Here is a 143445-nt window from a genome sequence, read left to right as displayed (position 1 = left end):
AGAGCATTGGCTGCCAGTTTATCTCTTGAGACTGCATTGCAGCAAACTGCAAGTACCCATTTAATGTGTTCAGGCTCACAGAATTTCAATTGACAAATTTAGTAGAGAAAAAAACATGTAGTCAAAAATGTATTCATATTATTTCAGTTCCCTGATAACACCTAGTATTTATAAAGAATTCAAGACATATAACACCTAGTATTTATAAAGAATTCAAGACACAACAGGATATATTTTAGCACACTAAAGATAGAGAAAATAATTTTGTGTTTGTTTACGTTTGGTGTACGAACAAAATTTGTTTAGCGCACTTTTGTCAGTAGAAATAGAAATAGCCTTTAGCTGATCAAATCATATTAACCCTTTCAGTCCTCTTAGAATGTACCTGTACGTCCTTTAAACTTGTGGCAAGAAGCCCATTAGAAAATACAGGTACGTCCTAACCCTGCCGCTACATGAGAGATTAGGATGTCTATCAACTGCATGCACTCTCCCTTGTCAGGAGAAGCCAGCATTGCTGTTGACTTCTCATGTGTAATGGTGCTCGCCGTTACGCTGTCATTCAAGTAATATCTGATCACGTGATATGGCATTCCCTTCTGGTAGGTGTCTCTGCTGACACCCACTGGAAATTCACTTGACGACAGGAGAGCCTCAGCAGTGTCTTTCTAGACCATGCTGGGCTATCCCATTGCTCCCTCTGTTGGTTGATTGCATTAATTGTGATCAGCCCAAACAGATTTTTTTTTTGAATAAAGGGGGAAAAAGGAAGTAAATGGAGTAAAAAAAAAAAAGTTTTTATTCAGAGGCAAGTGACATCACTGACATGTAACATGTGTAAGAGATCCCCAAATGATCTCGGGCCATACTGGGAACAGTGCAAAAAAATGAAAAAGTAAAATAAACATTTTTTAAAAGACTGCCCCATAGCTCTTCCTCCATAAGTAAAAAAAAATATATTAAAAAATCACTACTAATTTTAATGTAACCAAACTCCTTTTGTGACCATAGGATATACACAATCCCTGTACCCTGACAGTAGATCTGACGGTCATTAGACAGCCTGGAGTTTCCTCTGTTAGCAGGAGCCAATATAATGGCGATGCTAGAAACAACAATAAGAGTAAAACAATTTCAGAGGGTCTATCCAGACCTTCCTGGGACCTTTGATGGGGGGGAGTTAGAATGATACAGGTACTATGATCAGAAGTGCACAGCTATAGAGCTTCTCCCTCTTCAAACAATAGAAAGTATAAAACAAATAGTACAGTGGTTCTTAACCTTGTTGGAGGTACTGACCCCCACCAGTTTCATATGCGCATTCACTGAACCCTTCTTAATTTGAAAAATAAAATATGATTTATTCAAATTCAAAACATAGGTATATATTTAGGTATATATTTATACATAGGTATATTTTTATGCATAGGTGCACAAAATGAACAAAACCATTAAGAACAAAGAACAAAACCATTAAAATATTAAAACATGATTTTCACACAAAAACAAAACCATAATAATGAATATTTACTGCAAATCAGTGCGACTTCTGCTGTTGCCTTTCAGAGACCAGTTCAGAAATGCGCGGCTTTACCTTGGCAAGTGCCACTCTCATGTCATTGTCGGGTGTGTGTCTTGACCTCCGCCGAACCCACAAGACTGACTCACCGAACCCCTGGTGTTCTATCGAACCCAGGTTAAGAACCACTGAAATAGTAAATGAACGGACGACAGTGATGTCGTAATAACATCATAAGGGGTGTGATCCTGCACCCACACAGGGTACCAATTCCTTGCAAACAGGATATCTAGGATATTAAAGCCACAGTCTTGCTGAATTATACAGCCACAGTTTATTGTTAATCCACGTCAGCAGTTAGTAACAGGACCATACATCCCAAAAATCCCTACAAACAAAAGCATAATTCATCTGAGCTCTTACTAACATAGATGCCCCTTACTAATCAGGGTCTAAACTAAACCAACCTTTTAGATTGTCTCTTTAGTGCATAGCCAGCTGTGCTGCTTCCAGGCCTCAAACAAAACTCTCCTCTTCTGCGCATCAGGCAAGGCTTTATTGCAGTCACTGCTGCTAACTACTTGCAACCCCAAAGGGATTTCCAAAAAGTTTTAAAAAGTAAAAAAATAATCATAAAAAAAGATTAAAACATGTAAAAATAGGTGCAAACACCTAATAACGCTCCCATTAGAAATATGAAAAATCTAAAAAAAAAAAAAAATGTTCACTCCCCATAAACCAAAAGTTCAAAAATTAAAAAAAATGTTTAGTATTTAAGGGAGCATTTTTCTGGTGATGCGTGAGCAATTTTAACCATTGATATACCAGATATGTTAAGTCCCGAAGGACCATTTTTTGTGACATACCAGGCAAATTATTGGTCACAAAATATAATCCCCTTCTCCTCTCTAAACCTTAGAAAAGGGCACCAGAACTAGTAACAATGAACTGTGGATGGAGAGTCAGTTCAGCCCTAATTGTAGAAACTGGCCCTTTATAATGCTTAGTGGTATCATGGAGTTGAAAGGTTCAGTTTGGATATTTTGATTATTACTATTACTTTGTGACCTTAGGACTAGACTTGCGCATTAGTTTGTGTACGAATGCATTTTCATGCCAAATTTTACAGTTTCCTCCATTGGTCCCAATAAAGAACAGGGGGCAGGGCAATGGAGCTCTGTGATTAGCAGCAGTAGGGATCAAAGTGAAAAGATGGAGACATTTAAAAAATAAAAATGAAATAAAATTAATAAGTCATAAGCTGACTCCAGTGATGTCACCATGACACCATAAGGGGTGCCATCAAGTTCCAGAGAGATCCACTTCTTTAAAGACCCCCAAGGGATCTCCAGTCAAAAAAACTCTAAAAGTTAAGAAAATTGATTAAAACAGAATAAAATTAAAAATAGGTGCCCATGCACCTCTTACTCCTCCCACTAGAAATATACATTAAAAATAAATTGTCCGCCCAGGGGTACAGCGGATGGTAAAGAAGAGAATAGATAAATAAATAGATAAATAGATAAGTAAGTAAGTTATATAAATATATATAGAAAAAGAGATAAAGATCTTAATCCTCAATTACGATCTCTAACATTCTGGGAGTCGATATCACAAAGTTGTTTCCAGGGTCGCCAGATGTTGTCAAATTTGACAAGTTTATTAATTTTGTTGTAATATCCTCTTTCCATTAGGTACTGATGGTTAATTTGGTTGATAACTAATCTCCAGTTAAATAAACCTGGTTGTCTCCAGTGCCTAGCTATACATATCTTTGCGGCCATAAGGACATGTATGATTAAGATTCTATAATTTAAACAAAAATTCTCAAGTCCCAAGTGGAAGAGGAACACCTGTGAGTCTAATTGTTCCAGACTGTGAAAAAGTGATCCAAGTAGTTGCAAGAGATTTTTTCTTAAATTTAACAATTGCGGGCACTCCCACCAGATATGAACAAAGGTGCCCGTATGGGAAAAGCAACGCCAGCATCTATTTGAATGTACAGTACTGATTTTATTAAGTCTAGTTGGGACCAGGTACCATCTGTAAGTTATCTTAATATAAATCTCTATTAGGCTTATTGAGTGGACGAACTTTTTTGTTTGGACAAAGGCCTGACGCCAACTATGACCCAACTCTTGATCAATAGCTAGCCCCCATCTGTTTCTCATCTCCTCCTAAGTATGACTGACGTATGAATGATATATGTGGTATCTGTCATTGATATTTGGCTGCTATATTTATAGCTTATGCCAAATATCCTGTAATTTATTCTTTTGTTGTTTTTTCTTTTTTCTTCCATTCGGTGGGGCCAGGAATATAGCGCTTGTTCGTTTATAAAGTCCTTAAATAAATATATAATTTATTGTAATATTAAATATAGCAACGAATGAGGATTGGACAACTTGTTTTGCTTGGAATAATTGTTTAAACGTATTGAAGATTATATATTTCTTTGTCGGCAAGAAAGAACCGTTATTGCAATACCTTACCGATGTATTCTATGTTTGTGTTAAACTGCCTGGAAAATTAAATAAATATAAATATTAAAAAAAGAAATATACATTAAAAATAATAAATTTGCCCCAATCCAAAGCTCAAAGTATTGGGGGTATTTGTTATTAGTGGCATCTAATTTGTGGAAAAAGTAAAATTGAAGAAAAAAGTGTGAATTTGTTATTCACACTAAATGAAAGACAAAAACAAGAGTTGCATAAAGATTAAAACTCTACCTGTATTTGAAAAAAACAGAATTTGTGTGGGTACACTAAAATATGGAAAAAGAAAATGTGTTATAATATAGAGTTTGATCTCTTCAAAATATTGTTTCAAAAATAATTATAGTTTTCAAAAACGTATTTAAAGCAACTCCCTTTTTCTATTTGTATTTTATCAGGTTATAATCCTGAACAATGAAGGTCGGGGGGGTATAGACAATATGGTTTAGATAAATTAACAAAACATATTATACACATTAAAACCTACAGTAGCAACCTATGGGTCTACAGATAAAGTTTATTCATACAATATGAAAACCACCTTCCCTTAGTGCTACCCTAAGTTGCTGTATTTTGTAAAGTATTTTGAGTATTTCTCCATATATACCTAATAAATTTTTCTGAAAACAAATTTTTCCATCTAAAAGAAGGAACACATTTATTTCATTTACAGTTACATTAATCTGTTTATTCTTTTCCTTTTATCGACTGACACCGTCAACACGCGCATCGTTTAGTTTGTGTTTTTTTTCTGTTGTTTATACAGGTTCTTATGTGCCTTTTAATATTATGCCTTGGCTCTCCGTTTATTCTGCTGTGGACTACCTTTGCGGCCTCAGCGATGGTTTCATACTACGATGGTTACCGATTTCCCATCGCACATGAATCGCTAATCTGGTATCTGCCTGTATAAGTGTATTCTGTTCTGCACCACTGTGATTTATGTCTACACCCATGTATCGCTTACTGATTGTATGTTATGCTTTTCACTGTATAAGAGTATATATACTTTCTTTATGTGACTTTTTGTACACTACTCGTTTGGATGTACTTATGGGTGTGCTGAACCGACGTTACTGTTGTATAACATCCTATTTCGCAGTATTGTGCTGTGATGTCTTCTGTTGCTTCTATTACAATAAACGGAGAATTTACATTTACAGTTACATTAGTTTAAAAAGTAGGAAATGCGATGTTGCTGGTACCATTATAACAATTAACAATCACATGCATGACTGATGTGCACATGGGAAGACATCTGCGTAAAGCAGGCAGTGCTGGTCATATTTCATCCAATTCCCATAACGCTTCTAATCCTTAGTCATTAGATTTTTTCAAAGGCAGTTTCAGCCAAGAGGCTTTATCAGTCGCAGGCAAACATAGTATTTTCTTGACAGGAGATAAAACATAGTAACAGGTTTTCTCTCAAATACACGAAATATTAAAAAAAAAATCAGCGCAATCCACTTTTAAGGCGCTAATGGAATCCAAAGACCACAAACGGACTCTGCAAGATCTCCACAGGTTCTGGCAGTTGCATCGCTCTACAAGAGTCACTTTAAAACATCTTCCATATTTAAGCTCTAAATCTTGCAAGAAATATGAAGCTGGTTGAAAGACCCAGGACCACTGAAGGGACTGAAGTGACCTAAACAGAAAGACAAGGAAAAAATAAGAAAGAAACATAGTATTAATTTTGATTTAAAATCAATGGATCAACATCAGCTCTTTGTTTGCACTATTTATCTGACAGAGAATCACAAACAGTTCAGTCTGCAGGTGAGAAAAAATAACTATTAAGCTTCCTAATGTGTTGTGAAAGACCATCCCTAGTGTCTTGTGTCCAGTACAGACTAACCAATAAAATGCATATTAAAGTAGTTCACCATTTCTGCAAGTTGAATAATGTATATTACAGTACTTATGTTAAGGAGAAGTTGCAGCTCCAGGGCTGAAGTCCATCCCCTCCTTTGTGATATTGTTAGCCTCATGGAGCTCTCACGTAACCAAGCAATGGCTGGTGGTGACAGTATACTGCACTCATACCTTGACTAGCAAGCCCAAGAGCTGGGTGGGGGACGCTAAAAAAGGCAAATGCAAAGAGATATTCTGCATAACCCCTATGTGCATTTGCAAGAGGGACAAACTGTAAATGGGACGCTTAGCTATTATATTTCATGAAAATGCATACAATGGTAGTAGGGTCACTTTAAGTCACTTGCCTTTAATAACTTGCAGCTGTAATTATTCATTACACAGTCCCGGTTGGAGCTTCTTACTGCTGGAACTGTCAGGGCTGGCCCTTCGTAATGCATAGTGCAACTGGTAATTTGAAGTGATTCAGTTTATGGTTAAATTGGTTTAGAAGTTCATTTTTAAATATTCTCCCAATTAATTGGCTCACATGTAGGATAAGAGTTTTTGGAGGGTTTGGGGATTTTAGATGGAGGGTCTCCTCGTACCGTACCGGTTTAAAATAGTTTAGAAAGAGCCCTTGTACCGGCACGGGGAGACAGGAACATATTATATATATATATATAGATAGATATATATATATATATATATATATATATATATGTGAGCAGGCCCGGACTGGGACAAAATAAAAGGCTCGGGCCTTTAAGCCTGAGCAGCCCATTTTTATTTATTTATTGTTAAAGCCCACCCTTCATGTACCATATTTGCATTTACTCACTCATTCACACAAATCATTAACACATTCATCAATGCAGTCTCACAAATCATTCAAGCAATTCATCCACACATGAATTCATTGTCATACACATTTACACAATTCATCCACACATTTATTCATTCATTCTCATACTCATTCACACTACCCCCTCTCCCCATCTTATCTGCCCCTTATCACTATGTACCCCCTCTCACTATCTAACCCCCCTCTGCCCCTTCTCACTATCTAACCCCCCTCTGTCCCTTCTCACTATCTAACCCTTCTCACTATCTAACCCCCCTCTGCCCCTTCTCACTGCACCCCCCCCTTCCTCACCCTAGTTACATTGTTGCCGGAGCAAGCAGCAACTGCGACCAGGCGCACGGCAGGGCCGGGTTGACTTAGGGGCTGATGGAGCTGCAGCTCCAGGCCCCCACCTTAAAATAGGCCCAGTCAGGACTGGACTGACCGCATTAACGCAGGGCCCCTTAAGCCCGCCGCAACTGCAACCGGGTCCGACACTCTAAGGGGCCGGGAAGCCCCCACCAGGGCCGGCCTTAGGGGTCTGCGGCCGCACAGGGCTTCAATTAAAACATTTTGCTTTAACATCCTCTATCCTCCATGTTGAATACAGTTAAAAAAAAAACTTTATTTAACATGGAGGATGTTAAATAAAGTAAAAAAAAAAAAAAAAAAAACCCTGATGTTTTAATTTAAACCCTGTGCGGCCGCACACCGGTAAGGCCGGCCCTGGTGGGGGCTTCCTGGCCCCTTAGAGTGGCGGACCTGGTCGCAGCGGGCTTAAGGGGTAGGTGCCCCTTATGCCCTGCGTTAATGCGGTCGTAAAGGCCGCATAGGCCCAGTCAGTCCGGTCCTGACTGGGCCTATTTTAAGATGGGGGCCTGGAGCTGCAGCTCCATCAGCCCCTAAGTCAATCCGGCCCTGCCGTGCCCGATGACCAGTCTGGGCCTGTATGTGAGCATGGATGTCTAAGTGGATTAGATGGACTGTGTGTTAGGGAGTATGAGTAAGTGTGTATCATTTATAGATTGTAAGCCTTCCTCACCTGCTGTCTCTGTCAGTCATTTAGTTATTTTACATGCTACTTGTTATGTCCTGTCTACCCATTGGACAGCGCTACGGAGTTTGATGGCGCTATATAAAACGATAAATAATAATTTATGTAAGTGTTTACATATGTGTGCCAGAGTGTATGTTGGAAAGGAGGGGGGGCAAGGGGCAAAAAAAGCACAGACAAGTTGTTTGGGGGCAATGATGACACATACCAGCTATTGGGGGGCCCAGAGCAATTTTCACACCAGGGCCCTGTGGTTTCTAGTTACGCCCCTGTGTTTTTGGTGCTGCACACACACATTCACACTTACCCAGATTACTTTCTGTTCAATCTCAAAATGCTGTACGTGAGTATCGTGACATAATGTGATATACATGCGCAGCCAACCTCAGCCATGTTTGTACATTTTATGTCAATGCACGCTCATTGAATAATGAGGAGCGGTTTAAATATCTTTTCTCCTAGCCATTTGTCTAGCACAAAGTGAAAAGATCCCCCTACAAAGTAACACTTTGTATTTTGTTCATGAAACATTTCATGAGCTCAACAGAAAGCTTGTGTTTCACTTATTGATTGTTCCCTTATTCCTGTTATTACAAATAGACCCCCATCTTTTATTATTTTGTAGTTGTAACGCTTTAATGTAAGGTGTGTATATGCCTCATTAAACATTTAAACGCATAAGTCATCTAGAGATGTGTCTGAGTCTGCGCATTCAATAAAAGAACACAAATACATGACTAATTTGCAATACAGCGTGAGTGCAGATTAATATATCTGTGAAATATTTATATTAGCCAAATCACAGAAGAGGTAGTTCATTTGTATACTTCAACAAAATAATTCTAACTGTGTAACAGGAGACAAATCTGATCCATTAACAATTTATCATAATGTAACAAGCCAAAAAAAGCCTTTCATTTAATGTAAGGTATGAAACACACACAGCTGACGCTATTTCCTTCTTCAGTAAAAGTCATATACTTAAGAAAATATGTTCATATCATATTTAAAAAATATTCATTTACATATGTATAAAACATTATGATTTTTTTCTCCTTTTAGAGCGATAATACAAATTAGATTTGTGATTGTTGTGATGTATGCGGGAACTGCCACCTTGTTGCCGCATCTCATGTTTTAAAACAGGCGTCTCATCCTTTAATATTTGTCACAGGAAGAGGGAAGTGTTACAACTCCTTTCTTGTAATTACAGTGATTTTCACTGCAAGATCATGTAAAAGGAATGTAGTGTAGGAAGTATTTAGAACTTGAGCATATCAGTGTGTGTAAGGGCAGTGTATGTGTATATGAGTGTTTATGGGCAGGTGTGTATGAAGGCAGCGTGTAAGGGCAGTGCATGTGTGTGTTTATGGGCAGGCATGTGTAAAGACAGTATACCATTAAACTATCTACTCCCTCTTATAAAGCTGCTCATTGTTGCTGGAAGGCTGGCTCTTTAAATGTGGGTGAGGAGGAGGGTGGTACATAATTTTTTTTTTTTTTTTTTTTGCCACCTTATACCACGTCACGGCTCCTTGTGGTAAAATAGTTATTTGCTTTGAAACCAAATATCTATACCAAATATTTAAGAAAATTAAAAAAAAACGTTCAAGCCATTTTTGATAAATGAACTTAGTTATGCTAAGAGCTGGGGAGGCAACATTTTTGTGTCTATGTGGAATCTCAGCAGACTGCACTTGGAAAAGACCTGCAATGCACAGCAATTTCCCATGAGCTCATGACAAGGTTAAGTCATTTTTCTACATCTGACGCAGCATTTTTTCCTGGCTGGCAGGAGTTGCTTCCAGCGGCCTCAATACAATTTCACACATATAGAACTAAATAGTATGCTAGTCTAGATGTAATATATTTGTAATTCATGTATTTATTTTTGCGAACACTTGGCATCAGCTCATTTTCTGACATTGCTCTAGTAGAAATTGTAAAGACTTCTCCTTTTGGTTGGACTATTCACGCATCCGCCATTATTTTTTTTAGTTCTAACAAAACAAAATACCATTGAATTGGCACTAAATTTCTCTTCTTTTGCAGGATGTGTACTTCAAAAAACTTCTTTAAGCTTAATACACTTTTTAAGACAGAACATAAGCGAAGCATGTCTACTGACATTCACTAAAGCAAAACTGGGTTTCCAAGTATTAATGCTGCAATTATTTGCTACTGATATAGTAAAAAGATGCGCCTACTTTTGTGGGGCATCTAAGCAGGCCACACAACATGCAGCAAATAGGCACTAAAACTGGCTGTTTGGTGTCATTAATAGTTCAGTCGTGCCCCTTTTGTAGGAATCAGTGACACAATCTATGTTTGCTTCATCAGTATTTGTTTTCTGCCAACTTTCACATTGATTTGCCCAGTTATATAGGGTACCAAAAGCAGAGAAAAAAAAAACATAAGAGCACAGAAACGCTACACTAATATACCTATAGGTACCGTTACCATAGATGCCCTGGTGGCTACATGTAGAGCTGCAAATAAAGCACAGAAAGACCAGGAGATCAATCCCTTTATGACACAGATCTGTTCCTTGATTCTGTGGGTGTCTCTGTGATTACTGTCTCATCATCATGACATCATTGACAGTGTTGTATGTGCCCAGATCTCCCACTGGAGAAAAGAGTTGCATCCCCTTCTACCCCTCAGAGTATGTGTTTGAAGACCAAGTGGGGAAGGAGCACAGGAAATATTCTTGTATCAGGGCTAGTGCTGAATGTAATGCTTTAGAGTAGCATGTGTACATGCAATCTATAACTTCCTAGTTTTCAGCACAGCGATAAAGGCTTCAACACACCCTAAATACACCAGCCAGGTAACCAGAAAACACACATTAAATTGTTTTCCACCCATCTATAATCACCAACTTTCTTCAGTCTTCTGCAAACCCCTGTTCCGATCTTACCGTACAAGACAAAGACAAAGTAGAAATTTGTACTTTGTCTTTGATGATATCACATTCTAAATACACAGATATTAATATTTAGTTGGTCCCCCTTTGCAGCTATAACAGCTTCCACTCTTCTGATTTTAGAGAGTTTCTGTCCATCCAGTAGAGCATTTGTGAGGTCAGGCTGTTTAATGAGAAGGTCCGGCTCACGATCTCCGTTCCAGTTCATCCCAAAGGTGCTCGTGGGGTTGAGGTCAGGGCTCTGTGTGGCCAGTCAAGTTTTAGCACACCAAACTCATCCAACCATGTCTTTATGGACCTTGCTTTGTGCACTGGGGCACAGTCATGCTAGAACAGAAAAGGGCCTTCCTCACTGTTCCCACAAAGTTGGAAGCATAGTATTGTCCAAAATATCAGCAAAAGAGCAGGGATGGAACAAAAAAAAACCAACAGATGTAGTGAAGGCATTCTGATTAATCTCGCTCTGCTTTTGGATTAAAAAAGTAAATTACAAGGTAACACTCTGCTCTGCTTTAACAAGGGCTCCATGAGTCCTTTCAACATACATTTTAAATACAAAGCTGCTCTGTTACTGTGGCGTGACTGGTTCTAGGCATGCTGACACAAGAGTATGCTGTGCTAGCCTGGTGAACTAGTTCAAAATGCATACTTCTATAGTCAGCACAAATACATATTCCAGTGGCTAATGCTATTAAATGGTCACTGTGTGGTTCTACAATTGGGGTCCTGAGTGTTTTTCTACTATTTTAGTATGTCCCATTCATAAAATCAGTGTTAGGGCAGTGTTGGGTCCTAACAAGCCAACCAAAGGAAAAGAGTAGTACTTGAGGGATTATTGTTTACCGTTTTAATAAAACACTGCTAAGCAATGTATGACACCTAATGGTAGTCTACAGCACACTCACATGACTCTCAGACAAAAGAATCCATGCCAATCTACAAAACCAGGATGCAGTAGGAGATCTTGTACCCTGACTGTTCTTTTTAATAGATAGTGGCCCTCTGGGAATTTAAAAATAACTGAATTAGTCTCTCAAAATATATTCTAATAACACAGAAATAAATCTTTACTTAGCATAAACACTAACTTACCTTTTCTGGAAAGAAATTCTCCAAAGACCAGGCAATGCATTTTAATGCAAAACTTACATATTGGTTTTGCCTGTTTTGTAATCTTAGTCTCATTCAATGACGTAGGCACCCAAGATAACATCTGGATGGCAATGGGGGAAACTACTGTTACATAATTTATCCTTATAACTTCTATAAATAGCAGGGCAGAAGACCCTACAACGCTAGGGCAGGCAGAACTATTTTCTATTTCTCCTTATCTCACAATATATAATTTACATACTTAATGGCAGGGCCAAGCCTAGGGTCACTGATGCCTGGGTGCAAAACATTTTTTGGTGCCCCAGGTGGGTGTGGCTATAAGGTAAACCCCTCCCCTTAACAAACATAACCCTTCTAACCACACCAATTTCTTTACTCCACCCCCCCCCCGATTTCACCATGTATCATGTCACTCAATTCCCACAGTGCCAGCTTTGTCCCCAAACAGCTTGTCAGTGCTTTTTTGGGCCCAAACAGCTTGTCAGCGATACCTTCGGCCCTCTAACAGCATTACACTAAATGCGTCAGTTACATCCATTGATATGACTTTAATGAAGCAGCTGAGCGAGAGGGGCAAAGCTCTCTTTTGCACCTGAGGCAAGAACAGAAAATTGTGCCCCCAGTATATCTATACAGAGGTTATTTTGAGAAGATAAATAAAGAAAATTCATGATATTAGAACTGCTGAGTTAATTAAAAATTGTAAAACAAATTTTCCCAAACCGAGCGAGTTATTCACACTTTGAGACTGAGCTTGGTACAGCATAACTCCCATCAATATATACATACTGAGACTGACAGTGGTATGCAACAACTTTCATTACCACAACCACAACAGTATAACTCCAATCATTACATAGTGAACCAGACATTGACGGTGGTACAACAAAACTCCCAATATCACATCAGTATTTTAATATCAATGTGCTGGGCCATTAGTTCAAGCTTTCCGAGTTTTTACACCAAGTAGTTGTATTGTGTCTACAAGTATACATTATTAAGGGCCAGTTTAAGTACATAAAAGGACCAGCTAGAAGAAATTATGAAAATTTGGCCCATCAGAATGCACAATTAAGAATATGAACATTGATTCATCACAGATCAACAAAACTAAATTTTATGCTGTTAAAGTTAGAACAACCCCCCCCCCCAGAAAACTGCCAAAGTGCGATCAAGTGAAAACTCCACATTAGTATTAATGGCGCACGCCCAAAGCCAGCCGTGGCACCCGGATTGCATCCACAAGACATGCCCAGCGCCTAGATTGCATCCACATGACTTGCCCCAGCACTCAGATTGCACTCACAGAATTTGCCCCGGCAACCAGATCGCACTCATAGGACTTGCAGCAGCACCCAGGTTGCATCCACTGGACATGCCCAGCATCTAGACTGCATCCTTATGACTTGCCCCTGCACCCAAATTGCCCTCACAAAACTTGCCCAGCACCCAGATTGCCCTCATAGGATTTACCACAGCACCGGAATGCACTCACTCATATAGAGTGTTCCAGTGTAGAGAGATTGATTGTTCCTTTAAATGAGACATTGTAGTTAATGTTATTTTTAGCCTCAAAACTGCACTTATAGTGGAATACAAATTGTGGATCATAACCAATATTTAGACTCAATTAATTAATCCACATTGCTATAAACTCTCACCTAAGTATATATGCACAGCCCTATAAATGTACCAGGAACCAAGTGCCTCACTGCATGGGTGTGGATTGGGATATTGGGGCTAATCTGACTGAAGCCCTAAGAAAAACTTCCATTCTTTTGTTTTTGGACTTAAGTGTCAATTAGCTCAGGTTCTCCCCGCAGACTATGCAAGCACAAACACCTCCTTGTGGTCTCCTTGACAATGGACAATAACGGCAGAAACTAGTGGTTATAAGGAGCAAGAAAGTTTTTTTTTTTCTCTCCTATTCCCATCTCCCAGCCTTGTGAATTCATAGTAATCCCAACTTCCGTTTTAACTTTACCTGAACTTCTAAGGGTTGTCTTCAAGAGTTAGGCAATGACACCCATCATGTCGTGTGGTTTTCCATTTAACTTTTCTGTACTGAGTAAAGAAACAGGAATAAAATCAGTGTGTGCAAAATGAATCTTCTATACATTTCTACTGAATTTGTATTCTGCACATTCTCTGCCCTCTGCTTTTTCTCCCCCCAAACAGCATGTTGGGATTTTGGGAGCAGCAGTTTGTTCCATCTCTCCCGGAAGCTGGCCCGGGGGTTAGATGACTGTTGGGGATCTGAACCAGGCAGCAGCATTCTATGAATTCAGCATGTTTGCTTACTTGTTACTGATTGCAGATGAGGGATAAATTATATGGTAATATTGGCCAGAATGTACACTATTTATTAGATCCTAACTCACATGTTAAAGTAATCGGTCATTTTTTTTTAGATTGTTCTTATCCATAATATAGACAGATAAAATCAGATTAATATTCAGATTAATTACAATGTTGCACATTGGATGTTTGTTATAGTCACTTTTTGACTATACATTTAAGTGTTATTAATCTTTCTAGTTAACCGTCTATGCTGATGATTATATTGATTATTGTCCATTTTATCATATGTTATGTTATCATACCGTAATTTTGGTCATTACATGAAAAATTATATTGTCATAGTTTAATGATTTGATCTAGAGGATCATTTCGTTCATCTAGATTTCTGGCGCTGTTTGCAGCTTTTGTTTTTCAATAAAGGTTTTTTTCTTATCTAGAAGTGAATTGTTATTGTTGTACAAGGCTATGCCTTTCAATTGATACATGTAAAGAATCTGGCTCATAATTTAGGGTTTACACATAACACAACCCAGTTTGGATTGGCAAAAATGGTCCTTTGTCCATTACAACTGAGTATTGTCTAGATCAGTGTCCACTCCTATGTTTTTCCATGCGGTATGCAATGACTGAATTAGCCATCTGTGCTTTTTTATTATCCTTAAAATGACTTTTTACCATTCCAACATGGATACAGGAGTACTCCTCTTCTGTGTACGATAGTACCGCCACAGAACCACTGCCAAGACCACCAGTATAATTACAGCACTGCCAATTCCAATAGCCAACAACAGTATATGGATTTCTGAGACCTTTGCTATGGGGAACAAAAGAGAAAGGAGACATCAGAGCCATAGAAAAACCAATCATGACACAAATTTCCACAACATTTTTTCACAAAACCACAAGTTTGCAAGTGAGTCAAAAGATGGCAACTCCAAGATACAACTATACATTACAAAGCAGCAGACCAACTTCATATTGGGACAACTGAGTTGGTCCTCTGTAATTTCAATGAAAAACTCAATCCTTCTCCTAGTTTGGTCCTTCATAATGCATAATGGGGAGTTCATATGTTGCAACTCACCTTCAAATTCATGGTTTAGTGAATACATTTCTCAGAGACAATGTTTCTTGATTTAAAACACCACGATACATATACGTAAACTTGCATACTACTCAATGTTGGTGAAAATACTAAAAAAAATGAAAAAAATATATTTGTATTTTTTTTTGAGAATCCCAGCCCCCCACCTTTGTACACCACTCTGAGCTGAATCTCGCCCCTCTCTCCATGAACATCCGGCGGATTCTTTACTTGGCACAGGTAGGTTCCATTGTCCATTTCATGCAGGTTTCTCAGTAGAATAGATCCATCACTACGTTTAATGTTTCCATCCCATACGGCACGACCCAGAAATCTCCCTTCATGTGGAGGAAAAGGTTGCTTTTGGTAATAGAAGAGCTAAAAAGTGGAGAGACAGGAGCAGTTTCAATTATGATCCACACATTAACAGAAACAGGTATTATTTATTGTGAAGGCAGTTCTGTGAATTTGGAGTCATGTTGATTTTTACTTTTCCGATTTCAACACAGATAGCGCCAACTTGCCCTTACACACATCACGGTGAAAGTTCCAGGTTCATCCTAAATGGTGTAGCCTTTTTACACAGAAAACGGTGTACCACCTTAACTTATATGTATTCAGAAAGAATAGAGAGATCACGATGACCTTAAACTTCAAGATGGTGATATGTGACCAGTGTGGGACTATGTGTGCTTTACACAGGGCCGTCTTTAATATTGATATCTGCTTGGGGCCTCTCCTTGCGCTCCGTAGCATGCAATCACCATGAAATGGGGAAGCACAATACTATGTAAATTGCATAGCAAATGAATGGTGCTGGTCCGGCGAGTGACCAGAAATGGATGTGTATCCACAGGGCTTGCCCAGCACCCAGGACTTGGCCTAGTGCACACATTCTCTATCTCTCCCTTTTCTCCTTACCTTTCTCCTTGATGCCATTTTCATTATCTCTTTTTTTTTTTGCTTTACTCACCTCTCCACTCTCTCTTTAGCTCTCCTTTATCTAGCTCCCTTTCTTTTAATCTATCTTCGTTCTCTTTATCTCCCCACCCTTTCTCTTTATCTATTTAATGTAATAATTTTGTACTAAATGTTGAAAGAACCAAGACAAAATGTTGAGTACAAAGAGTAAAAGGTGCAATAAAAAACAATAAATAACAAGGAAAACATCAACTTTGCTATGATTTTGTACATTTTATTTCAATATTTTCAGAAGTCTGATAAATACTAACATTTCTAGATAACATTTGTTACTTCCACAGATGGCACTCTGTGAAAATAGGTTTTATGTGGAACTCAAAGAAAAAAAAAATGTAAAAGTTGATTGAGGTGCAATCAAAATGTCAGTCCTGCACCCCCCAAAACTGTGGATTGCCTCAAGCGTTAATGTATTTTAAATGCTATATTTATAAGCCATATACCTAAACCCAATCTTCAAAAATAGTTAATGAGTATATATTTCATCAGGAGCAAATAAATAAAACTAATTTATAGATACTATGGTCAATCATATGAAAAAATTAACATAAATAGAAATCATGCAAGTCATTCTGAAAAACAGATGCCTATCTCATGGTTCAGATTCTTATCAATGACCGTAACAAAGTTAAATGTAAAAAGGTCCATAAAGGCTTCTTAAAATATATAGCCACTGAAATAGGTCCCAAGGTGCACAGTTATCCAGGGAAGTCCGGCAATATGGCGTGAAAAGGTTAAAAAAATGGATTGGTCTCACAAATATTAAAGGTAGGCAATCAGGATATCCTCTGTGACATTTATTGTTGCCAAGATCAATACTGTACTTAAACAGTGTGGAAAGAGCATATGTTATAACAAACCGTAGGATTTCTCCTTGGATCAATAAGCTGTTTCCCCATAATTAAAGATTATATCCCCGAATATTATGTTTTTCCAGGTATCCATCCAGTTGCAGTTTAAACGTCTACAGACTCCGATAAAACTACCTCTGCAGGCAGAGAATTCCACATCCTTATTGTCCTTACTGTAAAAAACCCTTTCCTCTGCTTTAGTCTAAATCTCCTTTCTTCCAGTCTAAACGCATGACCACGTGTCCTATGCATAGTCCTGTTTATGAACAGATTTCCACACAATGGTTTGTATTGGCCCCGAATATATTTATATAACGTTATCATATCCCCTCTGAGGCGACGTTTTTCTAAACTAAACAGATTTAAATTACCGTATTTGCTCGATTATAAGACGAGGTTTTTTTCAGAGCAAATGCTCTGAAAAATACCCCTCGTCTTATAATCGGGGTCGTCTTCTAATCAGACCTCAAATAGAGGTCTGATTAGGAGACTAAGATCCAGATCCCCCGCACCGCTGCAGGGGACCTGGATCCTCCTGTCGTCGCCCCCCCCCCCCCACACACACACACTTACCGGTGCTTCCGGAGGTGAAGTTGGCAGCGGGGGTTTGTATGCGTCCGTCGCAAATACCTTCCCCGACTGTCAGAGTTCCAGAGTTCCTGATCTCTGACAGCCGGGGAAGGTATTTGCGACGGACGCATACAAACCCCCGCTGCCAACTCCACCTCCTTCTGGCTGCCGCGGAATGAGACGTCAACCCGCTGCCCCGGCAATACAGCAGGAAATTGGAAGCACCGGTAAGTAAGTAAGTAAGAGTGTGTGTGTGTGTGTGTGTGTGTGTGTGTGGCATTTCTGGAATGCCTTACACCCCTATATGCCACTCTGGCACTTAGGGGGTTAAAAGGCATATTATGGGGCAGAGTGGCATATAGGGAGGTATAAGGCATTTCAGGAGGCAGAGTGGCGTTAAGGGGGCATTTAATAGTGCACTCTGCCTCCTGAAATGCCTTATACCTCCCTATATGCCACTCTGCCCCATAATATGCCTTTTAACCCCCTAAATGCCAGAGTGGCATATAGGGGTATAAGGCATTTCTGGAGGCAGAGTGCTCTATATAATGCCTTTTAACTCCCTTAATGCCACTCTGCCTCCTGGAATGCCTTATACCTCCCTATATGCCACTCTGCCCCATAATATGCATTTTAACCCCCTAAATGCCAGAATGGGATATAGGGGTATAAGGCATTTCTGGAGGCAGAGTGGCACATAGGGGGTCAAAAGGCATACCATGGGGCACAGTGGCATATAGAGGGTTAAAAGGCATATCATGGGCCACAGTGCCATATTGGTGTGGCAAGCCTGGGGGCAGATGTGTGTAACTGGGGGACAGGTTGGAAAATATAAAGAAATAAAAACAAAAACAAAATATTTTTCTCAATCATAGCTTTTATTAAAAAAAATAGTTTACATGAATTAACATTTACTAGTAAAACTTTTTTCCTTTAGGGTCGTCTTATATTCAGGCTTTTTCTTTTTTTCCTAAGTTAATATTCAGATTTTGGGGGGTCGTCTTATAATCAGGGTCGTCTTATAATCGAGCAAATACGGTAGTTAACCTTTCTTCATAACTATAGTGCTCTATTCCTTTTATTAATTTTGTAGCCCGCCTCTGCACCCTTTCTAGTGCTATGATATCCTTCTTTAGAATAGGTGCCCAAAATTGCACCAAAATATAGATATATCCAAAATATTGGATATATCTGCAAAAGCACAATACAACTACTACTAATAATAATGAGGTAAACAGACATTAAAATATCCATCTGCAAATATATTTTCACAATACTCTACCACATTGATTGTTCTGAGCTTCTGCAGTGGCAAAAACTTGCCCTAAAGTACATTTTTTAAACTAGAAAGTCTTGTTGGACACAGTAATGTGAAATTTAGACGGCTCACGGAACAGAAACATGCTGGTCAATAATGATCTGTCATGTCCTTACTTGTTAGTACATTGACCACAGCCCCCAGGAATATTATTTCTTATTCTTGCCACAGAAGGCACACTTTGTATGGCTATACCTCTTCTCCTAGTTACTTACACAGGTATTATACATTACAGAGTGTGTGTTTCTGTTTGTTTCCCGTGTTTTATGTTTGATAGGCTACATTGCATTGTACCAGACTTGGGGTTAATTTTGACGTTTTTGGTATGCCATCTTCCCTGACCCTTCTGGCTAGTTTTAGGTTAGGTCATCTCTTTTGGCACTTTCCATCTTGGTGGCCACAGAGCACCCAGGGGTCCAACCTGCACATGAAGAGAGAGCCTTAGCTAATGGATATATCCTACGATAACATGACCTTTTCAAGGTTACTTGACAAAGGATTTTGGCTTTGCACTTGTCTTGGCAAGGGAGGCATATGTGATGATCAACCCATTGTTAAGCTTTGAGCATAACAATGGGTTTGAAGTGCATGCACTTGAGCGTTCCACCTACACACAGTTGTTTTAATCTTATTAAATCTCGGTGTAGGATTCCAACATCTCTAGCTCAAACATATAAATCTGAAAATGGCAACATGCCATATATTGAGTATGGTGAGTAAAGAAGGGGTAAAAGCTTTCCATTGTGCAGACCAGAGCAAAACAATTCTCTATAATGCCAACTGTTATGTTCAAGTTTCCATGGCAGTAGGCTATCGGTACATGCTTTTGTGTCACCTGACGAGTTAAGAATCCCGTTAAAAATCTGAATTAGCAAATTTCTAATTTTTTATTATTATTATTAATGAAAGGTTGAGCATTCAACTATGCTACTAATGATGCATGTCGCCCTTTGTTCCAAATGTGTTAACTTCAGCATAGTATCCATTCCCGTAAACGGCTTGATTGTCAATGTCGAACTAAAGTCCCAAAGGTCTTCATCTATGATGCAAACTCCAGTCAAACCCTGTCCAAGCATAGCAGGTATCCATATCCACTGGATAGAGAAGGGCTGAGTTCTGAGAATACAACCTGAATGATATAGGTACTCCTCCTTACAACAACTCCTTACAACAATACACAAGGAATTTGTGTATTTGCAAAAAGATTGTCACAGTACTGCAAGTAACCTTCACTAAAGGGACTTGCCACCGAAAGTAGACAGCGCTTTGGATGAACTCTCCAGGGTATTGAGGGTGTTGAGGTTTCAGTTGTCACATATGGCGAGTCTCTGGACTTGCATTGCTGGCAAATTGTATTTATTCTGGGCATTTACTATTTTCAGAAGATATTTATTACTATCACTACTTGTGGTTTATCCCTCATGGAAGTGTTTTTAGGCATTTCCTTTTTTCTTCTATCCATTATATTCTTTACATTGTGCCATATACAATTAAGTACAATGGATTTGGATATTATTCATGCATGAAACTTTAGAGACAATTATGGCTTAGTCTGTGACTATTTTCCTAATTTTCTATATATAAAAAAATTGTTGGAATGTGGCTACCTATTTAAGAACTTGCTAAATTCAACAGGTTGTGCTTTTCAGTGAAAAGCCTTAGTTGTTAATCCATGAATACATTTCCCAAACTGTTACAGCTAGAGTGATAATGCAAGTCCAGCCCTGTCCAAAGATAGCAATCATCTATAGAAAAAGGCAGCCTGTAAAATCTTCCAGTCGTATAGACTAATCGAGAATAGCCAGGCTTCTTCACACATGCAGAACAGTGACCCTGATACTAAATATCAGGGGCTAACAAGCACCGTCTGGGACTATTCTTTCAGTGGGGTAACTAGAGGGGTCTCAGCAGTTGCAACTGCGACAAGGCCCTTCACTCCAGTGGGTCCAGCGACCCCTGCAACCACATGTTCCTGTCTCTCCATAGCGCTTCAAAATTGTTCAGAAAGAGCTGTTGGGGGGTACCGACAAGCTGGAACAGGGAGGCTGTTTTGGGGCACTCACAAGCTGTTTGGGGGCAAAAGGAGGTACTCACAAGCTGTTTGGGGAAAAGGTGGCACTTAGTGAAGTTTGTGCGAAAATTGCTCAAGGGCCCTGTGGTTTCTAGTTACAATACAAGTACAAACATAATTACTAATTGGAAAATATACAACAAGATATAATTGCCGCTTAAATACATAGCCAATGCCATCCCTCTCAGTACAGGATAATTGTTATAACATGCGTTTACGATGCATGTACTCACTTGCACAAAAGCAATACCTCTAAAAGGTAGTATTTAGCTGTATTGTTGGTATTTGATACAGTCTGGAAATCTATGAACAGAATTGCATAAATTACCACTTCTTCAATAACCTGTAACATCTACAAGGAGAAAAGTTGGAGTACATTTTTGGAAATACTACACCAGGAAGATAATTTCTGGACACAGAAGGGTTCCCAAACCCTCTCCCGGAGCGTTTTTGGCACATATATATGTGGATGTGCATGGAATCTTGTGAGTGCAATCTGTTTTATTTCTAATAAGGCTCCTGAGTAACAATATCACAACATTGGCTAAATCTCTTCTGTTTCCAACTGTGTAACAACTTAAGAAGTGCAAGAACATTTTAAGCACTATTATGAGTGCATTTGACGCCATATATGTAATTATTTTTTCAAACGCTCTACACTATTATTTTTTTCTCTCTTATCTTGCATGAGCGCCCCTACACGGAATTGATTTTACATCTACAAGGAAAGCCTGGGATACTTGATACAGCAATAAATGTTTCAGAATCTGCTACTTACATGCACTTCATTCCCAACGAGTGGCCTGTATGTCCAGGACACTGACACACCATCGCCCAGAGGTGACGAAGAGCTGAAGGTGCACTTCAGACGGGTATCTGTGCCATTCAAAGCTTCTAATTCCTTGGGAGTGAATACTTCCATTGGGGAAACTGAAAGTTAAAAAGAAAAACATTTATCATGAGGAAAGATGTGGCATAATAGAGATTTCAAATACAGGTGGAATGGGAAAACTGGGGAAGAAAAATTACAACAGTCCTCCTCTTGCCTAGGTGCCTTAAAAGACATGGAGTGCCAGAATGTGACATCATATACTACGCTCAGTGTCTTAAAGGAGCGCAGCGCCTTCTAATGCAGTCTATGGAGGCTGTGCAGATTGCCCTCAGACAATTTGACAAGGGCCAAATTGTGATGGTTAGACGACTGGGTCAGAGCACTTCCAAAACTGCAGCTCTTGTCAGTACCTATTAAAAGTGGTTCAAGGAAGGAAAAGCGGCGACATGGTCATCGGCGGGCAAGGCTCACTGATGCACGTGGGGCGAAGGCTGGCCTGTGTGGTTTAATCCAACAGACAAGCTACTGTAGCTTAAATTGCTGTAAAAGTTAATGCTGGTTCTGATAGAAAGGGGTCAGAACACACAGTGCATTCTTGTGAGCCTAATGGGGTGCGGGACCCAGGGAGTCTTAGATTTTTCTGGTCTCCCATTAGTGTGATCATCGAACTACCATCAGTGGAAACACTGAAAAAATTTGAGATCACAACGTGTTTTTCATGATGACCTTTCAGTAACCAGGGGTATTGCTAGAGACCCAATAATTACTATGAGATGCACTGTACTCTGCAATTCCATTCTGTTTATATGTAATAATACGTGTTATTTAGTAAATATTGTATTAAAATTTTGCATGTTAAAATTGTGTTAGATAAAATAAAAGCTTTCTTCCTCAAATGAAAGTGATGACACTTGTATCATTGGCAGCTTAAATGAGTACCAAGGAGCCCGGGTCTCTGCAGTGTCCTGTGCAAGATTGGTGACCTTAGTTGCTCTAATGCCCACTCGCTCTAATGCTATACACTAACATACACGCACTCCCAAATAATAACCCCAGGCTCACCCCTGCACTCTAAAATTAAACACTAACATCATGTGCTTACACACTCTAACACCATAGACTCAAACACACATAAACGCACACAGTCTCACCCTATTTTCTACCTCTCTCAGGACACACACTAACATAACCAGACACGCACGCACACCGTCATACTCACCGCCACAGTCTATTCTCCAATGCTTGCTTTCCCCCTCTCTGGCATCATTGCCTCAGCGCCACTAACCTGAAGCCGAGTTATCTCGGGCCCCCTGGATCCATCCATGCTGGGCCATTCTGAGTCGAGGGTGACTGCCCTGTTATACCGTATGCAAAGAATGGCCCTACTTGTGAGCTTACAGTTGGAAGTCAGGGGAAGATAAGAGAGAAGGTGATGGAAGTGAAGTAAATGGTGTTTGCCTCGATGATCCTTGTATTTCAGTAACACCAGCAGCGTTTCCCATCACTGGAGAGGCAGCACCGCTAGATGTTCTAAACACACAGGCTCAGTTTCAGAGTTTCAGTGTTTCATTTAGGAAATCTCAATGGCCTTATACAAAACATGTTAGTTTTACTCCATCCTTTATTAATCAAACCACAGTAATTTTTTTTTTTTTTTTTTTTTTTTTTTTATGACCAATAGTCTCCAGTTTTAAAATGAAAATCTTAATGGTGACTAGCCATCATTGCCTCATCAGAATGGCACAGACTGAAGACACAACCTTCCTGTTCCAGGGAGGTTTATGGCGTCTATGAGCTTCCCTGTGGAAACAGTGTTACGGCTTGCCTACGTTAACCACAGCTCCCATTCTTACCAGTATACATTTCCCATATAAAGTTATCCCCTGCAGTATGTGAGAAACAGGGGCATAACTAGAGTATTTGGCACCTGGAGCAGATGCTGTATGTGGTACCCCTACACACACACAAAAAAAAAAAATAATGTTGGCAAGAATATTTATTTCACAAATTTGTAAACTTAACTTATAAATAAATAAGTTTAAATAAATAACATTTACTGAACAGATATGGTACAGCATAACTCCCATCACTATATACTGAGCCAGACATTGATGGTAGTGCAGCATAACCCCTATCACTGAACACTAAGTCAGACATTTACATGGTAGGCCTCTGCCCCTAAAACAGCCTGCCTGTGCCACCGCTGCCCCACTATACAGCCTGCCTGTGCCACCTCTGCTCCCACCAAACAGCCTGCCTGTCCAATTTCTGCCCCTAAACATTCACTCATTCATTCTCCCGCACCCCCTCACCTCTCTTACAGAATTCATTGGTCCAGGGGCCGACCGAGTAGTACTGGGGCTGCGCAGACGTGTATGCAGCCCGACTGCCTCCTTATGGGGGCCCTCAGCTTGCTGCTGTGGTGCTCGCACGCTGTGTGAGGAAACTCTCAGCCCAGGAGAAGCAAGAACTTGAGCGGGTAAAAGAGAATTTCGTCACACGGTGCGCGAGCTCCAGAGCAATAAGCTGCGGGCCCGTGTTAGGTGGCCATCAGGTCGCGTAGACATCTGTTCAACCCACCACCCTTGGTATGCTGCTGTTGGGAAGGATACACTTACAGGAGAAAATCAATTACTCAGTTATACATGCTCCATACTGCATGGCAGTACTGTACATGCTGGTCAACCACATGTGAAATTACATGTTTTGAAAAAAGCAAGATACCTTAACACTCTAATAACTCTGGCATAACGGAGGTCCCACAGGGGTCCTCATAACCAGTACCACAACTTACCCCCAGCTCGGCATACTGCTGACTGAATATGAGCAAAGATATATGACATCATTTCCCAGTGATAAGACATAAGCAACATGTGAGGACTGCGAGGGACAACAAGAACTGTCACCGCTGGTGGGTTATCACAACCTCAGCTAACAAAGGTGGTTGTGTGTAACTAGGTTACTGTATGCGTGTGTGGGGTAAAGTGTACGTGTATGTTACTCTGTGTGTGTGTAAGTATGTGAGTGTGTGCAACTATGTTACTTTGTGTGTGGATAAGTATGTTTGTCTGTAACTATGTAACTTTGTGTGTGGATAAGTATGTTATAATGTTTGTAACTATGTTACTCTGTGTGTTGATAAGTATGTTAGTCTGTAACTATGTTACTTTGTGTGTGGATAAGTATGTTAGTCTGTGTAACTATGTTATTCTGTGTGTGGATAAGTATGTTAGTGTGTGTATGTTACAGTGTGTGTATTAGAATTTGTGTGTATTTTTTCTGCATGTGTGTATGTTAGTATGTTAGGGTGTGGGGAGAAGCTTGGGACCCTCACTGTAAGTCTCGTTGGGGGGGACATGGTATTTTTGTTACAACACTGCCTAATATCAGTAGAGCCAAGCTCCCCACCACGCTATAGTCTTTGGATGTCAGTATCCTAGCCTTCTCTTCCGCTTGTTTGTGGCACACAGAACATGTGAGCTTTGTTAATGTGTAACACTAAACTACAAATCCTTAGACACTCGAATGTGAGTATTAACCCTTTCCTGGCTTCCTGGAGACATGCTTTTTTTATGTGTCTAGGTCAGTGACGTGTGAAAAGCAAACAATGAATTAATTAGTATATGCATTTTACATACTACCCACCTGCAAAGACCCGCAGCATGTAAAATGCATACTCAGGCAATCACATATCTGTACTGGAGACAATATAAAATCCATACCACAGAAGACCATTGATCTTAATCCATATTGGCTCCGGTTTTAAAAAAGAAATCTGGTCACTTTACCAATACTCACACTGGAACCCTTCCCCCCGGTGTTTTCCTTAACTAGGTTGAGCGCCTGCTCAAATCATAACTACATACAGTTATTGTAACTCCACCTTCCTGCTGAACATCCACATCAATCGCTCCAGTGTTTGGGGGAACCCATTCTCACTTACCCAGGATAAACAAGGCTCCCAAGACGACCAAGGTGCCCAAAGCAGACATGATTCCCCAGAATGTTTGGGAGGAAGAGTGAGTCAGCCGCTGAACTCTTTGTGGAGGAATGTCTGAACAGGTCTAGGGGAGTGATCTCACCTGCCAGCTCTGGTTACACAGGAGGGGTTACTTTGCAGGCAGAAAGCTTTGAGTCAGGCACAGGTGTGTCTTCATGATGTCACATAACAGATCTCTGTCATATGTTTTACAGGTATTTAGATCTAGTATAGTTGTGCCTAGATTAACATGCATGCTTACTACTTAATATTTCTTTTCACTTTGGCAGGTGTTGGTGTAAATGCTACGTTGCTTTAAAGCACAATACATATACTCTGTAAATTGTATATCTTACTGCTGGAGGAATCAACAATGAATTTGTGGATGAAAAGGTCTTCTTCAAAACATCATCGGATCCGGTAATGATTATGAACCGTTCTTGATGAGTTGACAAAATGAAGTGAATGGGAGTCAACAGCCGTTATGAGGTCAGTGGGGCAAATAAGAAGCCAATTTCAGCCTCCTGTAATCTGCTTATTTCTTTAGTCCACTTTGTAGATCTCTGGTCAGACCTCACCTAGACAATTGTGTGCAGCTTCGGAGACCCCCATCTCCAGAAAAAATGGTAAATGCTTTGCAAGATAAAAAATATCAAGAAAGACTAAGGGATCTTATCATGTATAGTCTGGAAAAAACAAGAGAGAAGAGTGACGAGAGAGAGGACTGTAAATACATAAGGAGATTTAACAAACTACAGCGTATTTCAAAAGAGCGGTAAAACAAGAAATCATAATCTAAAACTAGAGGGTCAGAGGTTTGAATGCAATATAAGGCAGTTTTACTTTACAAAGCGGGTGGTAGCTAAATGGAACAGCCACCCATCAGAAGTGGTAGAGGCTAACACAGTGAGGGAATTTGAACATGCACAGAATAGGTATATGATTATTCTGAATCTAAAAACAAGATCAAGGGTTGATTAAGATCTGAGTCTTCCATCAGGGAAAAATGGACAGACTGGAGGGGCCGAGTGGATTTTAAATGTCTGACACAGCTGCGCCTTCACCAACTGCTGACACACCGGACCACCAGTTCACGCAGCCCCCTCCCAAACAAAACATAGGCAGTTGTGGCAGGGTGGGTATAATTTGGTCTAGGGGATAATATAGGGGCAACACGCAATATTCTCTTATCCCTCTGTTCTTTAATCTAACTTATTTTTCTGCATGGTTTTCTAATTGTGTTTATTGCAAAATTATAATTTTTTTTTTTTTCTTTTATTTTTTACTCAATTCTCCGTTTATTAAAAGGTATAAAAGCAAAATACAGACATGTCAGCAGTAGCATACAGACATACAATGGCAATGGTCTATGCACAGTCAATGGCATCAGGCCGATATCAAAAGAGAGGCAAGTACAAGTACAGCTCAAGTATAAGTGTCACATTACAGCGTATAACACGTGCCCCAGTACACATAAGAAGCGCGACTAGGTGTCGTATCGGAAAACAAAATTATAATTAAGCATAAGACAAGCATTCTTGCACCAGGGCTGCCACTGAGCTGAGCTCAACTTCCAGGTCTCTGGAGACTGACAGACTATCATCCTAAGCATTTTAGATTGGAATGGAGGACTTTGGCCAAGTTGCTGTGTGCAATAATCAGGACAGACATGGACTTTTTCCCGAGCTGCTGACACAAAGCGAGACCAAACATCACGAGGATAGAGAAAGAAGATCAGTGTAATGTCTGCTAGCGCATGATACGGCCTCACTGAGAGAGCTGAAATGATAACAGGCGGTGGAAGGGTATTTTATGTCGTTGTAATCTTATTGCTCCTCAGACATAGCTGTAAATGTCCCCATCAGGAGGAAGTGCGTCTAAAAATGTGTTGCTCCCCATTTCTGTTCTTGTTCTGAAGCTTAAAGCATCAGTCAGTGCAACGATTTGTATATCTGCACAAGGGTATACAAGTGGGATTGGGGGGCACCATCACAATATATCGATAACATTTTGTATCAAATGTATTTGTTGGGAGAAGCCCAGCTGCTGGTTTGCTGACCTTTATGTTTCTACAACACCTTCACTTTATTTGACTTCTTTTAACAAAAAGGGAGCTTGCTAGTTGTTAATTTTTGACGTATCCTTGAATGTCTTCACAATTTATCAATGCAGGCAATTCCAATCATGGGTGTGTTATCTGCGTGTGTTTGGTGGGGCAGATACTTCTTTTTCCATTGTCTCTGATCTTGTCTGAAGTATTTGCTCCTTTTTATTCTTGTATTTACATATTCTGACAAATACCATGTTATCACTTAACGGAGACCCCTCCCTTTGATAACAATGGGGTTATATGATCTCACCATTGTCTTTCCAAACATATTCATTGTATTGCATATCATACATTGGAACCTCAAGGGTCTTTAATTGACTCACTAAAAGCCTGATTTAATGTAACTGAGTTTTACAATGGGTGTTTTTGTCCTAACTAAAACCCCTTCTTGAACACAGGTGACTTCATATAGTCAATTACCATTATTAACAATTAAGATTCCAATTGTCTACCAGTCAGCGTGTCTATAAAGTTCACATATAAGGCTAAACGATGGCTGATCCTAAACCTAAAAGATTAATCTGTGGTAGCCTCCACCCCAACTTGGGAGCTGGGTGAGGAGAGCATAAACGCCAAAGCTGAGTGAAATTTGCCAAGCGTGTTGGTATGTGTTCTTCATATTTATAATAAAGTATGTAATAAAAATCTGTCTCTACGGGAAACTACAAGGTGATGCTATTACGCACTGTGTTCAAATGTTCAAATTACTCAACAAAAGGTTTTAATGTTTTATCCAAAGCTACCACTACTGAAGTCCCTTAAACTGACACAAAGAGCATGTGGAAATTGCAGAGGCAACAAACTAAATGTTAGAAAATATGCAACAAGCTATGTGAGCACATGAAAGCAGAGTCCAAACAGAAATAGTTATTTATTGTTTAATTATTATTTATAAATACAATCCCTCTTCCACTACTTGTGTTACTTGCCCTACTGAGCATCTCCCACCTGGTACCTTGTCTTCAAAATTCTTCAACTCACTTAGACTGGCCAACTCTTGGTGCGCCGTGTCGTCACGTCCTATAATGTTATGTGGCCCTGTGGTAATAGCGTGGCTGCTGCTCCAGATTAGGGTGTGATGTGTTAGTGTGTCTGTATAAGTGTGTGAGTGTGTGTTAGAGTGAGTGTGTATGTTACTGGGAGAGGCAAGGGTGCAATGAGGCATTCAGCTATACCTGAATTGAGTAAGTTACACTTATTGACCACAGCCTTAATAAAAGTATGCAGAAACTATAAAACCTGAGGCTATTCAGTTGTGTGTGTAAGCTCATTCATGTCTTTGTAATTTGTCACTTAATAAAGCTTTACGCTGATTCTCTCTTTTTAACTTCTTTTAAATGTCTCTATTATGTTTAAATATTTAATTATAGGTGGTAACATCTTTAAATACAGAACATAGAGTATGAACAATTCAGACATGAATTAATGAAACCCAGAAACTTACAGTGGGGAAAGGCCAAGTATTATAATAATATTTATTATTTATTATTTATTTATTATTCTCTTATTTTTGTATTTGCAAATGTGCCATCTTGATATGTAGCTCCTGGTCAGGGCCAGAGTGGGGAAGAAATAGACCCTGGAACTTTAAGGCCAGCAGCCACAAAATGACATACAGGATACCAGCGGCAGCACAGCACACTCTAACACTCAAGCAGTGTTCAACCTCGCACTGAAGCACTTAATTTGCCCTTGGAATGGCACCAAGGGTAAGTATGGATGCGACTGGCGCACACATGGCCAGCCATAGCCTCATTGGTAAGAAAGTTACTAAGACTTTTGCAGCTTGCCCCATCAGTTCCTGAAATATATGCACTGACATCTAGTGGTGAAAAGTTAAATAAACAATAAGAAACAATCTTTGGATATAATAAAGAGGTTTTCTCAACATAATAGGCCCAGGATTTATACGTATAAGGAACCTAAAACGTCTTTAAGGGGTCAGGTGTTTTTTTTTGTTTGTGTATTGATGCTTGTTTTGTTTTTATGGGTTTTTTTCTTCTATTGTTTTGCAACAAGTTCACGACTTCACTATTGTTTTTGTGCTCAATCAAATCATTTAATTTGCATTGTATTGTCTTTTATATAGGAAAATTGTATTAAAAAAAAACACGCAATCATTTTTGTATTTATTTTTTTATTTATTGAAAATAAATTCTGAATCTCAATACTGATTGCATAAAAGATATTTGAACACAACTCAGTTTTCCAGAACTTTAGAGGAAACTTTACTATATCTTAAAATTTTCCGCAGACACTTTCTGAAGCCTGACTCCACTTATTTTCCTTACACAGGCACCAAAGCCTGTTTAGCGGGTTTACATATAGTTGGCATGTTGGGTGAAAACTGATTTCTTAAACCCAGCCTTTAGGGGAAACGTGTGCATGCATGTACTTCAAGTCTATTTCCCAACTGATTGAGTACAGCCATTGTCTGCATTGAAATTGTCAATGGAGGCAATTGTCAAAAGCAGTGAGTACCACAAAATGGAAGTGGAAATGCCTCCAGTAAACTCTAGTCCAGGGGTGTCCAAGTTTTTTCTGCAGTGGGCCACTTCATCAGAATTGTATACGTGCGCGGGCCGCACTCATTTTTCACTGTGACAAAAAATATGGCCTTTAATAAAATATGCAGATTAAAATAAAGTAAAATGACACAAAACCTTTACTTTTCCTCTCACTGATTTCTGGGCCTAGAAAGTTTTGCGACTACAAATTCAGGATTCCCTAGATTTATTCTAGGGATGAACTAAAATGAAAATTCTGGACCAAAACATTCAGGGTTCACTTAGCCAAAACCGAAAATGACCCCCACCTTTAAAAATAATAATAAAAACTCACATTTTTAATAAAAGTAGGTAACACACAATTGGACAAAATTAGCAATATGACTTGGCAACCAGTAAATGCAGGCAACCAGTAAATGCTGGTACCTAGGCATGATGGGACTGTGCTCGCTGTGATTGCTGTTAGCAATCACACTCCTATCATGCCAAGTCAGCCAATACATGCTGGTACAGGGTGGCTGTAAGTGATGTGCAGACCCCATACTGCTGGCAGCATCACTACACAAGGGGGGCAGCTAGCTAGGTTTCAGCATGTACTGGCTGACTTGGCATGATAGTAAATACTGGAACCTAGGCATTATGGGACTGTGATTGCTGTTAGCAATCACACTCCTATCATGCCAAGTCAGCCAGTACATGCTGGTACAGGGTGGCTGTGAGTGCAGACCCCATACTACTGGCAGCATCAATACACAAGGGGGGCAGCTGGCCAGGTTTCAGCATGTACTGGCTGACTTGGCATGATAGGAGTGTGATTGCTAACAGCAATCACAGTCCCATCATGCCTAGGTTCCAGCACTTACACATCCATGCTATCACACACACACACACACACTCATTTATTCATATAATCATTCATTCACAGATTCATTCCCTCAATCACACACACACTCATTCAAACACCCTCCCCACCTCCTTACCTGCAAGGCAGCTCCTCGATGCCGCTTACAGACTTCAGCAGGGGGCGCGGCCTCCCTCTGCCTTCTCTGCTAAAGCACAGAGGAAGTAGGATGTCACGTGAACTCCGCTTCCTCTGTGTGCAGTCCAGAAGTCCCTCCCACAAGTAAGTAGCAGGGCTTGAGGTGCGGCTCGCGTAAGATCGGTTGCCCTGGCTGCCGATCTTACGCGGGCCGCACCTCGAGGTCTCGCGGGCCGCATTTGGCCCGCGGGCCGCATGTTGGACGCCCCTGCTCTAGTCCATTGACCCTACATTCCATCCCGTTAATATTTCTAACCACCAGTAAGGACTAAGTTGTCACCGTGCCACAGTGTCTGGGCTCTTGCCGATGTGTCTTTGGTAGGTGCATTTAAAGTAAGTGAACCAGCAGAATATTTTAATAAAATATCTCAAAGATACAAATTAGTATATTGTTTGGAACATTAAATCTAAATAAAAATGTCTATGCCTCAGAATGCCACCCTTTCATTTTTATGTTTTTTGTTTTTTTAGTGGGTTAGTAATTGGGCAGTTTACTCAGGCCCCTAATATGACACACACAAATTCCAACTTAAAAATGTCAGAATTTGACTTGTTAATCTATTATATATATATATATATATATATATATATTTTATTTTTTATTTTTTTTATTTACTTAACTTACATTAAGGCGCAACTAATAAATGTATGGCTTATTTTCATGTAATTTCCTGATTACCATACCTGGGTAATCAGGAAAAATTGGTAAAATTTGTTTACTTCAGACATGTTGTTTTTTGTTATCTAGAACACCTTCATACTGTTTTATAGGGTTTTGTTTTTCTCTTAAAGACATTTTCCACAGAGATTTGCATTTGTATATATTGGTCTGTGTGGGAGGTTTGGGTGGCATGGCACAGAGCTGACACATCTGGTTAATGTGGGGAGACCTGATTGAAGTATCTGGGTCAGAACAGAAAATGTATTGACTATATTTCCTTTGTGATTGCCTGCTTAGCACTTTACTCATCAAAAAAAAAGCAGAAAAAATGAATGTCTCTGTATTGAAAGTTAGATGTTTCTAATGCAGTGTTGTCTTATACCCAGCTGGTAATCTGTTCCAGGCCTGACCCAAGAACTTATTTATCATCTCTACATAAAGTTCTCCATGCACAGGGATGCCAGCAGGGAGGTACAGCCAGTATGGCTGTAAGTTGCCTGGCCTCCAGGGGGGCCTAGGCCCTTTATGGAGCTTCACTGCCCCTACCTATTAGTCCCTACCATTCTTGCGTGTTGCACATGCAGTGTGTAGAGCCGTGCCTGAAGTAAGAACGCTCGAGATGTCAGACGCATTTTCTTACGCCTCCTGCTGCTGGACCCAGAGGGGTATGCAGAGGAGTGATGGGGACAGGGAGGTATTGGCACAGGAAGGACCGTCACTAGGTGGATTTGGCACAGGGACATCGACACTAGGGGGAGGCAAAGGTGTCCAGACACTGTTGGGGGAGGAAGGCAGAGGGGTATCAACACTGGGACAAGAGGCAAAGGCACTGAGGGGACAAGAAAATAAAAATAGTGAACTAAGAAAGATCAAATAATTAATATTTTACCAGTTTGAGGGGGGTGCTTTTAATTTAGTATGCCTGCAATTAGGGATATCTTGGGCAGATTAACTCAACTGCCTAATGTCTTGTTTTCATTGTTCTATGTAACTGTATGTTTAAAACATACCCAGTACTTTTGGCAAAGTTTGCAAAATGTAGATCATTATATTTCCATGTGAAATTAACTTCACATGTCCTCAAACAAATGGAGAACATTAGTGTGAACTTTTTTTGATCATCTCACAATATGAATTAGATATTCTCTACTTTCCCCCTTCTTCTCAGAATATATTTTAGAGGCAGGGAATCAATAAGCAAAATTTCAGCTTGTAAGCTTTTTTGATCTTACAGGAAAACCAATGTGGTTTTAACTGCTTGTGCCTTCCTTTTACATTTGGTTTTGTATATGCATGGTTGTACGTGTATGAGCAAGCTCAGTAAGCCTGGTGGCCAATGTGACTTCCGATACAATACACTGCGTTGAAGAAAGAGAGAGACTTAGTGCAAGGGACAAAGAAGAAAAGTGATGTATCAAAATCATAACATATAGCAATATAATATTATAGGAAAAGAACATAAAAAGAAGTGATAAGAATGTGCGACAAAAAGGAAATATAATTGGATAAAGGTAGTTATAGAGGAAAGAAACAGAAGTTCTCAGGAGAAAAAGTGTTTTGGGGAAATACCATGAAGATCCAGAGTGTTCCATCAGTTGTAGTCATTTGGCTATGCATGGGTGAGTAAGATGTCTTCTAAAACTATCAATAAGTGTTATATGGATGAAATGGGGGAGATTCCTACCCAACTGTTTATGGCGATGAAGGGTAAAATGCTGCTTGCCGCTGTCCATATTTAAATGAAGCAGTTCAGAGCTAATTCGGCTACTAAATTTGGATCGTTTGCCAGGGGAATGAATGGGAGGTTTACATATCAATATACCAGAGATATTCATAAATAATCACATGTGGACAAATAAACATTTTGCCGGGACAGCAAGTTTGCCTGAAAACACTGACAAAAAAGTACTTGTTTGCGACAAATGTTCTTTATCACAACTACATATTTACATTTATGTGTTTTTTCTGTAAAAAATGTATTGTATATTTAAATAATATTCTATAAACGTGTTTTGCCTGTCAATATCACAATATGTGTGTGTATAACCCTCCTTTGTGGAGCTTACCGACAAGAACAAATATAACCAGAGACATAAAAGGGAATAGTGTGATGACAGGCAAGAGATTATAAAAGTTGAAATTTAGTGAGATCCAACCCTTGAGAAAGGTAGCAGGGGCTACTGAAATGTTGGGGGACATTGCAAGGTGTTTTGCTTTCATATTTCTTAGTACAATTATATGTGCGTTCTTGTGGTATAAATCAAATACATTATGATGCCATGCAGCATCTGATAATAAATCTATACTGCATTTAGTGCGTTTTGAATATTTGACTATATTATTTGCTGTGCTGGGGTCACCATTTTTGAGCCTTGCACCTCTATAGTTTATTATTTAGATATCTCTTTTTCACATATTAGTTTTGTAAGTGCCCTCTTGCAGTTAACACTGACAATACAATGTCTCCCCTACTGAATTTCAGGTTTTATTTCTGGACAGGATGAAGGTAAGATTTTTAAATTTCACCATTTTTACATTTCCTTTTTTGCATTGCTTAATAACACTTTCCTGTAGATGTTTTAAATTTCATTTTTTTGCAAGTTTACAAAACATAGTAAGGGAAATGTTCGACAGAGGAAATAAACAAAAGAGTGAAAAGGAGATAAAAATAAGAAAACCAACCAAAACTATTTAGGATGAGAAAGGTGACTCCTCTTGTTCTTTTGTCTTAAATATCTAAACTTTTCCATGACCAAAGGGCAATTAAGACCACAGCTTCTAAGTCTTCGTAAATAGGTTTATTTGTTAGAACAAAGTACTATACATACAGTACTAATTGAAGACAGATGGTGGTCGTAAGTACTGTAGGCTCTGTATTCTTGACAAGATGAAGGAAAAAGAGTGCAAGAAAAAAAGAGACCTTGCCGTACTATGCATGAGTTTTTATACCCCTTTACATTAACAGTTTGAGTATAAGTTCTTACTATATATGGGTAATATGTGAATTTTAGGAATCTTATTGGACCTGTCATATGATACACTGGCATTCCACAGAAGACCCTCTAATAGCTACGCCATGTGATTGAGAACACATGTTCCTAGCACTCGGGTTGCATTCAGGCCTAAAGTGTGTATATGCTTAGGAATGCATCAAAATTATTTCCTACACCTTTCATTCAGCCAAGTAAGAAACCGGGAGAGCGAGAGAGCGAGAGAGCAGAAGGAACAGAAAAAAGACTCAAAGAGGATGATGCAATGCATGGCCATCTCTAAAAACGGGCCAATGGTGTTGTTGTGTTTCTTTCAATTCCTGAACATTTTTCCATGTATAAATAGTTTAAATGTTGTTTAGCACTTTGTGCCTATTTGTTTTCCATTGCTTCTCCAACTCAGACGTATCTTTCACAGGCTCCGAGGAGAGATTTCATGTGAGCATCTCAGGGACTACTGTTCAGATCTCTTGTCCCAATTACAATAATGACAATAATCCAGAAACAACTTTAACCAATACAGATACTGGTGACAAAACAGAATCCAAAGATTTCGTTCATGAACTGCAAAGTTATACAGAGTCCAAGAATGGCCTGTATATGTGTTCCATCGGTAACAATAAAAGATATCTCTACCTAAAGGCTTATGGTAAGACCTAGAACTATATAAGCATTGCATATTATCGCAAAAAACGTCTACATCACACAACGCTTACCTTGTCTGATTTATAAATCTCCCTAACTACTTTCCAAGATAGCTCTATCTGTAACAATGACATTTTAAGTTATTGACAGTAACTCTGTTGTCTAAGATTGCCATAAATGTCACAAATACTTTTTCTTTTGGTGTTCCATATACTTGCCATAAGTAACAGTTTGTGTGGGTAGATGGACCCACAATCTTAGTACCTAGCACTGGTAGTAGCTTATATACCCACGACAGCCCCTATTTTCTCAGAGTTGACATCAGAAAAAGCAAGTGCTGAGCTGACTGGCTGGCAGGTTGTAGCCTAGGTCATAGCCTAGCTCTCTGTAGAGCACTCGCATGGCACGGTCACCTGCAACTCTCAAGTCAAGTTAGTGTTGGTGAGACTTGCTGACAAGGCATGTGCCGGAGCACTTGCCACGGAGATGAGTAAATACAACATACACCGATCAGCCATAATATTATGACCACTGACAGGTGAAGAGACTAACGGTGATAATCTTGTTATCATGGCGCCTGTCAGTGGGTTGGATATATGAGGCAGCAAGTGAACATTTTGTCCTCAAAGTTGATGTGTTAGAAGCAGGAAAAATGGACAAGTGTAAGGTCTGAGCGACTTTGACAAGGGCCAAATTATGATAGTTAGACAACTGGATCAGAGCATCTCCAAAACTGCAGCTCTTGTGGGCTGTGTAATATCTCCATGCAACACTTGTGTTTACTTTCTGTTTAACCTATGGCTTTAAAAATCTAGACGAATAGATGAATAATTTGTATGTAAAAAAACAGATATATACAAAAGTTGAGCTGTCAAAATATGTATAGTATGATTGTGTGCTTTTTTTCTCTTCCAGTATGTGACAACTGCATTGATCTGTCTGTTGCTCTGGTAGCTGGAGTCCTGCTTGCCGACTGCCTGGTTACCCTTGGGGTAGCTTTTGTTATATATTTTGGATGCAAGAAAAAAGCTGGTCTTCCAAGAGATGGAGGAATGGCTAACGGAGGCCGAAACAGAGGTATAATGGGTGTTCTTTGTTTTAGGGTGTGTGGCACGGCCTTACCAAAACTTTTTATGTGGCTTTGTGACCAGTTATTAATGTAGCTGAGTAAGGCATTTAGAAGAAGAACAATGTATTTTATTTACACATTTTTGCTGTTTCTATACACTTTATTCTAATTTTCATGGAACTTTTCATGGAAACACTATACCTATAAAATATTTTGAGATAAAGAGAAAAGAGAGACATTAGGGTAGGAAGGAGGGAAGGTCTTTCCTTAAGAGGGACACTTGGTATGTGAAGGAAGAGATTTCAAGATCTGTTACTGAAAGAAAGTGAAATGTACAAGTTACAGAGAACATGGGTTATATGGTTTCTAAATGAAGTTCTGTAACTGGTATTTAAGTACAGAGATAGTTGGAGACATCCTAACAAAAAAAAAGTAGCCACAATGACAGAGGATGCTGAAGAAACTCTACAGTTGATATGGCCAGATTTACATTGTTTGCTCCTCTAAGCAGAAAATTACTCCCAGGCTCAAAAAAGATCTGAAGGCTTTTGTAGATAGCAAAGAGACATAAAATGGGTAAGGCATAGGTGAGAGAGGTCAGGCCATGGAAACAAATGGCTGGGGCATCTCAACTCAAGAAGAAGGACCTAGTTTTCCTTGTAGTATATCGGATGCATTAGAAGAAAGAGATAGATACACTCTGATTCTGTAAGAGATTATTACTATTATCACCTAATATCTTACTTTCATGTGCAATAGGCAATAAGGAACGCCCTCCACCTGTGCCCAACCCAGACTATGAGGTAAGAGAACTAAAATATATATATATATATATATATATTTAAAAAGTTTTTTCAGAAACCAGATTTACTAGCATTTACTCCTGGCTGGTGCTTTTGAAGTTGAAGACTCAAACTGCCAAATATGAAAATATTACAGTTTACCAAAATACTGTATTGGCTCGAATATATGCCGCACCCGATTATAGGCCGCACCCTTAAAGTTTGGTGCTATGTTAAAGAGAAAGTTATTTTTAAAGAAAAAATACACATTAGTGGAATGGTAAAACAGTATTTTATCTAATGAACAGGAATATATGTATTGTAACATTTTTGGTATCTATTATACATTTTTTCTGTTTGTTACATACAAACAGAAAACCAAAACCCATTTTAAGCCCCCCCTTAATTCATAATGCACCTTACTTATAGATATGCCACTCTACCCCCCCAGATATGCCACTCTGCCCCCCCAGATATGCCACTCTGCTCCCCGATATGCCACTCTGCCTCCTGATGGGCTTTATGCCTCCCAGATATGCCACTCTGACCCCCAGATATGCCAATCTGCTCCCTCCCATATGCCACTTTGCCCCACCTCCTTGATTTACCAATCCATCCCTAGACTCCCTGGTGTATTGGGGGGCAGCTGTGGACGTCTGAGCGCTGCACGTAGACAACCTCTGCTGCTTCTCGCCACTTCCGCCTGGGGTTCTGTGCCAGCGTTCCGTCATAGAAGCCCTGGAGGATGTACCGGCAGCAGCGGAAGTTGTCTGCGCACATTGCACAGATGTTCACCGGCTGCCAGAGAGGAAGATAGAGGTCTCCTGCAGTGCTGCGGGGGAACCTCCTATCTTGCAGCCGGTGAACGTGCGATGCACACAGACAACCTCTGCTGCTGGCTGGTACTTCCGCTGGAGCTTCTATGGTGGAGCACCGGAAGGTCAAGTAATAGAAGCCCCGGCGGAAGTGCTAGCAGCAGCGGGAGTTGTCTGCATCGCACAGACGTCCCCCGGCTGCTGGGAAGAGGATCCTCTTGCCCACAGCAGGGCTAAATGAAAAAGAAAAAAAGAAACCGGCGCCGGGAACTGCATGTCGCGGGCATCGGGTGATACAAATTGCGCATTCCCTGCGCCAAACCCCGATTATAAGCCACACTTTAGGGGGTGGCCTAAAATCGGGCAAAATACGGTAAATTGATTCAGTTAGCGTTTTAAGATCAGATGTGAAGGTTTCCATTTAATTGCAGTTACCTTTTGTATCATGCATTATAATCAACGATTGTGCTTTCACCTCTACATTTACAGCCAATTCGGAAAGGAAAGCAAGATGTGTATGATGGATTGGATCAACGCTTCAGATGATTCCGCTCTATGAAGGCTTGCCAGATATTTCTGCCCATGTTTCTGCTATGTTTTTGTATTATGCACCATTGCTTATATATATAACCCCAAATGCCACCTGCATGTCAACAACGCATAGTTTAAGTGATATTTTGGAAATTTCTATTTTGGATATTTTGGATTTTTTGGAATAATAAAAACATGATGTCAGTTAAAGCTGTTAAGATGTCCAAAGAATCCAAAAAAATGCTTTTTCTTTAAGTAACCTTTTTGATCTACATGCCCTCCTCTACAAACAGTTATTAATATTTATTATTTACAAGCATAGGTGAGGATGTGCTTACTGTCAAAGATAAGCAAGTACCCAGGTGTGTAGATTAGCAGGGGTTATGGGGAGAGTACTGAATGTTTGGGATATGATTTGAGGCAAGCTTTGAGACATTTTTATTTGCCACTTCTTAGTTATTCTTTTTCTTTATGCTGCATCAATAAACTAATGCATGTATTGTGAATTGTTGTCTAATGTATTATCAAGTGGGGAAGAAAATATAAAGATAGTGAACATAAGACAAGGGTGGATGAATAAAATGAAAAAGGTAAGGTGGAAGCGAAGGACTGATTGGGAATTATGGCAGAAATTACATTAAAAAGCAAAAGGTGAGTTTGGGGTTTGAGAGTCCCCTTGTCCCTCCATTTTCTATACATCATTCCCCCAACAGATGTTGGGGCGGTAAAGAAACAATTACTCTACCATGGACTGATAGAGGTTTACAGGTATGATGAACAACAATAGGGTTCTATGATGTGGATTATTTGTATTTCATGAGGAAGAACATTATTTTTGATCGAGGAAGCTCCAATTTAGTGACGTAATTTAGTAATTTGCTCCTTAATTTTTACTCTCTTCTATGTATATTTTATCTGCATGTGGAACCACTAAAATACATTTTTAAAAAAAAGTTTAACTAGAAAAAAGGAAAGACAAGATGGGGTAGACATTCAGTAGACATTGGACACCAAACATGTTTTACCACAGCTCATTTATACAGTCAGGATAAAAAAGTTGACTGTCTACAATAGCATTTTAAAAAGCACAAGCAAAAAGCTTGGACTACCCTCGAGTCTATTACAGCTATTCATGCACATACCCAGGACCGAAGGTCATATTATGCTTTTTTGTTAGGACAGTTATAGAGAAAGTTACAGCTAATGCACAAAGATTATACAATCAGCACCGCAATATCCACATTTTACCCTCACTACCCAAACATGTTCAATAAAGCAACAGCCAAAGTATGTTCAGAACCATTTTTTATTAATATCAAAATCATGTGAAAGTTCTTACTCATTTTTCAGGATCTGGTGGCTCTGCTGGTTTTATGCATGCCATCTAAGGTGTCCCTCTTTTAAAGAAACAAATCTGTTGGTCCCTCATTCTTTCTCTGCTGTCCTTCTTTGCTAGGAACCCAGGATGCTTGTCCTATTTATTCTCCTCCGAGATATCCTGTCTCTTTTTCAAATGTTTCAAAACTTAAAGGGGTTTAAGTGTTTTTATTATATCCCCACTTCTTCATGTCTCCAAAAACAACTGTAATGCTCTGCACCAAGTGCCGTATGCAGGGCCGGATTAACATAGGGGCTGATGGAGCTGCAGCTCCATGACCCTACCTGAAAATAGGCTCAGTCAGGGCCGGACTGACTGGGCCTATGCGTGGCTGATGTGGCCGCCAGCCGCCAGGGCCGTCTTTAATGCAGGGCAAAAGGGGAAGCTGCCACTTGAGGAGCCGAGTTAAGATTCTGTCTGTTCTGCCTATTTTATTTATTTACATAAAAAGGCCCACCAAAATCCTACTCTTATTATAACTTTATTATAACTTTTGTTATTTGGGGTAATAAACCAAGTCTGAGGAATCACAAATATAGCATTTCATGTCTTTTCAGCCAGCTGGCCAATGGTTTTCAATCATCTATAAAGTACACCAGGTTTTGCTCTCTAAAAACCGAGTTTAACATACGAAGGACAAAAAGAACGTCATGAAAAAGTTAATACAAGGGGATAGTTGAACGCTCTGTTAAGCACATTGCTACTGCAGGTTAATACTGATTTTTTTCAGGCACTGCCTTGCTTGGATCACGTGTCAATTAGGCAGAACAGGTGATCTCTGCTGACTGCCCACAAGCAAGCAAATATATGCAGAAGTGAGGCACTGGATGGTTGGCTTATGGCGCTAGAAAGCCTAGGGACAGCCCTTGTTTTCCCCAGTCTATCACATGCCCTTTTACCTGACCGGGTCCTGGCCATCATCCTCTGGAACTGGGGTTATACGGACATTGCTGAGCTTAGTGGCCTGAGTATGGCGCCAGGATGTCTGGGCAGGGCATTGATATGTTAATGTGATTATGTCCTTTTCATTGTTAGAGTGGTCTATATAAGGCTGTGTGTTTCCCAATAACAGGGGCTCGCCATATCACTCATTGTCCTTTTCACGACAATTACAGCACCGTATTTGGCTACGGCAGGCTACGGTGCTACTACATCGAGGGTACAGAGCCGGTTCCTGATCCCTTCCTCGCAGTATTGTCTGGCGCTGGAAGCGGTTAACCCTTGTGGTTCCGGGAGGAAGCAAAGAACAGCTCACGTGTGTACCCAGTCGGGGTACAGGGCGTCCCGTCACAACAAGATTCCTGCACAAAGTTGACTTTGAAAATGCAGAAAAGTTAAAAGTCTCATAGTAAAAAGACGCTCGTTCATGAGAAAGTTTTCAGTGACCGCTTGGTGCCCCTTTTCTTCGCTCCCTGACGCCTGGGCACTCTGCACCCCTGGATGCTGTTTCCTCTATCCCAGTTCCTGATACCCCCATCACAGTTGAGACTTTCTCAATCTACTCTACAGATAAAATTCAGTGCCTTGGCATTACACTTCACTCCATTCTCTACCCATCACATCTAGTCATGAGCCCAAAACATGCCACCTTCACCTGCGAAACAGTGATCAAATTAGTTTTTGCACAAGGCACTACTAAAATACTAATTCATTCTTTGGTGATATCCTATCTGGATTATTGCAACCCCTACAAAATGGTCTCGCTCTTTGATCATCCAAATTTATTATGAACACCTCTGGCAGACTAGACATGTTATCTCATCACTCTTTATCCATTGATTCATTGTGCCAATCTGTCCATTGGCCATAGAACCCTTAACATCACTATGTCCGCCTATGTCTCTGCTGTTACATCCAATTGCTTTCCTAACCACTCTCCTTGCTCTGTCCGTGACCTGCTTCTCTCCTCTATCATTATCACTTCTTCCCACTTGTGTCTCCAAGCTTATGTTGTGTCTCCAAGATATACGGTGAAATTCACTACCTCCTTTTGCCAGACTCTCCTCGCCTAATTCTGTTTTTAAATGCTCACTAAAAAACGTAACTGTTCAAGGAAGCATACATTTTATCCTCATAATACCCACAACCTGCATTGTGGAAATGAACTATATCTTCCCTTCACCTTTGAGATCTCCAGGCCACTGATTCCTCCACATTACCTTCACTCTATAATACAATAATAGTCACCCAAGCAATCCATCACCTTCTGTGCCATTTCCATACCTGGGAACTTCTGGGCTCTGGCTACCCGGAGCCTTTCCTTGCAGGACACGGCCAGGACTGCCAACTGATGTCAGCGGGCGGTCCCATGACATCGGTGGGAGTTCCGTCGTCGATGGGAGGTCCAGCTGACGTCGCGGGGGTTCCTGCTGATGTCAGCGGGAAACACCCCCATTTAAAGGGCAAATAGGAGGGGAGTGGGGTGTGTCAAGACCCCACAACCCAGAGGATTCAGGTCTTGACCCGGAGAAGCGGTGCTTCACCCAGCAATCTCCGGGCAAACCCAGAAAATTCCCAGGTATGGCCATTTCCCTCAACCTCCTAATACGCTGTAGACTTGCAAGAGCAGGACTTTCTTCTCATTTTGTACTAGTATGTTTAATTTGTGTGTTCATATTATTGTTAACCTGTATATAGTCAATTTTAATGTTATTGCTAACCTTGTAATCTCCATTATGTAATGGCTCTATGGCATTTGCTGGTGCTCTATAGGTAAAATGTAAGGTATATCTTCTAGTACTCCCTTGTTTGTAAGGACTAAGAAAGCTGACATATGACATCCTAACCAAGAACTTTGGTTGCTATCAGGTCATAGACTACAATCAAGGAAAGAAAAATACATTTGTGTAATAAAAACCTTCTCAAACCCTCACTAGCCCTCCAAGCAGAGCAACCCCTAGAAGCTTTTCTTCTCATGTGCACAAAAAGTACACATTGTAAAAAGTAAAAATGGAGGCCGAAACCTTTTTCTTACTGTTGTGCTTTTTGATGGTTTTCCTGTTTCTATCTAGAATATACAGTACATGGTCTTTTTTAAATGTACACATTTTTTCTGTTCTTACTTTATTTTGCCTCCGTGTCCTCCCTATAATCATCTGCCTCACTTATAACGCTGTCTCCCCACCCCCACCTCATATCTAAACTCACTACATTTTTATGTCTGTTTTCTGTTACAGGTGGGAGTTTCCGTTTTTTTTTTTCATGCCATCAGTAAATACCACAAGATTTCCGCTAGTTTCTTGCATTTACTTTGAGTACGATAGAATAAAAATAGAGTTTTACAAGAAGGATAAAACATATAAAAAGTATAAATCATGCAACTATTGGGTAGGATAAACTCTCCTGAGTAATTTTCCAGCTAAAGCGACATTGTGGGTTTTTTTCTGTCCCTCTAAGGGGCTCATCATTCTTAATCAGATGGTAGCAAGTTCAGTTCTTTCTGCGGTTTAGTTGGCTGTACTGGTCATCTTGCCGGTCCCGAAGCGGCTGAAAAATAATACAAGTGTGTGAATAGTAATCAACTGCATTAAAACGCGCAACTTCAGCCAAACACGTTTAAAAACATTATACATTATGCAGAAGGCATACCCCAAAACGTAATGTAGGTTCATTACCGAAACAAAGCATTCTGCCAAATAAAATTTTACTTATGTCTTGATGGGTGATCCTTTAACACATATTATGAAAACTAATGATATAATGACTCTTGTCACCTCAAAAGAGGTCCCTATGGTCTGAAAACACCCAATATGGGATCTCCAGTTATGGTGCGCTTTTTTTTTTTTTTTAATGTGTATGTTCCAATTTTCACCCATAGCGTAGATTTTTTTGTTTTAGCGCTAACTTTGGATGAGGTTGCTATGGAAATCCATGATGATCCGTGAAATACATCAAAATGACTATAGTGCATTACCCTGGGTTTTCTAGGTTTTTTTTTTTTGGAAACTAGTACTTTTATCAAGTGGTTTGGAGATCTGAAGTTAGAGCCTCCGGCAAACCTACACCCATACCTGTTAAAGGGGGTTCTATATATATATATATATATATATATATATATACTATTGTAGTGAATTACCTTGAGACTATGGATTAATCAGTTGAGCATATCATATATGATCATTGTACTTGGCATGACAGATTTACTTAGTACTGTAACCTATGCTGTACTTTTACTATTTGACCCTCATGTCTGCCAAAAAATAGGAGTATGAATAAAAAATGATTTACCAAAAAAAAAGAAAAATATCAAATTGCCATTTTCTCCCCCCATTATTTCCCCATAAACTCCTAACAAATAGTAGAAACAAAAGAAACTACATTATTTCCTTAAAAGTCTCCACACTGCTTGGTAACTGTTTTTAATAGACGTGGTTGCATATTTGTGTAGAGTTCACATGCAGCCTGTGACGCTGACAACACACAACATATTGCAATAATTACGCTAAAGAAACAGTGTACAGAAACGGGTACAAAACAGATATGTCCATAAGTATGTGAACCTTGTTGCACCTCTGGGGCACCTGCTTTTCAGGGCTACAACCTCTTCACTGCTGTGGCTGAGGGAGAATAAATAAGAAAAAAAGCTCATCTGCCTATTTTGTTCTTCAAAAAAAAAAAACTAAGTAAAATAAAAATACTTGGGGTGGGGGTTTTTCAGGGGTGTACTCGTGGTGCCTTTTTACCAGCATGTTAGCCAGCTCATCAAACACTAGATCAGTTGGCAGTATGCTGTCACTGTCGTTACCATGGTAGCAAGCAACCATATTCATTATTTAATGTTGAAGAAGTTGTATGCTCTTTTCTTCAGAGGAAGTCTGCCCATTAAACTGTAAATACAAAGCTTTCCTCTTTAAAGGACAGTTGAACACTTTTGCTGGGAAGAGGAAGATGGCTACCGGTTGGCTCAGGAGGCTGAACAGCTGATTCGAGAACCAGTAAACTTTAACATTTAGGGTATCAAGTTAAGTTTCCCTTTGGGGATCTAGGCAAATATTGCATTGTTCACTGCTTGGTGACCAGCTCACTATCTGCAAGCCAGCAGCGCCAGTCGCCATGAGAATGAAAGTTTGTATAAGCCGCTTTCACAAGATTTTGGGGGCATTTAAAGAATACTAGCACTTTAAGCTGCACGTAACAGATTTGATTCACCTCCGCTTTCACTCACCTGATAAAGCGTCTCATTTGGGATCAGACTCTGTTTATCAGACGCTGCAGAAGAGAAAGACTTGATGAAACAGTTCATGAAAATGAGCATATGAACTACTTATGACTATATTTTATCCATGTTTCCTCACCTCGCGCCGGTCTCCGTGCCTCTGTGCCAGCGACGCAATACACAGCCACAGCAATGAGTGCAATCATAATGACATCTGCCACCAAGAACCCGGCTATTGTCCCAGAGTCGAGCTCTACACAGTTCTGACACACTAATACAAGTAAAAATATAGGACGAGAAAAGTGTGAGAAGGTGGTTTCTTTGTAGGTTTTGATACACATGCAGTCGGGCAAAAGCCATATGAAATACATGATGTACGCGTCGTTTATTGCAAATATTTTAAAAATGCTAAATTGTAAAGTATGAGAAGGACTATGTCAGAAGAAAAGGCAAGTGGGCTTATGTATAAACAGCAAGTCTGGGGCAAAATGGTAAAAGAGGGACAGTCAGGAGGACCGTTACAGGAACATTCACTGCTGAATGCTCACCTTTTATCACTTTGCACCAGAATTACTCTCTATGTGTAACCTCAAAGACACACAAGTTCCAACAATGTTTCTAATACCCACTCAAGAATTTCGAAACGGTGTATGGTTATATAAAACATGATTGTCAAGCAAAGCTTGAAAAGTGGTCTTATCTCCATAGCGATCAGCGGAAGGTCCCTGCTGAAGGAACATTGCATTGGTTGCTATGGGGATAAGGCAGCTTTGCACCAGATTTTATACATAACATCCATTGACTTAAAATAAAAAGCCAGATTCACATTGTATACTCACTTCTAACGTAGACTTCAATCTGATATGTTCCAGCAGATGACTCGCAGGTGTAGAGTCCACGAGGATCGTCCCATATAGAACCCAATGGTAATTCTTTCGAGTTAAATGATTCGGTGATGTTATAATGATCTTTTAACCATTCATTTTTATCCCCAGGGCACTGTAGAAACAGTTTCCCATCGGTTGTCCTGGCTGCCAAGTAAATTTATGGATAGTTAGAAGCGCCAGGACGAAATAATCCAGTAATCATAGGAGGGATTCCATGTGGAACATGATCACATCTTTAAAACTTTCTATTATAAAAGGCCCATCCCAGCAACGTTTTCCAGCAAGCCAAACCATAATTCATACTTAATAAAGCAAGACAAACTTTATATTCTTCTCAGCCACAACTCAGAGTTTAGTGAATAAGCCCATATGTATTATATACAGGTACGTAATGCATTAAAGTCCCATATGTCATCATCCGATTTTTAAAAGAAAAAACCGCCTTTTAGTGCAAAGTCACCCAGAAGACAAAACAATATTTTTACTCACCTGTAATTGAGTTATCTGAAAGATAAAAGCACACAAACAACACATAAGAACATGGGGAACATATAAACGACGGTGACACAGGGTAAGGAAAAACAGAGGGAGAGAAGTGGGGAAAGAAGAAAAAAAAGATTAATCATTAATTGCATTTCATAAGCTCCTTTTTTTGTGACAATAGCAATTTACAGTCAGCAGTAGAGTAAATCTTCGCCCAGAGACGATGCCTCTCCAGTCATGTTTTATAGGACACATAATTTTTCTCAACACCTATAAAGTGTTTCCCTGCATAATGCGAGACGTATAAACTTGATTTCCTCCTGTGAGTTTATACGTCCCACATATTGTTGGAATAGTCTACTTAGAATCCACACGTACCATCTGCAAAAGTGCCTGCGAAGCACAAAATGATCATTAGGGTCCACGTGGTAGGAGAGTGACCATCCATGGTGTTCCTGCTGGTTGGATCTGGCTTACAGGCGTTGTATAAACTGAGCAATGTTGCTGTGTATCATACGTGTATCATACGTGAGCACAGGAAGCAGCCTCTGTGGCATTTATGGTTTGGTGACACAAGCATCTGAAGTTAAAAGGATGTTTGTTCCATAAATGATCGTGCTTGAGTTAGAATAATTTGTAAAACAGTGACTTCCCTACCATCCATGTTCTTTGTTAATGGTTATAATTAGTTCATTGTCCTTGTTTTTCTTTCAACCGGAATAAATCGATTACTGTAAATGCATAAGGGATCTGCTGCTAAATCACTTGCATTTGGAGGAGGGAGAAGAAAGGGGACAATCAGCTATTATGTGAGTTAAAGCACATATTGTCACTGGATTGTATCTTTTAAGTCGCCTGCTCAATGCAATAATCCCTGACTACAGGCACAGATCAGATCATTATTTTACTTTTTTAATCTAATGTTTATTTTATTAAGAGAAAAACTGTAGCCATTCTATAGATATCCTTGGTTACAATGTTAATGTTAAAGAGACCATACCGGCTATAGGAAGGTGGCTGAGAAGAACAGAAGAGATGGCCAGAAGGAAAATAGAAGAGGGACAGGGGGGTTATCTATGAGTCAATTTATGGACATGTATTAAAATATCTTGTATTTCAATGCATATTTTAATAAAACAAGCAGTCTGGACAAAACTGCTATTAAGCAATCCTTTCGCATGTTGGCATAGAGTTACAGCAGTATACCACTCGGTCACGGACCCCCAGGACTCAGAAACAGCTTGTGGGGCGCTACAGAGATTTCCCAAGAACTCATAAAAGGTACGGACTATGATAACCTGGAGACTTATCATTAGACTTGATGAATAAGGACAATAGAAACCATCTCATTTCATGCAGCAGAGTATCCACAGCCTCTTGCAGCATTATTAAGCCCTTTATATTTTTAACGAAATCCTTTGCTTCCAGTAAAGAGGAATAACTGGTTTTGAGGCGTTCAACAACGATTTGTTGCGTTCAGAGATTGAGCGTGGTGTATGATACAGAAGGAAAGCAGCTGGGGAATCTCCCACTATGCCCATTATTTGTAAGACCTTCTCCCTGAACGGTGTGATCATAGCCTAGAACCTCCAACACCAGTCAGAGACAGATGGGTAATTATTTGACTTTTTTACACTTGGAGAGAAGCTGCAGTGCTTTACCGACTTTTAACATTCTCCATATGAATGACTATGACAGAAGTCTCATGTATATATTTAACCCCTCAAGGATCAGGGCTATTTCACTCTACAGGACCAGAGTAATTTTGGTGTTTTTGCTTTCTTCAACTGTTAAATATAAAAAATTAACCCCTTAGGGCCAGGTTAAACAAATATTGAAATTAAAAAAACACGGTTTCTTCCTGTTTTCTGTAAAAGAGAAAAGAAGTTGAGAACAGAGACAATGTCAGTTCTTATAAGTAATGTCTTTGTGTCGTCTGGCTGTATCCACGCACGTGATTGGCCAGCACGGAAGCGCAGAGGATCTGCTATAGATTGACCTCTCTGGTCAGCAACAGCAGTGACCCTGCGATCGGAGCGCCGTGGGGTTTTGAACTGACGTACAACGTATGCCATCGGCCATAAAGGGGTCTGATGAGCAAGACAGCAGCCCCACTACAAAACTAGAAACTTATTCTCATGGGGTCAAAGAGTGCCACCACCTGTGAGAATGGTGGGTAGCACATAAGGACTCCTATACTAAACATATTCCACATCATCTACTGATTGATCCCAAAACGCAGTGGGCAGAACCCCTGTAACACAACTGTTGTTTTTGTATGTCTAATTGTTATCTTACATACTGCTCGTCATCTGCTGTTTTCCCATTACAGTACAGCGCTGTGGAATATGATAGCGCTATATAAAACAATAAATAATAATGCTGCTGCTTAGCATATATCAGGTTATTTTTCAGCAATGGCCTTTTTAAACGTATTTGTACTAATATGTATTGAGTCGTATGCATTCATATTGTTTCAGGAGACCCTGCCTGTGTCTGATGACGTCACTTCACATGTATGTTAATGTGAAACGGGTACATTGCTCGCCCGTTCCGCTTTCAACGTAACGTCAATAATTGCAATTCAGAACACTTCGTGTTGAGTAGATCAGACACTGCGCCGCATTTATCAATATTCAGTGTCGACACCCTCTCCGTGCCTGAAACCGAACTCCCTAACCTCCACGACTAACAAGATAGTAAACAAAGTCCGGAGAGTCTGTGCATGCCTTCCGGTGACGTTTCTGTATACTACCACCAAAGAGCGGAAGCGGAAGTGCCAACCAGGTAGGAAACGGTGAGTCAGAGGCTGATGGGAGGTGTGTATGTCTGTCAGATTGTGTGTTATGTGCATATTAGTTATATGTTTCTCGACCTTCATGTTGCTTTTGTTCTAAATACGGTTTTCTTTCAGTGTCTGTAATCAGACGTTTCACGTTGTTGAAGTTACCCAAATGAATGTAATGAGGGCTGTCATATCTACTACCGAATCCTATACTATTATACCATATTGTTCCTATAGACTACTCCTAACTGTGTCTCCAATGGCTTTAAAATCATAGTAATTTATAATAATGTCCAATAAATGTATGTACCGGTTTATCCTGTGCAGAATGTAAATAACCACCGTCCCAAAACCATATGCTCTTTATGTAGAAGCCTTGGGTGATGTCATTTTAACAAACATATGCATTCTTATTAATAGCTACTTAAAATGTAAATAATTCCAGAGGAATCTTGTGTGCCACGGGCTGTTACCTCTTGGGAGTGTATTTCTGCAGTGCTGCAGATTCTGTCAGTATTCTATAAATAGATCATTTCTAGAATTAAATAATGCTATTCACGCGCACCTAGCGGGTATTTGTGGCGTGTGCGTTGAGTGTGCCTAAGAACAAGAAGGTTGTGATGAACCCCAGTGATAAAGCATGCGTGCTAGACAAATGTTTTCCAGAGAGTTTATAATTTGCGTGCAGATGTGTAAATGAATAGTGGCAGGGTGAGTGAATGAGTGAGTATTGGTACACCAAAAAGATTGTATATGCGATACTGTTACAAAGAAGACAGTTTATTAAATGCATGTTTTAAGAAGTAAGCTGTTTTTTTTTTTTTGTTTTTTTTTACAATGGTATAAGAATTGATGAATTTATGGTGGTCAGTAGCAAAAGTGTGCAGTGAACAGGGTCCCATAGGAACCCAACCCCATTTTTTTCCATAGGATCCATGGCTCGGTATTCGCGATTTCCATATTCACAGGATTTTCTAACAAAGGAATCTAACACCTGCGAATAGCGAGGATTAAGTGTATTAACAAAATAAAACCAATCAATGACAAAATGGTTATACGCCATGCTAAAAGCTACTTAAGTATTAAGTACTTAAGTTCCCTGATGTTTCCCCTTGAGAAGGCATATTGATATCAGGCGTTCACAAGCTCAACTCCCCTACAGACTACCTCTTTATTGCGTAGACCCCAATGAGCTCCATGCCCTAAGTTTCATATAGCGTGACCTTCCAGACCTGCAGATACCTTGCCAAATTTTGTTACGTTTTCAAATCCAGTGGCTAATACATGTTTGCCGTTTCTCCTTTTTCTGTCTGATATAAGTCTTATGGATTGTAATTTGCATTTACATTTGTGATGGATGTGACCTTTTGCTGTTAATTGCTCAAATGGGATTTGACCCCAAATACTGTTAATGTCCCCTGTCAATAACTAATAAGATTATTAAAAAAAAATCAAATCCAAGTGTTTATAATTTGATGCAGCATATGATGGCACTGTATAAAACAATAATGTATAACCATGTAAACTGACTAATATATTTTAATTTAATAAAGTTTCCAATATGTTTTTTTTTTCTTCACTTAACATAATAGATCAAATCTTTTCAGACCTGGTCCTAAATGGAACATATGGCAGAATAAAATGACCGACCAAGAAAACAACAATAGCATTTCTGCTAACCCTTTTGCTGCTCTTTTTGGTTCTGTGGCTGAGGCGCAACAATTTGTGGCTGGACGGAAACAGCAGCTGAGGCAGCAGACAGGTAATCATATTAAAAACATGATTTAGAGCGGCTTAAGACTTAAGTTAAATAACAATGGCAGCTCTCACGTACAGCACATCATAAAATCAGAGCCATTTTATATTACCGTATATTCCGGCGTATAAGACGACTGGGTGTATAAGACGACCCCCAACTTTTACAGTTCAAATATAGAGTTTGGACTATACTCGCCGTATAAGACTACCCCTCTACCCAGCGTACAACAACCAGTCAATCACGGCAAGCGATGTACCTTACCAGTGATTGGCTGGTTGTTATACAGACATATACATACATACACTGCCCTTACACACACACACACACACACACATATATATATATATATCTACACATACTAACATACGCCTGTCAATACATACACATTTATACACTGCCCTCACCACACACCCCTGCTTTTACACACACACGTATATACACATATATATATATATATATATATATATATATACACAGACACACACACACACATGTATATATACATACACACACACGTGTATATATATACATACATACATACATACATACACACACACATGTATATATATACACACACACATGTATATATATATATATACACACACACATGTATATACCGTAAATATACACACATGTATGTATGTGTATATATATATATATATATATATATATATATACACCAGCTTACTGACACACTGACCATCTCACACCAACATACATACACTGCACTCACACCCCTTTCTCCCCATCTCTTACCTTTCTCATCTTCTATCTTCTATCTTCTTTCTTCCATCCAGTCGTGGGAGCGCGAGGTCTGTCATGTCAGACCTCTGTTTACTGCTCCCTCATCACTACGCGCCGGCAATTGATGCCGAGGGCCCGGACATGACGTTATCACCGCGCTCGGCATCAATAGCCGGCGCGTAGTGATTAGGAAGCAGGGAAGCCGAGGTCTGAAGTGCCAGACCTCGAGCTCCCTAATGTTGGTTTAGTTAGAGGGAGGTCGTGATCTCCCCAACCAGCCCTGCTGATCAGGGCTAGTTGGGGAGATCACGATCTTGCACCTACCTCGGCGTGGCCCTGAAGACCGGCCCAGGGGAGGCGGCTTCTCCACTCGCCCCTCCCCTAGAGATTTGTGGCTTCGTGGGACTCTCCGGCTGGGTAAGTATTCGGTACTCGGTTAGTACCCGGCGCATAAGACGACCCCCGACTTTTAAGAAGATTTTCTGGGGTTAAAAAGACGTCTTATACGCCGGAATATACGGTAATACTTATGTCAAACAAAAACCCTTGATGGATCCATTTATGGACACAGTAGTGTAGTGGAAAGGAAGGGTTCACATATCTCCATGGAGGGAGTGTGGCCCCCGAAGAATAAGATTGGAGACGTGGTCATTTATTGTGCCTTCAAGATCACTATCCACTTTCTTCAATGATGGTAGTGAAGCACAGTGACCTCAGACTTAAAAATCAAACCAAAAGAACACTAATTATTATGTTTTATATAGGTGTAGGAGTAAAACATAATTGCCTCCCTTCAAGCCAATCACTGGAGTTTGCATACATACGTGTAAACATGGGTTATTTCAGGGCTTAGTTGATCAATCCCCTTGTGTGTTCACTAATATCACCTGTTCTTCCAATGTATTGTGCTACTTTTATATAATTATAAACCCATCGTGTCTTCTCTGTCAGACGAGTATAAAGGGGATAGCCAGGATGACTCTGACAACAGTATTTCTGAAAGCCTGGATGACTGTGATGACTCGGTTGCAGAAATCAGTCGTTCGTTCCGTTCACAACAGGAGATATGCGAGCAGCTGAATATCAACCACATGATTCAAAGGATTTTCCTCATAACACTAGACAACAGTGCGTATGCCATAAGTTTAGCAGGGCTAAAATGTATGTATTTCAGTAACTCATTTACTGTAACTGCATATTATTGAAATAACTTGCATTATTTCTGATAATTTGTCAGCTTTAGAAAACTGCTCAGGGATGAGTGTAAGAATAGACACCAGGCCTTCTGTGTTTACAGTAAACAGAGATAACAGAATATTCACAATTCCCATAGATATTCCAGACTATAGTACTGATCTTAAAAATATATATTAATAAAGAAAGAAACAAATATGGGCGATACTTATTGGATCTGTCTTGGAGGTACTTTTGAGTGCTGGTGGCCCCGCAGAGCACTGCTGGTGGTATGATATGTAGGATGTGCAGCAGAGTAGTATATGTTGAGAGGTTAGTAGTGAGCTTTTGTCAGAATGTTATTACAGATATAAAGACCGAAAATGCTTCCTTTTTTAAGAATGCATAGCTCTTTATTCAGTGAAACTAAGCTAAGTATACCTTTTTCCCCCCCTCTTATTCTGGATATATAGAATTTGTCACAGGATCTCTTTTGGTTTAAAAATGTTATTGGATGTTTGTGTTTCAGGCGATCCTAGTTTGAAGAGTGGGAATGGAATTCCTCAGAGATGTGTTTATCTGGAGGAGCTGGGAACAGAACTCGATGGGCAGGATTGGTTGGACATGGACAATATAGAACAGGTAACCAATCGCTGCAGAACATTAAAATCTGTGTATTTAGGTATATAGAGTTTCCATATCCGTTATGTCTCCCAGGACATATCACACTTTTACATTTTGTTGATCAATCTACTACTGGACCAAACATATGCATCCAAATAAAGCAGGGAAGCATACACTTGGTTTGGTAGTTGATTTCCTTGTGTGAGTTTATACATCTGCTTGTAACGCTGGTTAAAAGGTGGTGGTCAGCAGCATGTAAAAAATGGCCAGTATTGCAACCCTAGGCGTAGGGCACAAAAGTGAAGTGGATTTCATTTGTGAAACAGAATGCAGGAAGAAAGCCAGGTCCAGCCTCTAATTGTATGCTACTTATTCGCGTTTTACAAAATTACAGTTTTTACTCACTCAAACACAATCTCTTTCTTTTAGGCCCTTTTTACTCGTCTTCTTCTGCCTGAGCCAGGAAAGTACTTGATCTGCATGACATCCTCAGGATCCCCCAACCTGTCTGCTGACAGAGATGCTGGAGAGAAACACATTTTCCCATACTTATTCTCTTGCTTTCAGAGAGCTAAAAAAGAGGTGAGGCCCAGACATGCCATTGGAAATGTCACCTTAACCCTTTTCCACACCATTATTCAGTTTAGCATGCCAGGAGTCTATAATAATATTGACCTATGGCAGTTGTCAGTTGCTAGCTTTGACTTATCTTGTACATTTAGGTCACAAAAGTGCCAGAAAACCTTTTGCCATATGCAGTACGCTGCAAAGCTCTGGCTGTTTCCAATGCCCGCACTGTTCTGCTCACCCCAGAGATCTACCAAGGACAGGACATTCCAGCCCAGTTCGTGGACCTGATGTTGGAAGGACTTCAGGGGGGATGTGAGTTTTATCTAAATTATAAAAATATACATATCTTTCTATTCTCAGTACTCCGTACCAAAGCACAACCCTTTCATCTTCTGTGTGGCTCTACATCCATATAAATTAACTCTACTTTGTCATTATCACCTTAGCAGACTTGGTGGAGATTTTGTAGAAATGTTATATGGACAAAATATATGTCCAGAATTCCCTTCTGTTACCTATATCATTCTTTGTTGGAGCAGGCCAGACAAATATGTGCCTTTTACCTTTCTTTTCTCTTAGACTTTGAAGAGGTATCAGAATTCATGGAAGAGCTAATTGAGGCACTTTTGGCTGACGAGGAGGTGCACACGTTTAGTGAAGTCTTCCAACCTGTGTTTGATGAGCTCCTGAAAAGGGTTAAAGATTTAGACCTATGTCAAATGGTGCTTTGTACCTATCTCGACCTCCTTCTCTACTGCACTCGGCAGAAAGATATAGCTAAGGTAAGCAAAGACGCAAAAGGAGAACAGTGTAGGGAGTCATATGAACATTGCATCCACTATATTGACCTACTGCATAGTAAGAGGGTAGAGGAGATTTTCAAGAAATGTCACTAATTTAACTGTGCATCACAGTTTCGCCTTTAGGAATGTCCTATGAATTCTTATCCAGCTCAGAGCCAAGTGCAAAGTTGTTTGTATCAGTTTTCATTAGTGAATAACAAATCAATTACTTTTTGCGTACAGGTCTTTGTAAAATACATTCAGCCACAGGACCCCACAAATGGCCACCAATATCAGAAGACACTCTTGGGGGTCATCCTCAGTATATCCTGCTTGCTCCGTACCCCAGGAGTTGTCGAGAACCATGGTTACTTCCTGAACCCGTCACGATCCAGTCCTCAGGAGATTAAAGTGCAAGAATCTAACATCCACCAGGTAGGGTATCATTTGTGGCCTGTGGATGCTTTCTGTAAATGTTTTATATTCATCTATGCTTTAACGTGGTACTTGCCACTGTTTTTGTTTTCCATAGTTCATGGCTCAGTTCCATGAAAAGATTTACCAGCTCCTGAAAAACCTTCTTCAACTGTCACCAGACACAAAGCATCTCATCTTGTCCTGGCTTGGAAATTGTCTGCACGCAAATGCTGGCCGTGCCAAAATCTGGGCCAGCCAAGTTCCTGAAATCTTTATGCAGACCTATGCCTCTGATAGTTTCTTCCTGAATCTCGGGGCAGCCCTGCTGCGCCTCTGCCAGCCGTTCTGTAAACCAAAATCTGCTCGTCTTCTGACTTTCAATCCCACCTATTGTGCTCTGCGTGAGATCAATGAGGAGGAGCGTAGGAGTCGTAATGCACATGTTAAGGGTAAATAGAGACCACAAGCTGGACTTTCACTGTAAACTCAAACACTGTTCAGTTCTGAATACTGTTTTTTTTTGTCTTGTAAATTCTGCTCCAGCCAAGCTCAAGGTTGTTTGATCCGTCTAGTACAATTGTACTAAAGTCTCTCTTTGTTGCAGGCTTGGATAAGGAGACTTGCTTGATTCCAGTTGCCGCTGACCAACAACCCGATTTCCCACAGAGCTTCAACCTTGTGACAGAGAACCTAGTGCTTACCCAATACACGCTGCATTTGGGCTTTCACAGGTAAATAACTGATTTTCATATATCGAACGCCAGAGTGCGCGTTTATTTGGGTGACAGTGAGATGTGCATACAACTATTTTACGAATGAGATATTGTCATGGATGGATTATCTCCCAGAGTGTTTATCTAAATTAGGTATGTGAAATTAATTGGTGCTTATGAAGGGACAATAATTCCCTGTACACACCTCTCTCTCTCTCACTCTTTAGGTTGCACGAGCAAATGGTGAAGGTGAACCAGAGTCTGCATCGGCTGCAAGGAGCATGGCGTGAAGCCCAACAGAATGGTAGCCCCACGGCTGAAGGCTTGAGGGAGCAGTTTGAACGACTAATGACAGTTTATTTATGTCTGAAAACAGCACTCAGTGAGCCCCAAATGCTTCAGAACTGCCTCCACCTGCAGGTCTCAACAGCACTCCTTTTGGTCCAGATTGCGTTGGGCAACAGAGGCACAGAACCACTCACCCTCACATTTCCTATCCCTGATGTACAACACAGTGCATTGGCCTATGTACCAGGTACGTTAGCATGTAATGCCAAAATACCTGCTCTTTATCAAGGACGTGAAAAATTCTACTTATTGTTTGTGTCAGAATATTTCTATTTATGGCCCTTATCTAACACAAGTGGTAGAGATTAACGTTCTATGATGTGGTAAAGGAGCCAAATCAGATTAAACATTTTTTTTTAAATATATTTTATGAATATTATTATTGATTCTTTGCACTTATCCTAGTTGATTTATGTAATGGAGACAAAGATACAAACTAAGCACGTACACTTTCATGTGTTTTTTTTTTGTTTTTAGAATTCTTTGCAGACAATTTAGGAGATTTCTTCATCTTCCTGCGGCGTTTTGCAGATGATGTTTTGGAAACTGCAGCAGAATCTCTTGAGCAGATATTAGACTTTATCACGGCTTTCACAGGCAGCGTGGAGAGGTAGAGTGTGTCAAGAAATAAAGGTGACTGCAGCTAGGGACTGGAAGAAGAGCGAACCTGGGCACAGTATGCCACCCGATACTAGAGGATACTGGTTGGCGAGACACTTGGAGAACAAACTGTGGAACGGTATAGGGTCATAAAGGAGGTAGCACTTTATAGACTGACAGTAGGATTGTGGTGTAGATAAGTATGCCAATATAAGAACTTTAGAGCACTAAGACTTTAGAGAAGGTAAGGTAGAGAGGAAGAAGTTTTAGGTAGGTTTTCTTTTTTTAGATATCTGTGACCGTGAGCCATAGAGAGAGAAAAGCAGAAGAATAAATATTCTCTGGTAAACTCATTTACTTGGGATGCTAATTAAAAAGTGTTCTGTTTATCAAATCAGGATATCTAATACTAATTAAAGTAATTTTTTTTATCTCTAACCATTTGCTTTTGACCTTTAGGATGAAAAATCCCCACCTGCGTGCCAAACTCGCAGAGGTTCTTGAAGCAGTCATGCCTCACCTGGAGCAGGTCCAGAACCCCCTCATTTCTAGTGTCTTTCACCGCCAGCAGATTTTCTGTTCCTATCGCCATGCACCACATTTGGCCGAGGCCCTTATCAAGGTGTTTGTTGACATTGAATTTACAGGTAATAATGTTATTATAGACAAAGGACTCGGAAACCAATTACAATAGAAAACCAATTCCATTACAAATGCCGTTTTCAAGGCAGCGGGATGTTTTACCATTATGTAGGGGCTATAAGCGTTTGAAATGCTCAGGTATACTTTAAGTCATGGAGCGGTGATCTCTGTATCTCTTTTTGCAGGTGACCCTCATCAGTTTGAGCAAAAGTTTAACTATCGACGGCCAATGTACCCCATCTTGAGGTACATGTGGGGGAGAGATAATTACCGGCAGAGCATAAAGGTCCGCAAACATTCAAGCTAGTTTTTCCAAATATGCCTCTAGTTTTAAAGTTGCTTGTTCCTGGGTGTTAATCGGTCACTCAATAATGAAAATGTTTTATATCTTTTATAGAATCTAGCAGATTATGCATCTGAGAATCTGGAGGCTGTGAACCCCCCTCTCTTCTTACGTTTCCTCAATCTACTGATGAATGATGCTGTTTTTCTGCTGGATGAAGCCATTCAGGTAAAAAATTAAAAAAAAAACAAAAAGAGAGGGTTTGTGACATAGTGAACAGTAGTTTATTTTTATTTTAGGTTTAATGTAGCTAACAAATAACTTCTTGTTTGCTTAATAAGTTTACTTTGACCCCTTTCTACCTCATTATCTTTAATGTCTGTAGACCAACTTCGTGCATGATTGTCCTTGGTCATCCTTATTATTTATATCTAACTGACCCACCCAATTATTTTCCTTTTCCTCAGTACTTGAGCAAGATAAAGATCCAGCAGATTGAAAGAGACCGAGGGGACTGGGATGGGCTGAGTGCGGAAAGTCGTCGTGAGAAGGAGTCCAATCTGCTCATGTTTGGACAGTTAGCCAGGTTCCACAACATCATGTCAAATGAGACCATCGGTACCCTGGCTTTCCTCACCTCCGGTAAGTGCAATAGACAGAGACGACTTGAATCATATACATGTTTATATCTCAAGAGAAACTGAGCACTAACCTTCTGTTAAGTGTACAGGTATTACATGACCAAGTGTGGCTTCGTACATTAACTTTTCTTTTAACTCTGACGGCATTGAACATTAAACTACTTGTGGGTTTGTCTTCTGCAGAAATCCGCTCGCTGTTTGTTCAACCATTCCTGGCCGAACGCATCATTTCAATGCTCAATTACTTTCTCCAGCACCTGGTAGGGCCCAAGATGGGAGCTTTGAAGGTGAAAGATTTCAGCGAGTTTGACTTCAAGCCTCAGCAGCTGGTGTCTGACATCTGTACCATCTACTTGAACCTGGGGTAAATGGATGGGGGGTTGGTAATGAAATGTACGTAATAAGTGCTTACCGTCTGCGGATTTAGGTGTCGAGGTAACGCAAAAATAAAGGGAAGTGAGCTCAAAGAAATGTACCGTGTTCTTATTTTCCCATTTTAGAAATGAAGAGAATTTCTGTGCTTCGGTGCCCAAGGATGGTCGTTCATATTCGCCTATGCTGTTTGCACAAACTGTGCGGGTACTGAAAAAGATAAACAAGCCAGGGAATATGATTGTGGCATTCACCAACCTTGCTGAGAAAATCAAGGTGAGGCAACTGGAATAGTCTTCAGGTATAAGCCAGAAAGGTTAATACAATAATGAAGTTTAGGCATGCATGAGACGGACATAAGGCTATCCTGAACATTCAATAAGGCTAAAGTTAAGTTTAAGGGCCTGGAGCAAGTGAAGAAATGGGCAAAATGGCTTTTAATTGTCCTGTGTTTTCTAAATTGTCCAGTGAGCACTCCTGCTACTATTCTATGAATTAACTTCTAGCTTATGTCTGGGTTTTCTTGTAAATACACCCTTTTATTTATAAACCTGGCCATGCAAATGTTTCTTAAAGGTACAGTAAGTACAGTTTATTGTATACAAAGGCTTTTTTATTCTTCAACTCAGTTAAAGACTTTGTAATGATGAATCCTACAAATTAAAATGCATATTTTGGTCTGTTCTGTGTCAGTCTTTGGCAGATTTGCAACAGCGTGAAGAAGAGACGTATGCAGATGCACCTGATGAATTCCTAGACCCCATTATGAATACAGTAATGTCAGACCCAGTCATTCTGCCCTCCTCCCGAGTCACTGTGGACAGGTCAACTATTGCACGGCATCTGCTGAGGTAAATTTTGGTTTCAAAACATGACTTACGTCACCCTGCGTGACTAGGTAGCTAAATAATTTCTCCAATATACCCTGGGATCTACATATGATGCTGTTACGCTTCCTACTTGCATAAAACAGATGTGCAGCTCTCAAAAACATTGTTCTAAAAAAAAATGCTGTACAGGTGTAAAATGTCAAAATATTTTATTGTTCATTATTTATGATTTATTTTAAGACGTTCATAATTTTTTTAATTTATTCAAACTTTGTTGTTCCTTCAGTGATCAGAGTGATCCCTTTAACCGTAGTCCTCTAACCATGGATCAGATTAAACCAAACGTTGAACTTAAGGAGAAGATCCTGCAGTGGCTGTCTGAACGCAAGAAGCAAAGTGAAAACGTGGAATGTGGGTCATCGCAGACCAGATCACAGACTTAATATTTTTTGTTTTGTGTGAGCCCAAAAGTTCACTGTTTTACACAAGGACCTTTGTTGGAAGACTTTGGCATGTAAAGAATGAATCCTTCCAAGTGCTGCAAATAATTTTTAATATTGCAGAGCAGACGGCACATATACAATTATAAAGATGCTTATTAAAAAAAGGACCATGAGTCCCTGTACCAGATTAATTCACAGGAATGGTCAGTTTGGGCTGTCGACAAGTTGGTTATCACCACCCAAATTCACACTCATGCAAATGTCAGGCATGATATTGGATCTTATTAGATTCCCTCCCAAAATGTAGTTTTATTAAGTTACTTTAATTTTAAGTTCGCAATAACAGTTTACAATTCCTTAATAAGCGGAAGCTGAGTCAATGACATAAGTAAATAGTGTATATTTATATGTATGGATAGAGCGAGAGAGATGGGCTGTTATAACTGTATAAGTAAGGGCACAGGCTTCCATTAAAATACAGCCTACCCAGATCATATTATGGTTAAAGAACTGTGATTTTATTATAATCCATAAATTAATAAAAGCTAAAATTGAGGTTTTCGATGGCTGTCACCTCCTTATTGCCATGTGATATGTAACACATAATTATGAAATATTACATACAGTGGGACTTGGTATTGTTGTGAAGCCCTGCAAGTTCTTTATCTGGTTTCATTCAGATATGTATAAGCAGTGTGTTTATTGAACAAGATCCTGTTTTCAAGTCAGGATTTAAAGGTGAAAAATATCTACCATGTGTAGACACTGAAGGAATGGAGATCCTGTGAAATATTCACTTATTTTGCTGCAGCCTAAAGTATAATACTGTAGCAGTGGGTGTGATAGATTCTAAAGCTGCGATCATTCTGGAATATAAACAGTATCGGCAAAATTCACGCAGTTGTTTTATTGAATAGATAATGATGTCATGTCCGTTCGCTTCGGTAAAACCATACATGTCGGTCAGAAAGCTGCATGGAAATGTCGAAAACGGTGTTGGGTCACAAAAAACAACCAGTTGATTTTGAAGGAATGGTGATAAAAGCGGTGATGTGTTGTGCAGGTGCGATACACAACTAACATGTTTTGTTACAGTAAGTTAAAACCACTTTAAGGTACCCTGATGAGAAATGACGACCCGAATGTCCGTAAACGAATAGAGAAAACGTAGAATTCTGAGCCCTGCCCATTTGACGTGTACAGCTGCAATTTCATGACATGTATGAATAAATTCCATGATGTTAAGCTCTTGGAAGCATCCCATGTTTAGTTCTTATTAGGAAGGATTAGGCAATCTGAGTGGCTCTAAAGCCAGGATTTTATTGCTTTGGAGAAAACGTTGGCACAGTGAGATCTAGGTTTTTACCATTTTTTTTAATAAAAAAAAAGTTTACACCTAATAAAACCTCGCACAATATGGAAGCTTAATAATCTTGAACTCAGAATCCAATCTGACATTGCGGAGCTTTTTAAACGGAGCAGCTGTTACACCTGTATTTTGTGCACAGGAGAAATCATAGAAATAAATATTTCACTTTTATTAGTGATGATATAAAAACATAGTGAAAATAATCATGTTTTAGGTGCCACAGCTGAACAATGACCCAACACCCCCTGATTATAGTAATATCCCACATGCATATTTTTTTGTGTTCAAGACGTCAATACTTTACCTATTGCTATATATATATAGATAGATAGATAGATAGATAGATAGATAGATAGATAGATAGATAGATAGATAGATAGATAGATAAACTGGTGTTATGTGAATCACATGCAGGGACATTTGTTTGGGTGAACACATCTCCTGCATGCATAATAGCTGGAGGGCTGGGAATTTAAAGGGATCACACCGCTATTATTTGCATTTGACGCCTAGAATATCCGGTTAACCAGTCACTGTTGACAAGAATAGTTCAAGAAGACTGAAAGTTGGCAGTTGTAGTAGTGCTTCGCAAAAAGGTAGTCTGACCCCATCTCCATGAGGATAAAGACACCCTGGATAGAAGAGAATTTAAACATTCAATGATTTGTAGTATACAATGTGTCAGGAGAGAACAAAGGGGGTTTGATAGGTATTGTAATCCAGGCCTACCATGACCAGGCTTCTGGCAGCAGGTCTGGGGTGGACATCAGATACAATGTTTCAAAATGCCTTTTTTTAGGTGATCAGGCCCCCCTTTGTGCTGCTGCCCTAAGAGTGGGTTACAAGGGCGCCCTTTGGTAATTTGCCTGCTGTGCAAGGCGGTCAGTCCAGGCCTGATATCCACAGAGAAAACGTGGTCTCCATGAAAAGACAAAAACAACCTCTGAGAAATTTGGGGCCCAATGAGGGACTGTCCATTCTGAAGGTGGGCAATTGGGAGGTATGATTTGGGAGAGTAGATCTGATTACACATGGAGCTCTCTTTCCACATTTACATTTGACAGTTCGGTTTGACAAGCGCCTGACAGATCTCTTTGGGAGGTATAACACTAGGGCGCGCTCCCCTCGAGTAACTGCTTCTATTCTGAGCTAACACCATGAGGCTGACATTGGACAGTCCTCTCTCTCTCCTTTAGTAACTGATTCCTGTTAACGCTAGGGGGCGCTCTCTCATGCAATCCAGCGCACCTCTATGCGCTTTAAGAGGCGCTCTATCCTCTATCACTGTAGTCTCACGTGCTCTGGGCGGGTGACATTGGGAGGCGCTCTAGCCTCACTTCGCGTCTCGTTTGTTTTTGGCCCGTAGGTCACTTTCCCATCTCAGTGCGCTCCCAAGCTCAGTAGTGCTGTAGATCCCGGTAATCCACTATCAGTATGGCTCAGGCAGCTCAGAAACTCGTCAAAGCGGTCGCCACGAAGACCCCACAGCTAGTGAGCGGTAAGTAAGCAGTATGACATTGGAAGAGAAGCTGGGACGCCTTTAATATATTATAGCGGAGCTGACCCAGAAGCCGGTAGGGCGCAGGAAAGGCCTGACACCAAGGAGGGGGAGATATAAGCCAGAGATTAGAAGGTGATATAGGACGTAACCGGGAGAATTCCATGGAGGGCTGAAGAAATGTACGGTAATTATTTGGGGTTGCAGACAATTTATATGTAAAGACGCTGCTGAACTACAACTCCCATGAGTCCGAGGCAGCCCATGTTTAACATATTGGCCAAGGGTTATGACATTTAAATTTCAGCAGCTGCAAAGCTACTAATGAGAGGCTTACATTACTTTACTCCCTGCTCCTAGGTAATTTATTGAATAACAATTTTTCTGTAGTAGTTGAAAGCTTATGGTAAGTTACAGAATATTTATTTTATCGCCCCCACGGATCTTAGTAGTTAGCCAAAAATATTGTTTTTGTGATAAACTTTGGTAATGTATTAAGGAGACCGCATTCATTTGTATGAATAAGTGAATTCTAAGAGTTTTACGGTAGATGAAATGAAGCCAATGAATAGTAAAATAATAAAATATAAAATTATTAAGCTTTGTTTTGGACTCGCAGTGTAAATGTCACATTACCTGTTTTAGTGTCATATGTCCTATAACGTTTAGCAACAATGCATTAGGTGTGAATTACAACCTCGCTTTATGTTCCTGACCTTTTATAGCTGCTGTCAGCTTCTCAAGGCCGCGTCTTGCCACGTTCTGGTACTACGCCCGAGTTGAACTCGCCCCACCAACTCCAGCGGAGATCCCAAAAGCCATTGAGAGCATGAAGGGACTGGTGAAATCATTCCAGAGCGGCCGTTTGTCTGAGCTCACCGTCCGGGTAAGTCTCATTAACGCATTACACACAATATTGTGTATATATACATGTTTTTATTTAATTTTACCCTGTAATCGTGCAATATGTTCTTGTCGGTACAGAAAATCCAAGGGAGGAGATTGTATGTGGGTCAGTGCAAACTTTCCAAGCTGTTTTTTTCAATGCAAATGAAATAAAGCTGTGCCCTGTAACTGTTCCCAAAACATGACTACAAAAATCATATTTTTTTTTATGTGGTTTCATATGCAAGAATACTTCTGTCCCTAATTTTCTTTTATTTTTCCCCTAACAGGATGCCTTGAGGAACGGTTTAGTGGCCACTGAGGTCCTTATGTGGTTTTACATCGGAGAGTGCATTGGGAAGGGAGGTCTGGTGGGGTACAACGTCTAAGACATTTACCGATTTCCCTCATATGTGAGGCTGTATATTTTGAAGCGAAACCCATGGACTCAAATAAACAGAAGAGTGACATAAGCTCTCTCTCCCCTTGCTTCATGTGTATGGTGGTTCTGTCTTTATTTGCCGTCTTGCTTGTTATACCTTTTTAAATCACAAAATGGATAAAGCAGTTTTCTGGGTGCTGTGACAGTATACTATTTAACATACTGCCTCTATACCACCACAGATGCCCCCGGCCAAAAAAAGAAAAGAAAGCTTGCCACTAGAGAGGTTCAAGACGTGTACAGATAGCACAATCTAAAAGCTGCAAATCTGTTAGGGAACATGTCAATTGTTGTTTTGGTTTTTTTTTTATTGATGCAAGTGCAGTTTTATTATCAACTTTCACTGAAAGGACACAGTGGAGAAAAATACTACACCCCCCCCCCTTATTGAGTCTATCTTTACAGTTTTGGCAATGGTATTTATGACCAGCATCAGAAAAGGCTAGCTTGGAGTGCTCGGTCTTTTTGATGTCTGCCCATGTTTGTGTGTCGAATTTAAGTTCCTGTTTTATTCCTGAAGGGTAGGGTGGACATAGAAAAAAAAAAAGACCAGTGGCTCCTGTAATCAACGATATGCTCTTAAATGGAATGGAAACATACCAGGTGCTGTAATACCAGCATTTAAAATACCCTGCGATGTCTAGTTTTCAAAAATATATGGTTTCATGGGGTAAGCACATGAGGTAGCACATCCCTGGGTGCTACTTCATGGCATGACATAGGAAGACAAATTAAACATGCTGTTGTCTTCAAATATTAAAAGCTTTTGTGCTTAAACAGTTAAAACATTTTCTAGGGTCTATACAAAAGCTGCTGCAACCCCGGACTTGCAATGCAATGAAAATATTGCAAAGGAAATATCATCGGATAAAACCAGCATATAGAAAATGATAAAGGGTCAGGAGAGAATATGAAAGATTGATCGATCTGAGTGTGGATGGATTACACGTAATTACTATTGGAATAAAACTGTCCACAGGACGAAAGTCGGATACATAAGCCATGGCATACACAGGGCCGTACACCAAACAGCTATAACATTATGAGCACTGACAGGTGAAGGGAATAACACTGATAATCTTGTTATCATGGTACCTGTCGTTGGGTGGGATATATAAGGCAGACAGTGAACATTTCATCCTCAAAGTTGCTGTATTAGAAGCAGGAAAAATGGATTTGAGCAACTTTGACAAGGGCCAAATTGTGATGGCTAGACGACTGGGTCAGAGCTAGGGTGACCACATGCCCTGGATTGGCCGGGTCCTGGGTAGCCTCAATGCATTGTCACGGCATCAGTGCCCCCTCCCTAATTTTTTTTTTGTGTGCAGCCATTATTGACATGGAGAAGAGAGAGGGGCGCCAAGCGGTCGCTGATGAATATGTTTTAAGCAACCGCTCAGCGCCCCTCAGTCTTCTCCGCGAGGCCTCTACCTCAGTCGCTGTGCCGGCATTTCATGCTGAGCGCCAGAATATGATGTCATATTCCGGTGCTCAGCAGCACGAACCACGGCAGAGCAGCGAGACAGCCTCGTGCTCCCACCGCAGGACCTCTACAAGGTAAGTGAACTACAAAGGGAAAAGGGGGGTAGTAAAAATATTGAAATAAAGAGTGAGAGAATTAAATAATGAATATGTGGATGAATTATGTGAATGAGTGAGAGTATTAATTCATTTGTGGATGAATTGCGTGAATGAGTGAGAGAATGAAAGAATTTGTGGATTAACTGTGAATGAGTGGGAATGAATAAATTTGTGAGAATGGATTAATGAATATGTGTAAATGATTTGTGTGAATGAATTATGTAAATGAAAATATGAATTAGTGACTGTAAAAGTGTGTGTATCATAGATGTATAATTGATTTATGAAAAGGCAAAGAGGGCACAAGCAGGGTGTTTGAGCCTTGGCGACCAAGATGGCACAGGTAGGGTGTTTATGGGACAAAGATGGCACAGGCCGGGCTGTTTGGAGACAAAGTTGATTCATGTTGGGCTGTTTGGGGACAAAAATGGCAAGTCCTATGTGTGAAATGTGGGTGCTGGTCAGGTTCTATGTGGGCAGTGTGGATGCCAGGGCTGGTTTTTGGGTGTGCAACCTGTGATCTATGCCTGTAATTTAGGGGGTTTTATCCTTATAATGCTGAGTTTTTATGTGAATTCCAATTGATCTATACCTGCAAAGCTGGGTTTGTGTGTTATTCTGTTGATCTGTATCTGCTATGCTATGTTTCCATACATTAGCATGCCCCCCAACTGTCCCGATTTAGGCAGGACAGTCTGGATTTTGGGACTCTGTCCCGCCTATCCCTACTTCTGTCCCGCTTTGCAGGGGTGGAGAAAGGGTGAGGCGAGAGTGTAAACATATACACTGCCTGATCAGTTGCTGATCGGGTCCACAGCCGCCCGATCAGCAGCTGCAGCCTGCCAACTCTAGTCGGCTCAACACTAGAGAGCTCGAGGTCTGTCACTTCAGACCTCGCTTTACTGCTCCCTCATCACTACGCGCCGGCAAATAATGCAGAGCGCGGGGATATGACGTTCATAAGAATGAAAACTAACTGCCAGTTCAGCTGTTTTTTTGAAATCATATTTCAATCACGGTCTTTACTTCAAAAAGATAAGTACATATTATGTAGGTAAAAATGCATGTCTAACGCATATATATAACATATTTGCTCGATTATAAGACAAGTTTTTTTTTCAGAGCAAATGCTCTAAAAAAGACCCCTCGTCTTATAATCGGGTCGTCTTATAATCAGACCTCAAATAGGTCTGACTATGAGACTAAGATCCAGATCCCCCGCAGCGATGCGGGGGACCTGGATACTGTTGTCTTATGCCCTGACTCCCCGGTGTGTAGCCGGGGCAGCGTGTAGACAACTTCTGCTGCAGCCGGAAGGAGGTGCGGTTAGCAGCGGAAGTTGCCTACGCGAATCACGTAGACGTCTACCTGCTGCCCTGACTACACACCGGCATTTCTGTAGGCAGAGTGCTCTATGAAATCCCTTTTAACCCCCTTAATGCCACTCTGCCTCCAGAAATGCCTTTTAACCCTCTATACGCCACTATGCCTCCTGAAATGCCTTATACCTCCCTATATGCCACTCTGCCCCATAATATGCCTTTTAACCCCCTAAATGCCAGAGTGGCATATAGGGGTATAAGGCATTTCTGGAGGCAGAGTGGCACATATGGGGTCAAAAGGCATATCATGGGGCACAGTGGCATATAGAGGGTTAAAAGGCATATCATGGGGCACAGTGGTATTTAGAGGGTTAAAAGGTATATCATGGGGCACAGTGGCATATAGGGGGTATAAGGCATTTCTGGGGAGTACAAGCCTGGGGGCAGATGTGCATAACTGGGGGGCAGGTTGGAAAATAAAAGGAAATAAAAAAATTCTCAATCATAGCTTTTAGTTAAAAAAAAAATAGTTTAGATGAATTAACATTTACTGGTAAAACTTTTTCCTATAGGGTCGTCTTATATTCGGGCTTTTTCTTTTTTCCTAAATTAATATTCAGATTTTGGGGGGTCGTCTTATAATCGAGCAAATATGGTATATATATATATATATATATACATATATATATATACCCGTGTGTGTGTGTGTGATCTCATGCACTTCATGGTGTGTCTGCAGTGGCGTCGCTACAGGGGGGCAATTGCCCCCACTAGGTTAATCCTTGCCCCCCCCCTGTTGCCCCCCTGCCGAATTTGGATCCCGTCTTTCTTTTTTTTTTTTTATTTCTTTTTTTTAACGCGGAGGAGAGAGAGGGTGCGGCCCGAGTAAGATCGGCAGCCAAGGCAACCGATCTTACGCGAGCCGCACCTCCAGCCCTGCTACTTACCTGTGGGAGGGTCTTCTGTACTGCATAGAGGAAGCGGAACCTAGCAGAGTTCACGTGACATCACATGACTCTGCTCCAGTCCCGCTTCCTCTGTGCTTTACCAGAGAACGCAGAGGGAGGCTGCGCCCTCTGCCGAAGTCTGTGAGCAGCGTCGAGGAGCTGCAGTGCAGGTAAGGGGTGGGGAGGGAGTTTGAATGAGAATGTGTGATTGAGGGAATGAATCTGTGAATGAATGAGTATATGAATGAATGAGTGTGTGTGATAGCATGGATGTGTAAGTGCTGGAACCTAGGCATGATGGGACTGTGATTGCTGTCTGCACATCACTTACAGCCATCCTGTACCAGCATGTACTGGCTGACTTGGCATGATAGGAGTGTGATTGCTAACAGCAATCACAGTCCCATCATGCCTAGGTTTCAGCATTTACTGCTTGGATGTGTAAGTGCTGGAACCTAGGCATGATGGGACTTTTATTGCTGTCAGCAATCAAACTCCTATCATGCCAAGTCAGCCAGTACATGCTGAAACTTAGCTAGCTGCCCCCCTTGTCTATTGATGCTGCCAGCAGTATGGGGTCTGCCCATCACTTACAGCCACCCTGTACCAGCATACACTGGCTGACTTGGCATGATAGGAGTGTGATTGCTAAAAGCAATCACAGCAAGCACAGTCCCATCATGCCTAGGTACCAGCATTTACTGGTTGGATGTGTAAGTGCTGGAACCTAGGCATGATGGGACTTTTATTGCTGTTAGCAATCAAACTCCTATCATGCCAAGTCAGCCAGTACATGCTGAAACCTAGCTAGCTGCCCCCCTTGTCTATTGATGCTGCCAGCAGTATGGGGTCTGCCCATCACTTACAGCCACCCTGTACCAGCATACACTGGCTGACTTGGCATGATAGGAGTGTGATTGCTAACAGCAATTACAGTCCCATCATGCCTAGGTTCCAGCATTTACTGGTTGGATGTGTAAGTGCTGGAACCTAGGCATGATGGGACTTTTATTGCTGTCAGCAATCAAACTCCTATCATGCCAAGTCAGCCAGTACATGCTGAAACTTAGCTAGCTGCCCCCCTTGTCTATTGATGCTGCCAGCAGTATGGGGTCTGCCCATCACTTACAGCCACACTGTACCAGCATACACTGGCTGACTTGGCATGATAGGAGTGTGATTGCTAAAAGCAATCACAGCAAGCACAGTCCCATCATGCCTAGGTACCAGCATTTACTGGTTGGATGTGTAAGTGCTGGAACCTAGGCATGATGGGACTTTTATTGCTGTTAGCAATCAAACTCCTATCATGCCAAGTCAGCCAGTACATGCTGAAACCTAGCTAGCTGCCCCCCTTGTCTATTGATGCTGCCAGCAGTATGGGGTCTGCCCATCACTTACAGCCACCCTGTAACAGCATACACTGGCTGACTTGGCATGATAGGAGTGTGATCGCTAACAGCAATTACAGTCCCATCATGCCTAGGTTCCAGCATTTACTGGTTGGATGTGTAAGTGCTGGAACCTAGGCATGATGGGACTTTGATTGATGTTAGCAATCAAACTCCTATCATTCCAAGTCAGCCAGTACATGCTGAAACCTAGCTAGCTGCCCCCCTTGTCGATTGATGCTGCCAGCAGTATGGGGTCTGCCCATCACTTACAGCCACCCTGTACCAGCATACACTGGCTGACTTGGCATGATAGGAGTGTGATTGCTAAAAGCAATCACAGCAAGCACAGTCCCATCATGCCTAGGTACCAGCATTTACTGGTTGCCTGGGTATGATAGGAGTGTGATTGCTGTGTGGGCAGTGTGGATGGCAGGGCTGGCTTTGGGGTGTGCAACCTGTGATATATGCCTGTAATTTAGGGGGTTTTAAATATACATTTTAATGACATGTTTTTATGTGAATTCCAATTGATCTTTACCTGCAAAGCTGGGTTTTTGTATGTCTGATTCTGTTTATTTGATATATACCTTCAGTGCTGAGATCACAAGTGAATTTCAGTTGATCTATCCATGCAAAGCTTGGTTTGTGTGTTAATGTGTTGATCTATACCTGCTATCGGCAACTGGGGCTAATATTAATATATATGGGCAGCAGGGGCAAAAACACTAAGAGGGGTATAAACGACAATGCAGTGTGAAAAATCCATTCTGATGCAGACGTCTGTGACGTGGATTGTGTCCTGCTGTTTGTGTGTTTTTGGTTATCAGTGTAGCAGAGCCTGTCCTTGGGTGTGTGTGTATAGGTGTTGGTGTGGCAGAGCCTGTCCTGGTGTGTGTGTTCAGTTGTCAGTGTGGCAGAGCCTGTCCTAGGGTGTGTGTTTGGGTGTCAGTGTGTCAGAGCCTGTCCTAGGGTGTGTGTTTGGGTGTCAGTGTGTCAGAGCCTGTCCGTGTGTGTGTGTGTGTGTGTGTGTGTGTGTGTGTGTGCTTGGATGTGGAAGAGCCTGTCCTGATGTGTGTGTTCAGTTGTCAGTGTGGCAGAGCCTGTCCTGGTGTGTGTGGGTGTCTGTGTGGCAGAGCCTGTCCTGGTGTGTGTGTGTGTGTGTGTGTGTGTTTGGATGTGGCAAAGTCTGTCCTGATGTGTGTGGTGGGTGTCTGTGTGGCAGAGCCTGTCCTGGTGTGTGTGTGTGTGTTTGGATGTGGGTGTGGCAGAGCCTGTCCTGATGTGTGTGGGTGTTTGTGTGGCAGAGCCTGTCCTGGTGTGTGGGTGTTTGTGTGGCAGAGCCTGTCCTGGTGTGTGTGTGTATGTTTGGTTGTCGGATATTTATCCAGAGATAAAATGCCCTCCTGAAGTTGTAGTGACTTCAGGGGACAAAACGTTCAAGGCCCTGAAATCATTTAGTGAAAAAGTTATTTATTGTGTTATAATATTTATTTCAAGGATTAGTCGCACTCATTTGTGGCTTCAGGCTTCCCATGTTGAATGATCAAGTATTATTTTAGCCCAATAACAAAAGTATAATTCCATAGCACATTACTTTTGGAAATTATGAATGCCCCCCCAGTTTGACTGATATCTTGTGTGCCCCCCCTATATATTGTTTCTAGAGTCGCCACTGTGTGTCTGTGAATGGCAGAAATAAAATTTGGTCACCCTAGTCAGAGCATCTCCAAAACTGCAGCTCTTGTGGAGTGTTCCAGGTCTGCAGTGGTCCAAGAAAGAAAAATCGGTGAGCGGTTGATGGGGTCATGGGTGGCCAAGGCTCATTGATGCACTTGAGGGGGGGGGCAAAGGCTGGCCCGTGTGGTCAAATTCAACAGAATAGCTGATAGAAAGGGGTCACAACACACAGTGCATTGCAGTTTGTTGCTTATGGGGCTGCATAGCCCATGCTTACCCCTTTCCACTGCCGAAAGCCCCTACAATGGGCATGTGAGCATTAGAACTGGACAACGGACCAATGGAAGAAGATGGTCTGGTCTGAAGAATCATGGTTTCTTTTACATCACATGGATGACCAGGTGTGTGTGCATCGCTTACCTGAGAACACATGGTACCAAGATGCACTATGGGAAGAAGGTAAGCCGGCAGAGGCGGTGTGATGCTATTGGGTTTAAGTTTTTGACTTGGCCTCCAAATTCCCCAGATCTCAATCCAATCGAACATCTGTAGGATGTGCTGGACAAACAAGTCCGATCCATGGAGGCCCCACCTCGCAACTTACAGAACTTAAAGGATCTGCTGCTAACGTCCAGATACCGCAGCACACCTTCAGAGGTCTAGTGGAATCCATGCCTCGACGGGTCAGGGATCAAACGCTCGGGTTCAGGACACACCTTGGGTTCAGGACACACCTTGGGTTCTGTACACTTTTCTAGTGGGCTGATTTCACTATACATGATGATCATGTGCTGCAGGAAGAGCTTGGCTAGACATGTCTCATCACACATTGAATTATACATTACACAGGGCCAGCCCACTCCTTCTCACTTGAGAAATGTGGTAGAGTTGGCCCTCCATAATGAACAGTGAAGTACAAACTCTCCCTTTAGATAACAAATCCCCCTGTACAGAAAAAGTGTACACATTGAATGCATTACAGATTATTACAGAAAATTATTCCCTGGGCTGCTATAATTAAAATATTTCGCTTTAAGACCTGCAAGCTTTTGCATGCATTATACTTGCAAATCCCTATATGGCCACCAGGGCGCCTGGCATAGCAATATTTACATGATGACTGGATCCCTTCCTTGCTCCGTTGGTTGGAGCAATATTTACATGATGACTGGATCCCTTCCTTACTCTGTTGGAGCAATATTTACATGATGACTGGATCCCTTCTTGCTCCGTTTGTTGGAGCAATTTATACATGATGACTGGATCCCTTCCTTGCTCCTCTTGCCTTTCTAAGTATTCTTTTATCTGCAAATGTATTTTCAACATGCATACTTTGAGTATAACAGCGGAAGGTCACTTGCCCCCGGGCTAATGCTGCTAGTCCTCCCCTGAGGTAAGTCGATTATGACCAGACACGCGGTAACTCCGCGGGGCCGTGAATATCCCTGTTCATATATAAGTGAATTGCGAGCTTACGGAAGAAGTGATTTCAGGATTCAGGTTCCTGTTCTTGACTAGAAGGGGTCTGTCACTAAACCGGTTCGGGCAGACATTAGATGGAACAAAGTCCTGCCTTTGGACTGTCCCCCCAAAAAATGGGACACTCGGTAACTGTCAACTTTAGATTAAAGCCAGCTTTATGCCACCCAATGCATGTTCCCTCAACTGTATTAGCCTCTACCCCTTCTGCTGGGAAGCCGCTCACATATCTACCACCCTCTTAGTAAAGTACAAATTTATCGCATTATATCTAAGCTGTAAAATGGTGTTTGATGCTTCAGGGAAACGTAAAAATTGAAGCATTTTCCCCAGAAGTCAAGCGGGGACTTTTGCATCGTTTGGATGCCATTTTAGGCCATCACACGCCGCTTTCCCGTAGGGTTACCGTACTTCCATATTACAAAGGGATCAGTTAGTAAGATCGTGCACTGGGCAGGTGTGGGTTAATGCTGGAATCACCCTGCAATATGTATATGTATATGTCCGTAACTGGACGCGTAGTTACCGGCGCACGTGACTCCACAGGGCGTTCCACACAAGGCTATTAACAAAGCTGTGTGCGCAGACATGTGTTACGGCGCTAAGCACTCGGCCGCGCCGCTGTCCCTCGGTGCTAGCGCCGTACATGTGATTAGATTTGCATCCCTGGCCCGGGGCCCCACCCCTCCTCTAACCATGTGTCCTGTGTAAGTAACAGCCAAGCTGTGGCGCTCGGCTTGCGGTTATGTGTGTAGTCTTGTTCTAGGGCTCCTCCCTCTTCCCGCCCTGGAAGCTGCATTGCGCATAGGCTAGTTATACAATGACATGTTGACGTATTCTGTTACCCATGGTTCCGGGATCCCTCTCTCCTCCCCCGGCCCCGCTCAGTACTGTTGCTCTCCAGCCCGCGGTGATAATAAGATCCCAGGACACAAAATGGCGCACAGCTGTCGGTGGCGGTTCCCTGCTCGGCCCGGGACTGGCCGGCGCTTGGGGGCCCGTCACAGATTGGCAGCAGTGCTAAAAGAAGATGCGGTTGAAGGCTGGGCAGGCCTTGGCTCCTTTGGAAATGTTAATGTTGGGTGTGGGGTTGCTGTGGCCCCTGGGGGCCCGGGAAGCTGTGTCGGGGTAGGACCCGGGTTTGATGCGGCGCTGCAAGTGTCGGTGGCGATTGGGAGCAACCTGAGGAGATTCAGGGACGTGTCCGGGGGAAGCAGCGGAGAGGTGAGAAGGGTCTGGCGTATGTCGTGGAGGAGGTGTTGGGGCAAAGGGGTGTGTGAGGGGGTACGAAGAGAGACAAGACGGGGACCATGTTGTGGAAGCGAAGCAGAAGAGAATGTGTGTGTGTTTTGTATGTATATGTTTGTGTGTTGTGTTGTATGGTGTTATTCATATGTAGGGCAGGTGGGTGTGTGGTGAGGGGGCGCCCTTACTACATGCAGGCGAGGGGGGTAAATATGAGGTGAAACACTCTGGGGTCTGGCTCTGAGGTGAATGTTAATGTGAGGTGACGGGGTCACGAGGGGGCAATTAAATGACAAGTCCTGGATTTCCATTGGGATGCAAAGAAGGCCAAAGGGGGACGTTCCTGTCCCCGGGCAGTGGGGTGTGTGGGCTGAGCCAGGTGAAGACTCAATGAGGGGGGTGTGGGGGTGCTCAGTGGGTGTGATGGATGAGGGGGGTGTTGGGTGTCATGGATGGGCATTGTGTGTGTGTGTGTGGGGGGGGACAGGTAAAAGTGTATGAGAATGAGGTGCGTCAGTGGCTAGGGAAGGGGGGCGATGCACAGGCTGGGGTTACTAGAGAGTTGTTTACAGGCATTCGGCATGTATGTGCTGTTTGGGAGAGGGGTGTCAGGCACACGCAGCATGTGGGCGAGCGGTTCTGTAATATGGTGAGAGATGATGGATACACATATACAGCATTACAGAGACATGGAGGGGGTGTGTCCCTATAGCTCTCCGTCTCCCGTATACACCTCATATTATATACGTTCATTTATTAAAGTGCTGTCCAGAACCGGTCATTTCTTAGCTGCTATGTAAATACAAAATTATACATAGGTATATATATGTATGTTATGCACAATGTGTATACGTCACAGTATACTGAAAGCATAGATGATGGACACTTTGTACATAAGACAATAATGCAGACATGTAGAGAATTTTGTAAACATTTTACATGTTCTTAGAATATTTCTTTGCATACATGATGTGTTTTGTGCTGATGGCGTAAGTGAGGCAGTGTGTGTGTGTATGGGAGGGGGTGTGTGTTTGTGTGTCTGTGTTGCACTCTCGGAGGTTCCATCTGGATGTTTGTGTTCATTAGGTCATATTATGTATAAAATGCTGGTGCAGGTTACAGTGTGGGGCTCTTGTATGTTGTGATACGGGTTTCGTGTGTGTGTTTTGCTGGACAGCAGAAGGGGTGTGTGTTGTGCTGTTAGACTACTTCGGGTGTGTGTACTTCTGCTGTGTGTGTGTTGCCCTCTTGGGCTCTCATTTTTTGTTTCATTGAGCTGCTTTGGAGGGTGCATCACATGCAGTCATGTATGTCTCACGGCAAGTCTTTGTATGAGCAGAACATGTTGCGCTGTAGTTTTTAGATGCAATATTTTGGGCTATTTCTGTGTATCTGTTAGACCCGCAAGATGTTTTTAACATTGAGCTCGGTTTACAATTTCAGCGAAGTAGAGAGATCTATCTGCGGTGGTCCGGGTTTTGCTGTAGACATACATGAAATGCTGTAAATATAACCCCTGCCGTGGTCTCTCACACAGTCTGTGTGTAGTAAATACAGGGGGAGGTGGGTGGGGTGTGTGGGATGGTCTGTGTTATTGTGCCTGGGAATGATGAGGGGGGCTTTGTTTTGGCGGCAGGAGACCAGCTGCTGTCTGAGCCTAGGGAAGGGGGTCTTCATTTAATATTGGTGGGTGGCAAGAGGATTTGCTCAACATATCCCTCTGTAGCCCCCCTTCTCCCACTCTTTCTCTGTTCTCCATTTTGTTGCCAGTCATCTCTTGATTCTTACATTTCTTCTTTATTTCTCTTTTGTTGTTTGCAATGTTTCTCTTACTTGAATGTTTACGATTAGCCCGTTTCCCTCCCCCGCTTTGGTGTCACAGGCTTCCCGTGTCCTTGTCCCGGGGCTGCTTGTTATCATTGAGGACCTCACGGGGTTCATCTGTGGTCTACTTTCTCTACCCACCCGATTCCTGTCACCTATATCTCTTAAACCCCAGTCCAGTGTTTAGGTGATCAGTTTAAAAGTAAGGCACTTGCCTCATGGGGTAAAAATGGAAAATACTTTTTCTCCTCATTAGTCGTGTAGGACCTGAAAGTAGGAGGTTGAGATGGCTGACACCGTGTTATATACCCCAAACACATTGCAACGTGTAACAATTAAAGATTAATTCACAGTTGTCTTATTTGTATAATGTGGGGATTGGCCACATCTGCTTTAATTACATTAGATCTGTCATCCAAGTTTGACCCATTTATGTATACGCTGTACGAGTGAAGTCACGAGCAGATGTATGCATGTGAATAGTGCTGGGCGCGCACACTGACCCGGACGGCCGTCTCTTCAGTCCCAGAACGCTGAGCGTGTGATTGGTGCATAGCATTCTGGGATGGAACGGAGAGGTTTGTGGGTACTTGCGCAGCCCGTACTTTTTAAATATAACTCTTCATCCATGCGTGTGCTCGACAAGTGACAATGTATCGGTGAAAAGTTGGCCTCTAGAGAGCGACTTTAAAATAGTGTTGCTTTAAAATAGTGTATATGATTTTCCGGGTGCCGCTGTCGCAAACTATTGAAAAGGTCACATCCTACCGCTTCTGTTTGTTTGATTATCCATGTGGTCTGTTTGCATCTAGTATTTATCATTTTTTCAGCTATATGCTCGCTTGCTATGTTTGTAGAGCTGGTAGAGAATTACTGCCCAACATGGTCCTTTATAATGTAAAGATCAGTAACGCGTGGCGCTGCTCTGGTGCAAGAACGTGATCTGCTGTGTTTGTGCATGTTAATAAAATATACCGTGTGATATGCAGCATCCCTTCTTGTCTCCAGGAGTCCTGTGTGCAGCCCGTTGCACGTGTTATGTAACCGCCTCGGTTTTCAGGCATGGATTGCTCTGGTGTTGATAGTGGGATGAGTAATGCGTGTAGCAGCTTGGCACGTGAATACACTTTCAAATATGTAATGCAGGAAGGTGCATTAACTGTTACTGCTTGTTATGTGAGCAATCGGCCCTGGCTCCGAGCTCCTTTTATTTAAAACTCTGTGCTTTAAGCTGTTAGAAAGGCACAGACTGGTGGATTGCTGTGTCACTGTTTAGGCGCACGTGAGGGAGCAAGGAGGTGTGATGGTACAGCAGCTTCCACCGTTAGACACTTCTGTTTATATCGTATCTATATGTATGCACATACATGCATATAAACATACAGGTGTACAGCCCACATTACAACATGACAGTACATATATGTTCAGAAATCCAGACATGGGGCACATGGTTTGATGCCGTGTAATGAGCTTTTGTGTATCGTATGAAGAGATGCTTATTGCTGTTTTTTTTACTTACCAGTGATTACAATCCTTCTTTTTAATTTTTTTTTAGCCCTTTGAAGAGAATCGTGGATGCAGGAGTCTGTGTTGTGTTAAAATGTTTTCTCCATAGAGCTTGTGTCATCTGGATGATTCTCTGTCCCCAAGAGAACAACACTGAGAATCACATAGGAGTTTCAGGCATATTTGCCAAGTTCGTTAATATGATTTACATGTTATAGTTTCTAATACTTCGGATACAAGCTTCAGTTTATAAAGGGCACTCGTTCCCGTATTTTTATTTCAAGTATTACATTAAAATCAAGAGTTTAATTGTTTTCTGTATGAAAACTGCCTTGTGGTAAACAATAAACTATAAAATACAATGAATAATGGGGTATTTAGAATGGGGTAATGTCCAGTACAGCCCCACCAACAAAGAATGCATATTGAGGTATTCTTAAAATATTTTGATGGTGCCATTTTGGGCTGCTTGAAGCCAATCCCTGGCAGGAAAGTGCTCCCATTGATATCAGTGGGAGTGCTTTCTGTACGTTGGAGGAGGGGGTTAATATACTTTACGTGTGCACTAGTAAGCCGGAAATGCACCTCATGTAAGCTAAGGGACAAGGAAAAATGTTGGGGGGAGGGGTGTTCTGATAAATCCCTCCATGCATTTGTAACGGGGGGGCTTTTTAAATGTAAAGGTTATCCTTAGTTATTATACGTTATGGACAAAAGTATTGGGACACCTGACGATTCAACAACGGTAACTTTTATAACATTGCATTCTAAGTACACAGACATTAATATGAAGTTGGTCCCCTCTGCAGCTATAACAGATTCCACTCTTCTGGGAAGGTTTTCCACAAGATTTTGGAGAGTTTCTGTGGGATTTTTCCCATTCGTCCAGTCGAGCATTTGTGAGGTCAGACACGTATGTTGGATGAGAAGACCTGGCTCACAATTTCCGTTCCAGTTCACCCCAAAGGTGTTTGATGGGGTTGAGGTCAGGGCTCCGTGTGGGCCAGTCAAGTTCTTGCACACCAAACTCATCCAACCATGTCTTTATAGACCTTGCTTTGTGCACTGGGGAGCAGTCATACTGGAATAGAAAAGAAACTTCCCCAAACTGGTAACACAAATTTGGAAGCATAGCCTTGTCCAAAATGTCTTGGTATACTGAAGCATTAAGATTTAGCTTCACTGCAATCAAGGGGCCCAACCCCTGAAAAACGGCACCAGACTATTATCCCTCTTCCACCAAAGTTTAAAGTTGGCGCGGTCAGACAAACTGAACTCGTCACTCCACAGAACACGTTTCCACTGCTCCAGAGACTAGTGACTGTGCGATTTACATGCCTCTATCTGATGCTTGGTATTGTACTTCGTGATGTGAGGCTTGCTTGCAGCTGCTCAGCCATGAAAACCCATTCCAGATTAGTTGAATCGATTTTATCGATTATAAGATGAGGGTTTTTTCAGAGCAGAGGCTGGATAATAACACTTAAGATCCTGATCCCCCGAAGCGCTGCAGGGGACCTGGATCCTCCTCTCTGACAGCCGGCACTTCCGCTGGGGCTTCTATGATGGTGCACCAGTGAAAGTGCCGGCAAGAAACAGAGGTTGCATGCGCACATCGCGCAGACGCTCACCGGCTGCCCCTACCAGACGCCAAGGAGTCTGGAGCACGGGGGATAAGTCTAAGGGGTGTGCCATATCAAGGGCACAGTGGTATATAGGGGGTTAAGGCATGTTTGGGGGCAGAGTGGCAAATAGGGGTATAATGCATTTCATGGGTGCAGAGTGGCATATTGGGTTATAAGGCATATCTGGAGATATAAGGCATATCTGGGGTCATATCAAGGGCACAGTGGTATATAGGGGTTTAAGCAGGGCTCGACAAATCCCCCTGTTTGTCAGCCTGTTACATGCAGACCAGCACAGCCACTCAGAGCCCACCCCCCGAGCCTGTGATCAATCCCACGGAGTGATCCTGTAGGCTGAAAACGCGGTTGCAGGAAAACCTGCAACCGCGTTTCCAGCTGCCACAGGCAGCTTCAGGGAAGGGGGTTCTGACACAACACCCCCCTGCTGCCTGATCGCTCCATGAGAGCGACAGTGCAGCGTTAACCCCTTCAATGCCGCGATCGTGGCATTTAGGGGTTAATTCCCGTTTTTTAAGGGGCTCTGCTGCTGGTGATCTGCTTCCAGGCAGACCAGCAACAGCAAAAACGAGCCCCCACAAGCCCTTTGATGATTCCTGCAGGCATGGAAGCCTACAGCAGTCATCAAAGAGACTCCCCTTGCAATGGCTGGTCTATAGACAGGGGAGACGGTTCTTCGGTCTCCACATGAGTGTGGAGACCAGCCCCAACACCCCCTGCTGCCTGATCCATGAGAGCGACAGTGCAGCGTTAACCCATTTAATGCCACAATTGTGTATGACACATTTGTGGCATTGCAGGGGTTAACATTTGTCCCCACAAGCGTGTGGGGACTAAATATCAGGCAATGCTGTGCTCCAATGGAACATCAGCATCGAAAGAGTTAAAATAATAATAATAATAATAAAAAAAACAGCACTGACCTGAAAGTCCAGGGTGCTTCCAGGTGAAATGCTGTGAGTTTAGTAAGTGGGCTGATGATGATCAGATCACTCCTTACCAACTGTTTCAAAAAAAATCCTGGCTCCTAACTTTTTTTGCTGGCGCCTAGATTCACAACAAATTTGTCAAGCCCTGGGTTAAGGCATGTTTGGGGGGGCAGAGTGGCAAATAGGGGGTATAAGGCATATCTGGGGAGGCACAGTGGCATATCGGGGGCACAGTCTCATATCTGGGATATGTGGCATAAGTGGGGCGAGCACAGTGGCATATCTGGGGGTATGTGGCATATCTGGCAGGCAGTGTGGCAAGCCTGGGCTCAAATGTGCATAACTGGGTGGGCATTTTGGGAAATAAAAACAAGAAAATGCATTTTTCTTAGTTATCTTATTCTGCTGTTTGTTTTTAACATCCTGTTTGTTAAATTATTTTAAATAAATGAAAAATGTACATTTATTTATCAGATTAATCGAAAAAATAATCGGCCAACGAATCGATTATGAAAATAAGTTAGTTGCAGCCCTGCAGTACTTCAACCTGCAGGGAAGCCCAGAATTCTTAGGATGGCCTGGAGAGACCCTCTTGGAAACTTACTTTTTTGTAATGGACACGGCATCATCACAGTGCGTCTTGGGGTGGGTTTTTCTTTGTCGCTGAATGCCTTGCTATCGAGGCGTTTCAGCAATGCTGTTTAAACTTTAGCTCTTTTGTAAATGGCAGACGTTGACGTCCCAGGGAGCATCAACACAAGGGGCCCCTGCTGCAGTTTTCAGTGTTGTAGAATGCCTTGACATCAAGGCATTACAGCAACACCATTCAATCAGAGAAAGCAATCCTAGATCGCTTTCTAAGCTTATTTAATGCATTGCCAGACACATCATCAGTCATAAACTGACCTTTTTTCTGTGATGTACCTGGTATGTCATTGGTCATTAAGGGGTATTAATAAAGTGGAAGTAATGCAACATTCTGACTGCACAACAATGGCGACCTAGAGTTCTGCAAATAATGTTTATTGGAACAAAATTAAATAAAACCCATTATGCTGCAGTGTATTGCTTGCTTAGATTTCTTTTCCCCTGAGACTTCCCCTTTTAAGGGAAAAAATACATCTATTGCTACAGTGTAATGAAACATAGTATTATCTATATTAAAGGCATACTCCAGTATCCCAGGCAGCTCCCTGAATTCGTATAAAAGTAGTTTTAAGAACTTTTATATACATTAATCTAGGGCTGCAACTAACGATTATTTTAATAATCGATTAGTTGGCCGATTATTTTTTCGATTAATCGGATAAAAAAAATGAATGTAAATTTTTCATTTATTTAAAATAATTTACTAAACAAATGATGTTAAATACAAACAGCAGAATAAAAAAACTTTGATAATAAATGTCTTTATTTCTTCTTATTTCCCAACCAGCCCCCCAATATATGCACATTTGAGCCCAGGCTTGCTACGCTGCCTCCCAGACATGCCATGCTGCCCCCCCACATATGCCACGCTGCCTACCACAGCACTCCACGCTGCCTCCCACATATACCACACCACGCTGCCTCCCACATATGCCACCCCATGCTGCCTCCCACATATGCCACGCCATGCTGCCTCCCACATCTGCCACTCCACAATGCCTCCCACATATGCCACGCTGCCTCCCACATCTGCCACTGTGCCTGATACGCCTTATATCCCCTGATACCCCACTCCATCCTCCCCAGACATGCCACCCTGCCTCCCAGACATGCCACTTCTCTACCCCCAGATATGCCTTATACACCCGGATACACCACTCCGTCCTCCCCAGACATGCCACCCTGCCTCCCAGACATGCCACTTCTCTACCCCCAGATATGCCACTCTACCCCCAGATATGCCTTATACACCCTGATACACCACTCCGTCCTCCCCAGACATGCCACACTGCCCTCCCCACATATGCCTTATATACTGTATATGCCTTATACCCCCAGATATGTCACTTCACTGCCCCCAGGATTTAGATTCCCCTAAATTAACCCTAAACTCCCCATTAACCATAACTGCCCCTAAATTAACCCTTAACACCCCCTTAACCACAGCATCCCCTAAATTAACCCTAAAGACCCCATCAACCACAGCATCCCCTAAATTAACCCTAAACACACCATTAACCACAACTGCCTCAAATTAACCCCAAACACCCCATTAACCACAGCTGCTCCTAAATTAACCCTAAACACCCTATTAACATAACTGCCCCTAAATTAACCCTAAACACCCAATTAACCATAACTGCCCCTAAATTAACCCTAAACACCCCACTAACCATAACTGCCCCTAAATTAACCCCCACCTCCCCTAACTTTCAGTAGCCCAAATATATATATATATATATATCTGTGAGTCAGACTAAAAGGATTATATAATGAGGGGTATTTTTCAGAGCGTTTGCTCTGAAAAAACCCTCATTTTATAATCGATAATAATCGATTCAACTAATCGATAATGAAATTCGTTGCCAACGAATTTCATTATCGATTATCGATTTTATCGATTAGTTGTTGCAGCCCTACATTAATCTACCCTGCTAAATACATACCTTGGGGAGAAGCTGCAGTGTGGAATGTGGCATCCCCGAATGTAAAGGGATCATCCAGCTGTCATATACATTAAAGTGCATGTGATGGCTGGAGTGCCCCTCCAATGGTGATCTGGTTTTGCTGTTAGAAGCAGTTGTCACATGGCGGTGTTAGATCTGTTAGCTGAAGATCCCGCTGATGGGTTTGTGACGTCACGTGTCGGCTGGATTGTTACCCCTGTGTGATCCTGTGTAGGATGAAGGACAGAAGCATTTTCAGCACTTTCTCTTTCTTCAGAAGTAAATGTCTTTCATTTCCTGAGTCTCGTTTTGTGTATCCGCACGTTTTATATATATATATTTTTTTCCCCACGACAGATAGGGCTCTAAAAAAAATGCAGATCTTCATAAATAAAAATGGAACACTTATTATCCCGCATAATACCCAAATACAAATATATTTGTGAGGATTCAACCGCTAGATCAGAATGTAAATACAAAATATGTAAATACAAAAATAATTGTTCTTGTACTAAAGTAGCTTTTGCTACCAAAAAGTATTCAGGGTAGGGCTTTTCTGGCAACATTTTATTAATTTGTTTTTAATAAGAAACAAGGTACCGGTTTGGCAGCTGCATTATTGCAGACTGTTAATACAAGGCAAAATATACTCCTGCCTTACACCGTTCGCTCCGTTCCCTCCACTGCTAGTGTTACTCGCGTGTACTTCCACGTGGACGATGGCTTGAACGCGGAAATGGCAGGCCATTGGTCTGTTCACCCCAGGCAACACGTGTGCCTGTAATATTAATACCCCCTCTGTGCATTCACCCAGTAAGAAGGGGGGAGAAAAAGAAATAGAAATGAGGGGGTAGAGGAAAATGCCGAGTGGAAGTGGCGGAGCAGGGAGAGGGGCAACCCCCCCCCCTGCAGAGCCGATGTCTTGTCAATATCTTCTTAATCTCATAAATGGTGAATTTAAGCCAACAGAACCATTCTGTATTTATTATACTTCTGCATACAGTCTGATGCCATGTGTCCGTTTCTCCATGACCCTCGCCTCCTGGTAGTGCTTTCATTGTGTATATTTGTGGGGATGTACAAATGGTATGAATGAGGTTCCAGCCATAGCTTTATTACGACAAGTGTATATTACTTTAATATTTAGTTTGTAGAATAGGTGTGAAACCCACTGTTTTGCGTAAGTGCATGTGGGTATTTTTTTTATAGTAATCCTGAAAGAAGTATATGAGAATCATACAGCAGAGTATGTTTCCTGAACAGTCAGAACAGTACATGTTATGATTATGAAGGCTTTCAAACCAGAGACTGGAGGATTAATGCAAAATGTATATAATATATATGTATATAATATATGTATATATATATGTGTGTGTGTGTGTGTGATATGTCTACATGTTCTCTTTAAAATAACTATCCTGACGTGCTGCCTTTGGAGGGCTTTACAGTGGGGTTGAGGCTTATGGATGTAGCCACCTAATGAAATATAACAGAACAGAAATAATCCTCATACAGTCATTTCTGCTGCTTGTGGCATTTGTAGGTTTGTATATCATATATATGATGCCAAAATAATTTAAACTACCAGGTGATTAATCTGGGTTGTTGGTGAATCGTTGTGCCTCCTTCCCTTGGCTAGCTGTACAGGAAAGAAGTGTAAGCAGGAAGCATACCTAAGTACACGTCCTGCAAATGCTGTGTGATAGAGAGCTGAGCCTGCATACCAGCAGCGCCCCACATACACTAAATTAGTATTAAGCAAGCATTGGTGGGTTTGGCTGCCGCTCATGTAACTTAAACATTGATCTTCAACTGCAGTTCATTATATTTGCTCATTATAAACCTCTAACTGTTTAGTGCAGGCATTCTAAATATCATCTATAGTCTATTTATTTTTTTCTGCATTACTATTTATTTATATGCACTGAGCCCTCGGCCTCATTGTCTTTTCATACTTCTCTATAGCAGGACTATCATTTTTTTTCTACCTGTCTGCCTGTTTACAGACTAAAGTACAAAATATACAGCGGCAAAAAGAGTGAACCCCTTTGGAATTACCAGCAATTTATACATTTGTCTTACAGTGTCATTGTCTTTATCTAAGTTACAATAATGAACACAACCTGTTTCTACTAATAACACAAATTATTGTATTATTGTCCATATTGAATCCATCAAAAATTCAGTGTGGGTTGGAAATAGTGAGTGAATCCCTAGACTAATGACTTCAGAAACAGCTAATTGGAGTCGGGCGTTGGCAAACCTGGAGTCCAGTCCATGAAACAGGATTGATGTTTTAAAGCTATTTTTACATAAAAAAGACTGAAACATTTAGTTTGCTATTCTCCGGAATCACCTGCTGATGTGAATCATCATAGAATCTGACCTACAATCAAGAATTGATGATTTGCATAAGGCTGCAAAGTTATCTTTACGTATTCATCAGTCCGCAGTTAGACAAATTGTTTATAAATGGAGACTATTTAGTAGAGATACACCGAAATGAAAACTGAAAATGACCCCCCCCCATCAAAAAATAAAAAACTACAAAAAAAAACACTTTTATTCAAAATAAGTAACACACCCAAATTGGATGAAAAAAAAAATATATAAAATATGAGTAGCAGCAATCCCACTCAGACATACCTAGATTCCAGCATGTACTGGCTGACTCGGCATGATAGGAGTGTGATTGCTGCTTCCTTCTGTGTTGCTCGCGAACAACTTCTCTTGTCCTACCCAGGAGCAGAGCAGAGTCATGCGACTCCGCTGGGTTCCTGCTCTCCCTGGGCAGTACAAGAGAGTGAGCAGTGTGTGCGAGAAACGCATAGGTAAGCAGCAGGGTCCTGCGGACGATTATTTTCTGCCGTTTTTATTTTATTTTTTTCCTCATTTCGGCACGTTGCCTATAATGCCCTTTTCGTCCGATATATTTCGGCCACTGGAGTATCTGTGCATCCCTACTATTTAGTAATGTGGCTACCTAGAAGAGGATCCCAGCCAAGATGACTCCAAAGGCACAATGCAGACTGCTCAGTGAGGTAAAATAAAATGTACAGTAACAACTAAAGCCGTAAATGAATCCTTGGAACTGGTCAACATCTCTGTTCATGAGTCTACCACATACAAAACAATGAACAGGCATGGAGTCCATGGCAGGGCACCACGAAAGGAAAAACTGCTGTGTGCCTGAAGTTTTCCCAAAGAGATGAAATGAACGTTGAATTGTTCGGGAGGAACATGCAGCGTGATGTATGGTGTAAAAAGGGAAATGCGTACCAGCATGAAGACTGCATCCCAGCAATGGAGGGAGCATCATAATTTGGGGCTGCTTTGCCTTCATCGAGGGGCTAATGAATTCCCAAGTTTATCAAAATTATCATGTGGGGTGATGTCAGGGTGCAGTCCGCCAGCTGAAGCTCAGTAGAAGTAGTGGAAAGCAGCAGGACTATGACCCTAAACATCAAAGTAAATCTATTAAAGAAATCTTTTTTTTGGAGTAGAACACAGACCTTAACCCATTAGAGATGATGTGGAGTGACGTTCATACTACCTCTTAGCAATATGGCTGAACTTCAGCAGTCCTGAACACTGTGCAGGTCTGATCCGCCGCTACCGGAAGTGATTGTTTGAGTTAATTGCTGCCAAAGGAGGTTAATCAGTTATTAAATCCAAGATACAGATTAGATATATGACTCTAGTAATGTTTAAAGTTGAAAATGGTCCGATGGCATTCATGCTCACCTCTTCCTGTTGGATGAATTGGATGTTCTTTCTTTTTAGTCTTGTCCTGTTCACTGGTGCAATTCCCAATAAAACATTTTTTATTGCTGTCTTGGTCACTTGTTCTCTGATCAGAGCGTTTGTGTGGACATCCGGTAGATTTTGTTTGTCCTATTCCAGCCCAAGGGTAAGAGAAGCATTTTCTACCCTTCCCTGAATGCTCTCATCACCCGCAGGAAACTGGCGAGGGACGGCAAACTGCTAATCGTTTGACTTTTAAGCATGGCACGTTTATGTTCTGGTGTCAGGCAGGAATACGGGGTTCTTGTGGTTCTGTTCATGTATTCTGTCGTTTGGTCTCTGCGTTAATGACCCAGGGGTGCCCTGTTGTGTCTCTGGCAGGTTAGTGTGCTTGTGCATGACCTTATTTTTTGTTTATGTAAATAAAGTGCTTTTTCCTCCCCCTTCTGCTGCTTGCTTTGTGAATTACTGTTTTAAGTTATCAGTTCTGTATTGATATCTAGTGCTGATGATTTTTGACTCTTTAAGAACTTTGAATTGACTTTTGTATAAATGGCTCCCGCAGTGTGACCGACGGGTTTGAGAACACCTGCTGGTCCGGTACCATTTCCTCTTTTTAGGATTTTTTTGCAAATACATTGTTTTGTGGATTCCCCCCGCCGGCTATTATGTGCAGGAGATACGCTCGGCCAAATACACCTCGGTGCACGTGATATACCCGTCTCCGGTCACTCCCAGCACTGGGAAATGCTGCAGGGGCTGGTTCCCCTTTTGCACAGGTGTAAAGCCCCCCGACTGACCCAATAAATGCCGGATCATGGAGGAAGAAGAAACCTGATGCAGACTTTTTTTTTTGGTCTGGAAAGAAAGCCTGTTCCAACAGTCGCAGGACAGAACTACCCAGCAGCGCTCTCCGAAGCTGACCTCGTCTGTGGTCAGACGATTGACACCGATCGGCTGAATGGAGATAAAGGGAGGGAGTGCTTTCCTCACACGAGAGACACCTGGCTGCAGCGTTTATAGAGCGGGCTGGAGGTGAGGATACACTCCCTGCACATCTCCTGCATGGAAAATAGCCGGGGGACGGGGAAACGCGTATGGGGGGTTCTCTACCATGTCGGTGCGTAGCAAGTGTACTATGTACATTTAAAGCGATCTATGAGCGACCAGATGGATTCAGTGCTTGTGATGGCAGTAGTGCCCCCTTTAACTTGCAGAACTGTCTTTGTGGATCTGCCCCTTGTTCAGATAGGATTGTCCTGCCATAGTGCTTTTATTGATAATGATCTGGCTACTTTTATGCCCAAAATTGAAGAGAGACCAATGACTATTATTTGAATCTCCCAAGTGTCATACGTGTGTTGGCTCATTTGTCTGTCTGTTTCTCTAACCCGTGTAAATGTACAGACACATGGCCTAGGGGCTGCTGCTGTGTATTGCAGCTTAATTCCTCAGAATTTCCAATGTCGGTTCTCATGTCTCCTCCCGTCATTACATTACATGCTGTCATTTCTCTTATGCTTTTAGCAATAACCAGTCTTTTGCGTGTTGGGGTGCATCACGTTGCTGGTGAAGACCTGAAAGGAAATGCATAGTAACTTTCCCAAAAATAAGATCATGAATACATTAGAAGGTAAAATGCTTTTAACAGCTTTACTGTAAGGATGGTTCAATAAGCAGCGCCTTTGAGTCATAGGACTTTGGATTTGGGTTCAAATGTTCGCTATAACATTTAATACAAAACACCCCCAACTTCTTTGTCATTTCCTTTGCTGGTTTGACTCATGTAGTTTTCATTTGAGTGATTAACTCCTTGATGTCTTGACTACATTAGAGTCCCACATGTGTAAGACAAGCTACGTGTTGCTTCAAAACCTTGAAATGGGTTCATGTATTTTCATCTTTGCTCTATATAGGCAATCACACTAGAAATATTTAACATTTTGGCAAGGAGCAGAGTTGAAGTGTTTTTTCTAACAATATTTTATATATATTTGAGTCGGGCTGAGCAGCAGGTCCTTTACTCAAGTAATAATTGGCTACAAACTCACGCTAAAGGTATAATCGTATAACTGCACTAATACTAGACTCATAGAAAGATCTGTCTACCTACCTTTTTGTTTAGTTTTTTGGTTTTTGTAGCATCAACATATCAGTGAATTGGACGAGAGCGTAAATGAGCAAAAGTGTGTGCAAATTGTAACCGTTCCAGTTATATCTGTGTGGTGCAGATTTTGATGAATAGCTCATACAGAATGACAGCAGTGACTCATGGACTGAATTTCCAGCTGGCCCTCTCGCTCCTTTCCGCATTATATACTATGTGGCCCAAATCTGTTCTCTTACCTGCCGGTCATACAAGGGAAGGAGACTACCTAGAGCTGTCCCATGTGTGTGGGAGTGGCTTGGTGAAGGGGTGTGGCTAGCACAATCCAGCCTTGAGTGGGCGTGGCATGGGAGGAGAATAGGCACAGCCAAAGGCCACTCAGATTCCAGTTGTGATCTCAATGTACTTTGGGTATAGAATATATATTAATTTTCCCTCATTTTAATGTTTAATAATAATAACCTACTTTTTAATTTATGGACATTGAATGTTGATACGTTAGTTTTCAGGGATTTCTTCCCCCTCTATTTCCACTTTAGTGGTTTCTACTTTATTTCTGAATCGGCAGGATAATAGCAGCACTGTTGCCAGGAATTTGTGATCTGTATACCCAGTCTGTTGATATGACATCCTGACTGACCCTCGGAAGGCATCAAACATCGATGATTGGGAATGCTTTTCTGTGTTCACTGCTTTGGGGGAGATCATTGGCATCTACAGTTGAGGAGATCACTGGCACCTGGGAATGGTGCACTCACTGTACAGATCCCATATTAATAGTTCGGTTGATTTAACATGTGAATCCCCTTAGGTATTAACATGTGATCACCGTTACGTTTATCAGAATGCTATTTGTGAACAGGCTTGAATGGACAAAGTTTGATAGCAGATAACTTGTAATGGACCAAATGGCTCTTATCGTTACTTTCTGCAATGCTTCTTCTAACTTTAGTTTCTTCTACACTTTCAAGATAGCTTTATCCCTTTTCTTCATGTGTATGTTATTTCAGTTAGTTTGTTGGCATGTAGAATGAATAGTGGCCGGACATAAGATTACAGGGGATATTCTGTCAGCATAGCATCAGTGTTATGGCAAAACCAGTATTGGAGTCACAGAAGAATCCAGTTGAGCAAAATATATGTTGACTGATTTAAAAAAAAAAAAAAAAAAAAGTTTCAAAGCATGTTTTTTCAATTTTTCTCAATTTTTATGTAAGGCTATACGTATAAATGTATCAATGGAAAGTCCCGTATGTTTTGGGGGGGGCAATAATGGACATTTAACAAACGTATAGGGACAATCTTTAGAATGGGAATCTATTTACAATGGAAGCTAAGTTTTAGTGTACCTAATTTAGGTTATTAATGTTTATTGGGTAAACTCTGTAATTTGTGTACAATGGGTTTTTTGGTAGATGAAGGTCAGTATTAAATATCGTATTACATTTTATTTTAGGAAGATCACTTTTTGGGATTTGGTTCAGATGAGGACGTTGAAACTTGCAGCCCAGAAAAGTCACCATCAGGTATACATTTTATAATGTGAGCTGTTCCGTAGAAAGTAATATTTATGATTATCTGCTATTTTAACCAGAGTTTCTCATTTATGGTCGATCTGTTCATTTTGTAAAACTATTAGCTCCATGGTAAAGTTTTGCGAAATAATAAAACCTAAATACAGAACCTAAATTATTTTGTCTCACTGTTCTCATGAAAACTAGGTGGTTAGCGAGTTTGTGTTAACTTGAGCTAATAGTATGTTCCTACTGTCAGCAGGGGGAAAAATTGTGCTCTAATGCCGAAGATTGTTTTTGTCCCTTTGAGTGTTACCAGTACTTTATTGTTTTTATTTATTTTTTAGATTGAATTTGTTTTTTTGTTGTAAAAACCCTTGGTAGGAGAATCATTACTTGGGCTTGAGTTTTATGACCTACTGTACCAAACCCAATCTGTACAGAGTATAAGAGAATTCAAACAATATTTCACCAGGAAGACCTTTAGCTAATTGTATCTCAAAAAGTCTGTGTCTATGGGCTAAAGTAATGTTTTGACTTGATTTCCCCTTTTATGCTTGTCTCCAGATCAGACAACCCCAAGAAAACCTCGTGGAAGGCCCAGGAATAGCCAGTCTCGCATCTCTGAAGCTTCATCAAATTCTACAGAGAATCATAGTGCTGCAGCAACCAAACAGGAGCTCAGGCCTTCAGATAAATCAAAGAGACCTGAGAGCAAGCCTGAAGAGAAGAGACGAGGTAGACCTCCAGCACACGGCGGTGTCAAGTTCAAGTTGCAGCATGAAAAAACAGATGCCTCTGAGACCACAAAGGCTCTGCTTGAGGAGAAAACAAAGAGAAAAAAGCAATCAACCACATTTGAGCATGCTGCAAGAATTAAGAAACTCAGAGCTGTCAAACTATCTCCTCTTAAATCCAAATTTAAAAGTAACCAACTACAAATTGGGAGAAAGGGAAGTGTTCATGTTGTCAGGCGGCGTGGACGACCTCCGTCTTCTGAAAGGTTGAAAGAGGCATCTTCTGGGGTGGTCATAAAACAGTCCCAAACTGAAAAAAGCCCAAAGGGTCGCAAAGAGGGCTCCCCTCAGCCCTCAAATGAAGAGAGCAGAATTTCTGTAAGACATAGTGCACGTAGAATGAAGCCAGTGAGAATAATCCCATCATCCAAGAGAACAGATACAACCATTGCCAAGCAACTTTTACAGAAAGCCAAGAAGGGAGCTCAGAAAAAAATGGAGCTGGAAGCAGCAAAGCTTCAAGGACGGAAAGGGGGCACTCAACTAAAGAACATTCGCCAATTTATAATGCCTGTGGTGAGCACAGTCTCGTCTCGCATCATCAAGACACCAAGGAGATTCATAGAGGATGAAGACTACGAGCCTCCTATTAAGATTGCACGGTTGGAGACTGCTCCCAACAATGGACGTTTTGCGGCAGCCTCATGTGGTTCCAGTGAAAAATCAAGTGAGGCATCGCAACGCTCATCGCAGGCCACTTCTGACGACTCTCGATCCAGCAGTCCAAGTGTGGACACCTCAACAGAATCTCATGCCTCGGAAGAGACCCCAGCCATAAGTGAGTCTCAAGGAAGAGTCGCAGAAACACCTGTCCCCACTCCACAATCTCCCCCTGCAAGTAATGGTTGTGGCACAAGGAGTAGAAGGCTTCCTGTATGCAATAGAGCTTTTGGTTCAAGACCAGGAAAAAAAAATCTCTCTCAGCCTTCTACATCGCCGCCTCCTCCATTATTAAGTCCCTCTGCACCTTTGCAACCCGCTCCTACCCTCTCTGATCATACACCTTGGTTAATGCCTCCAGCGATCCCTATGGCTACTTCCTTCCTCTCTGGCTCTCGCCTTCATGAAAAGAGAAGATCCATCCTGAGAGAACCAACCTTTCGTTGGACGTCATTGAAACATTCCAGATTAGAGTCTCAATACTTCTCCTCTGCTAAATATGCCAAAGAAGGTCTTATTCGAAAACCCATCTTTGACAATTTTAGACCACCTCCTCTAACCCCACAGGATGTAGGAATAGCTTCAGCCTCTGGATTTCCGTCACCTTCTGCGGTGGGTCCTGGGAGACTCTTCTCCCCTCTCCATGCCTCAGGGGCTCGGTTTGATGTCCATAAGCGGAGCCCCATTCTCCGAGCGCCCAGGTTCACTCCCAGTGAAGCACATTCCCGCATCTTTGAATCCGTTACACTCCCAACCTCTGTTTGTCGTTCTGGTGGAGCGTCTTCCATAATGGGTATGTCCTCTCGGAGAAGAAAGAGAAGGGTTTTCAGCCCTATCCGCAGCTCTGAGCCTAGGTCCCCATCTCACTCCATGAGGACACGGAGCAGGAGAGTGAGTAGCAACAACCTGACCTCCTTCACACCTCCACCGTCGTCCTCAGTTTCCAGCATAAATGTCAACCCTGTTACCGTCAGTGCCTTAAGTCCCAGCTTTTCTCTCTCTTCCACTTCAGTTACATCTGTTCCAGGGGATAAAGCAGAAAAAATTCAGAAACCAAGAAAACAAGCTGGCAGTTCTGGGCAGCCGTTCTCTTCCTCTTCCAATAGTTCTACTGCTCTTTTCCAGTGGCTGCCTTCGAGCCCTCAAACGGAAAGAGGCAAGAGCAAGGGCAGGGTGTCCGAGGAAGTGCCTAAAGAGAAGGACGTAGAAAGAAGCAGGGAAAAAGAATTAGAAAAAGAGAATTCCCGTGACTCCAGGAAAGACAAAAGGAAAAAAGGTTCAGATGCTGTGTGCAAGACTAGCAAAGACGGCAATGGAGAGGGAATTACCACTTCTACCACACCTGTGAAAGTCCTGGGGAAGAAGAAACCTGCTGCTGCTGCAGACCCTTCTTCAGACATATCTCCAGTTTCTTCACCTGTAGAATCTGCTCCTGTCAAATGCAAGGCATCCAAAAAGGGTCGGGCAGTCTCTGAGAAACCTGACCTCGATACCAATGCCAAACCCCAAACCACAGACACACACCAACCTGACCAGCCTGTAAGTTCTGTAAAGACCACCACTACATCCATCAGCACTATGCTGGCCCAGGCTGACAAATTTCCGGTTTCTGACAAACATGTGGCCAGTTTATTGAGAAAAGCTAAAGCCCAGTTGTGCAGAATTGAGAAGACCAAGTTCCTGAAGCAAGCAGTCCAGCCCAAGGCTCAGGTGCTTAACTCCAAGGCAGGTGGGGGAAGACGTATGGTGGGGAGGAATCGAGGCAAGGCCTGAATTTACGTGCCTCATACTTTTAATTTTCTGGGTTTTTTTTTGTTAAAGTCCGAGCAGCACTAATTGTGTGCTTTAATCACCTTTACAAATATCTAGAAAGTGTAACCTTTTTAAAGGTGTAATTATCTAACGGCAGTGAGGACACATGCCCTCACCTAAGAAGTTCACATTTTCTCCCCTCTTGTAAGATTTCCTTTCCTATTCAGGTCCTCCAGGACTCTGGTGCTAAACCCCCCAGATTATTACTTTGTCAGGTTTCATTCCAGCTTGTAGGCGTTCATGTCACCTGCTTTTACTGGCAATGAAGAGCGGTGATACTTCACCTTTTTCCAGCGCGGCTGCTCATTCACAATTGAATTGAACCGTATCACGATCTCTTGTTTAGCACATTGCGGCTTACTAAATTGCCTCAATTGTCATGCACGACCACCTTATTCACCTGAGATCGATGCTCGTCTCTAGTTTGTCAACTCAGCAGTACTATATTTTGTTTGTCACATTGACTGTTATTTAGTAGTCCTCGTATGTATATATTTGCAGTTTTTGTTTTCCCTTGAAATTGCTTATTACGAATGGAATTGATCATGAGCATAGTCTTTCCTAGAAGTTGCTTTCTATCTGATCAGCGAGGCTTCCTTTCTTCTCTCCTTATCCTTTCCCCCCCACTCATAAATCCGCAACATCGCTCTGCCTGCAGATCCCGATAGACAAACATAGTGTTACCAGCTACAAATAGCAGAATTCATTATTCATATCTCTTTAATAAGTCTGTGTTCTGAAAGCACGGCAAAAAGGATGTTACTAGTGACTACAGGTTTATGGGGAAAGGGGCTTTATCTGTAGGCAAAATTAATTTAATTTACAATTAGCCATTAAGAGGGAAGGGGGTCGCTCTGGAACAAGTTCTAAAAATTGTCACTTTATGTAACCTCCAGGTACAAATACTAAACTAGATTATGTGCTCTGTTCATATATAAATGGTATTATTTACCCTTATTGCTAAACAATAAGTCTGTATTTGCATAGCCAAAAGGTACTAATTGTGTCTGATAACTGTCCTAGGGCCAGGAAAGTGATTCTTCTGAGGCGTCTGTACACGGACCTAGGATCAAACATGTCTGCCGTCGAGCTGCTGTGGCCCTGGGACGCAAGAGGGCTGTTTTTCCAGATGACATGCCCACCCTGAGTGCCTTACCCTGGGAGGAGAGAGAGAAGGTCTTGTCTTCCATGGGAAATGACGGTGAGTTATTTGAAGATTTGCTGAGCTTAATGAGTCTGATTGCAGCATTGGGCAGGGATGCCGTGCCACGGTTACCACGCAGCGTGACATGTTTATCATGCCTATTCACGTTATAACAACTAAATAGCAGTAGACAAAGCCAATCTTTGCAAAACACTTTTACAGGGATGGATTGGTTGGGCTTTTCATAAAGCATAGTTTAATAAATGTGAAAAATGTCACAGATATCCAAGGGAAACAGTCTTTCTCTGAACCTTCATACTGCCTTTTTTAATTTGATGAATGAAATCAGTCATCTTTGTTTAGATTACACCTTTTGCACCAACATTTTCTGTGTATTAATGGAAGCTCGACTCAATAATGATATTTCTGTCCGTGCAGACAAGTCATCCATTGCTGGTTCAGAGGATGCAGACCCGCCTGCTCCACCCCTTAAACCCATCAAACAAGTCATGCGTAGCAAGGCGTTACAGGAGCCCCATGTGAAAAAGGGCCGGCGTTCACGGCGCTGCGGCCAGTGTCCGGGTTGCCAGGTGCCCGAGGACTGCGGCATCTGCACCAATTGTCTGGACAAGCCCAAGTTTGGGGGGCGCAACATCAAAAAACAGTGCTGCAAGTAAGCGCTCGTATGGTCTTCTCCCTTAAGTACAGTAAACTTAATACTGTTAATTACTATCCCACACATTTTGTTTTGATTATTTTCTCCAGGATGCGAAAATGCCAGAACTTACAGTGGATGCCATCTAAAGCATTCCTGCAAAAGCAAGCTAAAGGTACCATCCGCCATTGATTTGTCCCCTTAATTGCCTTAACTAAGTATTTCCCATCCATGCTTCCAAATATTACATTGTTACTTTCTCTCTGGCATATTAAAAAAACCTGTTTTTGGTCTCTTACAAAGCTGCAAAAAAGAAAGAAAAGAAGTTCAAGGTAACTGACAAGAAGGAAATGCCAATGGTGAAATCTGTTGCAGAATCCTCTCCAAAAACCGCTTTGACACCAGCAACTGCTGCTAACCCCACCACCCCCATCACTGTCCCTGCCCCTCCTGCTGTGCCAGATGAACCCCCACCGGCACCTGCAAAGAAAAGTGACGCCCCAAGGAAAGCAGATGAGGACCGCATTGAAGAAGTAGATCAGCCCAATTTATCTTGCGAACCCAAGCAACCCCCGGTTCCACGGAAAACCACAAAGTCGGCTCCGCCACCGATATCTTTGACACCCCTCCCTCCCCGAGCTAGCTCTCCACCACCTCCTGCCAAGAACGAGTCCTCAAAAATAACCCACTGCGAGGCCAGAAAGAAGATATTGCCTGCAGCACCAGAGATCAGTAAGTGTTAAAACATTTCAAAGCAGATAAAACAGTTTAATTATATATGATATCAGGTCCTGTTTCAGTCATGTGAGAAACACGGGGACACCCTTGGTAGGCTGCGTTGTACTGACTTTATACAATGGAGAAGTTATTATTACATAGTAGTAGTGGTGGTCTTGTATAGCTGCTGTGGTAAAGTGTTTCGGCTGCTTGTTGTGGGTAAGAATTGTTCTATCAAAATTTCAAGTATCAGAATGGATTGTAATATCAAGCTTATTCTTTCTAGTTTGTGTCACAAGAAGGATTAGAATCACAATTTTTTTTAATTTCAAAGTACTTGTTAGCAGCTTGACTTTTTATATTTTGTCATCTTTAGATTCTGAGAATAAACAGAAGAAACTGGCTTCTCGGTTGGGTGCTCTTTTCAAAACCAAATCAAAAGAGAAGGTAAGTTTTTGGTTGCCAGCAATGCTTACAAGCATGCATCTTCCCTCTTTGTAACTAAATAAAGTATTTATCTAATTATTCTTACAAGTTGTATAAATCATTGAGAACTATGGGTTTTGTCCAAGACATGACAAATGATCCCTAACGTATTTTTGTGTGTTTTGTTTTTACAGTTGTTTGAACTATGATCACCCATTTCCTTATTTAATGCACCCGCACAAAACGTATGCATTGTTTAATTCAGGACAACTTTTAAAATCATAGAAATACATAATTGGTGATATGGAAAAATAATTTAATGTCTTTGACCGAAATAATGATTGTAATGTAAGTTGATGATGCAGATAATGCTCTTTTGTCTTTCTACAGGACAAACCCGTGCCCACCAACAAGCCGGACAGCAGCTTGAACCTGATAAGCCCAATAAGTAACGGCGCAAACGCCAGACAAAAACCGCTCACTGATGGAGTGCACAGAATCCGTGTGGATTTCAAGGTATGTTCCAATTCACCCCAATATCTTTTAAATTCTGTGTTGCCCACAAATGTTTGGATGACAGGGTCCACAACGCTAAGGATTGCTATATATAAAAGTTCTTCTTACCCCAACGTTGCAGGGGTCCTTTTCAATATGGGGAAAAACAAGAATCAGTATGATGGCTCAGTTTTATTTGCCAAGACCAAGTAAAAAGATGTCCACAATAAATAAATAATTCAACAAGCATAACCAAGCCAAACAAGTTTGTTTCGTTCTGTATATATGTCTTCAAAATATTCAGGTAATCTTTGCTGAAATGTCTTCACAAGAATCAATTTTGATCCAAGCCATATAATATAAAAAGCCCAAAAAAGACTAACCATGTTATAATTCTTGTGACGGGACGGGAGTCATTTTCTTTCCGACATAAATACTCCCACTGCAGGAGTTGCTCTTTAGACTGCGCTGAAGAAAGAATATAATACGGTAAACTAAAATATGCTATTGTTTGTTCTGCAGGAGGATGGCGAAGTTGGTAATGTGTGGGAGATGGGGGGACTCGGCATCCTCACTACTGCTCCCATCACTCCTCGGGTGGTCTGCTTCCTCTGTGCCAGCAGCGGACATGTGGAGGTGAGTGTGCGTGTCAAATATTGATAGAATATACATAAAATATACTATATTATATAGTATATAATATACTATATATAATATATCAGAATATAAAATATATACATGTTGCATAGAAAAACAGAAACATGGGTTTTAGGTTGGAGATGAAGTTGAGATATAGGGAAAGTCAGTCACATCAAGTGACTTGTAGTTCTTAACAAAAATGTTTGTCTATTCACCACTTGTTAACTAATTTAAGTGCTTTTGGCAATGTTTCTTTTGTATGGTGGGTGTGCTGCATATCTGTGTCTTGCAGGACTTTTATTCTATATCCCCTCTTAGTTGTCCAACCCCAGTAACATTGTATTCACAGTTTGTCTACTGCCAAGTCTGTTGTGAGGCCTTTCATAGATTCTGTCTGGAAGAGCGAGAGAGGCCTTCTGAAGATCAGCTGGAAAGCTGGTGCTGCCGGCACTGCAAGTTCTGTCATGTGTGTGGGAGACAGCAGCAGACAACCAAGGTACCTTTCTAGTCTGTTAGACCATAGAAAACGGTTCCTGAAATGTTCATGGCATTCACGATAGGCCTCTCTGTTAACGCTTCAGTTACACATTGCAAAGATTTTTTAGGAATACCTTTACTTCCCTGCTAATCTACACCCTTTATTAAGTTCTACATCCTTTTCTAAAACGTATCAACACATGTACATGTTAGTCAACGTTGCTTTCTTGCATTTCCCTAAATTGGTGTTTCCTTTTCACAGCAGCTACTAGAGTGTAACAAGTGCCGCAATAGCTACCACCCAGAGTGCCTGGGACCGAACTACCCAACCAAACCCACAAAGAAAAAGAGAGTGTGGGTGAGTAATGTGCTTTTGGACCCGTGCACATATTCCCTCTGACACGGTTGATGTCTGAGAATTCCCAGTCCCCACCTGATCTTTGGCGTCGTCATTTGCCCCCTAAATGACCTTACTTTAGGTCATATAGTGTATATATTTAAAAAAAAAAATTGAATGGACATCTGACCATAAAACCTATACCATATAGTTGGACATCCCATCCAGAACCATGGACATTGCTATAGAGTTGGGTCATCCCATTGTGTGTGTGAGAACATTTGTGATGTTGGGTGAGAAGGCCTGGTTTGCAGTTTGTATTCCAATTCATCTCAAGGGTGTTTAGTGGGGTTGAGGTCAGGGCTCTGTGAAGGTCACTTCACTTCCTTCACACCAAACTCATCAAACCATGTCTTTTTGGGCCTTACTTTGTTTAGAAGGGCACAGTCATACCGGAACAGGACAGAGCGCTCCCCAAACTGGTGCCGCAAAGCATACAATCGTCTAAGAATGTCTTTGTGTGCTATAACCTTAACATTACCCTTCAATGGAGATAAGTGTCCCTGGCCATCATCCCTCTTCCACCCATCTTTACAGTAGACTATTCCTTGCAGTAGCCTGCCAAACCCAGACTTCCAGACATTGAAACAAGGTTCAGTAGCATTCTGCTTTGTATCACTGCAGTCACTGCTTTGGCAGGGACGTTTGTGAGTATATTGGTTTTAGCATATTTTCTCAAATATCGATTTTTGACGCTATTTTCAGAGAACCACTTCCATGATCTTAATCTAAAGAGTTGCCCTATATTAATCTATATATCCTTCCTTTGTTTAAACATAAATGTTTAAAGACAATACTTATCACCATAATCTCCACCTATTGATTGAAATCCTACAATCTGAATTACGAATTTTACTTATTGAATTAGGAACTTCATAGCATATTTCCACAAATGTTTCTGGGTAGACAGAGCCAGAAAGTTCCCAAGTATGCTGAGCACCGCGTTGTGTCCTTTTTATTACAGATCTGTACCAAGTGTGTTCGATGCAAGAGTTGCGGTTCAACAACACCTGGGAAAGGCTGGGATGCACAGTGGTCACATGACTTTTCTTTGTGCCATGACTGTGCCAAATTATTTGCTAAAGGTGAGACTTTGTGACTTGAGAATCCCTTCCTCATGCCCGTATGATCCTGTAATGGATGTAAAGCAAGGCTTTATTTTGAAATGCTTAGGTTTAAATAAGGTCTACAAAATAAATTGGTGAAAAGACTGGTTTTTAAGTGACTTGATCCACTTGTCATCTCTGGACTACTATTCTATTGCTATGAGCATATGCTTTTTAGCAATGTAAAATGTATACAGAGCTGTGTACCCCTGACATGTTACAGGCAGTAGAAGAAGGCGTAGGCAAGCTTGTCGCTTCTAACCATTGTGGAGCTGGTGTAACATGTGATCTTGAATTTGTGCTGTTATATAATGGCTTCTTAATTTTCTTTTTTTTTTCTTCCAGGCAACTTCTGTCCCTTATGTAATAAATGCTATGATGATGACGATTATGAGAGCAAGATGATGCAGTGTGGGAAGTGTGACCGTTGGGTGCATTCCAAGTGTGAGAACCTGACCGGTAAGTTTCCAGCACAGCGGTCCTTTGGGGTACAGGGTGTGAAGTTCATGTTCTGTTGTCCTGCAAAAAAGAGTTTTACTACAGAAAAATAAAGACTCTGACGAGTCGCTTGCTTGATTCACCTCGGGCTGTAAGGCATTTCTGGAGGCAGAGTGCCCCCCCCCCCAACTTACCAATGCTTCTGACTCCCTGGTGTCTGGTGGGGGCAGCGGAGTTCCGCCGGCGCTTCTATGACCGGAAGGTTATGTGAAGCCCCGGCGGTAGCGGGGGTTGTCTGCTTTCATCGAGCGGACGTTCACCGGCTGCCAGAGAGCGGGGAAGGTCTGCGCGATGCGTGTAGACAACCTCCGCTGCTTCCGGCGCTTTCGCCAGCACTTGGTTATAGACTCCCGGTGTAAGTGCTGGCAGCAGCTGAGTATACCAGACAGGAGGATCCAGGTCCCCTGCAGCGCTGTGGGGGGATCTGGATCTTAGTCTCGTAGTCAGACCTCTATTTGAGGTCTGATTATAAGACTACCTTGATTAGAAGACGAGGGGTATTTTTCAGAACATTTGCTCTGAAAAAAGCCATCTTGTAATCGAGGAAATACAGTGGTTTACAAATAGCTCTGGTGTTTAAGGCCCGGAAAGGGGTTATCAGAGCGGAGTTTTAAGTGTAATCGTGTTTGCCTTTTAGATGAGATGTACGAGATCCTTTCCAACCTGCCAGAGAGTGTGGCCTACACCTGCATTAACTGTACAGAACAGCACCCTGCGGAGTGGCGGCTGGCGCTGACAAACGAGCTGCAGGCCTCGCTGAAATACGTGCTGACGGCCCTGCTCAACTCGCGCACGTCCAGCCACCTCCTTCGCTACCAACAGGTCAGTCGCACATCGAAGTGTGGGGAAACGTGAAATAAATACTGAATAATAATGTGTGGCTTCGTTCAGCCACTCACTTACTATGCATAGTCTCGCTTGCAAACATTTGGTCTGGTTCTAGAAATTGGCGGGGGAATAATGTTGGTGACCCAAGAGACCACCGTGAAAGGAAGTCCTTTCCATCTCTAGCGCCAAGGCTTGATGTTAGTCGCACAATGCGAGATCGTTTTTCCTCCTCACTTCCAGTTATAGATTGTGATGGGTTGGATTGGTTTAATGTGCTTTGTGGCGCAGATTTGAGGTTCAGCAAAGGTACCTTAAAGACCAAACACCTTTTCTATCGCTCTTATGAAGACCCTATATTACAATCGTGAAGTATGACAAACAAGATTGGTGCATAAAGTTGCCATTTTTATAGACAAAGCTAGTTGAGGATGCAGTGACTTCATAACGTTCCTCTAATTTCCTTCTGCATATTTTAAGGGGAAATGACACGAAGTGTCACCGAAAATGGAAAAGCGCTTAATTTCTTACTTCACACACCTTAATTCTCTTGTGTGTTTGTTAAAGCACATGAATTGCTTTTGACGTGGAAATTAGACATCTTGAGTGATAAATAGTTTTTCCTTGAAATGACCCTTGGTGCATCACGTCCACCCGAGAGAGACTGCTTTTTGGTTATTCATTAAGTTTATTGATGTAATAAGTTTACTGGGAACAGAAATAGTGCAGTGTTGGATGTTTTCTAGTGGAGTCTGGCTGCTGTCAGAGGTAGAAGGTGATCAGATACAGGAGATTCTGTAATTGTGATGTGTTGAGTGATTTCCTTCGATCACGTTGTACTTACTGAATAGAACACATCTCTACATGATGTGGTTACATGGCACAGACCCCTAGTGTGTGTGTGTGTGTATACACTATGTGTGTGTGTCATCCTTGACTCAAACCTCTCCTTCGTCCCTCACATTCAGTCCCTCGCCAGACCCTGCCGCTAGCACCTAAAGAAAACATCTCTCGCATCCTCCCATTCCTCACCCAAGAATCCACAAAAACTCTGGTTCATTCACTTATCATTTCCTGTCTTGACTACTGCAACACTCTTCTGGTTGGCACTCCACTGTCTCGACTCTCCTCTGCAGTCTGTCCTAAATGCTGCTGCTAGGCTAATCTTCCTTGCACGTTGCTCCTCTTCAGCTTCCCCACTCTGTGAAACCCTCCACTGGCTCCCAATTACCTTTAGAATTAAATTAAAAATCCTGGTAGTAACGTATAAGGCCCTCCATAACACTGCTCCTCCATAACACTGCTCCTCCATAACACTGCTCCTCCATACATTTCTGCCCTCATAAGCAAATACTCTCCTACTTGATCCTTACATTCTTCCCATGGGCTAAGGCTCTCCTCCTCCTCACTTATCACCTTTTCCTTTTCCCGTCTACAAGATTTCACCCGGGCTGCCCCTTATCTCTGGAATCTACTTCCACCAAACCTTCAGCTTTCACCCTCCCTCCCAACATTCAAGAAACATCTCAAAACTCACTTCTTCAGAGAAGCCGCGCCATCTTAGCTGCTAGAACTTTCCTGTCATTGATACAACAACCACACTACCTCTCACCCTTTCTCTGTGCCTTATGTTTGTCACCCCATTCCCTCAAGATTGTAAGCTTGGGAGCCGGGCTCTCTCCACCTAATGTATCGGTTTGTCTTAGTCTGTCAATTCTCGTCTTGTCAGACCCCCTTGTATTTTATTAAGCGCTGCGTAAATTGTTGGCGCTATATAAATAAAAGATAATAATAATAATCTTGTGCTTTTATTCAACAGGCCGCAAAACCCCCTGATTTAAATCCAGAGTCGGAAGAGAACATGCCTTCTCGGAGTTCCCCTGAAGGACCAGACCCCCCCATTCTGACCCAGGTCAGCAAACAGGATGAACAACCCCTGCTTGACCTGGACGGGGTGAAGAGGAAGATGGACGGTGGCAGATACACCTCGGTGGTAAGTTGTCGGATATTTTTCTTCGATGCACACGTTTTTATAAAGGAATTCAGGAAAGCGTGGCGTGTGCTTAAAGCCATCCTAAACAACTAATAAGAGAAACGCTTGGAAGAAGCCAGAATAGAAGGGCCAAAGCGTCTGTCTAAATGTTTAACAATTGTGTTACGTGCTCAGATTTCTGAAACCCAACCAAATGATCACATCTGAGTGAGTCACGTTGGTAACGGTGATGAAACACCTATTACTGCATTACAATATTTTGTTAATTATTCTAATAAAAGTAACCTTGCTTTTGGCAAAACTACACCCAGACTAATTCGATTATCACTGTACTTGACACTTAACGGTTTGAGAATTATACATTTTACGATCTCTTACAGGTTTCATGTTTAAGCTTCAGTGATGATTGTGGTTATCACCCAGCTTTGGTCACGATAGGACTCAAAATAAATTGCATGTCTATTATATGTTTGAGATTTGTGTCAGTCTTACCAGTATAGCAGTATTATGAGCCGGTGATAATGTTGGCAAAAACTTTAGCATATATTAAAACAAATCGCAGTCGTTAGTGGAAGATGTAATTCTTGGCAGCTTTAAAGGGCATGTGCGCACAAAAGCTGCTTATGGGAGTATATTCACTAAATGTTTTTGGCCGTTCTCATTCACTAGGGTTTCTATCCTGTTAGCACATGATCAGTTTGCAAAAACAAGTAGCATGTAGTAAATCATGTCACGTGTTCTTTTTGCATGTTCTGTAGTTGGAGATGAGTGATGACATTGTGCGAATTATCCAAGCTTCAATGAATGCAGATGGAGGACAACCTGAATTGAAGAAGGCAAACAGCATGGTTAAATCTTATTTCACAAGGGTGAGTAACTAGCACACAGATAGTAATATCATATAGAGTGTGCGTGTGTGTGTACACAAATGATGTGACTGAACACATATAGATTCCTGACCATCATACCTATAGGAGCTTGTTGGACGTCCCATTCGGAAACCACAAGTATTAATACAGAGTTGCGCCTCCCTTTTGAGGTTATATCGGCTTCCGCTCTTTTCACAAAGTATTGGAGTGTGTCTGTGGGAAGTTTAGCCCATTCAGCCAAAATGCTTTCGTGAGGACAGACACTGACGTGGAGGACGGGCTTGCACTTCAGCCGTTGGCAGCCCCGCTTTGTGAGTGTGCATGGTCTGCATGTTTGGTGCTGAGCTCTTGCTAGTCCTAGACACTTTACAATAACGGCACTCGCCGTAGACCATGGCGTATCTAGCAGGCCTGAAATTTCACAACCGGGCATCCTATAAATGGTGCCACGTTTAGAGTCCCGGAGCTCTTCAGTTCGACAGTCAATGTTTGTCTATGGAGATGGCTGCCTATCTGCTTGAATTTGTACGTGGTTACCAAGAGGTGTGACTGAAACTCAATAATTAGGGGAGGTGTCCACGTACTTTTGATCATATAATGTATTAATGGTGTGTATTCACAATGGGTTTAGTCATATTAAAAGCTACATTGTGATGGCACTCGCTTAAAACCTTCAGTGGGATGTATAAAGAACTGTGATAATTGAGTTCATACTCATTTATTTCTTTGATGTTTGCATAGATTTTAACTCTAATTTTCACTCTAATAAACATGCAATATATTTTTCACTCTAATTTGCGCAATTTTTTCATGTTTTACCCCTTTTTTTTTTTTTTAGCAAATGGAACGAGTCTTCCCTTGGTTTAATGTTAAAAAGTCCAGGTTCTGGGAGCCCAACAAGGTTACCAACAAGTAAGTTTGCACTCCTTACCTTTTCAATGTGAATGGAAGATCATAATGGAAAATATTGACTACAGACTTTTGTTGATGGCTATAACTAGCCCATCATAGGAGGGAGACACATAATATTTATTTTGCCATGCGGGCGTGTGCTTCTACTTAGGTGAATAGGACGCAACAGTATGACAACATTGTGTAATTGTACCTTGTAATTCAGCGGTGGATCTGTTTTAAACCCTCTACTTTGAACAATTTGCTCAAGTGGTTCCATTTTAAGAGTGTTTCCTCGTCTGTCTCTTTTCTATGTACAGTAGCAGTATGTTACCCAATGCAGTGCTGCCTCCATCCTTGGACCATAATTATGCTCAGTGGCAGGAGCATGAGAACAGACTGGCGGAACAGCCACTCTTAATGAAGAAAATCATCCCTGCTCCAAAACCTAGATCTCCAGAAGACCCAGAGTCTCCTCGACCAGAGCATCCTCCCACCCCACCAGCCATGTGTGAGTGCCATACACTGACTGCCAAGACGTGAGATCGTGTGTGTTTATGCTGGGAAAACATGTTATCCTTGTACATTCATAAGGTTTTTTTGAAAAAGGTATAATTTCTGACTTTAGACAAGATCAGCTTGTGTCGCTCTGTCTTCTCAGCGCTGAGAAGTTCATTCTCGTTTGTAGACCCCCCTGACTGCACTGGTCAGTTTAGAGCTCCTGTCATATTTTAGACTGGTCACATTATGCAAGCGCTTCCTCTACAATATTTGTTTTCACGGTTCTTGTCACTCTTGTAATGTTTTTTTTTAATGTAATCTAATTTAAAAGACATATACATTAGTATAGGGGGTTAACTAGGAAATACCGCAGATGGTTTCCTGCACTTTAATTCTGCTGTTTGGTTTTTAATCCTTAATTTGTGCCCAATTGTAGGTTAGTTTATTATTGGTTTAATGGTATTGAAGTGAGATTCATTCCTCTGCTTTGGGGTTATCTTTAAGTAGCCATAGAGCACAGCAAGGAGGAGAGCCCAAGCCTGCCGCTTCCACCTGGAGTCGAAGATAACCGTCAGTGTGCCCTTTGCCTGAAGTATGGCGATGACAATGCCAATGTGAGTACACCCCGAAGTGCCAACTGAACCGTACATTGATTGGAGAGAAGCCACCACAGCTTTATATATAGTTAGGCAACCTGTCTCTGGGAGATAATGTAAAGCTGATGCAAAACAATGCGTTTTTGGGGAAAAGGCATTCATGTTGGGAGAGTTGGAAGAAGGGTGGCAGGTGAGGTGCCAGTGTCATTGCCCTATGTTCATAGCTAATAATGATGTGGGAATTTAGAGTATCATGCGTAGAGAGCAGAGGGACGTATATCCAGGATATTATTAGCACTATATCTATTAATCACAATTAGAGCGATTTGACCTTGCACTATTGTGCCGAAGAACCAGAAGCGCGGTCTCATTGAACCAAGGAAGCTGCCACTGGTGAAAAATTAGCATCATTTATAGTTGAAACACAGCTTTTTTATTTTTTTATTTTATTTATTTTTTGTCTGTCTGAGGCTGTTTTGCAAATCATGGTTTTCTACCATTGTTATAGGATGCTGGGCGGCTGCTGTACATCGGACAGGATGAATGGACCCATGTTAACTGTGGCCTATGGTCAGCAGAGGTGTTTGAGGATGATGATGGCTCTTTGAAAAACGTGCATATGGCAGTTATCAGAGGCAAACAACTGGTACGTGTGCAGTAGCTGTAGTATACTGGATGTAAATATATCGGAGCCCCAGCCCCCATAGCGGGATGAGAGACACTATAACGGAATCACTTAAATGTACAATGTATCTATTATTGACTTTTTCTTTCTGTGTGTGTATATCTTATTCTCCCCACAGCGGTGTGACCTTTGCATGAAGCTGGGTGCCACGGTTGGATGCTGCCTTAATTCTTGCACCAGTAACTATCATTTTATGTGCTCACGGATAACGAACTGCGTGTTTCTGGAGGATAAAAAGGTTTACTGCCAGAAACACAGGGACCTGATCAAAGGAGAGGTTAGCATCGGATTATAAGCGTATGTTCCTAACAACCAAGGGAGGACTGTTAATAACCTAGAAACCATACTTGTGATTTGAGTACACCAAATTAGACTTTGGTCTGTACAGGTAATTCTGTGTACTCAAAAAACGTGGTTTTGGTAAGATTACACGTGACCACGTTGGTAATCCGTTTGTTTCCCTGCAGGTTGTGTCTGATAACAGCTTTGAGGTCCAGAGAAGGGTTTTCGTGGACTTTGAAGGAATCAACCTACGCAGAAAATATCTCAGTGGGTTGGAGCCTGAAAATATTCACATGATGATAGGTGAGTGCATTCACATAAAAGCTTTACGCCCGCTCTTTTCTTCCAAGTCACCCGTAACATTTTAGAATTGTTCAATTTGTCTCTTTCACATAGTATGTTGTTGTATTTGCAAAAGCCAGAGTGAGAATTTTCTAAATTTCAGTAACAATCTTAATTGAGCAGGGAATAGCATGAACATTAACAGGTAAACAATATTTTAATGCTACATTATATTCCTACTTTAACTATTTCTCTTTTTGGCAGGTTCAATGACTGTAGACTGTCTAGGAATTCTGACTGATCTGTCAGACTGTGAAGAGAAGCTGTTCCCCATTGGTTACCAGTAGGTGTTATATCTTACGCTACGATCTGTGCAATTATTAATGTTTGGTGATTTGTCTGAAATCTCTTTTCTTGCGTCTCAGACTCTGTCCAAATATTGTTTATGTTGAGCAATGGAAGTGAGCTGAAGCTAGTCCCTGGTGAAATGTACCACAGTTTTCCCACCTCCTCTGCTACTGCAGCTCACTTCAGCCTCTGACTTGTTTCTGCTCTCATAGCTAACTTTAACTTGTCATCCTCTATCCTGTCCTCTACAACCTGCCTACATGCTTTTCTCGGCATACACAATATGTTGATGTGTTGTCTGACAGCTCCCAATATGTATAAACCCCCATGTATGCTGTAGAACTGTCCATTTTAAAGTACCCTGCTAAGGGATTCAAATAACTTTTTATTTTATTTGCCTGTTAAAAATAGCTCACTCTCTTCTTTCCACAGATGTTCTCGTGTATACTGGAGCACGACTGATGCCCGGAAGCGCTGTGTGTACACTTGTAAGATCTTGGAATGTCGTCCTCCTCCAACTGAACCGGACATCAACAGCACTGTGCAGCATGAGGAGAACCGAACTATTGCACATAGTCCTAAACCACCCTGTACTGGCTTGCAGGGTCAGTTCAACTTTAGAAAGAATAATTGTAACAAGCATAGTTAACAAAGCTTAATTGATGTTCATGGGAAAAGGAAATACTTGCCTTCTCAGTCCTATTTTGTATTGGTATTGGAATAAATAATAATGTTCCCTTAAAAGGAGTACAGCTGGCAAGTTGAAAAAATAAATTGACCTTTAGCGTTTCTCTGTCACAGAGGTCACTAATAGACATGTAAATAAATACACTTGCAGTGTAAGATTTTGTATTCCTGAACGTTTTCTCTTTCAACATAGAATCTCAGAACTCAGATGGTAAAAGTCTCACATCTCCAGACACTGCCTCAAGCACTCCAGCTTCCAACCCACGGACTCCCTCTCGCCCCCCAGGAGGCAACAAGATACGCACACCCAAATATTCTCCAAATCAGCGTTCCCCTGGGTCCAGACCTCTTCCATCAGCAGGTAAGAGGCTGTTTGTTTGTGTGGAAATCTACATAATTTGAATCCTGAAATAATCTCATTAATTTGTTGTGGACTGAAGTATTTGTGTGTTATCGTGTTTACTTGAAAATACATTTCTACGTTAAGGCAGGTAGATGTAATGCAGATTAGGATGGGATTTAAAGTGTGATGGATTTATCTGCAGTGTTCTGGGAAGCGGAAGTCTTTCTCTAGTACATTAAGTTGTCAGGTAGGTGCAATCTTGAGAGAGGGAGGTTTGTAGGTTTACTGTGTTGAAGTATTCTCCAAGATCCCCACTTCCAGAATGAGGTAGTTGTGATACAGTCAGGGCAGTAAATGTCCTGTAGTTTACATAAATATTTACAGAAAGTATGATACTTTGCTATACAGATGATAAACACAGTAGAAAGTGTTGACAAAAACTGCTGGATAGAAAAATATGTAATGTCCTTTTGAAGTCTCATTACATACACCACTAAAACTATATAATTTTTCTTAATTTTCTTAATTTCTTGTTTTATGTGATGTTCTAGGATGTCCGTCTCCAGTTACACATGAAATTGTGACTGTTGGGGACCCTCTCTTGTCTTCTGGTCTTCGGAGTATTGGCTCGCGAAGGCACAGCTCCTCTTCCAACCCACCACAACAGCAAAAACCTAGATTGACTTCACCATCAGAGGCTGATCTTCCAAGATTGTCCTCACAGGTTGCTGCTGTGACCTCTTCAGATCAAAGCACCACCAATGTAGAAAACTTACTTTTGGAAGCCTCTGCAAATTTGAAGGGCAATTTCTCTTCTAACAATGGGCATAAAATATCTGGAGGGAAGGTGGAAAAACTGCCTGAAACAAGGAGAGTGGGCATCTCTGAGAACCTCACAAAAATCACAACCCCCAAAACTGATTTTTTAAGGCTTTCTGCATCCAGAATCTCAGATCCTTCCACTCCCAAAATGCCCTCTCAGCTACAGGCAGTATCTACCAATGCTGCTTCTCTACTACTTGACTCAAAATGTTCTCCCACTTCACACCAAAGGACAATAAGACAAGAAGATGACCAACCAGGGAACACCTTGATAGGTGAGAAATCTGAGGTAGGAAAGGACTCACAGGTACCTACAAGCAATCATGGAAACTCTGTGACCAAAGACAAAAGGGCAAAGTCCAAGAAGCTGCTGCTGGAAAATTCAAAAGAGAAGCATTCCAGTAAATCCACCTGTGATTTAGAGCACCAATCAAGTGAAGTCCAGGGGCAGTCAAACAGTAATGGCAATCGTACAATGACAGACAATGACAACTTTAGAAAACATGGGCACAACAAATATACAAATAAGATTGTATCCAGTGCAGGCAATTCTCTGCTGGAAAATTCCTCAATAACCACTGGAAAGGCTACAAAGGTGGGAAAAGAGGCAACGTATGATAGAGAGCTTACAAAGTCAATTGCTGTGTCTCCACAGCACTTTACACATTTATCAGAAGTTACAAAGACAGAAGATATTTCAAAGGCAGCTGGAGAATTAACAACCGTACACACAAGTCCAAATACAGATCCTGATCCTCAAGCAGGAAACTCCTATGCTTCCCAGGACCCTGGCATGCTTCTCAAGGATGGAAGCAAAACCCAGGAAGGAAGCTCCTATAAAAGGCGCTACCCAAGGAGGAGTGCCAGGGCACGTTCGAACATGTTTTTTGGCCTCACCCCACTATATGGAGTTCGTTCCTACGGTGAAGAAGATCTACCATTTTGTAGCAGCACTCCAGGAAAGAAACGTGGTAAAAGGTCAGCAGAGGGACAGGTTGATGGTGCTGATGACCTGAGTTCATCAGATGATGATGATGACGACGATGATATGTATTATTACAACTTTTCAAGGACTGTAGTATCCTCTTCAGGGGATGAGCGTCTGGGTTTGCATACGCTGTTTAAGGAGGAGGATCACCATGACCTTCACAAAATTCCACAGCTTGATGGAGTAGATGATGGAACAGAAAGTGACACAAGTGTCTCCGTCACATCAGGGAAGCCTGGCCAAGGAGGCAAAAGGAATGGCAAACAAAATGGTGCAGACAAGCTTGAAGCTTCTGAGGACAGGGGGGAGAAAGTTCTCTCGGGCAAGGCCCACAAGGCAGCCGACTCAAAAATTGAGAACTGTCATCCAGTAAAACAGGTCTCCCTAGAGACACAGCTGAATTTAGATGCATCACGTAGAGGTCACAGTGGATCAGAGAAGAATCTTTTGGACACATTTAATTCGGAGCTTCTCAAATCTGATTCTGACAACAACAACAGTGATGACTGTGGGAACATCCTTCCTATTGATATAATGGACTTTGTGTTGAAGAACACGCCATCCATGCAAGCTCTAGGAGAAAGCCCAGAGTCGTCATCCTCAGAACTGTTGACATTGGGTGATGGCTTGGGTTTAGATAGCAATCGCGGAAAGGATATAGGTTTATTTGAGGTATTTTCACAACAGCTTCCGACTTCAGAACCTGTTGATGGTGCAGTTTCCTCTACTATGTCTGCTGAGGAACAGTTTGGGCTGCCATTGGAACTTCCCTCCGACCTCTCTGTGCTCACTACTCGTAGTCCATCTCTCCCTAACCAGAACCACAGTAGACTCGAAGTGATCTCGGAACCACAAATATCCCCCAGTGAACGATCCCTTTTATCCATTTCAACCTCGGACGCAGTGGAGAAGAGGGTTACGGTTACAGAAAAGCCTGTAACATCAGATGATGGGGATTCAGGTCTGCTTAGTCAGAGTGTTGATAGGGCGTCTGAAGGTCACATGACACCAGATAGGTTTATCCCGGGACGCTTGGACTCAGAAAACGTTTCTCGTTCTCCCTGTGGACAAGTAGAGCATACAGGAAACCAAGATCAGGGCAGTATTAACCCTAACTTGCAGGTGTCTGTGTCACCCAATGTCCCACTGCAAACACAAAAATACATTCCCAGCTCTTCAGAGAGCCCAGGGCCCTCACAGATGCCAAACACAGCTGTACAGGGCACACCTCCACACCTCAAATCAACAACTGAAAAACTAGTTGTGGTTAATCAGAACATGCAGCCTCTCTATGTCCTCCAGACTTTACCTAATGGAGTAACACAAAAAATTCAGCTCACCCCGCCTGTACCATCAGCCAGTGGTAGGATAGATGGAGATGTGTCTGTCATGGGCTCCATGGGACCAGGGCTTGCCTTGGCCACCGCCCTTAATCCCACCTTAACTTCATTTCCTGCCACTGGTAAAGGTCTTCTTCCAATGTCTCACCATCCACATTTGCAAACCTTTCCTGCTGGGCACCAGGCCACTTTTCTGCCTAGCCTAACCAGTCAGTCTTCAGGACTCCTTATTGGTGTTCAACCTTCTTCTGAGCCTCAACTTCGTGTATCAGAAGTAGGTCAAAGGTCAGAGTTGAGCAGCGCATCCACCACCTCTACTTCAGGGTTAAACAAAAAGAGACAGATTTCACGCTTGCATACAAGAAAGAACAAAAAGCTAGCCCCTTCTGTGACACCAGCCTCCAGGCATCCTCCTGAAGTTGTCTCAAACATGACACTAATCAACTTTACTCCTTCCCAGTTGGCAGGAGGACTACCAAACCACCCAGGTTTAATTGACCTACACCCACTGGGGAACCCTGCTCCCCATCGTAGCATTCCCAATATCATCAAGAGATCAAAGTCTGGGGTCATGTACTTTGACCAGACTCCACTTCTCCCTCAGGGTGTGGGAGCTGTTAGCTCTGTAGGTGCAGCATCCAGCGTTATGGGGCTGGATGCTGGTCACCTGGCGGGTCAAGTCCCAGGTCTGGCTACTAGCTCCCCTGTACTAAACGTTGTGTCTATGCAGACAGCACCTGCTGCTCCTCCTGGATCTGGACATGTAACCTTAACAAGCCAAGGGATTATCGGTGCTCCTGATCTGGGCTCCATCAGTAACTTCCTTATAAAAACCAGTCCACAGGGTTTGGGCATCCAAGATAACCATGTGACCCTCCCCACAGGGCCTGGATTGTTTTCTCAGAGTCCAACCAAAGCATCCATGGCCACCACATCCAGCATATGTGTGGTACCCAGTACTCAGTCTGTAGCAGTGACCCTTGCCCAACCTGTTAATGACCCAGACTCTGCTTATCCACTCTCTCATCACATGAACAGATTGAGCAGTCGGCCACCAATCTTGCCAGACCCTGCTGGTGGATCAGATGTCAGGTCTACAGCTTCCCAGTTGCCACCAGAAAACAATAGTAAAATGAACAAACCCTCCTCCACGTCTTCAGCTCTTGGGATTCAAAAGAACAGTGCCAAAGCATCGCATAAAGCAAAGAGCAAAGCTAAGAGGCAGACGCCTTCCACTGAGAAAAATAATAGGAAGAAACACAAGACGTCTCATACAAACCATCCACATGCCTCGGCTCGAGGGCAGGAGAGAGATGACAGCACGAGAGTTTCAGCTCCCACTGGGTACATATTTTATTTATTTTCACTTTATTACTCTTAAGTGTCACATAGCATACTAGCCACACATTTACCACCCAGACGGGCAAACAATACATTTCTGATACATTCCCAATGGTATTCTGTGATGAAAAGTGAATAGTTGTTAAGCTTTGTGAAAGGCTTGTCCTTCTGCTTAGCTGATGATCTCTTTTAGAGTAAGGCAAAGCTGCATGGAGGGAACGCTTAAACCATGATAGAGAATATACACTTTGTGATGTGACGATGTTGGTATTCCCAGTAATGAACATTGTGTCATTGACAGGAGCCACAAACCAAAGACTGATGTTGGTGAACTACAGAGTCTGTCCGCAGAAAATCAGACTGGGTATGAAGTGGCAGCACGGTGAGTTCATTAAAATCAAGAGGGGTATTCCGGCTAGGTTTGGTTGTAATTGAAGATTCATGGTCCACATTTATATTCAATGTGGTACATAACCTGAAACGTATGGTCTAAAGCAGTGACAACGTACAGTACTACTGCCACCAGGTTTTATGCAGAGTGCAGCGTTTTGTTTTTTTTTTGCATGGCTCTTCACTTAAAGGACGTTCGTTGCTTTTTTAATTACCAAAAACCCTATTTTCAGCCTCATCTGAGTGTGGTGTGTGCTGACCTGTTTAGCATGTCAGCTAGTCCAGTCTAATGGGGTAGAAAACATTGGGAACACCTCCCTGATGTGGTGACATTGCCACGTTTAAAGTCACTGAGCTTTTAAATACAGCCTATTTTACTGGTAATGTCTGTCTGTGGAGATGGCTGTCCGTGACCTTGGTTTTATAGTTTTATGTGTGTGTGTGTGTGTATTTGCTTGCCCTGATCTCTGAAACACCCTTTTTTCATAGTGTGTTTGTATAAGAACAGAATGCTTGTTTATATTCATTGTAAACATTTTACAGTATTGGCAGTTATCTTCAATATATATTTTTAAAAGTAAAACCACACCATTAAAGCCTGCACTTCATCCATTTGAAATAACAGTAGTTCCAGAAATATGTTTGTTTATTTTGTTGTCTTCTCGCTCATAGACAACAGCGAGACCCACACCCCCCAAGCAATAAGATCCTCCAAGATTCCAAGCAGGATGGTAAGTGAATCGGAATAGAGGTCATAATCTTTAACCACGTCAAACTCTTGGTATACGGGTACCGTGTTGCAGAACGTGGAATAAGGACAACTTCTTTATGAACTGGTCCATATTGTCATATATTGCTTTTTGTCTGTCGCTTAACTAATAATACTTCCATTGTTCTCTGGATAGATATTACTTGCAATGCATGGCGGTAAAAGGATGGAAACCAGTAATTTGTTCAAATGATTCTTCCTGCTGATGAATGGTGCACCATTCCTAATAATGATGGATGCCCTGAGTCTTTCCCAGAAATAATTATTTGTCTTATTTTTTTTCATTCCTAAATTGTCAGAGGAGGTCTAACTGTCTATTGAAACAAAGCAGGCATCCATCGATTGCCTTTGAAACTGGAAAATGCTAATTGTCTGTTTTGCTCTTGTGTGTTTTTTGACCTTTATATGAAGGAATGAATAAAATTAAGAATCTGCTAAGGTTTATTAGGGTAAAATGCTTGAGCTCAGCAATAGGCGTAGTACGTTTAATGTCTCTTCTCTATGTCTACAGAGTCTAAGCAGTCAGGAGAAGAGGATGTTGGGTTCAGCTCTCCATTGATGCGACTGTTACGACAAGAGCAGAACCGCCAGGATTCTCACCAGGAGCCCAAATCCAGGACAGGCCTTCTGTTTGAGATCTCCAGCGATGATGGTTTTCAGATTTCCGCTAGTAGCATTGAGGGTAAGCAAAGGATTAAGCAGTTTAAAAAGATCTCCAAGTACCACCAAGTCTCTGCTTTTATCAAATGTTTCTCTTGGGCATTAACATGATATCTGTCTTGCCAACCCTCCCAGGCAAAGTGCTGCAAACTTTGTTAAAATGTCTTTAACATGTCTCTAACATGATAGAGATTTTAAAGAAAGCCGAAGTAACTATGGGGCAAGCTTCGAGTCTGTGTTCTTTGTGTTTCCAGTATTCTATGGAACGGGGTTACAAAGTTCAGTGCAGGAAATACGGCTCAATGAGTTTGCTTCGTAACATGGAGAAGGTTCTGTGAATCTCAAAATTTCAGCTTCGCTTATTCAGACATTCAGTTATTACGCTGGGGGTTATTACACAAGGAAATTAAATAAATATGGTCTGGCAGCCTTACCTCTTAATACGAGCCATAAAGTGCTTGTGGCTAGATCTTTTTTCAAACTCTCGCAATGTTTTTGTCTCTATCGCTTATATTTGATGTTTTAGTTGGGTTTTAGTTTATTTGCTCATTTGTTTTTAGTTGGTACACCTTTCCTCTTTTCTGATCCATAATTTGCTATTGTACACGCTAGCTTTTATTGATAACTCTGCTCTATAATACTTTATCCTACCTTTTTCACAGAAGCCTGGAAATCTCTCACCGACAAAGTTCAAGAAGCCCGATCCAATGCCAGACTAAAGCAGCTTTCTTTCTCAGGTAACAAACACAACAAATAACCATGGAATTAGCACAGATTTAGTGATTCCTACAGTGCCGCCACAAAAGACCTGAAATGTACCCTTCAAATACATTGCTTTACACATCCTCCGGCTTGCAGAGTGAATATCTTTCATTCTTTCTGATTGAAAAGACAGTTTAGTGACAATGACACCACCGCTACAGAGAAAAAGAGTACTCTGAGTACTTTAATATTAAATAAAATATATATATATATATATATAATATACCACTTACCAAACCTAGAAGACTAAGTTCTGCTGCAGCAGCTGCTGTTTCCTCTGTGGATTGACATTTCTTGCTGCTGATCGGCTGCTTGAAGGAGTGAATCAGTGACGGGAAAATCCTCTAATGGGAATCGATGGCCGCACATTCCACATATGCACGGGGCTCTAGACTCTTATGTTCTTAATTCTCAGGGATCTCATCAAACGTTTGTTCTTTTTCCCTAGGTGTGAATGGCTTGAGGATGCTGGGAATCATACATGACGCGATTGTATTTCTAGTGGAACAGTTACATGGGGCCAACAGATGCCGCAATTACAAGTTCCGTTTCCATCGCCCGGCTGGTGAAGAGGAACCTCCTCTTAATCCTCATGGAGCAGCGCGGGCGGAAGTGTACCTCAGGTGTGCAGGAGGATACCATGTATTAACAAAGTATCTTTATGTTTTTTATTATAAATGTAAGGACCATTGATTACATTGCTGTCGTGACAAGGCCGTATTTCAGCATGGAACATTAACTGCTTTGAGGCATCATAAGCACAGTCCTCTAGGACAATAAGACTCAGTAACACTGTTTTGTGTGTTTTATTTACATGTGATAAACCCCATAACAATAATGCCTAGCTCTGACGTTTTACTATACTGGCCAAATTGATCAGCCTAAATGCCCACCAACTTTGACTCCCTGCCAGACATAACTAAGCTCCCCTAGGGAACACACACAGGTCTGTTCAACAGTCTCCATAAGTGTTAGGCTTCAGTGAGTTTAGGTGTCTCCACTATGTACGTATTGCAGTCTTCATGAAATTGCCGGACTAGATCATGCAAGCCCAGCATAGACGTCCAGTCTGAAAAACTGGAAATGTGACATAGGCCCACCCTACTCCAAATGCTCCCTTCTAGGGGGGACATGCATATGATTTGTGCATGACCCACGGATACAGGGACATGTCTACCTGGGGCTGTGTATTGTCACAATGTCTGCAGGATTCTAGGAAGGCAGGCATTTTATATCTTTTGGTTGCTGAGCACAGTTCTTTAACTTTTGGGTTACCGTATTTGCTCGAATATAAGATGAATATTCGGGTTTGTTTTATAATCCAACCTCAAATAGAGGTCTGACTAGAACACTAAGATCCAGATCCCCCTGCAGTGCTGGAGAGGACCCGGATCCTCCTCTCTGGCAGCCGGTGGACGTTTGCACGATGCGCGCAGACAACCTCCGTTATTCCGGGGGTTTGAAGGCATATCAGGGAAGCTGATGTGCATAACTGGGGGCAGGTTGGCAAATAAATGGAAATAAAAATAACAAATGCATTTTTCTCAATGATAGTTTTTATTAAAATGAAAAAAATAGTTTACATGTGAATTAATATTTACTAGTAAAACTTTTTTCCTATAGGGTAGTCTTATATTCAGACTTTTTTCTTTTTTCTTTTTCTAAATCAAATTTTGGGGGGTTGTCTTATAATCGAGCAAATACAGTTACTAACTTGAAACGCGATTTAATATTTTAGTCACTTAGTCCAGTGTTAAGATTTTCATTTTGTTGGAAAAGCAAAATATTTGCTTTTTTCTCCTCTGTTCAGAAAATCCACTTTTGACATGTTTAACTTCCTGGCCTCCAAACACCGACAACCTCCTGAATACAAACCAAACGATGATGAAGAAGAGGAAGTTCAGCTGAAATCCGCACGGTATGTTCTCTCCGTGACGTTTAGAATACATTCTTATATATGTCAATGCAGTTTACACTTGGTTTATTTTTGATCATTTGTTTCAATGTTACTTTTATGTTGGTAAAGAGTATATTGATCACGCCTTCCACACCCGCGTCTCTGTATATTGACATTTGATTGGCTATTTTACCGTGAAGTGTTGCTTATTTTGATCGGTAAACCTCACAGTTCAGCCGCCGGAGCCACAGACAGTTTGTTCAGGATGTGCTTTAACGTTGTGCGCACACCTGTTGCGGAGGATCCCTCTCCTGCAACCACCAGCAAACCTCAATAATTCTCATCCAACTGAGTTCTGGTGCAACAGGCTTATCCCCCCGTGGGTTTGATTACGTGTTAATTAGCAAGAAGATGGGCCATGTACGCAATCAGCCATAACATTCTGACAGGTGAAGGGAATAACACTGATAATCTTGTTGTCATGGTGCCTGTCAGTGGGTGGGATATATTAGGCAGAAAGTGACCATTTCATCCTCAAAGTTGATGTGTTAGAAGCAGGAAAAATGGGCAAGTGTAAGGTCTGAGGGACTTTGACAAGGGCCAGATTGTGATGGTTAGATGACTGGGTCAGAGAATCTTCAAAACTACAGAGAAAAATAGTGGCGAACCAGCGACAGGGTCATGGCCTTCCAAGTCTCATTGATGGATGTGTGGGGGGTGAAGGCTGGCATAGTAAATGAATAGATGTACGGTAGGGGTCTATCAGCCTCTGGCAGGATATTCCTCACAACGGCGCAAGATGTGGAAAGGACTCGGGGGCCAAGTGTAAACTGCAAACAATGCCTATTACATTTGGGAGTTGAGGATGAAAAAGTAATGGTGTAGTTCTGTGTAATTATGACAGTTGTCTCCTTCTCAGAAGGGCCACAAGCATGGATTTGCCAATGCCTATGCGCTTCCGGCACCTTAAGAAGACTTCCAAAGAAGCTGTAGGAGTTTATAGGTAAGACTAACCGCGTTACTTGTACTACGGCTGGGTAAAGCGGCAATTATTCATCAAACTGCAGCCATAATGTGAAAAACTACATTGACGTTGCAATAATAATATTAAATAGAGATATATATTGGTTTACTTTCTATGTTAAGGTCTCCGATACATGGTCGAGGGCTGTTCTGCAAGAGAAATATTGATGCTGGAGAAATGGTGATTGAGTACTCTGGAAACGTCATCCGCTCTACAATGACTGACAAGAGGGAGAAGTATTACGAGGGAAAGGTGAGAGACGTGTAGCTTGGCCACACAGTGAATGTTATTCTATACTTTGCCACGACAAGTGCTTTCGTGCCATACAGGGCTCTAAGTGTTTTGTTTTCCTTCTTTCAGGGCATTGGCTGCTATATGTTCCGGATTGATGACTCTGAGGTGGTCGATGCCACAATGCATGGGAATGCTGCTCGCTTTATCAACCACTCTTGTGAGCCCAACTGCTACTCGAGGGTCATCCCAATAGATGGCCAGAAACATATCGTTATATTTGCCATGCGTAAAATCTACCGCGGCGAGGAGCTCACTTATGACTACAAGTTCCCTATCGAGGATGCCAGCAACAAGTTGGCCTGCAACTGTGGGACCAAGCGATGCCGAAAATTTCTCAACTGACCGGGACTGTGCGAGAAATCCCAAGTAAGCAGGGAACGCGAGGGAGCTGAGGTCGCCTCCGGCAAGAGACGCGCAGACAGCCGATCCCTCCGATTGAAGGAAGATGTTACCGCTGTTCTGTGTAGCACCCTCACTGCCAGAGTGCGGTTGGAAATGTTCGCTGTAAACGAGCAGGCTACATGTTGTTATGCTGCATAGTATGTATTCACTGATCAGGATTACATTGTGCCGTTTCATAAGGATACACAAGTGAAAACTCGTGTAGAGAATTCATCGCTGCAACACTGCTTTGCAGAAGTCAAGGAACGCCTGATTACTCATTTAGATGATATTTTTAACTTATTTTTTCTACATACCAAACGCTGCATGGCAGTGAACCGAAATGGTAAATTTGCAATGTGCTTAGAGGGGATGTATTTTTATGACTGCTCTCGGGAGCGGAAGTTTGCTAGGACTCTCCAATAATGGAGAACGGTGGAAGTGTGCAGAGCTTCTTCTCAAAATAGTCATCCCACCCCAGAAAACAGAGGCATAGAACATTATTTCTTTAATGTTCTGAAAATGGAATGCTGCTGACCATGTATTTGATTCCTGCCAGTGGATCGCATCTCATGGTTAGCAATATCATTTTTTACATTTGTTGTTACCACTGCAGACAAATGGAGATGGGATAGGGCAATGTCACAAGGAAATGGGAATCCCCCCTACCCCAGTAAACACCATTTAGCCATGCTGGGTTTTGTTACCCCTCCAACCTAACCTCTAGGTTACCTTTCACTTTCCACCGGCACGCGCTTCCTTTACAGGAAGGGGTATAAATAACCCCCACATAGGACATAGACTTTAGTTACGGTTTAACAAGTAAACCATAGCTGGAGACTGAGTGTGCTTTTAGCATCGACATTCGAATGATGTTATCATGGAGCATTGGATCACGTTAAATGTTTGTATTCCCAAAGTGAAGCAAATCATCTTTGTGTACAGGAGAAACCCATTTATCTGCCTGTCATCCGCCAAAGGATAAACCCTCGGGCAATGACAGCGCTCCTACCCTGATCCTCGAGCAGGAAGGTGGCGTCGTAACTGAGTTCGCAGCGTTTTATCGGTTTGTTTTTTCTTCTACAATGGTGTCGTTTATGCAAGAACGCAAAAATGATGCTACAAGCTAGCAGTGTGGGTTTTCTGTAAATGCAGGAACAATGTTTAATATACGATCCATTGTGAATCACGCAACAGAGGCATTTACTCCTGCGTCTGATGTTTACGACCGTAGAAAGCCTGACGCTTAGAGGGGCTAAACGCTGCCCCCCCCACACACACACACTTCAAAGCCCCTCCATCATCAGGATTCCCAAAGTCTGTTACTGTTTTCTCACGCAGTTCAGGATGCATCTTTCTGAGAATTATTGGTTTTATTTTAACGAAATGACCGATATCCGTGTGAAATGAACGGGATCAGAGAGTAGACTAGTGGTTTGTTTCAACACATTTCCCGTCTCTTGTAACACAAGACAAGCAGTTAAACTATAAGCATTTCCCCACCTCGTGAGTTATTTCTCCTCCTCCGTTCCGTTTACATCTTCTGTTTTATTTTTTGTAGTATTTAAATGTTTTTTTACAAAATGTAAATAGGCTCTATATTTTTCTATCGGAAGCACTTAATAAATAAGGAAGCACTTAAATCTCGGGTGGGTGTTCCTTATAGGATTTGGGGCTATAAGGGGCTTCTAAGGTTTATTTTTTTGAAAAGGACTGTTTAGGGAGGGGAGATTGTGTTTCTTCTTTAATCTGTAAAATATGATTTTATCACGGCTGCAGATGTATTTTGGTTTAGACTGAAGTCTTCATTTGTTCTCCAATATAATCGGGGAGGAATTTTGTATTTACGATGAGGCTACAGGCATTGTGTTCCAAATCTGTGTAATTTAGGAATTATTTATTGTTAAGTTATTGTGCTTCGTTTAACTGGCTGCCAGCAGCAGGAAGACAATCTCCCTGCTCCATCTTCTGCCGAACGCGCATCGTCTTGGGTCGGGACGTGGCTCCTAACTCCAGATGGCCATGTGCAGGTGGATTGGGGCAAGTGGTCATTATCTACAAATGAAGGTTTTGCATTTCAAAGTAAATGAGAGAGGGTTGTATGCATTGCATGTCTTGTTCCTGTGTGCTTTTGGTAACACATGTTTAGATGACCCTACCGTCTTACTGACTCATGGACTCTGTTATTGGTATCTGACGCCTCGTTTCTCGCGGCGACCGCTGAACGGAACTGTGGCACCGCCAATTAATTAGGATAATACACATCTTGACTAGTCTCGTTTATTGAAACAAATATGACTCGGCGAGCGCTGCAAGGTATTCCTAGCACGTTGGCCCATTCTGTTCATATAATGATTTTATAAAGTGTGAGTTACCAGCCTATTCCCCCAAATTAACGGATCATCTGCAGCCTGTCTAGTACCGGGAGGAAATGAGATGTTTGCCTACAGCTTTGTAGCAGTCGTGTCGATGAGACCTTTGATGGCTGTCCTAGAATTTCTTAGAATCATAATCCCACAATATTTTAGTATCACAAGGAAATGTTGCATAGATCATCCTCAAAACCTGTAGTATCTATGGTAGTTTTTTTTTAATCTAGAAGGGGGCATACGGTTCACGTTACAGTAGACACAGTTATATTTTAGGGATAATACAACCTAACCTCTAGGTTACTGACCTCGCCCTCTCTAATGCTGAGCTGACTAAAGGGAGATTGTGATTTCCCAACTAGTCCTGGTGGGTATATCCCTCGGTAACGGCACGTAGCGCCATGTTCTCCGGATCTTTCACACATGGGAAATTATTCTTTAAGGGGTATTTCTTTACATTCTGCTATGTGACTGACCCCACGTTTAGACAACTAGGCTTCATTGGGGATCTGTCGGAGGCTGTTCACGAAGACTACCCCCCCTTAATTTTAGTAAATATACTAGATCGTTTTAAATAGGGACCTGTTGGTCGTTATACGGTCTGTACCAGCCTTTTAACGGGTAGAAATATGCCAGGGAAACTAGAGCGCCTGAAACGTTGCAACTTGAGGTTTCCAGAGGTCGTGGCACTAAATGAAAGGGTCCCAAACCTTTTCTATACGTTAGGAGTTAGTACGTTTAATGTGTTACTGGCTGCTGGGCTGTGTTTTTTTTCTACGGTGTTAATCCATTTGTTTTAGATGAATTAGAAGGGGGGTTGCGGATTATTTCTGTGCCTGTATGCAGTCGTGATCTGTATAATGTTTCATCTTTACGTTTTTCATTTTGCTGCAACTTGCAGTTTTAAGTAAAGGAAAACCGGTGGTGTTGTGATTTATGAACTACTTCTTCTTCTAACTAGATATCAGACTCTTTCCAAGGACTATAATGCAAGTATTACTGATGTTCCTGTAAATGCAAGAAACAATATTTATCTGCTCACGTAATCTACAACTGCCATGCTGTCTCCTGCTGCTCTTCCAGCTTTCCTTATGTTTTTCTTTTTTCCCCCAGGAAATCTCATTTTCATATTTTAAAAAGTGGGGAAAAGAAAACTTGTCGTAGTTTATCAGTGTTATTTAATTTAATTTGTTTTTTTTGTAAACAAGTATCCGTCTGAACGGATCTGAAGGAAAATGTTCAACTGCTTAAATTGAAACAGATCTTGAGGATGTATGAATGTAAAGTGTATATAGTTGTAAAAATTACACAGAGAGGCGTTTTAAAACATGTTTGCTTTTTTTCTATGCACTTTTTTAATTTAAGTGGTTAGTTTACTTAATAAACATGTCCAGTTTCTTGATGTACAAAAGTCTCTTGGTTTTTTTTCCCCTTTAAACTATTGTTTCTAAACATTTGCATTGACCTGAATTACATCAATCTGAGTTATTCTAGGTCAGTGTTTTAGCTGTTGAAACGTTTATTTTTATTCCGTGTAATAATGTATAGCAGCAGAACAACCAATCATAGACCTCCTACAGTATGCGTCACAATTCTGCCATGGAAAGGCTCAGAACTCTGGGGTTTATGGGGCATGGTTAACTGAAGCAGATATGTGGCTCTTACCTTGCATTACCACCTTATGCATTTTCACAAACCATGTGCTTATTTCAGACAGACGAACCCCTTTGTATGAAATACTGGATGATCAGCAGCTGCCTTGGCAGTGGCTTAAGTGGCTGCAGCTTTTTGCTGCTCTGGATTTAGCATCCGCTCAGGAGTCTACATCTCAGATTCACAAGTTAGAGCGGTTGTGACTTTTTTTCATCTGAATGCTGCATATTTATTGTGCTTTATGCATTATGTTTGGTATCTAATTGGCATACCTGGGAGCTCTCCGGGTCTGACCCGGGAATTGCCGTGTAAAGCACCTCTACTCCAGGTTGTGGGGGCGGGGTCTTGACACGCCCCACTCCCCACCCACTTTCCCTTAAAATGGGGGTGTTTCTTGCCATCAGGGGGCAGTCCTGGCCACGTCCCACAAGGGAAAGCTCCAGGTAGCCAGGTATGCGAATTGGTAGACTTTCAAAAGCTTAGGTCAGGGGTCCTCAAACTGCGGCCCTCCAGCTGCTGCAGGACTACATCTCCCATACTCCTCAGCCAGCCCCTTAGCTGAAGGAGCATTATGGGAGATGTAGTCCTGCAGCAGCTGGAGGGCCGCAGTTTGAGGACCCCTGGCTTAGGTTAATGCTCTTCTGTCTACTGCTTTGTAACTAAGCAGTCACTTGATACTAAATATTATATAAATATATTATATACTAATATATAGTTTTTTTGTGGGGGCGCATAGTGATTAGGGAGAAGTAAAGCGGAGGTCCGGAGTGACTGACCTCGCCCTCTCTAATGCTGAGCTGACTAAAGGGAGATTGTGATTTCCCAACTAGTCCTGCAGCTGCAACCAAGGCGAGTACCGCTCTCGCCTCACCCTTCCACCACCCCGGGACAGTCCTAAAATAGAGACTGTCCTGCCCAAATTGGGACAGTCGGGGGGCATGATATCACAATATTAGCAAGGATGTACATTTTATGTAAAACTATTTTATTACACCTCAAAGTGGTGTCCAATAGCAAGCTTATACCAATACTTTGCCAGCAGTCCAAGGCTTTATCTTCCTGTATTATGGTTTGGACAAAAGACACTATGCAGCTTTGGTTGGTGTGAGAAGCCATATATTTATATAAATTAATATACACAAACACAGGCCAAACCAAATGAAGGTTGTAAAAAGGGGGAAATATTAATTCGCAAGTTTTGCAGGATTTTTTAATATTTTACAGTGCTTGTGCTTAACAGCTACTGAAAGTTATATTTTGCAATCTTCAACTGGTGTTGCTGGGGAAAGCACTACAATTTATGTACAATTTATTCCTTCAAAAGTGACCAACAACAAACACTCCACCTTTATCCAGGAAGCCCCTGCACACGCAGTATGAAAAATGCATTTCTCTTCGTAGAGTTTCAACAACATCCACCTGATATGAAAAAAAATAAAGCTACGAGGAAACGATCCGACTAGGAGCGATGTCTAGTGATTGAGTGGATAATCCATTATGTGATCACTTGTTTCAGTTAAACATTTCTCTTGGTGTTAATCAGAAGATCCCTTTGTAGTCCAGAATCCTTTGATACACTCATCTTTCCAGGGACATCAGTGATCAGGGTCAGTTTGTTGAAGACACCCCGTCCAAAGTAGTCCGCAACAACACTGAATCCATCATTCGAGCATTTCAGCTGAAAAAAATAACGGCAAGTTAAGAAAACTATTCATTATATTCATGCGAAACCCAAATGGTCTTGGATGGAAAGGGTAGTAGGAAATGTTAAATTATCATTTCTTTCACTGTCCGAGTAAGTGCGAGGGCTGTATCCTCTCACCTGGAGGCAGGACCAAACATTTTTTTGGTCTTCTCCTCATGGGTATAGCCACTAATGTAACAGGGGCCTCGGTTTTAGTGTCCTGTCCTAGAGTTCTTACGGATCTTGTTTAAGATGTCCTTATCTTCAGAGTGCACCAGTTTTATTTTATATTAAGAAGCTAGAGATTGCCCAGCTATTGATCTGGCCTTAGACACTGGCTGGGAGTAACAGATATCATATACACATACATTTGGTTTTGATTTTAAAAATGACTTGCTGTGATGAAACTGAGTGCTATCTAGCACAGCTCTAAACTTCAGCAAAGACCATAGCTTTTTGTCCCCATCTATTGGCTGCAAACCCCTTCTCACATGGACCAGGTTTTTGGCTAGCCTTTAGATCTCAGTCTGCCAGACTCTCAGCCGGGCTGTTGAGACTTGGGATCAGGGGAATCATTGGAGAGGAATGTCCATCTGAGTCTTAAGGTCCAAGCACTCCAGCACAGAGTCCAGTTCAGTGTTGTAGGGTTCTCTCTGTTCTAGATATACCCGAGTAGGCCCTAGTCTTATCCTACCGAGATAAAATCAAAATGGCTTTGATCTATCCTCACCTTTCCTGTCTACAAGACCCTCATCTCCATCATTAAAACAAATGCAAAACACCCAAAGATACAGTATATTGATGCAAAATGCAACCAACCGTGGCACCTGCAATTGCCAGACCGCCTCACCCCACATTATTGATAAAATTCAACAGTAGAGTAGAAGGTTGAATCAGAGGCTCCCTTCCCAAGTCTTCAGTTCTCTGGCACCCCTAGAACTTTTTTCTTTCCTTTCCTACAAAAATCTAGACCTGATCCAAATAAACAGGGAACTGAGGAAGTTCAAGGCTCTTTCTCTAATGAGCTCAGACCACTATCTTCTAGCTGCTCACCAGGTCGGAAGATTTGATTGTTCTTTTGATGTCAGACCATTTTTCTGTCATTTCTAGCAAAAAGTGTCCAATAGCACAATATCTAGTGCTCCAGAAAGTACCAGCTTATCCAAGTCTACTTCTCAATGAGAGGCTAGCCTTTTCTTCAATGTACCCTGTTGGCTGGTTATTCAACTTCAGTTTGAGTTTCTAGTTATAGTACTCACAACATCCCACAATGTCCATTCACATGTTCTTTGCAGCACAGATGTGATGCCTTATAGTAGCTTCAGCAAAAGATCTTATGCAGCTCTTGGGGCGTAAGGCATCTGTTCTTGGAGAGGATTCTCCATATTAACATTCTGGAACTTCAAGCAATAGCTCTGGCTATCTCACTTGGCAAATCTGCTGGTGCAGAATCAGGCTGCCAGGGCTACAGGTAGGTGGCATAGATCAATAACTTAAGAAGCACCAGAACTGCAGGAGAACTTCTAGAAGCATCCAAGATTCCAGGTTGGCAGAAGAACATTTTCTAGGAATTTCATTACCGGTGGAGACAGAATTGGGAGGTGGACTTTCTAATCCGACAAAAGATCAACACTTTTCAGATGAGACATTCCAGAGGCAGATCTCACCCGCAAGCTACCTGCTAAGGAGCCAGGTTCTAGAATCCTTAAACTCTGCTTATAAGACAGTTTTATGTGTTAATGGAAGTACCGACTTTCCTCCCATTCCACTGCTGCTTGAGTACCCAACAAGATCTTGTGAAAGTACAAATAATGTACCATTGCTCTGAAATAGCAGTGTATGACAAAGCTAGTTTGCAGTTTCGTGAATGGTAGTGGAACCACCCTGGTGCCTTCCTCTGCAGGAGCTCCGGTCACAGGGAAACTTTATTTCATCCTGACCTGAAGACTGCTCTTAGATGCTTCAACGTCACAGTTCCCGTGGACTGAGACATAATTTCACAAACTTACTTGTGGCAAAGGTGGTCACCTATGACAGTGCCATATTTAAAGTCACTGAGCTCTTTATCGAGACCCACTCTACTGCCAATGTTTGCCTATGGAGATGGTTGCTTACCTTTTATACACCTGTAAGCAATGGGTATGCTTTGCATATGTTATCTCCTAAATATCCCTAAAACCGTCCACATACTTTTCATATTATTTATGTACCCCCCCCCCCCCCACAGCAGACTTGGTCTACAATTCTCCAAGTCATAAGATAAGGGGAGAACATGCCTGCTATTGACAGAGGCTTCATGTATTCCAGAAAATAATTTTATGTATAGTTGCTGACAACATTCATTCACTTGCTAGATACTTGAGTTAAGGGCAAAGTAAATGCTGAAAAACATTCACAAATATTGCAGTCACCAAACCAAGCTTGAAGGTTCCCTGTGCCAGAACGGTGTGAAAGTGTTGGCATTGGGGCAATTTAAAACTGGATACCCCTAGATGCTGCAAGAGTCCTAGACAAACACAGCATCTATGATTCATAAGTGCCCATCATGGCTGATCACGAAGGTTTGACACGTTACGATCCTCTCGGATTATATTACCGTATTTACTGGCGTATAACACGCACTTTTATAACTAAAATACGAAGCAGAAACCCTACCTGCGTGTTATACGCCGATGAATCCTAGAGCTGCACAATTTGCAGCCACGTCTCCCTCTCTTCCGGTCCTGGGGAGGGCGTGTGTTATATGCAGATAAATACGGTATATGACATTTTTCATCATGGGCTCCTGACCATGATGAAAAACATTACTGCTGGTCTTTTTTTTTTTTTTTTTTTTTTTTTTAACTACTAAAAATTGGTATATCCTCTAAACACATTTCTTGTTGCTGGACCCGTACCTGATGTTGGAACTGCTCATATACATCCTTTTTCTCCTCTTGGGCTCGGATCATATCTAGCACTTTGCGGTTTTCAGGCAGACAGGTTGGGCATTCGGAGTCATTTTCGGCATAACTCTCAAAGCAGTGCTGATGGAAGGAATGGCCACACAAAAAGTGCACAGATGGCAACTCGAGTGCACTGCTGCAGATACTGCACTTAGTCTTCTGGAAAATCTTGGGGCTTCAAACAGAAAGAATATAAAGAACATATTTCTCCAGAAGTCGATTCCATGTTCTTATTAACAAGAATTTGCTACAATACTAGAGCAATCTCTACTCACATGCACCCACCATTAAAAATAGTACGCATTCTATAAAGTCGTCATCTGCCTACCGCAACTGATCCCAAACAAGAACTATAGCAAGTTCAACTTTTTTCATTAAACATGTGAAATCAGAATCTATGAAAAGCTAAGCATTAAGCCATCCTCTCGTGGCAAGAGAAGCAGTCAAACCTTTACATCAGTGTTCCTTAACATGACATCATAACCCAGCTCTCAGCATCACCACCATGCACACTCATAAGGTAGCACTGGTGTGAAGATTCTTTTTTTTAGTCCTTTACTGTAACTATTGCTGTAACTAACTGCTTGAGGCAGTTTGGCCAGAACCCCAAATTCGTTAAAGACAGCCCTGCTTTCCCTCACACAGGACTATGTGGTTGACTTTAGACAGGCTCACCTGGTGCGCAGTTCCTGGATCTCGCGGCGGATGCGAGCGGTGTCTTCTCTGTACTTGCGCACGGTTCTTTCATCCTCCTCGGTCCTCTGACTCAGTTTCTGCATCTTGCTTATCAAATACTCCCGGATCACAGACAGAGTGGCAGTAGAATTGTGGGCAAGAGTTTGAACAACTGAAGAAGAAGAAGAAAAGTCACACAGAAGATTGATGCAGAGGTGTCAAATCCAAGGTATTCTGGAGACAGAGCTTAGGTTGCAATACATTTCTGAGCGTATGGATAAAGGGAATCGTGGTTTAACAAAGATATGGTAAAAACGATAAAAACGTTAAGAATATTCCCCAAAGGGGTTAATACATGCATTTGTGAGTCAAACATAATACCCAATAATTACCCAGCAGGGGTGGCATGAGATTTCTACTTTCAATGTGCCCCAGTACTGTGGCAATGTGTTCCTTGCAATCTTCCTCTTTGCGTGCAAAGTAACTAAGGGCTTGTTCCCACAGGCAGCTCTCTTGTTCGCCGTAACGCTCACAGGCCTTTATCACCTCCTCGTACTGGTCGTTCTGCATGTGATAATGCATTATCTGCTGGAAACTGAGGAGACGCGAATACAAAAGATCAGCTTTTCACAGAAAGGCGTTCTGGTAATGGGCTATTCAATAAAGTGGGAGTTTGCAGAAGAGTCAACCCCATTGGGGTTCTGATAGAAGAGCTTTAACTGGTCCTGTATAATGCAGGTAAATCAGTGATGCGCCTATCATCTAGTGCTCCCTGATTGAAGTATGCATTATGCAGGGACATCATTAGCCCTTCTCACGGGAGATGTAATAAATAAGTAGCAAGATGAAAACACAACTCTCCTGGCCAAAAAGCCACTTATAACCTCACTGAACCAAGAACTAAGGATGCTTAAGCTCTAGAAACATTTCTCAGGTTCTGGGCTATTTAATCTTCCGTGTACAGGCGTTGCTGCTTGTTGGGAGATCGCAGGCGTACTCACAGCTTGCCCTGCTCGTACAGATACAGCACTCCATTCTGAAAGTTGTGCATCTGACACAAGACAAGAGCTTTATCGAACACGTTCTTGAAGCGGCCACTTTTCAGCAGGGAGATTGCGTCATCATGAAGCTGCTTCTTCACCTATAGAGGCAAAAAAGTACCCAAATGTATAAAATGTATGACCAATGAGCCTAAGAGTACACCTGTCATGAATAAAACCGAAAAATAAAAATCATGGTAGCCTAAATAGACTATAGCTAAAAATGGGCATTATAATTACAGGGTGATTTTCCATCTTTGAATTAATGTTCTAGTTTGAAGTATACTAGTCAGTTAATTGTATATATATTATACATACACACATACATACACATATATGACGCAAAGCACAGTAGAGTTGATCTCGCACACAAATTTTTCTCATAATAAAATAGTATTGAAAGTGTTTTAGGGATATGTTACTGGCTTCATACAAATTCAGAGTAGAACATATTCAGGCATACATAACTCAGCAGATATCGTTGTTGCTACAAGTTAGTGTTATAATTTACATAATATGTTCATACTCCAATATACAAACTGGGGGGGATACACACACCCCCAATAAACTTTTGTGGGCACAGGATTAGTATCATCATCCTTTATATATTAAGCACTAACATTTATTTAACGCAGCTCCTTACACAGATACATACTGTGAGCTCGCCAGAATGGTGGGTTTATGAGCTTACCATCTAAATGGAATTGTACAGGTAATTGAATTAAAAAGGAGGATACACCAAAAAGACTACGTGACTGTTTCACAGAGATATGCTCTGTTGTTCTGTTACAATACAAAAATATTAAGAGGTAAAAACAAAGCAATCTACACCCCAATGTGGCTCTGTGCGCATGGAGACTGCTGTGTTTAAACGGAGACCGAGCTACTCGTACTCAATAGCTGTTGGAGGTGAATGAAAACGGCTCGTACAGGGATGGGTTAAATGACTAATAGATTACTAATGTTCCTCACTCCTGACATAAACGTAATGAGATTCTACACCACGCGTAGCGAAGCGGTCTTTATCAGAGTTCAACATATAAAGCAAAATAAAACGGGTGTATGCAGAAAACTACACGGCTGGCCACGCAAACTTCACACACACACACAACATACCTGCGGGTCCTTCTCGTGTGCCCAGTTCTGCAGCCGCAACTCCAGCAGCGTGTCATAGACCCCTTGGGGCGAGTCGCTCTGAACACGCGTCATGTGCTCCAGAAACTTCTTCAACTCACACGGATTATTGGCAAATATCGGGATGAACTCTTCGGGATTGGGCTGCCGGGCACATCAAGAAGTCAAGAATAGAGACCGGAGACTAACAGGTAGAACTTCAGAGAGGGAAACGGGATCTTGGAAAGGTTAAAAGGTGCTTTACGTCTAAGTGGCAAGTTTGTGTTTGCCTCTCAAACTGATTTCATCTATAGAGGAAAAGCAGATAGAATAAACTTACCTTGCTGCCCTCCATTTGCTGGGGAACGTCGGTACATAGGTCATTTAATAGCCGCGTAGTCTCGTTTGGAACCTGATGCATCAGAGTTTTCCCGTAACATTTCATGTTGCTCTCTGCTTGCGGGAGTGGAAGACGCCCGATGTAACGCAGAGCTTCTTGGAAGTTCTGGGAAATGGTGAAAGAAGAAAAAAAAATATATATATATTATCTGATAAGCTGCATGAGCAGCGTGTAAATTAGTAAACATTAGCCCTGATGTATTTCTCTATTCACCAAGTTAAAAGGGTCACCTTTACAAAGTTTTAGTATCATTCACTAACTCTACCTACAGCCTGCGTCTTTACTAATCATCCCGATTGGACTGGAAATATTTAGTTTTAAAAAAGAATATTTGCTGCGGGAAAGGAGAGAGCTGGGCCAGAAAGCGGCAGAATTAGCGTAGCAAGTAATCTGTTGTCCTAAAATGATCAGTCCTCCTCGACATTCAAAGACAGGACACCGCGCGAATGCATTAACCTGCATATGATGGCATCGCGCCAGTGCATGCGTTAACTTGGGCTTGGCACAGAGTGACAGGAAAAAGGCCAGTCTTTGGGGGGGGGGGTAAAAAGGTGGGCAATTGGTAATTACAGAGAGCCTGTTTTACCATCAGAGAGAGAACATTAGGGGTCCAAGAAAGTATAGTATAATACAAAGTAAAAAGAGTAAAACAAACGGTTTATGTACTTTATATGCATTTTGCGTAAAACTGAAATATTTTTAATCAGTTCTATCTTTTGTTCTCTAATCAAATTCAGCCCAGAGATAGCCTGTTTTTATATCATCACGTTACTAAGAGGTTAATTACATACATATTTGTCAGTAAGAGGATTGTGTGTATATCGCAGAAGTTCTTGGTGGTGGCAGTCTGGTTGGCGTTTAACCCTTTCACCCCCACATCATAGCTCGGCCGATAGCGCAGTCCGTGACAGATGGCTGATCCCACGGTATACATGTATGCTAGGTTTCTAACACATTTATTCCTTATTTTAATCTGTTAAAACCATAACAAAGGCTTATTCTGTGTGATCAACTGGGAATTGTAACAGCTGGGAAAAGCAACAGATAAGGTTTAAAGTCTAACATGCAAAAGATAACCAAAAGCAGAAGGGAGCAGACTGAGGACATTTCACTCTCACAAGAAGATAATACAGGAACAGTCACCTTAATGTCCTCCAGCTGGATCTTCAGGTACCACTCATGGTGGGCATGCTTCTCTGCCAAATACAGGGCGTGCGAATGGTACCCAGCCTGCCGAAGAACCTTAATTGCTATCTCCACGTCAAAGTGAACCTCTCCTTCACTGGCCTATTTGGGCAAATAATGGAAAGAAACGGAGTCAGTGGCTGCAAAAGTATACAAGAAGTACATTAAGGGATCACCGACACCTCTAAACTACTGCAGCAGCTTAAAAATAAAACCACCCGAGGGTCTTCGTTAACATGAGAAAAAAAACGTGCCAGAATATAGGCCTAATATATTTGAAATGACTGAAAGTTGGGTGCAGCATCTACAAACCAACTCTGCTGCGGTGAAGTTAGTCAATCATAAAACATGGATAAGTATTATTTGAATGCATTTCAGAATAAACTTTCAGCCCCTTTCTGAATGTGCTGCGGAGACTCTCTAATGTATATCGGAATCGATAATGCAGATTTAGCCCCTGCTTTGGTGTGCAAAATGTCTTATTTTGTGTTTGTACCAATAGTAACGGCCAAATAAAATAATTAAATACAAGTTGTGCGTAACTCATATGAAAAGACGCTGTTCCTGGTTATTCTCAAACACCAGAGTTTATATTCTCGCCGTAAGTTAGATCTTTGAAATCTGAAGATTCCTTGGTACAGGAGGCTGGCCATCTCAGCTTGTGTATCACGGTGGAGATGTTCCCAACAACGTTGTATATAAATGGACTGCGCCCCTTGTAGGAAGAAAGTTGTGCAAATGCTAGAAGTATTTGTACTTCTACCCAAACCTCCAGCGCCATTTTACTCACCTTGATGAATTCTTCCAGGCGGGCGCTATCCTTTAGCTTGGTGTAGCAGTTCAGAAGCAGTGTGGTGTGATCAGCATTAGCCAGAGACTGAAGATGCAACGCCTGAAGATAAGCAGTCAGATTGTGTATCCGCTGGGCATCTAGAAACTTACGGATCACATAAGAAGGCTCTAACTTTCCAATCGTCCTGCGGGAGAAGACAGAACAAGCGTTATAGATGGACACAGGTGAGCGTGGAGAGAATGGCATTAAGACTGATCGACGAACAGCTCTAGCTGTTCATTTAAAATATTATATAAATGATTTGCATCTATGCTATTTTGTTACGCAATAATGCAATCCCGGAGTTACAAAAATCAGCAATATATTTTACTAGAGATGATGTTGCTTTTCTGGCCTCTTAAGATTTCGATAGATTTGTTTTAAAACGAATGGTCCATGCTCAGATTTCTCCATCCAGCTGTCATTAAGGCAATTAAATACACTGTTCACTATATGGGAATATACTTAAAGTACTTTCTTTCTGAACGCACATACTTTTCTCTCCAGAATCTTCCCAGTTTATCTAATGCCTGAAGAGGTGCAAGATTATCATACCGGATATATTGTTGGATAGCCCCATCATGGTCACCCTTGCTGTACAAATGGTCTCCATATTGGCGGAAAATTTCTGAAAGGCCATCGCTGTCCAGATGCTGACTCTTTGCCAAAGAAATTGCCATGACGTACAGATTCTTCTTAAACAGCATCTTTAGGGATAGAAAAGTTCATTCATCTCATGATCACACGAAGCACGGGCGCCCTCACTGCATACTCTGGGGTACATTCATGGACAGCATGCGAATATTTGCAACAGGGCATGGGTTCAACAGTCACATTTGGGTTTCTTTTTACAATACAATAAGCATAGCTGGGAACTGTGGGGTTATTAAAACTACTAGCTATAGACTCGAACTCCAAAGTTAAAATGTGATCTGTTATGAGGTATGTCTTCAGATCACAGAATCTGAGAGGTCTATGTACCACATCTATTAGCACTTCTAGCCAAAATATGTAAAAAATTAAAGCTTGACATTAAGCATACCAAAGATAGTGAGAAGGAAAGTCATGTCAACTTCTTGGTATCCCCATGGCATGCAGTGAAACACTCAGTAGGACTGCCAAGTATCTTCATCCACAGGACCTCTATTTTGTCTAATTTATCCGCATACAGGCAGCACAATAGAAGGCCTGGACTGGCCACCTGGCAAATGCCCATTGGGCCGCTCACCAACCGCACCGCCTATTCACCAGATCTACCACTACTGCATGCTGTGGTAGCATAAAAAAAACCGCAGCCTCAATGACATCATTTGGCGGTACATGACATTAAAATCCCAGGGCTGTCTAGCCGTCCCCAGTCCTACCCATTGGAGTTGCTCACAAATGCCATAAATTAACAAGCAGCATTATACAGGTCAAACAGAAACAACTGATTTGGGCAAAATTGGTAAATATTCACACAACACTAAAAGATACAAAAAAGTAAAAACCTCCAGTTTGGTCTGTGTGTCCCTCTCATGTAAGGCATGCAAGAGTCCATCCCGAGTGAGCACATACAGAGATCCCCACTCCGCCAGCACATCCACAACTTCTGTTAGGGGACAGCTGTATGCAATCAGCTTGTTCCCTAGGTCATATATAGTAAGAGTCTGTCTATCGGCCCCATGGGCATCAGCAACCCGTCCAGCAAAGTCTGACCTGGGGAAAGGTAAAATAATATAGCATTAGGCAAAATAAAAGGCACATGGGGGTCAATGGCAGAGAGTTAACGTAAAGAGAAGCAAAGGAAGATTGGATTTGATGCCATAAGAATTATTTGGTCCATCTGGTCTGCCCGTTTTCCCTGACTTAATTTCACACCTGTCTCTAGAAACGATGACTAGATAACCCCGGTACCAGTGCACAATCAGTTTCTGTCCTTCAAAGGCAAAGCAAGGTCCCCTCTCATCCGGTTGGTATAAGTAGACACAGTCGTTTCCAGCCACCACAAACTGTAGGTCTTGAGATGGGTCGGACAGAGAAGAACAACGTAGACCACAACCGCGAGAATCCAATTCTGTGTAAGGGTAATCCTTCTGGGTCAGCTCATAGCACTGGTGGAAAGAAATACTGGTCAGTACAGGGACACAGGTAAAGTGGAAGGGGTGATATGTCCAAACTAATGTGGACTTCAACAACCGCTGGGTAACATCCTTATAGAAAGCTACAAAAGTTAAAAATGAAATACGTGACCTATGGCAAACGCCTAAGCGCTGTGAAATGTAAATTACTTTACGGAGTTCTGTATACAATGGATTCTGGTGCAAAGTTTTTAAGTGGCCTTATAGTCATAAAAACAAACAAAGCAATCAACAGCAACATATAACTGCTTGCTATGGTTTTCTGGGGATACTTACAGGTGTGGCTATCAGTACCCCAAATATATATATATATATATATATATATATATATATATATATATATATATTAGGGCTGCAACAACTAATCGATAAAATCGATGATAATCGATAATGAAATTCGTTGGCAACGAATTTCATTATAGATTAGTTGAATCGATTTTTATCGATTATAAAATGAGGGTTATAATCCGTTAAGTTGCTCCCTGCAATCGCTGCTGGAGAAAGAAAGGGGCGGGGCCAATTGGCAGTGACTGCAGGGAGGGACAGGGAGGAAGAAAGGGGCGGAGCCAAACAGCCGATTGGCTCCGCCCATTTCCTTAGCATCACCATGGCTGTGACACTCATCTAACTGTGAGTATAAAATTAATATGTGGGCTGCTGAAAGTTAGGGGAGGTGGGGGTTAATTTAGGGGCAGTTATAGTTAATGGGGTGTTTAGGGTTAACTTAGGGGCAGTTATAGTTAATGGGGTGTTTAGGGTTAACTTAGGGGCAGGTATAGTTAATGGGGTGTTTAGGGTTAACTTAGGGGCAGGTATAGTTAATGGGGTGTTTAGGGTTAACTTAGGGGCAGTTATAGTTAATGGGGTGTTTAAGGTTAACTTAGGGGCAGTTATAGTTAATGGGGTGTTTAGGGTTAACTTAGGGGCAGTGGTGATTGATGGGGTGTTTAGGGTTAATTTAGGGGCAGTGGTGATTGATGGGGTGTTTAGGGTTAATTTAGGGGCAGTTGTGGTTGATGGGGCGTTTAGGGTTAATTAAGGGGCAGTAATAGTTAATGGGTTAATTTAGGGGCAGTTGTGGTTGATGGGGTCTTCAGGGTTAATTTAGGGGCAGTTGTGGTTAATGGGGTCTTCTCTTCAGGATTAATTTAATGCTGAGGACTGAGGATTAATTTAATAAGGTTAATTTAAGGTGCAGTTAGAGGTAAAGCGGGGCAAACTGAGGGGAATCTAAATCCTGGGGGCAGTGAAGATTAATCCTGTATTTATTTATAAAAGTATTGTGTCTGTGAACGGGTCTGTAAATCTATGAGGGCACTATGGCATATCAGGGGGGTATACGGCATACCTGAGGAGGACGGAGTGACATATCTGGGGGTATAAGGCATATAGGGTATATAAGGCATTTGTGGGGAGGGCAGCGTGGCATGTCGGGGAGGGCAGCGTGGCATGTCAGGGAGGGCAGCGTGGCAAGCCTGGGCTCAAATATGCATAACTGGGGGGCAGGTTGGGGAAATAAAAACAAGAATTTTTTTTTATTCTGCCGTTTGTTTTTAACATCCTATGTTACTTTATTAAATAATTTAAAATAAATGAAAATTTTTATTTTTTTTATCCGATTAATCGAAAAAATAATCGGTCAACTAATCGATTATGAAAATAATCGTTAGTTGCAGCCCTAATATATATATACACACGCGTGCAATGAGGAGAACAAACAAGGGGTAGCAGCCCTTACCCGCACGCTCTCTGTTGTTACTACAAAGAGATGGGTAGTTTTGCCCGACTGCCTGAAAGCCATTCCTGTGATGGGATAATTGCCCTCCTGCAGAATGTGTGTCTTACTGTGCCGGTCCCGTGTTATATCCCCTTTGGTTAAAACCACACTTCCATCAGTAAAGCCTAGAAGGAGTGATTTAAAGAAGGGGATTAAAAAAACATTACTATTTTATTGCTAATGCTTACAGAAGCCAAGAAATGCACACACATACACAGAATATGGACAAAAATATTGGGACACCTGACCATTACACCAATACATAGACAGTGAAGGCTTTCCACAAGATTGTTTCTTTGGGAATTTTTGCCCATTCATCCACTAGAGCATTTGTGAGGTCAGGCGCTGATGGTGGATGAGAAGGCCCGGCTCGCAATCTCCATTCAGTTTATCCCAAAGGTGTTTGATGGGGTTGAGGTCAGGGCTCTGTGCGGCCGGTCAAGTTCTTCCACACCAAACTCACCCAAGAAAAGGGCCTTCCCCAAACTGTTACCAAAAAGTTGGAAGCATAGCATTGTCCAAAATGTCATGCTACGCTGAAGCTTTAAGATTTTCCTTCACCAACCCAGGCGTAAACCCTTATCTCAATAATTATGAGGTGCCCCAATACTTTTGTCCATATAGTGGCGCAAAAAGCAAGGTCCATAAAGACATGACTGAGCCCTGACCTCAAGCCCAACGAACACCTTTAGGATGAACTCAATTGAGCTGGCCTTCTTTCTGGGGAAACTTGCTAATGATGATTTATAATGAAAAGTGAAAGGTGTTGAAACTACAACTTTCCTGCCACCTTTCTCACAGGCTGCTGAGTATCACAGATTCAACACATTTTTTACACTGTCCACACACGATTCAGCTCGATCAAAACATCACTGGCAACACTGTACTTCTCAGTTTAAAACATGTAGTTGGACATTGTCTATCCCCAGAGAGCCTTTAGCGGGATGGAACTGGGCACTGGGTGAGCGCTGTGCTGGGTATCAGTGGACAGAGCCACGGCCACTCTCCTGCCCACAGACAGAAGAAACTGACCTGGAGGGCTCCTAGGTATGGTATTATCACCTATACACACAGACCTACCTATGGCCATGAAATTTAGGTTCTCGTGAACAGTAATGCAAGATACCACAGTGGGTTTATTGCCAGGAATAGCTGGGAAGATCCTCGTACAAAGTGGGTTTCCTCCATCTCGCTTATCCAGGTTCCAAACCTTTACCTGGGTGAAAACGGGAAAGGCTTTAAAAACGTATGCGCGTCTTGGTCCATATTGTCTTTCGTTCATAGTGTTGATTATTTAAGTTGATGAATGAAACTTTCAGTGCAAAGTAACAAAGCCATGTAAAAACACAAGAAATATGATTAAAAAAGAAAAGATAAAATAATGTAATTAATCCAGGAGGATATTTTTGGCCTAAAATACGTATATACTAAGGGCAACAGAGCTACCAGGGCTGTCCAACCTGTGGCCCTCCAGCTGCTGCAGGACTACATCTCCCATACTCCTCTGCCAGGTCCTTAGCTGAAAGAGCATTATGGGAGATGTAGTCCTGCAGCAGCTGGAGGGCCGCAGGTTGGACACCCCCGACATATACATATTTGGGACAGGGATCTAAAACAAGAAAACAAGCCAGCTGGTGTGCACTTACAAGCGGGTTGATTCCCTCCTCATCCTCGCCCACAGACACCAGGATGCTGTGTTGCTTGAGCTGATGAAGGTGAGTAACACGTAGCTTGTAGGCCTGGAAAGAGGTGAGCTGCAAAGATCGAGGCAGGAACCAGATCTGTCCCGTCATATGTGACATTCTGTTAAGGAACCCATTCAGGAATTTTGCTGTAGAATTACGCTGTATCTACCTCATATTTTTCATTCATGCAATAGAATAAAATTTAAAAGGAAGCCAATATCTCCTTTACGGAAAAAGACGTATCACACACACAATAAAGACACACAACCACACCAAAAACTAACTCACGCCAGCCATTTAACGTTAACTTTTGATAACCGACCAAAGGTTTTTGGTTCACACCAGCCTAGCTGCTCAATGACATTTTTTGGCATAAGAATTATTATTTTTTTTTTTAAATGAACGGATTTACCAGAAGTTTTCCACGTCTCTTGAGTAGACGGATACATCGTGTATAAACATCCTAACTGCAACGTAACCACAAAACTCACAAATTCACAACAAAACTACACATTTGGAAGACTTGAAACTAATTGTTACAAAGCAAATTTCCACACAAAGAAAAATATCTAACTTTGAACCTGAGTGTAAGAGATGCCCGTCATAAAGTTAGATCCAGCAGCTTATCACAAACACCAATCGCATCGGGGGAATCGCAAGCGTTATCGGGAAATACATCCAACTTTAAGAAGATCTCATCCATCACAATCAATCAGTAACCCTGAATTACTGTTATATTTACCAGAATGGTTCTGATTACACACGAGGCAAATTCCAAAGACAAAAAAATGCGAATGTATGTAAAAACATGGCAACTGTTCTGCATCTTCAACTCCCTTTCCCTGATAAAAGATCTTCTTAGACTGCAATCTAGTTAGACGACATGAACCGATCTGATGAGTTACATCCTAATGGGTCCTCACTTAGAAACCTGCAATAACTTTATTTATAACTCTCCACGAACAGTCTTCCCTATAAGCACAGCCCTTGCATATTCATGTATGTGTATATATGACATTTATAGATCCAATCAACATCCCCAGGATATCTCCGAACAGCAGGCTGCCGCGACCGGAGTCACACACTGTCAAGCCGGTCGGCAATGTGAGAGGAGCCGCAGCGTCCCCGGGGAACCGGACCGGCTCCTTGTCAAAGAAAACGAAGCGCCGCCACTGCAGGTAAGCCGCCATCTTCTCTTTGCCCCGTATGGATCGAGTCACATGACTTGTGAATGTTGACACGTGATGCGCAGTTATGTCAAAACGGGAGCTGACCAATGTGCTGTTCGCAACTGGTCACATGACAGTGTGTGTGCATGTATGGTGGCTAGACTTAGCTTGTAAAGCGCTACCGATGGAATCAGATATATGTATTACCGATATCGAGACACGGTACCGGCCGTTTAGCTAATAAGTACGAGTGATGGCGCGGTTTGGTTACCGCAATATGCAAATCATTTTATAATTCTATATCATATTTCATTTTCTAACGCTTCTGTAGTGCTCATCGAGTAAACGCTTTACAGTGAAACATGTTTACGTGTAGCCTGGAATAAAATGATTGTGTGAACCAACGCTGTCCGGAAAACAAACTCACTTTTCACAGTAGAATATGGACAAAAATATTGGGACACCTGACCATTACACCAACAGAGACCTTTATGTATTTAGGATGCAATGTCATAGACTGTGAAGGCTTTCCACAAGATTGTTTCTTTGGGAATTTTTGCCCATTCATCCAGTAGAGAATTTGTGAGGTCAGGCGCTGATGGTGGGCGAGAAGGCTTGGCTCGCAATCTCCTTTCCAACTCATCCCAAAGGTGTTCGGTGGAGTTGAGGTCAGGGCTCTGTGCGGCCGGTCAAGTTCTTCCACACCAAACTCATCCAAGAAAAGGGCCTTCCCCAAACTGTTCCCAAAAAGTTGGAAGCATAGCATTGTCCAAAATGTCTTGCTATGCTGAAGCATTAAGATTTTCCTTCACCGAGCCTAGCGTAAACCCTTATCGCAATAATTATGAGGTGCTCCAATACTTTTGTCCATATAGTGGCGCACAATATCTGATTCCATCGGTAGCGCTTTACAAGCTAGAATAGGCAAACCATGAATTACCGTATTTGCTCAATTATAAGACGACCCCCCACAATTTGAATATTAATTTAGAAAAAAAGAAAAAGCTTCCCTATAGGAAAAATGTTTTACTGGTAAATATTAATTCACATGTAAACTATTTTTCATATTTAATAAAAACTTTAATTGAGAAAAATGTTTTTTTTTTTGTTTTTAGTTCTTTCTATTTGCCAACCTGCCCCTAGTTATAAACATCTGCCCCACAGCTTGCTACTCTGCCCCCCAGATATGTCTGCCTATATGCCACTCTGCCGCCATGATATGCTTTTTAACCCCCATTATGCCACTCTGCCCCCCCCCAGAAATGCCTTTTAAACCCCTATATGCCACTCTGCCTACAGGAATGCCCTATATGCCTCCACTCTGCCCCAGCTTACCAATGCTTCCTCAGACTTTTTCCGGTTCGTAGACAACCTCTGCTGCCCGTTAGTTTCGCCGGGCATACCAGGTGAAGCACCGCTTCTCCAGGTCAAGACTCGAATTCTCCAGGTCGCAGGGTCGCCCATTTTCCATTTAAATTGGGGTGTTTCCCGCTGACATTGGCAGGAACGCCCACCGACATAAGGGGAACTCCCACCGACATCTGCCTGCTGACGTCAACGGGCAGTCTTGGCCACGTCCCGCAAGGGAAGGCTCCGAGTAGCCGGAGCCCATAAGTTCCCAGGTATGCCGCTGGGGCTTCTATGACGGAGCATCGATGTGACGTGACCTTCCGGTGCTCAGTCATAGAAGCCCTGGCGGAAGTGCCAGCAGCAGCGGGGCTTCTATGATGGAGCACCGGAAGGTCACGCCGTTTATTTAACTTTGACTATAAGTAGGTGTTTTGTTATTTAGTGTTACTGAGCTTTTCTGTTTCAAAACAATGCAATGACCCGCTGCATTACAAAGAGGAGTGGAGGAGAAAATCCCACCTGAGATGTGTGCAAACCTGGTGGCCAAATAAAAGAAACGCCTGACCTCTGTAATTGCCAACAAAGGTTTTGCCACCAAGTCATGTTTTGTAGAGAGGTCAAATACTTATTTCACTGAGTAAAATGGAAATCAATTTATAATTTATTTGAAATGTGTTATTCTGGATTTTTTGTTGTTATTCTGTCTCTCACTGTTCAAATAAACCTACCATTAAAATGATAGACAGTCATGATAATCATGGCTTTGTCAGCAGGCAAACGTACAAAATCAGCAGGGGATCAGATATATAGTCTATATGGGGAAAAAAAAATCCACATTGGGCAAATATATTTACACTGCATAAGCCTCACACCCTCCCCTACATAATATCTCACAATTTGGTATGATTTTACTGTGGGAATTTAAAGATATAGCCCCAAATATCAGCCCATTGATTAGGCAGAGGCATTGCAAAAAAAGTCCCCCATTGGGTCAATATATCAACATTGCATATAAATCACACACATCTCCCTCTATACTATCTTACAATATGGTCCCAAGGCAATCCCTCCTCCCTTGAATATGGGTCTGCTTTTCTTTAACCGCCTATAGCTGCGGGCTATCTGGATCCTCACCCTGCTGCTTACCCGCAGCAGGACTATTTAAAAAAAAAAGACCGGCACCTGGTTGCTTATAGCCCACGGACTGGTACTGGTCCGCGGCCCGGTGGTTGGGGACCCCTGATCTATATAACTCATTTGAGAGTTTGTTGACTTTGAGGAGCCAAAATTGTCTGGAAGCCACCCCACAATGTTGTTGTATGGCTGGCTGAGAGTATTGGGACTTTATGTCGGGAGTGACTGGAAAATCAGTAGATGCCGAATCTTAACCAGGATCGCTTCTAAGTTAAAGAACACTGTGTATGGGGCTGTGATTGTTTGTTCTTAACCACAGACCTAGCAACGTGTTGTATGGACAGCTGGCCCGATCTGCTGTCAAGGATGCCTTTTGGTTTTGGCCAAAACCCCGTCTTGCATCATAAGAGAATCTGTGGATCCCTCGCTCTTTAGGGGGTCAATTGGGTTGAACAAAAGCCCTTATAAAAGCAGCTTGAATCGGCCCACCGCTACTCCATCTTTTTTCCAAGATCTGCAATTTTTATTGCTGGTACAATAGATCTTTATTGTGTTTTTCGTTTTTATAATGACAAAATTAAAATTAGTCAGGAGTACATGTCGTCCGCTGTAAGGCTTGATGAAGATAAAGAAAGCATAGACAGAGAATAGGAGAGAAGGGCATATACATTGCGGGCATATAGATGACATCTTTGGTTGTCATGAATTATAAAAGAATATTAATACAATAAATGGTTCAAACAGAAAGCTTTGACACCAAACGCTGATACAGAATCGTAATACAAATCTCCAATTTCGATGCTAATGCAGAATAACATTACTCGGTCCCATTGCTTCCCACATAATATAATGATCATCACATTCCAAATTCACAAAGTGGGTGTAAACTCCACCACCCTCCCCTAGAAGGCTGATCGGTTCCCCATCGCACCACAAATTGAGATAGAATAAAATAGAATATACTTAGAATGCGAATGCGACCCGATCTTTATTTGGCTGAATTTGGATCCAAGTATCTTTTCACATATATTCTGTCTTTTGAGATTTAAAAAAAAACAACATATTCGTGACGGGGCTGGCGTATGTTTCCAATGACGGGTAATGATAGTTTTAGGGGCAATACAAACTATTGTTTTTTTTCTCACAGACGTGTAGATTTTGGGGCAGGATATTATTTTTGGTACCTCAAGTCCCGCAGCAATTTTGTAAACTATATTTTGTGTTTTCAACGAGAGATAGAGCTTTCTTTTG

The 143445-nt window shown here is 41.7% G+C and overlaps 7 protein-coding genes across 12 annotated transcripts; 4 read left to right on the top strand and 3 right to left on the bottom strand.

Moving 5' to 3' along the window:
* Positions 1–4648: 4648 nt before the first annotated feature.
* LOC128470735 (myelin protein zero-like protein 2) lies at positions 4649–25887 on the bottom strand. Its single transcript, XM_053452650.1, has 6 exons — positions 25757–25887; positions 21760–21911; positions 15361–15571; positions 14785–14923; positions 13793–13872; positions 4649–5665 (listed from the first exon to the last, which is right to left on the bottom strand). The coding sequence occupies exons 1-5, from the start codon at positions 25803–25805 to the stop codon at positions 13821–13823; spliced, it is 603 nt and encodes a 200-aa protein (XP_053308625.1). The 5' UTR covers positions 25806–25887; the 3' UTR covers positions 4649–5665; positions 13793–13820.
* Positions 25888–33365: 7478 nt separating this feature from the next.
* On the top strand, positions 33366–39447 carry LOC128470736 (T-cell surface glycoprotein CD3 epsilon chain). The gene is made up of 6 exons (XM_053452652.1): positions 33366–33728; positions 34592–34615; positions 35518–35748; positions 36660–36821; positions 37573–37616; positions 38900–39447. Exons 1-6 carry the CDS (start codon positions 33680–33682, stop codon positions 38954–38956), a joined length of 567 nt encoding a protein of 188 aa, XP_053308627.1. The 5' UTR covers positions 33366–33679; the 3' UTR covers positions 38957–39447.
* Positions 39448–43544: 4097 nt separating this feature from the next.
* On the bottom strand, positions 43545–47325 carry LOC128470737 (T-cell surface glycoprotein CD3 gamma chain-like). The gene is made up of 6 exons (XM_053452653.1): positions 47223–47325; positions 46851–46865; positions 46314–46505; positions 45614–45745; positions 45484–45527; positions 43545–43805 (listed from the first exon to the last, which is right to left on the bottom strand). The coding sequence occupies exons 1-6, from the start codon at positions 47290–47292 to the stop codon at positions 43749–43751; spliced, it is 510 nt and encodes a 169-aa protein (XP_053308628.1). The 5' UTR covers positions 47293–47325; the 3' UTR covers positions 43545–43748.
* A 2284-nt stretch (positions 47326–49609) lies between these two features.
* UBE4A (ubiquitination factor E4A) lies at positions 49610–61125 on the top strand. Of its 3 annotated transcripts, none has more exons than XM_053452634.1 (20): positions 49610–49641; positions 51222–51391; positions 53084–53260; positions 53835–53947; positions 54359–54511; positions 54652–54811; positions 55079–55281; positions 55525–55716; positions 55814–56147; positions 56303–56429; positions 56639–56946; positions 57237–57369; positions 57819–58006; positions 58187–58287; positions 58399–58512; positions 58752–58926; positions 59109–59289; positions 59426–59573; positions 59991–60148; positions 60414–61125. In XM_053452634.1, the coding sequence occupies exons 2-20, from the start codon at positions 51271–51273 to the stop codon at positions 60568–60570; spliced, it is 3243 nt and encodes a 1080-aa protein (XP_053308609.1). In that variant the 5' UTR covers positions 49610–49641; positions 51222–51270; the 3' UTR covers positions 60571–61125. The 3 variants fall into 3 exon arrangements, with proteins under 3 accessions (XP_053308609.1, XP_053308610.1, XP_053308608.1); XM_053452635.1 differs by having other exon boundaries at positions 49611–49631; XM_053452633.1 differs by lacking the exon at positions 49610–49641 and adding an exon at positions 49650–49663.
* Positions 61126–63279: 2154 nt separating this feature from the next.
* ATP5MG (ATP synthase membrane subunit g) lies at positions 63280–64795 on the top strand. Its single transcript, XM_053452657.1, has 3 exons — positions 63280–63437; positions 64163–64323; positions 64613–64795. Exons 1-3 carry the CDS (start codon positions 63374–63376, stop codon positions 64709–64711), a joined length of 324 nt encoding a protein of 107 aa, XP_053308632.1. The 5' UTR covers positions 63280–63373; the 3' UTR covers positions 64712–64795.
* Positions 64796–74096: 9301 nt separating this feature from the next.
* Positions 74097–119420, top strand: KMT2A (lysine methyltransferase 2A). Of its 4 annotated transcripts, none has more exons than XM_053452631.1 (36): positions 74097–74388; positions 90213–90282; positions 90838–93437; positions 94563–94740; positions 95122–95356; positions 95449–95513; positions 95642–96070; positions 96432–96502; positions 96872–96997; positions 97499–97612; positions 97965–98111; positions 98355–98450; positions 99454–99574; positions 99941–100054; positions 100731–100915; positions 102738–102911; positions 103670–103780; positions 104619–104692; positions 104992–105182; positions 105677–105786; positions 106277–106414; positions 106572–106730; positions 106921–107038; positions 107282–107360; positions 107798–107970; positions 108246–108413; positions 108947–112889; positions 113188–113268; positions 113949–114007; positions 114557–114727; positions 115368–115442; positions 115916–116090; positions 117278–117385; positions 118284–118367; positions 118511–118640; positions 118749–119420. In XM_053452631.1, exons 1-36 carry the CDS (start codon positions 74101–74103, stop codon positions 119022–119024), a joined length of 11436 nt encoding a protein of 3811 aa, XP_053308606.1. In that variant the 5' UTR covers positions 74097–74100; the 3' UTR covers positions 119025–119420. The 4 variants fall into 4 exon arrangements, with proteins under 4 accessions (XP_053308606.1, XP_053308605.1, XP_053308604.1 ...); XM_053452630.1 differs by having other exon boundaries at positions 90838–93452; positions 98358–98450; XM_053452629.1 differs by having other exon boundaries at positions 90838–93452; positions 105680–105786.
* A 4759-nt stretch (positions 119421–124179) lies between these two features.
* VPS11 (VPS11 core subunit of CORVET and HOPS complexes) lies at positions 124180–139737 on the bottom strand. The gene is made up of 16 exons (XM_053452311.1): positions 139590–139737; positions 138503–138651; positions 137937–138072; positions 136818–136981; positions 134820–135052; positions 134450–134657; positions 133515–133666; positions 132918–133104; positions 132086–132229; positions 130883–131047; positions 130546–130707; positions 129391–129530; positions 128782–128984; positions 128390–128561; positions 127667–127889; positions 124180–124763 (listed from the first exon to the last, which is right to left on the bottom strand). The coding sequence occupies exons 1-16, from the start codon at positions 139729–139731 to the stop codon at positions 124602–124604; spliced, it is 2742 nt and encodes a 913-aa protein (XP_053308286.1). The 5' UTR covers positions 139732–139737; the 3' UTR covers positions 124180–124601.
* Between the last annotated feature and the right edge of the window lie 3708 nt (positions 139738–143445).

Source organism: Spea bombifrons, chromosome 12 (genome assembly GCF_027358695.1).
Source record: "Spea bombifrons isolate aSpeBom1 chromosome 12, aSpeBom1.2.pri, whole genome shotgun sequence".
In the NCBI taxonomy this organism is placed as follows: domain Eukaryota; kingdom Metazoa; phylum Chordata; class Amphibia; order Anura; family Pelobatidae; genus Spea; species Spea bombifrons.
The sequence above is the reverse complement of the archived record's forward strand: the minus strand, read 5'-3'. Positions and strand labels throughout refer to the sequence as shown.

Excerpts from the sequence above, each read along its gene's own strand:
- ATP5MG (XM_053452657.1), top strand. The coding sequence starts at position 63,374 with ATGGCTCAGGCAGCTCAGAAACTCGTCAAAGCGGTCGCCACGAAGACC. Across the intron at positions 63,438-64,162 it reads GACCCCACAGCTAGTGAGCG|CTGCTGTCAGCTTCTCAAGG; the intron begins GTAAGTAAGCAG and ends GACCTTTTATAG. Across the intron at positions 64,324-64,612 it reads TGTCTGAGCTCACCGTCCGG|GATGCCTTGAGGAACGGTTT; the intron begins GTAAGTCTCATT and ends TTCCCCTAACAG.
- LOC128470736 (XM_053452652.1), top strand. The coding sequence starts at position 33,680 with ATGAAGATCCAGAGTGTTCCATCAGTTGTAGTCATTTGGCTATGCATG. Across the intron at positions 36,822-37,572 it reads TAACGGAGGCCGAAACAGAG|GCAATAAGGAACGCCCTCCA; the intron begins GTATAATGGGTG and ends CATGTGCAATAG. Across the intron at positions 37,617-38,899 it reads TGCCCAACCCAGACTATGAG|CCAATTCGGAAAGGAAAGCA; the intron begins GTAAGAGAACTA and ends CTACATTTACAG.
- UBE4A (XM_053452634.1), top strand. The coding sequence starts at position 51,271 with ATGACCGACCAAGAAAACAACAATAGCATTTCTGCTAACCCTTTTGCT. Across the intron at positions 54,512-54,651 it reads TTCAGAGAGCTAAAAAAGAG|GTCACAAAAGTGCCAGAAAA; the intron begins GTGAGGCCCAGA and ends TTGTACATTTAG. Across the intron at positions 56,947-57,236 it reads TGCATTGGCCTATGTACCAG|AATTCTTTGCAGACAATTTA; the intron begins GTACGTTAGCAT and ends TTTTGTTTTTAG.
- VPS11 (XM_053452311.1), bottom strand. The coding sequence starts at position 139,731 with ATGGCGGCTTACCTGCAGTGGCGGCGCTTCGTTTTCTTTGACAAGGAG. Across the intron at positions 138,652-139,589 it reads CGGCAGCCTGCTGTTCGGAG|ATATGACGGGACAGATCTGG; the intron begins ATATCCTGGGGA and ends ACAGAATGTCAC. Across the intron at positions 131,048-132,085 it reads TCCAGCTGGAGGACATTAAG|AACTTCCAAGAAGCTCTGCG; the intron begins GTGACTGTTCCT and ends ACCATTTCCCAG.
- LOC128470735 (XM_053452650.1), bottom strand. The coding sequence starts at position 25,805 with ATGTCTGCTTTGGGCACCTTGGTCGTCTTGGGAGCCTTGTTTATCCTG. Across the intron at positions 15,572-21,759 it reads TCGTTGGGAATGAAGTGCAT|CTCTTCTATTACCAAAAGCA; the intron begins GTAAGTAGCAGA and ends TCCACTTTTTAG. Across the intron at positions 13,873-14,784 it reads CCTGTATCCATGTTGGAATG|TACAGAAAAGTTAAATGGAA; the intron begins GTAAAAAGTCAT and ends TTCTTTACTCAG.
- LOC128470737 (XM_053452653.1), bottom strand. The coding sequence starts at position 47,292 with ATGGATGGTCACTCTCCTACCACGTGGACCCTAATGATCATTTTGTGC. Across the intron at positions 45,746-46,313 it reads GATTGAAGTCTACGTTAGAA|TGTGTCAGAACTGTGTAGAG; the intron begins GTGAGTATACAA and ends TACTTGTATTAG. Across the intron at positions 43,806-45,483 it reads CAAATGAGACGCTTTATCAG|CCGCTTCGGGACCGGCAAGA; the intron begins GTGAGTGAAAGC and ends ATTATTTTTCAG.
- KMT2A (XM_053452628.1), top strand. The coding sequence starts at position 74,101 with ATGGCGCACAGCTGTCGGTGGCGGTTCCCTGCTCGGCCCGGGACTGGC. Across the intron at positions 96,998-97,498 it reads GAATCCGTGTGGATTTCAAG|GAGGATGGCGAAGTTGGTAA; the intron begins GTATGTTCCAAT and ends TTTGTTCTGCAG. Across the intron at positions 114,008-114,556 it reads CCAAGATTCCAAGCAGGATG|AGTCTAAGCAGTCAGGAGAA; the intron begins GTAAGTGAATCG and ends CTATGTCTACAG.